General features: G+C 45.9%; 1 protein-coding gene, 2 pseudogenes and 5 gene segments (V, D, J or C); all 8 read right to left on the bottom strand.

Annotated features, from left to right (window-relative positions):
• The window catches only part of LOC129399846 (immunoglobulin heavy variable 4-59-like), a 484-nt gene extending 392 nt beyond the window's left edge, over positions 1-92 (bottom strand). Inside the window, 1 exon segment of the V gene segment in view lies at positions 21-92. Within this exon segment, the coding sequence occupies positions 21-66 (46 nt within the window).
• Positions 93-26,843: 26,751 nt separating this feature from the next.
• On the bottom strand, positions 26,844-27,293 carry LOC129400115 (immunoglobulin heavy variable 3-23-like). The segment is given in 2 exon segments: positions 26,844-27,148; positions 27,248-27,293. Coding segments are annotated over 2 exon segments (351 nt in total).
• Positions 27,294-29,967: 2,674 nt separating this feature from the next.
• On the bottom strand, positions 29,968-31,771 carry LOC129399847 (immunoglobulin heavy variable 4-61-like). The segment is given in 3 exon segments: positions 29,968-29,996; positions 31,265-31,594; positions 31,675-31,771. Coding segments are annotated over 3 exon segments (405 nt in total).
• An 8,502-nt stretch (positions 31,772-40,273) lies between these two features.
• LOC129399848 (immunoglobulin heavy variable 3-23-like) lies at positions 40,274-40,899 on the bottom strand. The segment is given in 2 exon segments: positions 40,274-40,752; positions 40,854-40,899. Coding segments are annotated over 2 exon segments (525 nt in total).
• Positions 40,900-42,105: 1,206 nt separating this feature from the next.
• LOC101553484 (immunoglobulin heavy variable 4-59-like) lies at positions 42,106-44,378 on the bottom strand. The segment is given in 3 exon segments: positions 42,106-42,131; positions 43,877-44,200; positions 44,281-44,378. Coding segments are annotated over 3 exon segments (396 nt in total).
• Positions 44,379-53,513: 9,135 nt separating this feature from the next.
• Positions 53,514-74,320, bottom strand: LOC101540969 (immunoglobulin alpha-2 heavy chain-like). Its single transcript, XM_055121182.1, has 4 exons — positions 74,275-74,320; positions 73,865-74,173; positions 73,364-73,456; positions 53,514-53,836 (listed from the first exon to the last, which is right to left on the bottom strand). The coding sequence occupies exons 1-4, from the start codon at positions 74,318-74,320 to the stop codon at positions 53,514-53,516; spliced, it is 771 nt and encodes a 256-aa protein (XP_054977157.1).
• Positions 74,321-86,572: 12,252 nt separating this feature from the next.
• LOC101552784 (immunoglobulin heavy variable 1-69-like) lies at positions 86,573-87,026 on the bottom strand (annotated as a pseudogene).
• A 25,923-nt stretch (positions 87,027-112,949) lies between these two features.
• Positions 112,950-113,390, bottom strand: LOC101551637 (immunoglobulin heavy variable 1-2-like; annotated as a pseudogene).
• Between the last annotated feature and the right edge of the window lie 30,789 nt (positions 113,391-144,179).

Raw genomic sequence — 144,179 nt, forward strand, 5'->3', positions numbered from 1 at the left:
GTCACATCTGGGACACTCACCCAGGGGCCCTGTCACCAGGCAGAGGAGAAGACCCCACAGAATCATCTTCTTCTCGAGCACAGCTCTGCCTTCCCGAGTGAGGAGACAGCTGTGAGCTCCACAGCCCAGAGAACATTTGACCCCGGAGCCTGAGAGGGATTTGCATGAGGTGACCCAGTCTGTTATAAGGGGAAACTTTCTTGCCTTGGATCTTCTTGTCACATTGGGGTGCTGAACTCACACACCCTGTATGGTGGATTGAGCACTTGCTGATGAAGCACATGGAAACAGGTGATAGGAGGGTCCTCACTTATTTTAATAATCTCTCTTAGACAAGTTAAAATTATCATAGTTATTTCAATTTCCCAGTCAGGTTTAATCCCAGCACCAGGCCTCAACATCTTAACCCCTCTGCTATCCCTCCTGCCTGAAAAAAATATTCGAAGGTCTAAATAATATACTTGGTGCTGCCTAAATAAGATAGTGTCCTTTTTTTTTTAAATATAGTGCCTTTCAAACAATCAGAAATCCCTAGTTTATTTCACTTCACTATTTATTTTATTTATTTGTATTTGTTTTATTTCAGACTAGAGCGATAGCACAGTGGGTAGGGTGTTTGCCTTGCATGTGGCCTACCCGGTTTGATTACTCCATACTTCTCAGAGAGCCCAGCAAGCTACTGAGAGTATCCCGCCCGCACGGCAGAGCCTGGCAAGCTACCCGTGGCATATTTGATATGCCAAAAACAGTAACAAGTCTCACAATGGAGATGTTACCCATGCCCGCTTGAGCAAATCGATGAAAAACGGGATGACAGTGCTACAGAAAGTGCTACTTAAATTTCAGTTGCTAATGAAAATAGTTTGCATTATGTTTCAAAAATCATTTTTAATATAACCACCATTTAGAATACTTAATTATAATTGTACTTAACTTTGTTTCATGTCTGTGTCTCTATAAAATAATATCCAAATGAAAACTGCCCTTCCCAGTACTCATTTCTTTCCATAAAGAAATTATAATATAGTTGCATCTGATAACTGTTTATAAAGTACATATTTAATTGATAATTCTTATTTAAGTTTTATTTTTGTATTTTTGTTTTCAGGCCACAGTAAGTGATGCTTGGTGGTAACTCCTAGCTTTGCACTCAAGAATTACTCCGGGCAATGGCTGTTTCACTTGGGGCAACCTGGCATGGGGCGGGTGAGGTTCCAACGGAGCCAGTCCCAGCAGCCTAAATGCTCTAGACTCCAACCGCCCCCGTGCTCAAGGCTGCTCTCCACATGCTTGGATGGGACTCACCCAGGAGTGAATATATTCCTGGATATCGCAAAATTTACACCACCAATCTACCAAGAGTATATTTACACTACACCTGATAAAGTAGAAGCCTTTAAAGAAGAAGGCAACCATCTCAGTGGGAAATATATTTATACAAATGTATATAGAAGAATACAAGGCTCAACCGTTAGCAACATAATACTAATGTATTATAGAAGAGCTTAATGACTCCTGGGTGAAATACAATGATCTTCAAACACTTTCCTCTAATAAAGTTTTTGTCTCATTTTGAGTGTATTATTCAAAATAAGCAATACAAAATAAATTTTTCTGGTTAAGCTTAGGGGGCAGGGTTTGGGATTTGGGATGGAAATACGGTAGTAGAAATGTGTAATGGTGGTGAGGTTGATGTTTGAATATTAAATGTAATCAAATATTGTGAAAAACCTTGTAGCACTGTAGCACTGTCATCCCATTGTTCATCAATTTGCTCCAGCATGCACCAGTAACGTCTCCATTGTGAGACTTGTTGTTACTCTTTTTGGCATATTGAATATGCCATGGGTAGCTTGCCAGGCTCTGCTGTGCGGGTGGGATACTATCGGTAGTTTGCCAGGATCTCTGAGAGGGGCAGAGGAATCGAACCCTACCCGCTGTGCTATTGCTGCAGCCCCCTCCCCAAGAATAAACAACTACAAGTATAGATTAAAAAAAAAACAGGTAGAGGGAAGCAGAAAAATATCGAGGACAACCTGTCTGTCTTGCATGTAGCTAACCTTCCAAAATGGTTCCCCAGAAGCACATACAAATGTCCCTAAGCATAGAGCCAGGAATAAGCCCTGAGCACCATGGGACATAGACAAAACCAAAAAAGAAAAAAACAAGGGGCTGGAGACTTCAAAACTAAACAACATGCTCAGGCATTCAGCGGTGATGCAAATACGACTACCAATGAAATAAAACCATCCATAAATATATCTCCAAAGTCTCTATCATGGGGCTAGAGCAATAGCATAGCGGGTAGGGCATTTGCCTTGCATGCTGCTAACCCGGGTTTGATTCCCAGCATCCCATATGGTCCCCTGAGCACCGCCAGGAGTGATTCCTGAGTGCAAATCCAGGAGTAATCCCTGGGCATCACCCGGTGTGACCCAAAAAGAAAAAAAAAGAAAAGAAAAAAAACACAAGGGGTACAGGCAGAGGGGGTAGGATGTGCCTGTACTGTCCACTTAGAGAAAAGTGTAAGTACTGTCCACGGCCTTAGAGAAAACAATGAAGGGGAGGAAGAAGGCAGGCTGGGAGAGGAGAGAGCACATGATCTGCGCATCTTTCATCTCAGACAGAGCTTGGGTGTCCCTGCTCAGGGTCCTGTTGTTCCCACCTTGTCACCCTCCACCAGTGCCACAGTCATCGGTTCTGTTGCTCTGTCAGCCACTAATGAATTGACCTTACACTGTTTGTTACAACATCTGTGTCCTAATGATGTTGCTACAATCCCAGCCTGAGAATTTTCTGAACTATTAGATGGGCTTGGGCCTTCTGTGGTAGTGTTTCACTCATGAGCCCAGTGGGCTTCCACTCAATGTTCCCATCCAATTTCCGCATTTCTCCTGGGCTGGCAGCCCTGTGAAGTTTGGGGTGTTACACGGCTGCATAGTTAGCTGCAGGTTTCAGCCTTTGAGCTGGGACACTCAAGTGCAGATGTTTCTCTGGCCTCTCTGAGATCAATCCTGAAGACGAGCCATTTTCTGGTAATAATGAGAGCCAGATGTGGGTGGTTCGACTGCTGGGTCTTGGCCAGGTCAGAGACTTGGTCTGTCACCCTCCCACCCGAGGTCAAGAGGTCTTGTCCCAGTGGCAGTTGGGCATTCTGGGATAAGTCACTTGCCAATCTCTCCAAAACACTGTCACTCAAGCAGATGGGGGTGTGAGACCCTGGTGTTGGCACAGAGAAAATGGCTCAGGGGCATGATCTTGACAGGGCTGACCCTCCTCCTCTCCCCCTGTCCCTAGTGGTTCCCAGAGTTGGCGTGATATCCCTTGGGCATTGCAAGGTCAGACAGAAGGCAGAGAAACCCCACAGGGTGACACTGACCTTGTTCCTCTCCACTCTGACCCCAGAGCTGCAGAATCTGAGCCAGAGGCCAGTGCTCCTGGGAAGAGTGTTGGCACCAACCACATCAGAACCCCAAGATCCACTGCTGTCCTGGGCTGGGGGGAGTCTGGAGGGAGGGTAGTCAGAGATCAGTGGTGATGTTCATCAAAGGAGAAGCAGAACGAATGGGCGCCCTCGAGTGGGAAGCAGGTAACTAGTAGCACTTTCCCTACAGAACCGAAACTTCTGTCTACATGTAGGAAACGCATGTCAGGAGGAGCAGCATGCAGGCCAGGGGCAGAGAAATCAGTGAATCATGTGTCATGCTCCACTTGGTGTGTGTGTTGTTGGAAATCCACAATGCTTCTCCCGTGCTAACCACACACACAGAACCAAAGTCACCTTCCATGCTGGGTGCAAACATTCTAGATTGTCGGTAATTTCTCAGGTATGGAATTGTGGAGAATGAGAATCACTGTTCATTTGGACTTGAGACACTCCCCTCCCGTGTCTTCACAGTGTGTGTTGACCTCCCCTCAGCCTCTCTGTGCAAACAGCACAGTCTGGGGTGCTGTTCCAACTTCCAAAGCACATAAGCAAACTAGAATTGACATTGGACTCATAACCCCAGTAGTTTCTCAGGTAACTCACCATTTTGAGACCTTCAGATTTACCTTTCACACGAAGATGAGCCTTGTACAAAAAGCATTAATCTGAGAGATGCTTGTGCGGTTTTGCTCACTACAGCACAAGGCACAGCAACAAGATGCACACACAGTGCTCGAACCCCAGCCCTTGAATCCATTTTTTCATTCTTCCATTCCACTTGAAGTCCATAGTTAAGTGTATTTTAGTTTGGGTGAAGTTTTTCTTTTTTGTTTATTTTTGTTTTGGGGCCACACCCAGTTGAGTGTTTAATTCTGGCTCTGTACCCAGGGCCAGGCTTCTGACGGCACCATGCCAACTGTTTCATCCCTCTAGTCCTCAAATGATATTTTCATGAACTCCTTCATTCCTTCACTGAGAGTTTTGAGTCTTCCTGCCAGTGTTTTCCGAGGCTCAGTGACCACTGAGAGAAGTGTTACTCTCAGGTCTCCACAGAAAGCATCCAATTTTCTGATGTACCTGAGTGTTTACCTGATTTGGTTCCCACCCATTGAAATCATAGTATTTCTCTGTTTTTCATTATTCCTGGTGCTTCATGGGATCTAGGGTGTAGGTGCTGGGTGATCTGGACATGGATTTGTGCTCTACTCACAATATCTGACCAGTGCTGAGACTCTAGAACTTTGTGACTGTGATGTCATCCCAGTGTGACTGTCTGGGCCTGAGCTAGGTTGGAATGAGCAGGGTGGGTTCTGGTGCTGGTCAGGGCCTCACTGGTAAACTATGTGTTTGTTATCGGAATATACATAAGTGATCACCCATTGGAATGAAATCTGGAGCCCAGAGATAAATCATAAGAATTACCACAGTAATTGTTGGCAAGTGGTTGCTTGAATGGTCAAGCAGACCAAGGAAGAGAACAAATAAAGAATAAAAAGCAACTGAATCTATGATTCACATCATTCACAGAATTTTATTGAAGGTTCATGAATGGTCAGTAGATTGGGCCAAAGTCTTTTTGAACATTGAGGAAAATGTAGACAGAACTCTCCATACTGATGAGAGAGGGATAGTTAATAGTTTGACTCTGATTGGAAATCACATCTAAAAGTAAAATCAAACAAGCAACAAAAACCAAATCAGTTCTAAAGACTTTACATGGCAAAGCAAACTACACTAAAGTAAAACAATAACAGATGAAAAGGGAGGAAATGTTTACCCATCACACATCATAGTTATGACCCTAGTATCTAAGTGTAGGGAGCCATTTTACCTTACTGATCTTATCCTGTCACTATTTGTTTAATCACTAGCTAACCCCATGCCACACCTAGCAAAGGTTGCCACTCCTAATCTTACTGATCTTATCCTATCAGCATTTGTTTATTACTAGCTAAATCCCGTGCCACACCCTGCATTTCTGTTGGGGGTCCTGGCACCAACTCCTCCCAACAGGGAGGTATAAAATACTGTAACTGCCTTAGAATAAATGCCTTTTCTCCCTCCTCCGGGCTCTGGGTCTGTTCTTTCGGCTGCACCCTACCAAGGGTTCTCCCTGCTGAACAGAACGAGACCTCCACATCGACTTCCACACCTGGCGCCCAACGTGGCCGTCGAATTCACGGAAAAAGTGAGTATTTCTGAGGGTCGCCATTCTCTTGGCACACACCGTGGTGCGGGAATGGCCTACTTACCCTCTGATTCCTCCATCCCTACCTACTCCTGGGAATCCCCAGTTATTTGCATCCTTTGTCTCGTTAATTTTATTTGGATCTTAAATGAGATTTTTAAGGCGAGAAAAAGTCAGCCATTTTCAGAGATTCAGCACCGTGTTTCCGAAATTGAGATTTTTTTGAGGAAAAAGTATGAGAGTTCAGAGGCTTCCTCAGTCTTTGGGGATGAGGCACCCCCCATGCAGGGGACTGACTCCTCCCGCGCAGAGGCACCTCCGAGACTTTATCCTGTGACTTCTGATATCCCCGATCCCTCTCCTCCAGAACTTAAATCCTTGCCCCTGGAGGACAAGGCTACCCAGGTAGATGAGGAGGAGAGGTGTAAGCTGGAGGACAAGGCTACCCAGGTAGATGAGGAGGAGAGGTGTCAGCCGTCAGCTCCACCACTCCATTATCTGTCCCATGACACTGCCTTTTTTAATCACCCATACGCCAGTGAGGCACCCCGCCAGCTTGCCCAGGACACCGCCGCCTTAATAAGGCAGCTGGTTCAGGAACTAGTGAGTGCCCTGCAGCCTTCTACCCTCTCCCAAGAATCTAGTGCAAACTCGGTCTCTCTTCCGCCCTGCCACACTCTAGCTTCAAAATCTATGGCTGCCTTCCCAGTTACCAGGTCCCATTCTCGGGCCCCCAAATACCCCACCTCTGCCACAGCTCCACCTGATGATGATCCCTCAGACAGAGAAGTTGAGGAGGCCGATCAGCCTGAGGAAGGGGCACATTCCGAAGAGGAAAATTCCCCTCAGGACGTAGTTCCGCAGGCACCAACCCGCCAAAGCTACTGTAGATTAAAATTCGAAGACCTGAAAGATTTAAAGGCTGCTGTCTCTTCTGGCGGCCCCACTGCTCCTTTTACGCTTGGCCTTTTGGACTCCTTTTGTGAGGGATGGCTCACGCCGAACCACGGGTTCTCAGTCGCTAAGGCTGTCCTGAGTAGGGGAGACTATCTCTTGTGGAAAGCAGATTATTTAGAACGATGCCAAGAAATGGCGCGCCGCAACATTGAGGCAGGAGGCTTTTCCTCATCCTGGATCTTTGCTAAATTTCAGGGTCAGGCACCCTTTGATTCTAATGAGGTGCAGGCTCGATTTCCCCCAGGGCTACTTGCCCAAATACATGTGGCTGCCCTCCGGGCCTGGAAGGGACTTCCCTCTAAAGGGTCGGTGGTAACATCCTTAGCCAAGGTTCGTCAGGGAGCTAACGAGCCCTATAGTGATTTCATAGGGCGCCTCACGGAGGCGGCTGAAAAACTCATGGGAAACGAAGAGACGGATAATGAGCTGATCCGCCATTTGGCCTATGAGAATGCTAATCCCATCTGCCAGGCCACACTCCGCCCCTATAAGCGTGGGAAGACCCTCTCAGAATACATTCGGCTATGCTCCGAGGTTGATCCCACCACCCAAAAAATAGGGCATGCTATAGGGGCTGCCTTCAAACAGTTCTCTATTCAACCATCGAGCAGTCAGAACAAGCTGTGCTTTGGCTGTCGGCAGCCTGGACATTTCTTAAGAAACTGTCCCAATAAAAAATCGCGGCCCAGACCTAGAAGTCCTTGCCCTAAGTGCAAACAGGGTTTCCACAGTTCGTCAGAGTGCCGCCAGAAGGCCAGGCCGGGAAACTGGATACAGGGCCAGCCCCAGGGCCCCCAGTCCACTCCCTCTCCCGTGTCTGGGGCACCTCAGAATCATGGGCCGTTCAACCCATCGGCGTCCAGCCCCCAATTCGCTCCCTCTCCCATGACCGGGGCACCTCAAAATCATGGGCTGTTCAACCCATCGGCACCCAACCCCTCTGCAGAGCCATCCCATACTCAGCCGGATTGGATCTCTGTGCCACCTCCCGCACAATATTAGTTAAAGAACAGGGTCCCCAGATAGTGTATGTCAAGGCCTGTGGCCCTTTGCCATCTGGAACTTTTGGCCTAATTATTGGGCGAGGCAATATGCTCCCTCAGGGCGTGCAAGTACTCCCCGGGATTATAGATGCTGATTTTCAAGGGCAGATTGGAGTAGTAGTTGAATCACTCTCCCCATTTTCAGTCTTGGATGCTGGCGCGCGGCTAGCACAGCTAATACTCATTCCAATAACAACAGTACAAAAACCACCCCCAATGTCAGAGACTTTTGCATTTTTTGCCCAACGCATTCTTAATCACAAGGGCCTGATGACTTTAGAGATCAACGGGAAGGAGTTTTTAGGTCTGATTGACACTGGTGCGGATGTAACAGTCATTGCTGAAAAAGACTGGCCAAAAAGGTGGCCCCTCACCCCCTCATTGACTCACCTTCAGGGTATAGGTCAATCCCAAAACCCTATGTTAAGCTCATTTACGCTTGATTGGCGCACCAAGGAGGGAAAATCCGGGATGGTACGCCCCTATGTTCTGCCCGGGCTCCCACTCAATCTCTGGGGCAGGGATATACTTTCACAAATGGACCTTATACTAATTGATGCCAAGGGCCTAGACATGCTCCTTGCAGCAGGTTATTCTCCCGGAAAGGTTCTAGGAAAATACCTCCAGGGCACGCCTGCGCCGCTAGCCCTCGACCCAGTGAAAAATGACAGCACAGGCTTAGGTTTATTCTCAGTGACTGCCACTGCTCCTCCTGCACCCCATACGGATAAGATCATATGGAAGTCCAATGAGCCTGTATGGGTGGACCAGTGGCCGCTTCCCACTGAAAAATTACAGGCCGCCAGGTTGTTAGTGCAGGAACAACTCGCAGCGGGACACATAGATCCCACCTCTTCCCCCTGGAACACACCCATTTTTGTTATAAAAAAGAAAAACGGCAGTTGGCGACTGCTACAGGATCTACGAGCAGTAAATAAAACCATGGTCATTTTCGGGGCGCTTCAACCTGGACTGCCCTCCCCAGCAGCCATTCCTTCAGAAATGTATAAGATAGTACTCGATTTAAAAGACTGCTTCTTCTCAATTCCCTTGCATCCTGATGATCGCCCCCGTTTTGCCTTTAGTTTGCCAGCTATTAATTATAAAGAGCCCATGCAACGTTTTCAATGGAAGGTCTTACCCCAGGGAATGGCAAATAGCCCCACACTGTGTCAAAAATTTGTAGCTCAAATTCTTGCTCCCATTAGGGCACAATGGCCCGACATCTATATGATCCATTATATGGATGATATACTGCTTGCTGGATCTGACCCACAGGCCACTATGCTCTGTTGCAATCAGGTGATCCGTGCGTTTACTCAGTCTGGCTTTCAAATTGCCCCCGAAAAAATTCAGATCGCTGACCCTTATACCTTTCTTGGATTTCGTCTTCAGGGGTCCCGTGTACTTTTGCAAAAAACGCAGCTGAAGCTTACTTCATTAAAGACACTCACTACATGATTTTCAACAACTGCTTGGGCATATTACATGGCTCAGTCCCTATCTGAAACTTACCAAAGGAGACCTTATGCCCCTGTATGACCTTTTGCGCGGTGATGCTGACCCTTCTTCCCCTAGGAGTCTGACACCAGCAGCCCGAGAATCCCTAGTTCTCATAGAAAAAGCGATTGAAGGTCACTTTGTTTGCTCTCTAGATTATCAGCGCCCTTTTCACCTCCTTATCTTCACTACTCCTCATTCTCCCACAGCCTTAATTTGGCAGGAAAACCCTGTTTCTTGGATTCACCTTCCTGCCACACCAAGAAAGTTCTTGTACCCTACTATCTCTTAGTGGCATCCTTAATTATTGAAGGAAGGAGTTTCTCTCGCAGACATTTTGGTCTTGAACCGGCTTCTGTTATTCAACCCTATAATAAGGAACAGATAGATTGGCTTCTTCAAAATACTGATGATTGGCCCATCGCCTGCGCTTCCTTTTCAGGAATTTTAGATAATCATTATCCCCCCAATAAGTTGATACAATTTATGGCTTTACATCAATGGGTTTTTCCTGTTGTCACTAAGACCAGCCCTATCCCTGGGGCTAAAGTGATTTTCACTGATGGATCCTCTAATGGCCAGGCCTCCTATGCCTGTGAGGGTGAGACTGTTTCTTTTTCCACAAAGGAGTCCTCTGCTCAGCTGGTTGAACTCACAGCTGTTCTAATGGTTTTTAAATTTTTTTCCCTTCTTCCTTTCAATTTATACACGGATAGTGCCTATGTGGCCTTCTCTATACCATTGCTGGAGACTATTAGTTACATAAAACCCTCCTCCCCCGCAACGTCATTGTTTTTGCAAATCCAACAGTATATTCGCTCCCGGCGAGCTCCATTTTTCATAGGTCATCTTCGTGCCCACACTAACCTCCCTGGGCCACTGGCAGCAGGTAATCACTTGGCAGATTTGGCCACCCAATCTTTCACAGCACTAACTCTACAAGCAGATCCGCTGCAGGAGGCCACAACTGCACATGCCCTTCACCATCTGAATGCTCAAACTCTCCGCCTTATGTATAAAATCACGCGTGAGCAGGCACGGCAGATTGTGCGCCAGTGCCCTTCCTGTGTATCCCTTCTACCCGTGCCTCACTTAGGGGTCAATCCCCGAGGACTAGTCCCTAATGCCATCTGGCAAATGGATGTCACTCATATTCCTTCCTTTGGGCAGCTTAAATATGTGCATGTGACTATTGATACCTTTAGTGGGTTTATTTGCGCCTCAGCCCAGACTGGAGAGGCCTCAAAAAATGTCATTGCTCATGTCTTGCACTGCTTTTCTGTACTGGGCAAACCACAGCTAATAAAAACAGACAATGGTCCAGGATACACTGGAAAAAAGTTTGAGCATTTTTGTAAGAAGCTGCAGATTTCCCATCACACAGGGATCCCCTATAACCCTCAAGGGCAGGGGATAGTGGAGCGAGCCCATCTCACTCTTAAAACATATATTCAAAAGCTCCGGACAGAAAAGGAACTGTACCCAGCCTCATTTTCCCCTAAGACGTTACTATCTCACGCTTTGTTTGTCATGAACTTTCTTATACTGGACAAAGAAGGTCGCAGCGCAGCGGACCGTTTTTGGCATACTTCCACCAGCCACACTTATGCAAAAGTAAGGTGGAAAGACCCTCTGAGTGGTCTATGGAAGGGCCCTGATCCAGTCCTTATATGGGGCCGAGGATCAGCCTGCATATTTGATGCTGCTGATAGTGTAGCCCGCTGGCTCCCCGAACGACTGATAAGGCAGGTTGACACACCTGCTCTGGCTGAACCGACTTCCACCCAGAGAATAAATGAATCCTCTGAGGACAGTGTCCCTTCTGCCACTGCCCAGGAACCTGCTTCTGCTCAGTCTGCCGCGTCGGGAGTGACCAACTAGTGGTCTTGCTCACAGAACAGTTATTCAGACTTGGCCTGGCTGGAGCAGGAACCAGCGTTACTTCAAGACCGAAGATGATGCCCGTAGGGCAGGATCGGGAGTCTCAGTGTGAATGTGGTGAGTGGGGTGCGCACCCGCGTGAAAGAAGGACCGGTCCGAGCGTGTGCAGGAGTAAGATTTGTGCGTGTGCTCCTAGTGTGTGTGCAATTGTCTCATTATCTTTCTTAGTTCTGCTTAGTTTTCAACAACTTTGAGAAGGTTTTGCCAGCTTATATCAACAAAAGTGCTTTCTTGACCCGTTTTTTCAACAAGCAGGAAACTGGCTGCTCAGGCAGAGAAACGGGGAGCAATGTTCCCAATCGGCCGACAGGGCTCACTTTGCCCTGGGGACTGCTCTTTCCTTTCTCAGTCTATCAGTTTTTTCCTGCCATTCTTGAAGGGTCAGATTGATCGATCAAGTATATATTTGTGCACATGTGTGATGTTTATTGTCTGTCTGTCTCTCTGTCTGTGGAACACTCGAGTATTAGAGCTAGTTTAAAGTCAGTAATTCTTAGATTCGGGCAAATAAAATCAAGGAAGGTCAGAGTGATATGGAGCCCAGCAATTTAAAAGATCTAAGTATCTTTGGAGCTTGCTAGATCAGGTCTAAACAAAGATTTCTTTTTTTTTTAATTTATTTATTTTTAATTAGAGAATCACCGTGAGGGTACAGTTACAGATTTATACACTTTTGTGCTTATACTTCCCTCATACAAAGTTTGGGAACCCATCCCTTCACCAGTGCCCATTCTCCACCACCCGTAAACCCAGTGTCCCTCCCACCCTCCCCAATCCCATCTCCCCCCCACCCCACCCTGCCACTGTGGCAAGGCATTCCCTTCTGTTTTCTCTCTCTAATTAGCTGTTGTGGTTTGCAATAAAGGTGTTGAGTGGCCGCTGTGCTCAGTCTCTAGCCCTCATTCAGCCCGCAACTCCCTTCCCCCACATGGCCTTCGACTACAATGTAGTTGGTGATCGCTTCTCTGAGTTGACCTTTCCCCGGAACGTGAGGCCAGCCTCGAAGCCATGGAGTAAACCTCCTGGTACTTATTTCTACAGTTCTTGGGTGTTAGTCTCCCACTCTGTTATTCTATATACCATGGATGAGTGCAATCTTTCTATGTCTGTCTCTCTCTTTCTGACTCATTTCACTCAGCATGAAACTTTTCATGCCCATCCACTTAACTACAAAATTCTTGACCTCCTTTTTTCTAACAGCTGCATAGTATTCCATTGTATAGATGTACCAAATAAACAAAGATTTCTAATCAGAATGTGGCGCCTACAAAGAAATTGAAATTTTCAATCCAGATTTCATATTGGGAGAACATTAATAGTTATTAACAGTTGAAATCCTCTTGAATTCTAGTAAACTAAACATATCTATTGGACTTACATTCCTCACCCTCCACTTTTACAGGTTGTAGATTGGACCATGCAAGGACCCCGTATCTGGGCTAACAATTCCTTTCTTTTACCCCCTCCATGGGATTCACAGATGCCTCAGCTGCAGAATAAAGAAGAAACACCTTTTAATTTTTTCTCTAGGATACTCACTTGATCCTGTCTGCATTGGAGTGCCTCCCTGTCTCCCTCTTCACTTTCAGACTTGGATTCATACCAAGTCCCAAATTCATACTACCTCTGATCACTCACAAAAAGATTTTTCTTTTCTGGTGATTGTGCATTATTTACCTGTCTCAATTCTTCCCTCTCAATCCAAGATTCTCCCCACAGTATAATTTTATTAAGGGCCAGATCGCATATGGTTACCAATGAACCTGACCAGAGAATGGCAACGCTCCCCCGATAAAGGGCTCCTGACTGAAGACCTGACACAACTGCTCCGGCACTCCTGACAATTCCTTGGGCCCCTGATCGCAGCTATCCTGGACTCATTGCTGTAACCACCACTGATGCTGTTGCAGGAATAGTTCTTCAAGCCTCGGTCCAGACACACAACTTCGTTTAAACATGACAAAATGACTCTTACCACCTTGGGACAATGCAGGCTACTGTCAACCATGATGTTGAGCATGTTGAGCAACAATTGGACACTCTACAGCAAGTGCTACTTTGGGTCCAGGGCTGGGTTAATATCTTAGAGTAACAAATGAGATTTTCGAGTGTTTAAGGATCTTTGGCTTGATTTGTAGGACCTCATCTTCCCCCAGTTCTTTACCTTGAGGATGCCGGGCTCCCAAGGATTTATTCTTGTGGATCAGGTTGCCAGGCAAAGCACTGCAAGGGAGGGCTGATATCCTGGCCTGGCTCCCTGCGAGGTATTCCGGTATAGCTTAGAGGTTACTCCAAAACCAAGGATTGATGGGGCCTATGAGGAGCCCCCTGCATAGACCCGATCATCCTTTCCTTCCTCTCCCTGCAAAAATGGAGTCTTTATGTCACAAGGGATACCGGACAATGCCTCCCCTGACCACATTTAATTTAAAACAAAACAGGGGGAGATGTAGGGAGCCATTTTACCTTACTGATCTTATCCTGTCACTATTTGTTTAATCACTAGCTAACCCCATGCCACACCTAGCAAAGGTTGCCACTCCTAATCTTACTGATCTTATCCTATCAGCATTTGTTTATTACTAGCTAAATCCCGTGCCACACCCTGCATTTCTGTTGGGGGTCCTGGCACCACCTCCTCCCAACAGGGAGGTATAAAATACTGTAACTGCCATAGAATAAATGCCTTTTCTCTCTCCTCCGGGCTCTGCGTCTGTTCTTTCGGCTGCGCCCTACGAAGGGTTCTCCCTGCTGAACAGAACGAGACCTCCACATCGACTTCCACATCTAAGATACTAATGGCACTCACAAAGTTTACACCAGGAAATCCCTGACTGTAAATCCCCCATAAAAACATGCCATGTCATATACATATGCCAAAACCAGTAGCAATCTTTTGTCTCATTCCCCTGACACTGAAAGAGCCTCCAGTGTGGCATCACTGTAAAGGACGAGTAAAGAGAGGCTTCTAAAATCTCAAGGCTAGGATGAATGGAGACATTACTGAGACCACTCCAGAAATTCGACAATCAACGGGATGGTGATGATGATGATGATGATGATGATGATGATGATAATTTCAGTGTAACATTTGATATACTAGCCAGGACATAAAAGTAATCTGAACTTTTAATCACAGTTTCATGGATAAGAATTGTGGTGTATATTCACAGTGTGTACTATGCAGCTACAGGAGAACACAATATCACAGATTGCTGCAACATGGCTGGAATTGAAAAATACCAGATTAAATGAAGTAAGTCCAGGGAGAAGGATAACTTCAGACAATCTCATTCACCTGTGTACACAGAGAACATAGCATCAGGATGGACTGGGTCCAATGATAACGGCTCTTGCATCCTAACCACAATCTGGGGTTCCCGAGAGAAATCGGGTGGGGGCTCAGATCACTGGGAAGAAGAGGCCGAGCACAGGCATCAGTTCTCAGACTATTTCCTCAGTTAAAATAACAAAAATGAAAGATGGAAAACTCTCATTTGTTTAAAAATATTTTTTTAAGGAGGAAAATCAGGACACACATAGAAATTTCGAACCCGAGCAACTTGCAACAGAGATGGCCCGGGACTTTGCAATAGACCTTTTTATTGGACCGCTCCAGAAGGGGGCAGGTGCCGTCCCACCGCCTGCCCTCTAAGAGCCCCAGCGGTCGCAATTTTCTAGAAGCCAGAAAGAAGCACCAGCTCCCACATGGCCACGATCCAGAGACACACACAGGAATCTCGGACACGAGCAACCTGTGGCAGCAATTTCTTCAGACCCTAATTATTAAACTCTTAGACTTGCTAAAGAGAGAGCGGCCGCGTGACATTATTTTATATCCATAACAAGCAATACAAAACACATCGTCTAGCAATTGTATTTTCAGCAGATGTAAGGGGAGGTAGGACTGGTCTTGAAATATCGAAGGCAACTAAAGTATATAAAGGATATCTTGGAAATTGTCAGCCACACAAGCAGGAAAAATTACGGAAAGGAAGGGGGAATAATTGGGATTTTCGTGGTGGAAAATGTGCACTGGTGAAGGGATAGGTGTTGGATAACCGTATGATGGGAGGGCAAACATGAAATTTTTGTTACTGTATCTCACGGTGAATTAATAAAAAAATTGAAATTTAAAAGTAAAATAGAATAAAATAAACTGTTCTTTCAAAAAATGAAGGAAAATTAAACATATCTTACATAACAATACAGGAGTCTCCAGTAGACAATGAGTCAAACAATAAACAATTTTGACCTTGAAGAGAAAGTAATGACTAAAACTTATACATGTGGATATTGTAATATTCATTATATATTTAAACAAAAGTGGAGGAAGTGAGCCCTTACAGCACTTCTCCCCCTGCCCAGAGTGCCAGTAGCAGAGCACCCCCTGGTGGTCACACATACCCCTGAAGCTCCCCTGTATCCCTCAGAAGGTTTGTGTCTGGGCTCACAGGGACTTGCCCTCACTGTGTGTCTCTTGCACAATAATACACGGCTGTGTCCTCAGGCACTGAGTTGCTCAGTTTTACGTAGACTTGGTTCTTAGCGGTGTCCCTGGAGATGCTGAGTCTGGACTTAAGACTTGGGTTATAGTCTGTGCTTCCACCAGCCCACATAATTCCAATCCATTCCAGCCCCTTTCCAGGGGGCTGGAGGACCCAGGTTACACTATAGCTGGTTAGAGAGAATCCAGAGACCGAGCAGGTGAGGGTCAGCGTCTGCGAGGGCGGCACCAGGCTTGGTCCCGACTCCTGCAGCTGTACCTGGGACAGGACACCTGGGGACAGAGACCCACAGTGAGTCATGGGCTCAGAGGCCCCATGGCCACCTTGAAGCCTCTGTCCAGGGGATACTCACACCCAGGACCTGCCACCAGAAAGAGGAGGAACCAGCGCTGATGCACGTTCCTGCCCAGGAGGTCCATGATCTCAGACACCGTGTCAGGGGGAGAGGGAGCCCGAGTTGGAGTGAGTGTGAACGTGGTTTTAACCCTGGGTCCTGAGTGCAAATTTGCATGGGGGAGCCTCTGTAGAGAAAGGAGGGGACCCCAGGGAGGCTGGTGTGTGGGCTCCATGGGAAGAGGTGCTGACTGTGCTCAGAGCACTCAGGCCTGTCCCTGGAGCCCTGTCAGAGCTGGGCCTCTTCCTCCACCACAGGAAACATGCTGAGGAGCTCTCAGGAAACAGGAATTGCTGAGGGGGAAACGGCAGCTGGGGAGGAGAGTCCCCGTGTCTCAGGTCCCTGATGACCAACACCCCTCAGGGCCTCTACCCTGTAGACAGGCCCCTGCCCCTCCTCGTACCTGTGTGGTGTCTCCTGTTCTCCCACTGTGAATGCAAATTCTGGGCCTAACAGACAGTGCCATTTTCCCTGTGAATTGTGGCTTGGTTTGGTCCAGTCCAAGTAAATCAAATTTCACAGGTGTTGTTGTTGTTGTTGTTGCTGTTGTTGTTGTTGTTTTAATTCAGCTCTCTGTGCTCCATGGAATTTTGAGCTGAGTTTTTTCACACATTTATTTATTCATGTACATTGGATAAAAAACCCTTTTCTTGAGCAGCTTCACTCTGAAATATTCAAGGCAGTTATTTGGATGGATTCGTTCACTCTCACTGCTGCTGAGTCTACTTAGGGACAGGGAAGCTGCCTCGCCTAGTGACCTTCCTGGTGTGGTTGGCCTGGCCAGGAGCACCTCAACTGCTCTGTCCTGTATGTAATTCAGCACCCAGAGATGACCGTGAACCGCAGGACCCTGTTATTAGGGTCACCACAGAGCATCCCAGATCCATCAAGATCCTGAAAGGAGCTCATGGAGAGTCCTCAACCACAAACTATGGCTCCTGGAACCGGGTCTTAGTCCTCAGACTCACACATTTCACAAGGGCACAATTGTACTGGCCTGGAGGAGCAGGCTTCCCTCTACCCCGTCCCAATGCATGGAACCTAGACACAGGCTGTGTCACATACATGTACCCTGTAATTCCATGGAGCACCCGAGGGCTGACTTTAGTCTGAGGGGCCAGAAGATGTGCAATAAAAGGTGATGTTAAAAAAAGTCAGCGTTAAGGATCAAAACTAGTCTACACACCCAGCAGGGTCTACAAATTTCTACACACAAACACCAGCTCAGGCCACGTGAAGACTGAGGTGGATGATGTCACACCTCATATACTAGGTGGCTACAGGACTAATAAACACTCTTGTATACAAGCATGTTACTCACTGTGTCTGTCCCCAGGTGTCCTGTCCCAGAGCCCCTGAAGGGCCGGGGCAGTGAATCCCCACAGACCTGACCCAGCTGCACTGTCTCTGTACTCTCCACAGTCAGCAGTTTCCAGGGGAGCTATGCCCACACATCTGTAAGGATGATAGAGTGTCTGGGGAATGTTGGGAATATTTCCTAAAGCTGCTTCACCAAGACCAACAGGACACTTCCTAAAATTTTACTGTCACTGTCACTGTCATCACTGTCATCCCATTGCTCATCGATTTCTGGAAGGGGCACCAGTAACGTCTCCATTGTGAGACTTGTTGTTACTGTTTTTGGCATATCGAATACACCACTGGGAGCTTGCCAGGCTCTGCCATGTGGGATGGATACTCTTGGTGCTTTCTGGGCTCTCCAAGAGAGAAGAGGATTCGAACCTGCGTCGGCCGTGTCCAAGGCAAACGTCCTATCCACTGTACTATACATTGTAAGTATAGCCAGCATATTTTAAAGCTATCTTCAGAATATTTATGTTCAGCTGAGCATATATAAGTGTTTTATGTACTAAATAAATTATCAAATGTAAGGTGAAAAATCTCAATGGGTTTATTTTTCCTTGGGATCCAGGGGGAGCCTCCCAAGTAGTGCTCAGGGGGCCCGGGGCCCTGACCTGACAATACCAAGTCCAGTGGCACAACCCTGAGAGTTCAGCACCCACTGCTGCTTGGGCCTGAGGCGCTGGAGAGAGACAGGGTAATCCCCAGTGGTACTGGCAAGGGGAAGAAAGCGTGGGCACGCAGTGCTGGGCACTCGACTCAGGGCACAGCACACCCTGCAGCCCTCTGTGTACCTGCCACGTCCCACAGAAACATTTTTGTACTGTTTTAGGAAACAACAATGCTCAGGGTCACTCACGTGGTACTTACTGAGGGCCACGTCTTACGTCTACAGCACATATGGCAAGTGCCGTAGCTATACCATCTCGCCAACACCTTCACGAGCTATATTTCCTAGAGGGGAACAAAATTCTAATTTGGCATTGACTCAGAAATTTAATTTCTACACTTGCGTTGAGTAGCAACGTGCTTAAAAATGGCGCATTTTCAGATATATTATTAAGAGAAACATTTTCTCACCCTGGATGTACTAAAGGAAAATCTAAACACATAACAAAATTCTAATTGTCACAAAAGGACTTACCAACAACTTTATCTATAGTTAGTTTCACAAAATTAGCTTGCTTTCAAAAGGATAAGTTTTTTTTCCAATATAAACACTTTTTTTAAAATTTTATTTTATTTTATTTTTTTATTTTATTAGTTCACCATGTGGAAAGTTACAAAGCTTTCAGGTTTAAGTCTCAGTTATACAATGCTCAAACACCTGTCCCTTCACCAGTGCACATATTCCACCACCAAGAATCATAATATACCTCCCCCCTTCCCCCCACCTCCCCAGCCCCCCACCCCGCATGTGTAACTGGTAAATTTCACTTTACTTTCACTTTACTTTGATTACATTCAATATTTCAATAAAAAAATTTCACTATTATTGATTTGGAGTTTCTCCCCCCTAAAGTCGATCTGCTGAAAAGAAAGCATTTGGTAATTTGTTTTGCATTGCTGAGAATGAAGAGATATGAGGTCCGGAGGCCGCACTAGCAGCAGCATAGTTTTGGATTTCTGTATTTTAGTAACTAAGTCTAGTGAAATGTCTGCCAGGAATCACAACATTGTAAGCTTGTACCTTTCAGCTACTTTATATTCCACATATGAGTGCGATCTTTCTATGTCTGTCTCTTTCTCTCTGACTCATTTCACTCAGCATGATACTTTCCATGTTGATCCACTTATATGCAAATTTCATGACTTCATGTTTTCTGACAGCTACATAGTATTCCATTGTGTAAATATACCAGAGTTTCTTTCGCCAATCATCTGTTTTCGGGCACTCTGGTTTTTTCCATATTGTGGCTATTGTGAACAGAGCGGCAATGAACATGGAAATGTAGATGTCATCTCTACTATACCTTTTTGCCTCTCCGGGATATATTCCCAGGAGTGGTATTGCTGGGTCAAATGGGAGCTCAATTTCTAACTTTTTGAGAATCGTCCATATTGTTTTCCAAAAGGGCTGAACCAGTCGGCATTCCTACCAGCAGTGAAGGAGAGTCCCTTTCTCCCCACATCCACGCCAACACCGGTTGCTTTTGTTTTTGGGGATGTGGGCCAGTCTCTGTGGTGTGAGATGATATCTCATTGTTGTTTTGATCTGCATCTCCCTGATGATTAGTGATGTTGAACACTTTCTCATGTGCCTCTTAGCCATTCGGATTTCTTCTTTGGAAAAGTTTCTGTTCAATTCATCAGCCCATTTTTTGATCGGGTTGGCAGTTTTCTTGTGGAGTTCAACCAGTGCATTGTATATCCTTGTTATCAACCCTTTATCGGATGGGTACTGCATAAATATCCTTTCCCATTCTGTAGATTGTCTTTGTATTTTGGTCACTGTTTCTTTTGAGTTGCAGAAGCTTCTTAGTTTGAGATAGTCCCATTTATTTATCTTTGTTTTCACTAGCTTGGCCAGTGGCGTGTCAGCTTTGAAGATACCTTTGGCTTCAATGTCGTGGAGGGTTTTGCCGACCTTATCTTCAATGTACCTTAGGGATTCTGGTCTGATGTTGAGGTCTTTAATCCATTTTGATCTGATTTTTGTACATGGTGATAGATGGAGGTCTAAGCCCATTTTTTTGCATGTAGCCGTCCAGTTTTGCCAGCACAATTTTTTAAACATGCTTTCCTTGCTCCACTTCACATTTCTTGCTCCCTTATCAAAGATTAGATGGTCATATATTTGGGGGTGTATGTCAGAGTATTCAACCCTGTTCCATTGGTCTGCCGCTCTGCCTTTGTTCCAGTACCATGCTGTTTTAATGACTACCGCTTTGTAGTAGAGTTGGAAGTTGGGGAGGTTGATTCCTCCCATTTTATTTTTCCCAAGGATTGCTTTAGCTATTCGTGGGGGCTTATTGTTCCATATGAATTTCAGTAGCGCTTGCTCCAATTATTTGAAGAATGTCAAGGGTATCCCTATAGGGATCGCATTGAATTTGTACAATGCTTTGGGGAAAATTGCCATTTTGACAATATTAATTCTTCCAATCCATGAGCAGGGGATGTCTTTCCATTTCCTCGTGTCCTCTTTTATTTCCTGAAGTAGTGTTTTATAGTTTTCATTATACAAGTCCTTTACCTCCTTTGTTAAGCTGATTCCGAGGTATTTGATTTTTTGAGGCGCAATTGTGAACGGGATTGCTTTTCTCAGGTCACTTTCTTCTCTCTCATTATTTGCATATAGGAAAGCCATGGACTTTTGGGTATTGATTCTATAGCCTGCAACTTTACTATACGAGTCTATTGTTTCTAGAAGTTTCTTGGTAGAGGTTTTAGGGTTCTCTAAGTATAGTATCATATCATCTGCGAATAGTGAGAGCTTGATTTCTTCCTTTCCTACCTGAATGCCCTTAATGTCTTTTTCTTGCCTAATCGCTATTGCAAGTACTTCCAGTACTATATTGAACAGAAGTGGAGAGAGTGGGCATCCTTGTTTCGTCCCTGTTCTCAGAGGGAAGGCTCTTAGTTTTTCCCCATTGAGGACAATGCTTGCCATAGGCTTGTGATAAATGGCTTTGACAATATTGAGGAAGGTCCCTTCTATACCCATTTTGGCATCATAAACGGATGCTGGATCTTGTCAAATGCTTTCTCTGCATCTATTGATATGGTTATATGATTTTTATCTTTTCTTTTGTTGATATGATGGATTATGTTGATTGATTTCCGGATGTTAAACCATCCTTGCATCCCCGGGATGAATCCCACTTGGTCGTGGTGTATGATCTTTTTGATGAGTTGTTGAATTCTATTTGCTAATATTTTGTTGAGAATCTTCGCATCTGTGTTCATCAGGGATATTGGCCTGTAGTTTTCTTTTTTGTGGTGTCTTTGTTTGCTTTTGGTATTAGGGAGATATGAGCCTCATAGAAAGTGTTAGGGAGGGTTTCTGCAACTTCAATTTCCTGGAAGAGCTTGAGAAGGACTGGCAAAAGGTCCTCTTTAAATGTTTGGAAGAACTCACTAGTGAATCCGTCTGGACCTGGGCTTTTGTTTTTGGGAAGACTTTTGATTACCATTTCAATTTCCTTGATGTTAATTGGACTATTCAGGTACTCCAGGTCTTCTTGGTTCAGCCTTGGGAGATTATAGGAGTCGAGGAATTTATCCATTTCTTCTAGGTTCTCTTGTTTTGTGGCATAGAGATTTTCTTTTTTTTTTTGATAATTTCTTTTTTTTAATTTAATAGTTTATTTTTCATTAGTGAGTCAACGTGAGGGTACAGTTACAGATTTATACATTTTTGTGCTCATGTTTCTCCCTTACAAAGTTTGATAACCCATCCCTTCACCAGTGCCCATTCTCTACCAAAAGTAAACCCAACATCCCTCTCCCCCCTCCCCAGTCCCGTCTCCCCCCACCCCACACTGCCACTATGGCAGGGTATTCCCTTTTGTTCTCTCTTTCTGATTAGGTGTTGTGGTTTGCAATAAAGGTGTTGAGTGGCCATTGTGTTCAGGCTCTAGTGTGGCATAGAGATTTTCAAAGTAGTCTCTGATGATCTTTTGAATTTCATTGGTTTCTGTTGTGATGTCCCCCTTTTCATTTCTGATTCGACTTATAAGGGTTCTCTCTCTTTTCTTCTTTGTGAGTCTTGCTAGTGGTTTATCAATCTTGTTTATTTTCTCGAAGAACCAGCTCTTGGTTTCATTGATCTTCCAGATCGTCTTTTGGGTTTCCATGTCATTAATTTCTGCTCTAAGTTTGATTATCTCTTTCCTTCTGCCTGGTTTTGGCTCCTTTTGTTGGTCCTTTTCTAAGGTCTTGAGCTGTGAAGTCAAGTTATTTATGTGGGCCCTTTCTTCCTTCCTGAGATATGCTTGCAGAGCTATAAATTTTCCCCTTAAAACGGCTTTAGCTGCGTCCCACAGGTTCTGGTAGCTCGTGTCTTCATTCTCATTTGTTTCTAGGTACCTTTTGATTTCTTCCTTGATTTCCTTTCTGACCCACTCATTGTTCAATATCGAGCTATTTAATTTCCAGGTGTTTGATTTGGTTTTCTGCATCTGTCCACGATTAAGTTTTATCTTCAGTGCATCATGGTCTGAAAAGATAGCTGGTACAATGTCTATCTTGTTGATTCTGTTGAGGTATGCTGTGTGGCCTAGCGCATGGTCTATTCTGGAAAATGTTACATGTGCACTGGAAAAGAATGTGTATTCCTTTTTTGGGGGATATAAAGCCCTGTATATATCTATTAGCCCTCTCTCTTCTATTTCTTCCTTCAAAGCCAGTATTTCATTGGTGAGTTTTAATCTTCTAGATCTTTCCAGAGGAGACAGTGCGGTGTTGAAGTCTCCACCTACTATTGTGTTGCTCGAGATATCCTTCTCAAGGTCTCTTAGCAGCTGTTGTAGGTATTTAGCTGGTCCCTCATTGGGTGCGTAGACATTTAGGAGTGTGATTTCTTCCTGATGTGCACAACCCTTGATTAATAAAAAGTGGCCTTCACTATCCCTTCTAATCTTTTTCAACCTGAAGTCTATGTTGTCCGATACTAGTAAAGCCACCCCGGCTTTCTTGAGGGAGTTGTTTGCTTGCAGGATTGTTTTCCATCCTTTGACTTTGAGTCTGTGTTTGTTCTGGCTATTCAGATGTGTTTCTTGCAGGCAACAGAAAGTTGGGTTGAGTTTCTGAATCCATTTTGCCAGTCTGTGTCTCTTAATTGGTGAATTCAGACCATTGACATTAAGGGAGATTATTGTTATGGGATTTTGTGCCATCTTTGTGCAAGGGTTTGTTGTGCTTGTAGGGGTTATTCTTGTCTTACAATAGCCCCTTTAGTGCTTCTTTTAGGTTTGGTTTTGAGTCTATGAAGTTCCTGAGCTGTTGTTTATCCCCAAAGTAGTGTATGATTCCTTCTAGTTTGAATGAGAGTTTCGCCGGATAAAGTATTCTTGGTGAAGCGTTGATTTCATTGAGTTCTTTCACTATTGCCTTCGAGCTTGGAGGGTTTCCTCTGATAGATCTGCTGTGAGCCTAAGGGGTGCTCCTTTGTATGCGATTTCCTTCTTGGACCTTGCTGCTTGGAGTATTGTGTCTCTCTGGAAGATGTCCATCATTGTAACTATGATATGTCTTGGGGTTTTTCTGTTAGGATCTCTTTTAGCTGGCACTCTTCTGGCGCCTTGAATCTGGATGCCCGCATTGTCCAGCTGTGGGAAGTTTTCCGCAATGATTTGTTTGACTGTGTCTTTTTCGTTGGGGTTGGTTCCCTGTGGTTCTGGTAGTCCAATGATTCTAATGTTGTTCCTCTTGAATTCATCCCTTAGGACTCTAATTCTGGCTAGAGCTATTTTGAGGTCTCTTGCCATGGTTTGTTGTTGCCTGTAGGCCTCTTGCAGCTCATCTTCAAGCATACTGATTCTGTCTTCGGCTGCAGTCATCCTATTGTTGAGGGCAGCCAGAGAGTTTTTGATTTCATGTATGGAATCCTTCATTTCTTTTTGAAGGTTTTTTATTTCTGCTCTCATTTCTTCCCGTATTTTGTCGGCTGTCTGTTGTATTGTTTCCGCCAGGTCTTCCTTGAAGTTGTCCATCTTTGCATTGAGTTCATTGAACATGTTGAGGATTTCAACTCTGAATTCTTTCTCAGAGAGGTCAAGTTTGTAGGAAGCACCCATTGAGGTTTCCGGACTCCTTTGATCGTCCTCTGGTTGCAATGGGGATTTTCGCTGTTTCTTCATGTTGTTTGTGGTGGTATGAAAGAGGGCCCTTGAAGATGAGTATCCCTGTCTCCTTTTGTTGTGAAAAAGGATTGTGGATAGGCTCAGTTAATAGTGGTTACCTTTTAACTTGCCGTTTGTAGAACCTGATCTCCTACTGAGATGTTTCCTTCAATCCTCATGTGAAGTGTTTCGCATTATTGTCCTACTGCTTGCGAATAGCTAGGATGTTAGTCTTGGATAGGATGTCGAGGAAACTACCTGCCGCCCGTGTGAGCTTTGGCTGGCCCGCCATGAGGCCACGCCCACTTTTCTTAGGCCACGCCCCTGGCGGTTAGGCCACGCCCCTTTCCCACAACCCGACAGCGGTCAACGGGCTGGGGGTGGCGTGCTGGCCACTCGGCCGGCAGTCCGCACGGGAGGGAAGCCCGGGGTGCTCCACAAAAGGATAAGTTTTGAGAAACAGGCTTCCTTAAATTTATGAAAGCTTATTTTCACACACCAATATTAACTATAGATTAACAATTTTTGTCTTATTTTCATATCACTAAATTAGACATATGTCTTTTCCCTTTCTTGTCTCATGTTGCAGCTGTTTCACTCTTTCAGATGTAGGATAAATAAAATATTCTGGTTTATAATTAGAAATGTATTAGAAATACTGCAAGAACCAACTCAGAAAGGAAAGAAACCTAGAACATTCATTTTATACTTTATCATTGTTAGACAATCCTGGCATAACAGAAACATTAAAGTTTTATTTTTCACAGCAACTCAGGCAGGATCAACGAAATTGGAGCATCTTTGCACAAGTTCATTTTCCAGCACCACTGCCTTGATACCTGAGTACTACAGGGGAGACCAAGACACAGACAGGAAGTAAACACAGAGTTCTCCCAGGGGTGGCCCCAAAACTAAAAACACACAGATTGTCCCTATTTGAATAGTACAGTTTTTCATAATGATTTTGTATCCATTAGTTTAATTCAAAATTAGCCATTTTCAGTCATGACTGATAATATACTTTCTAATTAAAAATATACCTTCAACATTACTCTTAATTATTGATATTGAATCTTTAAAACTCTGTGTTCCCTAAGTGAAGAACCAATGATGCATTTGTGATTTTATTTCATTTTTTTAATAAGAATTTTATTTTATTGAATCACCATGTGGAAAATTACAATGCTTTCAGGCTTAAGTCTTAGTCATACAATGCTGAAACAACCATCCCTTCACTAGTGCCCATATCCCACCACCAAAAAAAAAACCACAGCACACCTCCCATCCCGTCCACCCCCGCACCCCCCCCCCGCCTTGTAACTGATAAATTTCAATTTACTTTCTCTTTACTTTGGTTACATTCAATATTTCAACACAAACCTCACCATTATTGTTAGGAGTACCCCACTAGAGTCAGACCTGTTGTGAAGAGAAATAAGGTCGCGTGGTTTTGAATTTCTGTACTTTAACAACTAAGTCCAGGGAGATTTCTTTGAGATATTGGCAAGCTTGTAAACCCCATCTGTGGTCGTCATAATATGGCGGTCCCCACGCCCTTCATCCCTGGGAAGGGACAGGCGAGAGAGAGAAATACCTTTCCCCTCCTGGGTGGGCATGGGGTCGCGACTTAGTTCTCAGGCTGGAGACATTCTGCAAGGAGCTGCCCATGTTGAAAGTGGTTTAGCTGGGTCTGGATTCACGCTCGTGCAGCTGCGGAGGGGCCGCACATGCGTGCGGCCCCCCGGGATCACATCTCAGCAGTGGCCGCATTTGTGATTTTAAAGAGGTGACTTTGGAAGGTCCCCAGGACTGGACAGCTGCTTTAGGGGGGTCAACATGTGAGGGAGGAAGGACTGTAGATGCTAATCTCCAGGTTTCTCTGTCTTGGGAGGGCAGACCAGAAATTGAGGTTGATCTACAATGAGAAATTCATTGAGTCACATCTGTAATGGTCTCCGTATGGGGCCTCAGTGTAAGGAGGGTCCCTGGGTTCTGGGTGTGGCATATCTGGCGGTGCCAGGAGAGTGGGGGTCAGGGAGAGCATCGATGCTCTGGGTCCTGCCTCTTCTCTCACTGCAAAGGGGTAAGCGCTGCCTGTGTCACAGGACCTGGTCTCTCCTCTACCAGGGCTGAGGGGTGAGAGGGAATGAGGAAAAGTGAATGTCCATTTAGTGAGTGAATGAGGGACGGGAGGTCAGCCCATCCCAGAGAGCAGGACTCCCAGGCGTGGGTGACCAGGGAGAGGCTACCTGGGTGCAGGTCAGAGAGCAGAGGTCAATGTGCACTGACTGTGTCTGAGAGCAGAAAGGACCCAGCACACAGCTGAGTGGACTTCAGGATTTCTTTCCCATGAAGTGTCTCCTATGAGGACACCATGATAATCCCTACAGAGTCATTTTAATTTCTACAATAGAATAATTTGCTGCTCAGGCCCCAGGGAAGACATAGTTCCATGAGTGGAAACTACCATCATGAGGGTGAGAGTGAGACAAAATCCTTCTCGCCCACAGTGGTGATGGAGGACTCAGAGCCACAACCCACAGAACAAGGTATCCATGGGGTCATCTGAGAGCTGAGGGCCAGGTGAATCCTGATTTCCACAGAAAGATGATTCATCTGGTCATGAGCAACATTTCCTCAAGGGTGAGCCCTCAGAGCCTCCTGGGGGCCTGCGCCCCTGAAGCTCACCCTGCTTCCTCCTGCAGGTGGTTTGTGTCTGGGCCCACAGGGCCTTCCCCTCATTGTGTCTCGAAGTACAGGGCCGTGTTCTCCTCCCTCAGGCTGCTCATTTGCAGAGAGAGTTTGTTCTTACTGTTTTCCCTAGAGATGGTGAATCGGCTCTTTACAGAGTTGGCATAGGATGTACCACCACCACCACTAATGGTTGAGACCCACTCTAGGCCCTTCCCTGGAGCCTGACGGAACCAGTTCATCCAGTAGTCACTTAAGGTGAATCCAGAGGCTGCACAGGAGAGTCTCAGGGATCCCCCGGGCTGCACCAAGTCTCCCCCAGACTCCACCAGCTGCACCTCACACTGGGTCCCTGCAAACACAAAGGCATCCTTGTCAGGAAACTCCTCACACAGAGGATCTGCCTCTCCCATCTCTCCCATGCTCCGTGTCTCTGTCGCCCTGGAGTTACCTCCTAACATAGCCACCAGGAGAAGCCAGCTCAGCCCACACGCCATGTTGGTTCTGTGTGAGTCAGGATGGAGCTCCTGGGAACCCCTTACCAGATTCCTCTCCCGGAGATGAGGCAGGGCTGGGCTGTTTTCATCGTCACAGGGAGAGGCAAATTTGCATATCCTCATTCTACGTAAAAGGTTTTATTTGAATCTGAAGAACAAGTTTAGGACTTGAGAGCAAGTGTCAGTTCTGGGGCTGCCTTGTGATCCGGAAAATATCCAGAAACTATGCTATTCTATCATGGAATTATTATACAACCAATTTAATTTGTGATATTTTGTTCTTATTTTTGAAGATCATCATGTAATATCTACAGTCATACTTCCGTTTCATGCATCTTTTGACACAGAAAAACTTAGATACTTAATGCTATATTCTCATAACGCATTGTCAGAGTTGGTCCCTTATTGAGACAAAAGTAATCCACTGACTCACGCCCAGTCATAAATAAGTTGTGAACCGAGAATTGAAATAGAATCAGGAGTAAGGCAGAATGGCTCGAATCAGGAGTAAGGCAGAATGGCGCGATAGCATAGTCCTGATATCTGTGAAACCTGAGGCAGGATCCTGTGTTGCTTTTTCTCTGCTGTTTCTCCAAGAGGAAACATCTTTTAGGTTAAAGATGTTTGTCCTGACATTTGTCCTGACATCAAAGGCCCTCAGATGTGTAAAGGATTAGCTCATATAGACTAAGTCAGGCAGCTGACCTAAGAATGTCGTTCTTCTGATGATTCCTAGTTTTAAGTGAAGACTCTCACTGTGATGGGCATTAGGAGCTCTCAGTCCATGAGAATGTTAGTGCCCTGGCCCCCACCCCCTTCTCTCTTCAGTCTGTCTTTAAAATACTCACAGCATCCCACAGTGTGTCCCTGTTCACCAGGACCATTCCCCAGTAACCAGAGATGTAGAGACAGCAGAGGGGTAAGCTTCTTCCCTTGCATGCAGCAGATCAAGGTTCATTCTTTGCACTTCATATGGTTTCTCATGCCCCCACCAGGAGTGATCCCTGACACAGAACCAGGAATATACCCAGAGTGGCACAACAACACATCCAAACCAACAGGGGCTGAAGGATTGCACTATGTCAGGCTCTTGCCTTGCACACGGCTGACCCAGGATTGATCTCCAGTATCCCATGTGCTTCCCCCAGCAATTTCAAGAGTAATTCCTGAGTGCAGAGTCAGGAGTAATCCCTGAGAAACGCCAGGTATAGCCCCCAAACCAGACAAAAATTCACAAATAACTAATAAGAAAACCAAACAAAATATGGGCTATCAACTGTCAAGAACTTCTTTCCTGTAATGAGAACAAGTTGTATGACTTCTGAATTTTGCGTTAACCTGGAAGATGTTGGAGACTAGCATGCATAGAGATGCATGGCGTGTGACTCTTCACATCAGCCCGACCCCATGTCTCCTTCTTACCACGTCAGTATTTTATTAGCAGTAAACACAACAGGAGGCCAGGCTCCACAGAATACTGACTTGTAGATACTAATGTTTCATGAGCGCGGACATATATGGACACATGTACAGTCATCATCACATCAATACAGTGGATGAAACTCTCACCCCAGTGTTTCCCCTTAGCCCATGTTATTCCTTCTCCCATGCCTCACCCCTCCCTCATGCTCTCTGCAGTGCTTCCTGTTTGTATAAGTGTGTGTTTAATGTGATGACACAGATTCACTCTCAATAGCTTTCCCCTCTCGGGGCTGGAGCAATAGCACAGCGGGTAGGGCGTTTGCCTTGCACGTGGCCGACCCGGGATCTAATCCCAGCATCCCATATGGTCCCAGAGCACGGCCAGGGGTAATTCCTGAGTGAAGAGCTAAGAGTAACCCCTGTGCATCGCCGGGTGTGACCGAAAAACCAAAAAAAAAAATAGCTTTCCCCTCTAGGTATCTATTGTGTGTTTTTACTCAGGCCTAAAGGCATCTTGGATTACTCTCAGTCCTAGACCTATAAAATAGGTCACAGAGTTTTCTAGAAGCAGGGAGAAAAATGAGGAAACGCTCTTCTGTATCTTACATGAATATAAAGAGAAAGCTATAAATATAATAATAAACAGGAAAGTACTGATTAATACTCAACTGCGAGGCGTTGGAGTCCTGGGGGCCTGGTGGGGTGAGTGTTGGGGACAGGGAGGACAGACCACAGGGAGGGGGTTGGGAGTGTGAGGGTGTCACTGAAAGTGGAGCTGCTCTGAGAGCAATGGGGAAGGGTCCTAGGAAAGACCCTGGAACTGGGCATGGGTGGGAGTGGGTGGGGTGATGGGGGATGAGTGTCTCTGTGTTGTGACAGAATATTGGCACGTGTGTGCTTCTAGAACACGGTAACCATCTTTGCCCCCTGGTGGGGCTGAGACCTTTTTTTGAGGTGGCTTCCGAGTGCCCTCTGGTGGTCGGCAGCGCCCCTGCAGCCCCGCCTGTGGTCTGGGGGGTTCCTTCAGAGTCCCCCAATTCCCTGTATTAATAGAGGGAGTGTGTCCTCAGCACCATCGGAGACAGGAAGTGTGAGCACCGGGAAGTGAGCCCAGCCTGATTCACACCAGTTTCCCCAGGGAGGTGTGTTCAGAGAAAGCTCCAAGGAGAAGGGAATCCTTCCTGCCTCTAAGTGGAGGTCACTCATGCCTGAGGCCCATCTCAGCTCACAGAGACCTTAGAGTAAGTCTGGTTTACAGAGAAAGGGCCGCATGGGGGAGTCCTGCAAAGGGAGAGCAAAGGGCCTCACTGCTAAGATAGAAATTCAAAGAAAGAAAAAATAACTTGTGAAAATCAATGTCACTGTCAGTAGAATACTGGGTGCTTGCTTCATAGGCCAGTAGAATTTCCAAGTCCCATTAAGGATCAATATCCTTGAATATTGGCTGGGTATCTGACGTCTTGTCAAAATTTGAATGACAAATGTCTGTGAACAGAAATACTCCTTTTTGTAGTGTCTTTCAATCCAGTGTCTTTGAATATTATCTGAACATCTTTTTTCTCAAGATAATAGATTTTCTCTATAAAGTGTGACTATCCAGGCCATTCAGGTTCCAAATAAACTAAAATCAGATGCAGGAGGAATCAAGCATTATGCCTGCCTCTTTCTGGGCCACTCAGCTCATCTGCCTCCTGTCTGGGGGACACACCTTGGGGGCCCTGGATCTCAGGGTGCAGAATGAGAAGGAATTGCAGCCCCTGATTTCCTGGTTATGGCATGTCAAGAGCACAGCATGTGAATCATCATTGATGTATGTTTTTCAGATCATTTTCGTTGCAATCAATGAGCATTCTAGCTACCAGGATCAATGTTTTATTTTTATTGAGTTCAGTTGTGACACCCACAGCTTCTTCCTGACCAATACACACTAGTGAGTAACAGGGACCCTTCCTGATGGCCCTGCAGGGCCAGTGTCCAGGAGTGAGCTGAGGGGTGAGGGCTGGAGCTTCCCCCAAGTCCTCATGCAGCTCCTCCCTTAGCCCTGCACAGAGGGACACAGCAGAGTGAGAAAGAAGTGGAGTCTCAGCGGTCACAGGTGGTTCGTCAGGTGAATAGGCACTCCCTGACAGAAGACTCGGCTGAACCCATCTCTGGTCCTTGAGCAAGGGCGTGAGAGTGTCCAGGGAGCAGACAGGAGGGGAGTGTGCGGGGTCACTGCGGGGAGGGTCAGAGACCTTCACCTCCATGTGTCTGGGAGGAAACAGGGGCTACAGGAAGTGTGAGATCCTGGAGGAAGTCGGTACAGAGATCCTTGCGGGAGATTTGAGAATGGACCTGTCCTGACAGTGAGTGATGGCAGGACAGGGACCCCTGTGTGACCCCGTGGTCACTCTGAGTACAGTGTGGGTTATTTACTGTGCTGTTAGGATTCCCTTTGTGGACCTGATCCCCTCCTGGTCCCTGTGCCCCTTTCAGTCTTGAGCGCCCTCTGGTGGCCCTGGAGGCCTCTGCAGCCCAGCCTGTGTCAGCAAGTTTGTGTCTGGGCTTACCCTGACTTCCCCTCACTGTGTCTCTCGCACAGTAATACACAGCTGTGTCCTCGGGGGTCACTGAGCTCAGCTGCAGGGAGAACTGGTTCTTGTTCGTGTCTCTGGTGATGGAGATGCGGCTCTTGAAGGTCGGGCTGTAGTTGGTGTCTGCATTATAACATATGAGCCCCAAATAGAGCAGGCCCTTCCCTGGGGGCTGGCGGATCCATGCCCAGCAGTAAGGACTGGTTGTGATGGAGAATCCAGAGACAGAGCAGGTGAGGGAGAGGGTCTGGGAGGGGGCCACCAGTCCTGGGCCCGACTCCTGCAGCTGAATCTCAGACAGAACACCTGGGGACAAGGAGAATCAGTCACTGTCAGTCCCTGCAGTCACCCCCTCCCCTAGACCCTGTCACATCTGGGACACTCACCAAGGGGGGCTGTCACCAGGCAGAGGAGGAGACCCCACAGAATCATCTTCTTCTTGAGCACAGCTCTGCCTTCCCCAGAGACTCAGCCCTGAGTGAGGAGACAGCTGTGAGCTCCACAGCCCAGAGAGCATTTGACCCCAGAGCCTGAGAGGGATTTGCATGAAGTGACCTGGTCTGTTAAAAGGGAAACTTTCTGACCTTGCATCTCCTTGTCTCACTGGGGCGCTGAACTCACCCTCTCTGATGGATTGAGCACTTGCTGATGAAGTACATAGAAACTGGCCATAGGTGGCTACTCACTTATTTTCATAATCTGTCTTTTTTTAAAAGTTATTTATTTTATTGAATTACCATGTGAAAAGTTATGATCTGTCTTAATCAAGTTAAAATTATCAAAATCATTTCAATTTCAAGTTGCTAAAGAAAATAGTTTGCATTGTTTATGTTTCAAAAAACTTTTAAATATAGCCCCATTTATAATGTTCATAATCATAATCTTAAACGCGTTTCTTATAATGTTCTATAAAATAATATCCAAATGAAAACTTCAACTTCCCTTCCCAGTACTCATTTCTTTCCATAAGGAAATTATGACATTGTTATGTCTGATAACTGTTTACAAAGTACATAGTTAATTGAAAATTCACGTTTGAGTTTTATTTATTTATTTTTTTGTTTTCGGGCCATACTCAGTGATTCTCGGTCATGATTCCTAGCTTTGCAGTCAAGAGTTACTCCTGGCTGTGGCTGTTTCATTCCGGGCATCCTGGAGGGGGCGGGTGAGTCCCCTACCCACCCCAATGGAGCCAGTCTGGCAGCCAAAATCGCCCAGAACTCAACTGCCCCCATGCTCAAGGCCGCTCTCCACATGCTTGAATGAGCCTCACCCAGAGTGAGTCTCTTCCTGGACATAGCACACTTTACACCACCAATATACCAAGAGCAGCACCCCACATTTGGTGGGGTTTAAAGTAGAAGGAAAACTACTTTTCAGTGGAAAATATATTTATAGACACACACACACATATAAACACAGAAGTTTCAACCTTTAGTAGAATTTCTTATTGAAGAACTTATGGCTCCTGGGTGAAGTACAACAATCTTCACACACTTTTCTCTAAGAAAACCTTTTAGTCTCATTTTTAGAGGATTATTCATAACAAGCAATACAAAATAAATTATTTTGGTTCAGTCAGGGTCTGGGATTCGGGATTGAGATATGGTGGTGGGAAAGTGTAAAGGTTGTGGGATTGGTGTTCAAATGTTAAATGCAATCAAATATTGTGAACAACTTAATAAAAATTAAATTTAAAAAAATTACTCCTAGGAGGACTAGAGCGATAGCACAGAGGGTAAGGTGTTCGCCTTGCACGTGGCCAACCCAGTTCTGATTACATTGTCTCTCTAGGAGAGCCTGACAAGCGACCGAGAGTAACCTGCTCGCACGGCAGAGCTTGACGAACAACCCATGGTGTATTCTATATTCCAAAAACAGTAACAAGTTCCACAATGGAGATGGTACTAGTGCCCACTCAAGAAAATCAATAAACAATGGGATGACAGAGGTAAGTGCTACTGTAGTGCTCATGGGACCATATGGAATGCTGGGGAAGACCCCCATTGGTGAGGGCAAGGCCAGTACCCACAAACTATACTATCACTCTGGCTCTGTGATTTTTGCATTTTTGAGTTGAAGTCTGTGGTGCATTTTCACAAGGAAGACATTTGTTATAGGCTATATTGAAACTCACAGGAGAGCCTAGCAAGCTCCCCGTAGCGTATTCGATATGCCAAATAGAGTAAAAATAATAGATCTCATAACCTGGACCCTGAAAGAGCCTCCAATACTGCACCATTTGGAAGAACGAGTAAGGAGAGGCTGCTAAAATCTCAGGGCTGGGAATGAATGGAGATGTTACTGGCACCCGATTGAGCAAATCGATGAGCAATGGGATGACAGTCATTCAGTGATACAGTGATATTGAAATTATTCCATATGCTTCTTTTAAATTTTCATGGAACCTGTAGTTTTTCTAACTTTCAAAATTAAATACACAACTGCCACGTCTCAATGTTTCCACTGAGGTCACTCTGCTTCTGTCCATATCTGTGCATCTTTCATCTCTATCAGAGCTTGGGTGTCCCTGCTCAGGGGTCCTGCTGTTCCCACCATTGTCACTCTCCACCAGTGAAACAGTCGGTTTTGTTGCTCCGTCATGGTCATGGTCATGTGCCTCCTCCAGTGGGAAACATTTAATGACACTTAGATGAAACAAGTGTCCCTGGAGGAGTGGATTTCTGGAGATGACTGAAGGGTGTCTGACAGACCCTTTGCCCAAACCCCCTTGTCACTGCAGCCCCCGGCAGGAGCTCAGTCTGAACTGACCTGTTCATACTCGGTCACTGATGGAAACTCTGTCATCTCTCTCTTTCTCTCTCTGTTTGACTCTATCTCTGTCTCTGTCTCTGTCTCGCTCTCTCTGTCTCCTCCCTTCTTACTTTAAACACTGTGATTTAGAATGTTCTTCACCATACAGTTGTTCCAGGTACTCAGCATGCCAACACCATCCTACCACCAATCTGCTCTTCCCTCCTTCAACATCCCCAGTTCCTCAACCCTCCAGCCGGCTCCCTGAGCATCACTAATTAGTTGACCTTACACTGTTTGTTACAGCATCTGTCTCCCAATGGTGTTGCTACAATCCCAGCCTGAGGATTTCCTGAGCTGTTGGTGCACTTGGGCCTTCTGTGGTAGTGTTTCACTCACGAGCCCAGTGGGCTTCCACTCAGTGTTCCCATCTAATTTCTGTGTTTCTCCTGGGCTGACAGCTCTGTGAAGTTTGGGGCCTTTGCAGCGCTGCATAGGTAGTGGCAGGCATCAGGCTTTGAGCTGGGTGCTCAAGTGCAGCAGATTCTCTGGCATCTCTGAGATCAATCCCGAAGACGAGCCATCTTCTGGCAGTGGTGAGAGCCAGAGCCAGATGCGGGTGGGTCCAGTACTGGGCCTTGGGCAGGCAGGGACTTGGTCTGACACCCTCCGGCCCAGGGTCAAGAGATCTTGGCTCGGGGGCAGTTGGGCCTTCCTGGGATGAGTCACTTGCCAATATCTCTCTGAAACGCTGTCACCTCAAGCAGATGGGGATGTGAGATCCTGGTGTTGGCACTGGGAAACTGGCTCGGGGCATCTGTTTGACAGGACTGACCATCCTCCTGTCCCTCTGTCCCCAGCAGTCCCCAGAGTGGACGTGCTATTCCCTGGGCACTGTAAGGTGAGAGGAAGCAGAGAAACCCCTCAGGGTGACGCTGACCTTGTTCCTCTCCACTCTGACCCCAGAGCTGCAGAGCCTGAGCGCAGGAGCCGGTGCTCCTGGGAAGAGTGTTGGCACCAACCACGTCAGGAAGCCAAGAGGAGCCACTGCTGTCCTGGGCTGAAGGGTCTGGGAGGTCGAAAGGGAGGGGAGTCAGAGATCAGTGGTGACAAAGAGAAATTGAATGGACAGGCGCCCTCGAGTGGGAAGCAGGTAACTAGTAGCACTTTCTGTACAGAGCCGAAGCTTCTGGCCACATGTGGGAAACACATGTCAGGAGGAGCAGCATGCAGCCCCAGCGGAGAGAGAAATCGGTGAATCATGTGTCTTGCTGCACTTGGAGTGTGTGTTGTTGGACATCCACCATGCTTGTCCCGTGCTGACCACACACACAAAATATAGTCACCTTCTATGCTGGGTGCACACACAATCTAGATTGTCGGTGAATTCTCAGATGTGGAATTGTGAAGAACGCAAATCACGGTGTGTTTGGAGTCGGGACACTCCCCTCCTGTGTCTTCACAGTGTGTGTTGCTCTCCCCTCAGCCTCTCTGTGCAAAAAGCTCAGTCTGGGGTGCGGTTCCAACTTCCGACTCCTGCAGCTGTACCTGGGACAGGACACCTGGGGACAGAGACCCACAGTGAGTCATGGGCTCAGAGGCCCCATGCCCACCTTGGAGCCTCTGTCCAGGGGATACTCACATCCGGGACCTGCCACCAGAAAGAGGAGGAACCAGCGCTGATGCACGTTCCTGCCCAGGAGGTCCATGATCTCAGACACCGTGTCAGGGGGAGAGGGAGCCCGAGTTGGGGTGAGTGTGAACGTGGTTCTATCCCTGGGTCCCGAGTGCAGATTTGCATGGGGGAGCCTCTGTGGAGAAAGGAGGGGACCAGGGGGAGGCTGGTGTGTGGGCTCCCTTGGCGGAGGTGCTCACTTTGCTCAGAGCACTCAGGCCTGTCCCTGGGACCCTGTCAGAGCCGGGCCTCTTCCTCCAGCACAGGAAACGTGCCGAGGAGCTCTCAGGAAACAGGAATTGCTGGGGGGTGGAGGGGAACGGCAGCTGGGGAAGAAAGTCTTCGTGTCAGGAAACCGGGACCCCGCCTGACAAACCCTCCCGGCCCTGTGCTCCTGCTCCTGGGCTGCAGCTTTGCTGGGTGGGTGTGAGCGCCCCCTGCAGGGAAGCTGTGGGTCTAACACAGTCCCAGTCTGTCACAGCTTCCCCAATTTTATCCTCATTTAGTTATTTGTTTCCTGGGTGAGAAAGTTATTCACAGTAAGAAATGCGGTTTCATTGACATTGACATTAAAGAATCATATTCTTCAAATTTATTCAGATAGACTCGGCGGTGCATTTTGAATGTCTAACAGGCACTTTGGAAGGTCCCCAGAATAGTAGACCTGCCCGTTGGGGTCACCAGCATGAACCGCAGGAGACCCTGCACTGGGGTCATCACTGAGGAATTCTGACCCTGTCAGGAGCATAGAAAGAGCTCATGGAGGGCGCTTAGCACACAATCTATTGGGCAGGAGCCTGGTCTTAGTGCTCAGACTCACACATTCGGCAAGGGTACAAGTACACAAGCCCTGAGCCCAACCCTGGCCCAACCCCAGCCCCCAGATGAATCGAGCCGAAACACAGGCTGCATCACTTAATTTACCTCCTATTTCTATGAAACATCAGAGCATAAAGATAAATCCAAGGAACAAGAAATATGGTCTAAAATTTAATTTAAAATAATTCAGCATTACTGGTCAAAAATAATCAATGTATCCAACAAATTCAACAAAATGGGACTAAACTAAACATGGATGCACAAACAAGGCAGTGTGGGGAATGGTATTGGATGAGTTGCCCCCTCACATCCACCGTAGCTCTAATGTGACACCCGAGTTTTCTTGAGCTCAGTGAGAGCCCTCACAGTCAAATAGGAGAGATGGACAAGAAGGGTTACTTGTCTTCCCATCCCTGCACTGTGGGGCAGGGCCTCTAACCTCCACCAAGGACTCCAAGACTCCTGTCAGATTTATACCTCAAAACTACATTCTGGTGTGTAACTAGGAGCAGACAAGATGAACTCTTGAATGTAGGGAACAAAACATTGCCTCCCATCCTGACAAGAGGTGAGGGAACAAGGTGTGTTTGCAGTCATGTGAGCAAATGGAAGGAACCAATTTCCTTTACTCGGCTAAGGGTCAGGGCTTGTATTCCTGTGTCTTGTAGGGAGCCAGTCCAGGTGGTGCTGGAGAAGTGCAGGGGCCACCCAGGAGTTAGAGACAGAACATATATAAAGAGTGGGCACACAGGGGTGCCTGAGGATCTTGCTGACAAACTTGAAACGCTTGTGTGGACCAACAGGGCACAGTATGTGGCTGAAGTTCTCTTTGCCAATTCAATATCATTGCAGTCTACTCTAAGCGGGGTGTAACACTAAGATGATTGATTGACTCTAGTACACAAATTACAGGACTCGCTGTAGCTCTGTCCCCAGTGTCCTGTCCCAGCACAGCTGCAGGCCTAGAACTGGAGAATCCTCACTACCTTGCCTTCAACTGTGCTGTCTACCCATGCTGCACCAATACCAGCAGTTTCCAGGAGGCTGGACACCAGATCTCAGGAAGGACCCGGAGTGAACGGGAGATGATTTTGGAACCAGTTCCTAAAGCTGCTTCGCCTAAACCCACTGGAAACATTCTTAAATTGATGAAAACTTGTTTTTAATCACCAAATTTAGCTATATATTTTTACTACCTTTTCTGCTCTATTTTCAGGTTATTAATCACTGTATCACTGCCATCCCATTGCTCATCGATTTGCTTGAGCGGGCACCAGTAACGTCTCCATTGTGAGACTTGATGTTACTGTTTTTGACATATCCAATACGCCCAGGGTAGCTTGCCAGGCTCTGCCATGCATGTGAGATACTCTCGGTAGCTTGCCGGGCTCTCCGAGAGGGGTGGAGGAATTGAACCTGGATCGGCCTCATACACGGCGAATGCCCTACCCGCTGTGCTATCGCTCCAGCCCAGGTTATTAAATAAGATGCATTTCTTTTTTCAGTCCTTCTTGAATCATTTATGTCTGTTTTATTCTTTACGAATGTAGACTGAAAATAAAAAAAACATCCTGGATCATAATTAGTAATTTAGTAAAAACAATGAAAGAATTGAATTAAAAATGAATGAAACCCTAGATTTCGCATTATAGATACTCCTAGCTTGACAAAAATAATTTTATAATTTTGTTTTTGAGAGCAATTTGGGTAGTCACAATGGATGGGTTCATGCTTTGCACATGAGTGTCCCAAGTTCATTTTCCAATTCTACTAACCTGATATACTGAGCACTACAGGGAGGGGGCAGGAGTCGTACAGGAAGTAAACGTGGAGTACTCCCAGGCCTGACCCCCAAACCAAAGAAAATATCTATAGTCTGTATTTGGAAAATAACATGTTTTCATGATGATTAGAGAGTCATCAATTTTATTTCAATTTAGCCATGTGGTCTTTTGGATGATATGGTGATTTCCACTAAAAAAAATACTTTCAATCCTTGCCTTTATTACTGACATTGAACCTCTAAAACTGTTTCAGTTCTCTAAGTGAGGACTGAGTAATGCATTTGTGGTGTTGAACGGTGTCTTTGGAAAGTCACCAAAACAGGAGTGCAGCTACAGTGGGATCACCACGTGATGGGACCAGGAAGTTTAGATTCTGATCCCCAACTTTCAGTGTCTCGGGAGGGGTGACCCGTATTGAGGTTGATCCATGGACAACCTTAATGAGAAATTCATTATGAGTCATATATGCAATGGTCTCTGTATGGAGCCTCAGTGAGGGAGATACTGGGGGTGTGATACTGTCTCCAGGGCAAGGTTCTGAACTGAGGGGACCGTAGGGAATCAGGCCTGTGTCTGATGATTGTGTGGGAGTGTGGGGAAAAACTCAGTGCTGGAATTGGTGCCTATAATGATTGTAACTTTGTACATGATTTACATGAAGAAATGTTGGCACAGAGTTGCAGGTGTGATAGGGAAGAAATATCAAGTCAGAGGCTGGAGTGATAAAACAGAGGGAACACTGCTTGCCTTAATCACAGCCTCCTTGGTTTGATCCCCAGCATCCCCTATAGTACCCATGCCCCACTAGGAGTAATTGCTAAGAGCAGAGCCTTGACTGACCTGTCTATGCACAGAAGCCCTCGTTGGCGACCAAAGTACTCCTCAGGAGTCAGAATCCCTTTCTCATGGCGGTCCTGTTGATAAGGGTCGTGTATGAGGGAGAGGACAGCAATGGCCACAAACAATTCCATGTCCCTCCACCCTGCATGGCTCCACTCCTAGTTCCACCTATCAGGTGTGGGGCTGAAAGGAGAAGACTCAGCTCAGAGAAGGACTTTTAAGCCTCTGTCACCTGAGCGGGTACTACAGGGCCCAGAACAAGGACAGGGGAACAAAGACCCCAGGTGGGATATGAGATTCCCACATGTCTGTGACTCCCTGTGATCCAGAGAGGCACCAAGAAGCCCGCTCTTAGCACAGTGTGCAGATCACTGAGCAGTCTGACATCTGAGCTCATGGCTATACATGACTGTTGGAGACACACTGTGAGGAACCCAGTCCTGAGAGTGTCAGAGTACTTGAGGAGAAGCAGCTGATCCCATGGCTCAGGGCGTCTCCTTGTGGGTGCTGGAAGCTGGTGTCAGGACTCATCCAGGGCTGCTGTGGGGGCCCCAAGACTCCCTGAGGGGAGGGATGGGGGTTCCTATGGGATCTGCCTCTTGTCTCACTGAGGAGCTGCATGTGTCACAGGATCTGGTTTCTCCACTACAATGGTTTAAGGATGCAGAGGGGATGGAAAACTTTTAATGTCCATCTGGAGAGTGTAGGAGGGGACAAAGGTGAATCCATCCCAGATTACAGGTCTCACAGGTGCAGGATGACCAGGTATAAGCCGAGTGCAGGCCAGAGGTTAGAGGTTATTGGGTACAGAGTGTGTGTTTGTGAGAGAGAGAGAGCAAAAGGAAGGAGCCAGGACACAGCTGAGTGGACTCCTGGATTTCTCTTTCTGAACAAGTGATGCTTACAAGGAGACCATGATAATCTCTACAGGGTCATTTTAATTTCTACAAGAGACTAATGTGCCCCTCAGGTCCCAGGGAAGTCATGGTCCCATTATTGGAAACTTCCATCAGGAGGCAGAGAGTGAGACAAACTCCATTCTGACCACAGTGGGGATGGAGGACTCAGAGTCACAATTCACAGGACAAGATACCCAAGGGGTCATCTGAGAGCTTAGGGGCAGTTCAGTCCTGATCTCCACAGAAACATGATTTGTCTAGTCATGAGCAACGTTTCCTCAGGTGGAGTCCTCAGAGCCTCCTGGGGGCCTGTGCCCCTGAAGCTCACCCTGCTTCCTCCTGTAGGTGGTTTTTGTCTGGGCCCACAGGGCCTTCCCCTCACTGTGTTTCTCACACAGTAGTACAGGGCCGTGTCCTCCTCCCTCAGGCTGCTCATTTGCAGATGGAGTGTGTTCTTGCTGTTGTCTGTGGAGGTGACGAATCGGCCCTTCACAGAGTCGACATAGCTTATAGCATCACCACTACCACTGATATATGAAATCCACTCTAGGCCCTTCCCTGGAGCCTGGCGGACCCAGCTCATATAATAGTTGCCAAAATTAAATCCAGAGGCTGTACAAGAGAGTCTCAGGGACCTCCCAGGCTGCACCAAGTCTCCCCCAGACTCCACCAGCTGCACCTCACACTGGACCCCTGCAAACACAAAGACATCCTGGTCAGGAAACTCTCCTCACACAGAGGATCTGCCTCTCCCATCTATCCCATGTTGTGTGTCTCTGTCGCCCACTAGTTACCTCCTAACACAGCCACCAGGAGAAGCCAGCTCAGCCCAGAGGCCATGTTGGTTCTGTGTGAGTCAGGATGGAGCCCCTGGGAACCCCTGAACTAACTCCTCTCCTGGAGCTGGGGCTGGGCTGGGCTGTTTTCATCACTGTGGAGAGAGTCTATTTGCATAACCTCCTTCTCTATAAAAAGTTCTCTTTGAACTTGCAGAGAGAGAAGGGAGGACTCAGAGCAGGTTGGGGGTTCTGAGGCTGCCTGTGACCAGGAAAAGATTCAGAAACTCTGCTATTCCAGTATGTAATTATTATGGGATAACCAATTTAATTGATGTTTTTAATATTTATTTTATATAAATCCTGTAATGTGTACATTATTACTTCTATTTCATGATATAATATGACACATTCAAGGTTAAATGGTTTTTACAATATACTTAAAATATATTTTAAGAATTAGTCCCACTACCTACAGAAAAGGAATCCACTGAGTCACTCACTATTGCCAATTAAAAATAAAATCAGGATAAGTAAGAATGACCAGATAACAGGACCCTCGTGTCTGGAAATCCACTGAAGCAAGCCCTTGTGTCAGCTGTCTTTGTTCTTTCTCCCAGAGGAAATACCTCTGGGGTTAAAGGTATTTGTCCAGGTTACCTACAGTCCTCGGATGCGTAAGAGCATAGCTCAGAGAGACTAAGTTAGAAAATGGACGTAAAAATGTTCTCCTGACGATTCCTGGTTCTAAGCAGTAACTCTCAATGTGTTGGGATTTTGAAGCTCTCAGTCGACTAGGGTGTTAGTCCCTTGAAGAATACCCTTTCTCTTTTCAGTCTGTCTGCCTGTTAATACATCATACCATGGTTGGTCCTTGTTCACCAGGATTGGTCCTCAGTAGCTAGAGATGCAGAGACAGTAGAAGGGACGGTTCCTTCCCTGCATGTGGTTAATTAGGTTGATCCCCAGCCCTTCACATGGTTTCCCAGGACCCCACAAGAGGTGGCCCATAGCAAGAGTCAGGAGTATACCAAGAGTGGCACAAATAACACAATCAAATCCATGCCTGAGAGATAGTACAGTGGTAGGTCACTTGCCTTGCACACGTCCTACCCAGGTTCGATCCACTATATTTGATGTGGTCCCACAAGCAACTTCAAGAGTAATTCCTGAGTACAGATCCAGGAAGAATCCTTGAACATCTCTTGGTTTGGCCCAAAAACCAAAATCAAATGAACAAGAAAACAAAACCAACAACATAAAATATGGGCTAGACAACTGTCGAGAACTTTTCCCCTGTAATGAAAACAAGTTGTGTTTATTCTAAACTTGTGTTCACCTGGAGTATGTTGGAGATGAGGGTGCATGGAGATACATGGAGTGTGACTCTTCCCATTAAATTTGGCTCTCTCTTTCCTTCTTACCAAGTAGGCATTTAATTAGTAATAAAACTCACAACAGGTCATGACCTAAACGGAATACTGATTACAGATCTTAATAATTCATGAGCACTGGCATATATGGACACCTGTGCAGTGATCATCACACCTGAAACACTGGATGAACCCCTCACCCCAGTGTTTCCCCTTGGCCCATGTTATTCCTCACCCCACGCCTCACCCCCCGCCCATGCTCTCTGCAGTGCTTCCTGTTTGTGTAAGAATGTGTAGGGTGTGATGACGGAGATTCACTCTCAATAGCTTCCACTCTAGGGATATATTTTGGGTTTTTACTCAGGCCTAAAGGTGTCTTGGATTACTCTCAGTCCTGGACCTATAAAATGGGTCACACGAGCTTTCTCGAAGGAGAAAGAAAAATGAGGAAAAGCTGTTCTGTATCTTACATGAATATACTGAGAAAGCTACAAAAATAGTAACAAATAGGAAAGTACCGATTAATACTCCCCCTACCAGACGTTGAAGTCCTAGGGGCCTGGTGGGGTGAGTGTTGGGGACAGGGAGGACGGACCACAGGGAGGGGTTGGGAGCGTGAGGGTGTCACTGAAAGTGGAGCTGCTCTGAGAGCGATGGGGAAGGGTCCTAGGAAAGATGCTGGAACTGGGCATGGATGGCAGTGGGTGGGGTAATGGGGGCTGAGTGTCTCTGTGTTGTGACAGAATATTGGCACGTGTAGGCTTCTAGCACATGGTGACTCTCTTTGACCCTCTTTGCTGAGGCCTTTTCTGAGGTGGTTCCCGAGTGCCCTCTGGTGGTCCGAAGCTCCACTGTAGCCCCTCCTGTGTTCTGTGTGGGTCCTTCAGTGCCCCCAATTCCCAATGTGAATAGAAGAAGTGCGTACTTAGCACCAGCGCAGACAATAAGTATGAGCACTGGGAAATGAGCCCAGCCTGATTCACAACAGTTTCCCCAGGGGGGTGTGATTCAGAGACAGCCCCATGGAGAAGGGAATCTTTCCTGCCTCCACGTGGAGGTCACTCATTGCTCAAAGCCCAGCAGGTCGAGTGCCCAGGAGTGAGCTGAGGGGTGTGGGCTGGAGCCTCCCCCGAGGCCTCATGCAGCTCCTCCCTTAGGCCTGCACAGAGAGACACAGCAGAGTGAGGAAGAAGAGGAGACTCAGGGGTCACAGGTGGTTCTTCAGGTGACCAAGCACTGCCTGAAAGGAGATCGGTTGAGTCCATCTCTGGGCATCCCTGAGCACGGGAGTGAGAGTCTCCAGGGAGCAGACAGGAGGGGAGTGTGCAGAGTCACTGTGGGGAGGGTCAGAGACCTTCCCCTCTATGTGGCTGTGAGGAAACAGGGGCTGCAGGAAGTGTGAGATCCTGGAGGAAGTCGGTACAGAGATCCTTGCGGGAGATTTGAGAATGGACCTGTCCTGACAGTGAGTGATGGCAGGACAGGGCCCCTGTGTGACCCCGTGGTCACTCTGAGTACAGTGTGGGTCAGTTACTGTGCTGTTAGAATTCCCTTTGTGGGCCTGACCCTCTCCTGGTCCCTGGGCCTCTCTCAGTCCTGCGCGCCCCCTGGTGGCCCTGGAGACCCCTGCAGCCCAGCCTGTGTCAGCAGGTTTGTGTCTGGGCTCACCCTGACTTCCCCTCACTGTGTGTCTAGAACAGTAATACACAGCTGTGTCCTCGGGGGTCACTGAGCTCAGCTGCAGGGAGAACTGGTTCTTGTTCGTGTCTCTGGTGATGGAGATGCGGCTCTTGAAGGTCGGGCTGTAGTTGGTGTCTCCATTATAACATATACGCCCCAACCAGAGCAGGCCCTTCCCTGGGGGCTGGCGGATCCAGTTCCAGCAACCAGAGGAGACGGAGTAACCAGAGACAGAGCAGGTGAGGGAGAGGGTCTGGGAGGGGGCCACCAGTCCTGGGCCAGACTCCTGCAGCTGCACCTGGGACAAGACACCTGGGGACAAGGAGAACCAGTCACTGTCAGTCCCTGCAGTCACTCCATTCCCTAGACCCTGTCACATCTGGGACACTCACCCAGGGGGGCCATCACCAGGCAGAGGAGAAGACCCCACAGAATCATCTTCTTCTCGAGCACAGCTCTGCCTTCCCCAGAGACTCAGCCCTGAGTGAGGAGACAGCTGTGAGCTCCACAGCCCAGAGAGCATTTGACCCCAGAGCCTGAGAGGGATTTGCATGAGGTGACCCAGTCTGTTATAAGGGGAAACTTTCTCACCTTGGGTCTCGTTGTCCCACTGGGGCGCTGAACTCACATACCCTGGTTGGTGAGCACTTGCCGATTAAACACATGGAAATAGGTCACAGGAGGGTCCTTACTTATTTTAATAATCTGTCTTAGTCAAGTTAAAATAACACAATTATTTCATTTTCAAGCTACTAGTGAAAATAGTTTACATTGTTCCAGTTTCCAAAAACTTTTTAGTTAAACCACCATTTAGAATGCCTATAATCATAATTTTTCTTAATTTTTTATTTCTGTGTCTCTATAAAATAATATTTAAATGATGACAACCCTTCCCGGTACTCAGTTCTTCCCATATGGAATTATTATATAGAAGTATCTGATAACTGTTTTCAAAGTACATAGTTAATCAAAAATTGTTATTTAAATTTTATTTTATTTTTTTGTTTTGGGCCCACACTCAGTGAGGCTCGGTCATAACTCTGAGCTTTGCATTCAAGAATTAGTCATGGCAATAAAATAAAAAATTAATTAGTCATGGCAATGATTGTTTTATTTGTGGGAATCCGTAGAAGGGCGGGCGTGGTCCCAACGGAGCTGACTGACAGCCAAAAACCTCCAGAATTCAACTGCCGCCACGCTCAAGGGCACTCTCCACACACTTTGATGGATCTCACCCAGGAGTGAATCTATTTCCTGACATTGCATACTTTACACCACCAATATATCAAGACTAGCACACCACATTTGATTGGTTTAAGGGCAAGCAATATTAGTTTGGAATATATTTATACATGCACATATATATTTATGTATATGTATATAAACACACAAGGGTCAACCTATAACAACATGTTACTAAACTCTAATAGAAGGGCTTAATTGCTCTTTTGTGAAATACAACAATCTACACACACTTTTCTCTAAAGAACCTTTTTTCTCTAATTTTTAGTGGATTATTCATAATGAGCAATACAAAATAAACTATTTTAGTTCTGCTTTGGTTTCATGGTTTGGAACTTGGGGTGGAAATATGGTAGTGGGAAGGTGTAGCGGTGATGGGATTGGTATTCAAATATAAAAATAATCAAATATTGTCAACAAGGTTATAAAAATAAACTTAAATTAAAGAAAAAGAATTGCTCCTGGCATAGTTGGGGGGACCATACGGGATGCTGGGGATGACCCACATTGGCGAGGGGAAGAAAAGCAAACTACGAATTGTACTATCACTCTGGCTCTTTGATTTTTGCATTTCGGAGTTGGGGTCCAGTTTCTTTCCTCCTCCCCACCCTCCGCCAGCAGAGCCCTGACAGCCAAAGACCTCCGGAACCCAGCCACAGCCATGCTCAAGGCCCCTCTCCACACGTTCAGAGGAGCCTCACGCATGAAGGAACCAGCAGAGGAACCCAGGTGTGCGGGACCTGAGGCTGAGATCTCCAAGCCTGCTCGGATTGGCACTGGGCCCTCTCCAGACAGATCCCCCATTTTCCAGTAGCTTGGCAGCCACACAAACTGCCCCAGGCGCCCTGTAATCCCATCAGTGGCCAAAATCCAGACACTATAGAACAAAGATCCTGGAAGCACGACTACTTATAGCCTAGTTCTCCCTCTCAGAGAACCTGGCAAAGTACCAAGAGCATCCTTGCCTGTAAAAAACTAAAGAACGCCGAGGGGGCGAGTGCACTCGCGGGCTCTCCGGGCGGCTCTGTCTCACCGCCCACGTTCGGTGCCCAGGAACCGTTGTGTGTGCCGTCGGTCGAGGGCAGGCGACGGAAGGAAGAAGGAAGAAGGCCAAACTGGTTGCTCGATCCGTTTATTTCATTCTCTCCCTCCGCTTCTCTCCCGCTCTCCTGGGTCTCTCCCCGTGGATCTGCCCCGTGGATCTGGCTCCTGGATCTGGCCCCCCCAACCCACTCTCACAGCCTAGTTAAATCTCCACAGCATCAGGGGGTTGGGGCCTACACGTAGGTGTGGTCACCATCAATACGGTAAGGTTCCTTTCCCTTAGGGGATGCTTCTCCTAGGACTTAATTCTCTTTCAGCAGGAGGATCCACCCAAGGGCAGAGTCCCATGAGTGTGTTTCTCTTCTCCTCAGCCAGCAAACATATTAGAATTCATAATATTAATTATTTTGTATGGACACAATAAGACATGCATTAAAGCTTATAGAATTGCTCTCTTGGGGCCATCTCAATCTCAGACTACAGTGCTCAGGCCAGATCAGTCTTTCCTATCCCTGGCAGGGTCCCAGTCTCATAATTACTATTGGATCATGACAGCATTTGTCTATGATCAAGCTCTTAACTTATAGTTAAGAATTAGGCACTTTGGCCAGGCCCATCTCGATGCCAGGGTAGCACATAACTCACCGCTTGCCCTGGATCCTTCCTGTCCCACGTCGGGGACCCTACTTTGGGGTGCTAGGAACTGAGGGCAACTGAGGCTTAAGTGGAGAAAGCAGATGCCCGGGAGGGAATATTCGAGGCCAATTAATTCCCAAGTTATAAAAACATAATATTGTCTTCTTGTGTCTATATAAAACAGTCATAGCTTTAAAGTAAATAATTCAAAAGGCACAAGAAGAGGAGAAAGGCAATATTAACTTATATAATATAAATTCAGTATTCTAGGAAGGTCTGACCTTGCAAATTAGCAGAGTCGGATTAAGGGAAAGCCGAGGATTAACTCTTTTGGGGAAGAGAGCATGGAGAAGTGATTATAGCTAAACAAAGGGATGGGAGAGATTCGGGAACACCTTGATGGGTGTGACTGGGGTAAGCCTAAACTCTGGGTAAAACTGGGACAAGCTACTTGTGGCAAGGAGGGAAAGGGCAAAGTAATGTCATCCTACACTTGCCCGCACAGCAGAGCCTGGAAAGCTCTTCATGGCATATTCGATATGCCAAATACAGTAACAATGATGGGTCTCATTCCCCTTGCCCTGAAAGAGCTTCCAATGCCACATCAATGGGAAGTTCGAGTAAAGAGAGGCTGTTAAAATCTCAGGGCTAGGATGAATGGAGACGTTAGTGACGCCCACTCAAGCAAATCAATGATCAATGGCATGACAGTGATACAGTGATATAGTGGAGGTGGGGGTCTATGGTGCGTTCTCACAGGGCAGACATTTATTATAGGCTACATATAAACTATTCCATATGCTTCCTTTAAATTTTTCATGGAATCTGTAGTTTTTGTAACTTTCAAAAAAAATCTACAACTGCCACGTCTCATTGTTTCCACTGAGGTCACTCTGCTTCTGTCCATATCTGCGCATCTTTCATCTCCATCAGAGCTTGGGTGTCCCTGCTCAGGGTCCTGCTGTTCCCACCCTTGTCACCCTCCACCAGTGCCATAGTCAGTTCTATTGCTCTGTCAGGTGCCTCTACCAGTGGGTAACATTCAATGACACTGAAGTGCAACAAGAGTCCCAGGAGGAGTGGATTTCTGGAGATGACTGAAGGGCGTCTGACAGACCCGTTTTCCAAATCCCTTGCCACCGCAGACCCCTGCACGAGCTCAGTCTGTACTGACCCGTTCACACTCGTTCACTGATGGAAACTCTGTCTCTCTCTCTTTCTCTCTCTTTCTCCTTTCTTACTTTAAACACTGTGATTTAGAAAGTTCTTCACAATACAGTTGTTCCAGGTATTCAACATGCCAACACCATCCCACCACCAATCTGCTCTTCCCTCCACCAACGTCCCCAGTTTCCCACCCCTCCAGCCGGCTCCCTGAGCAGGCACATATTAACTGACTTTACACTGCTTGTTACAGCATCTCTCTCCTAATGGTGCTGCTACAATCCCAGCCTGAGGATTTCTGAGATGTTGGTGTGCTTGGGCTTTCTGCGGTAGTGTTTCATGAGCCCAGTGGGCTTCCACTCAATATTCCCACCTCATTTCCACATTTCTCCTGGGCTGGCAGCCCTGTGAAGTTTGGGGCTATTGCACAGTTGCATAGGGGGCGGCAGGCCTCAGATTTTGACCTGGGACGCTCAAGTGCAGGTGATTCTCAGGCCTCTCTGAGATCAATTCTTAAGATGAGCCATTTTCTGGCAATGGTGCGAGCAAAATGTGGGTGAGTTGAGTGTTGGGCCTTGGGCAGGATTGGAAGTCACTCTGTCCCCATCTGGCTTAGGGTCAAAATATCTTGGCCTGGGGACAGTTGGGCCTTCCTGGGATAACTCAGTTGCCAATGTCTCACCAAACCACTGTCGCCTCAAGCAGATGGAGATTGAGATCCTGGTGTTGGCACTGGGAAACTGGCTCAGGGACATGTGTTTGTCAGGGCTGACCCTCTTTCTGTCTCCCTCTCCCCAGAGGTCCCCTAAGTTGGTGTGATACCCTCTGGGCATTGCAAGGTGAGATGGAAGGCAGAGAAGCCCCCCGGGGTGACCCTGACCTTGTTCCTCTCCACTCTGACCCCAGAGCTGCAGAGCCTGAACTCAGGAGCCATCGCTCCTGGGTAGAGTGTTGGCACCAATCACGTCAGAACTCCAAGAGGAGATTCTCTGTCCTGGACTGAAGGGGGCCTGGGGGGTCGGGAGGGAGGGGAGTCAGAGACCAGTGGTGACATTCATCAAAGAAGAAAGGAAACAGACGGGCACCCTCGAGTGGGAAGCAGGTAACTAGTAGCACTTTCTGTAAAGAGCTGAAGCTTCTGTCTACATTGTAAAAAGAACTTCGCATGCTGAAGTGTGTGTGTTTCAGGCTCTCAGGGTGGCTCTGTCTCACCGCCCACATTCAGTCCTCTGGAGTCACTGCATATGGGCTGGATCATGATGGCTGTTGGACAAGGAGAGGCAAAGGAAGAAAGAGGACCAAGCTGGTTGCTGATTAGTCACCATTTATTCAATCTTCAGTCTCTGTCACCTCAAGCACTCTTCCTTCTTAGCTCCTCCATCCCAACTCACTGGATTCTTTGCCCTCTTCACTAGGCTCTCCCTCTACTTGTCTCTCTCCACCTTGCCCTCTAGGCTACACATAGTCTCGTAGCAAAATCAACATAAGGAAGCCCTTCCTGACTGTCTGGAGGCAAAATACTCCTTAAAGTGTTTTTTTCTCTTTTTCTCAGTCAAAAAACTCCATCAACATCTTAACATTAGTTATTTTTATATGGGCACAGTAAGAGATACATTGAAGCTTGTAGGGCAGCTCTCCTGGCAACATCTTGCCAAAGACTCAGAAGATAGTGGTCAGACCAGATTAATCATTCCTAACCCTATAGGGTCCAAATCTAATTATTAGTTTTTGGATCATGACAGCATTTGTCCATGACCAAGCTCTTAACTTATAGTTAAGATTTAGGCACTTTGGCCTGGCCCATCTCGATGCCAGGGTAGCACATAGCTCACTGCTTGCCCTGGGTCTATCCCGTCCCTCCTTGGGATTCTGCCTTTGGGGGTGCTAGGAAGTAAGGGCAGCTGAGGCTTAGGTCAAGAGAACAGATGTAGAATAATGTTAGATTTTCTTAAAACAGCATCGAGGTGTTGCTGGAAAGATTTGTAAAATGTGTTGTTTGTTATTGGTCACTTTAAGTAAAAACGGGGGAAATGTCGGTGTACAACATCTCACTATCTCAGGCATAGCTAGGCTTGGATGTAAAAATTGTTTTTCTGTTCCTGTTACTGTAACTGACTATACTTCCAGTTATGTAACTGACTTTGATACTATTTCTGTTGACTCAGTTAATTTGCATATTCTGCCTATGTGGCTGAATATCATTGCTTAGAACATATGCTAGTTAATAAAAGGGGTTCAACAGGGAAAGTTCTAGCTAATTGGGATCCTGCATTTGGGGAGGCTTAAGTCCCTAGCTTAAGAAATTAGACTTCTTCTTTCTTATGCCCAAAAATTCCTACAGAATTTTTTTAAGCAAAAAATTTGCAGCAAGTTTTGAGAAACTGTAAACATCCTTTATACCTTGTTCATATGCAAGCTCATACGGGTCTTCCTGGTCCGTTAGTTCAAGGCAATGTCCTACTTGTCAGGCAATCAATATGCCTCATACGCCTTTGGGAGCTAATCCTCGAGGTATAAAGACAAATGAAATTTGGCAAATGGATATAACTAGTGATGCAGATTTTGGTAAACAAAAATATATTCATCAATCAATTGATACCTATTCACATTTTTGATGGGCTTCTGCATTACCTTCGGAAAATGCAGGAGCTGTGATTACTCACTTGTTAGAAGCATTTGCTGTTATGAGTGTTCATCAGACAATGAAAACTGATAATGTGCTTGCTTATACAACTGCAAAAATGCGTAATTTTTTCTCTGCTTATGGTATCAATCATATTATGGGAATCCCTTATAACAGTACAGGACAAGCCATTATTGAACGAACAAATCATTCGCTTAAAGATATGTTACTTAGACAAAAAGGGGGGATATATACGGATTCTCCCAGACAGCAAATATCCAGAGCACTGTGCATCCTGAATATTTTAAATGGCTCTGACGAAATGATATCTGCGAAAAACATTGGGAAATTCAGGATATCTCAGAAGAAATAAGTTCTAATAGAATTAAAAATGATTTAGAAGGGCTGGAGCGATAGCATAATGGGTAGGGTATTTGCATAACCAAGAACATATTTTTTTAATATTTTTAAAATTACTTTTTTATTTTTTATAGTTATTCACAGTAATTTATTACATTTAATACTCCAACACCAATTCCACTGCTATTACACCTTCCCACCACCATATTTTGAATGTTTTCACCCTGACCCAAACCCTGTCCCCAAAGCAGGACCTAAATAATTAATTTTGCATTTCTTGTTATGAATAATCCACCAAAATGATCCAAAAATTTCCTAGGAGAAAGTGTGTGAAATTGTTGTATTTTCCTCTGTGCCATTAAGCCCTTATATAAGACATTACTACATTTTGTTAAAGGTTGAGACTTGTGTGCTTAAATATAGATGTACTTTTCACTCCACAAGAAAGGTTACCTTCTACTTGGCACCCCATCCAATATGGTGTGCTATTCTAGGTACATCAGTGCTGTAGAGTATGAGGTGTTGCTCGGCCACTAATGTGGCCAGTATATCCATATACAACCTGTATGTCTGTGTGTCCCCCACCAGCACAACAGGAAAATCATTATTTCACTAATAATCATCCTTTCCCTGTGTAACTTAGATCATTGCCCTGCTAACCAATATTAATCAATATTGCTACACTGACAATAGCTCTTAGTTTATAGAATTTCCAAAATTTTATTATATCTGTAGAAGTTATTTTAATATCTATATATGGGTGGTTGTTGACTGATCTTGTTTTAAGTAGAGAAATTTGAGATGAACATGAATGGACTGAGAGGCATGATTGACGGCAATTCTGAAGAATGCCAAAGACATGCTGGTGACATTAATGACAGATGGGTTTGGAGGACGCAGAGCAGAGACCCTGAAGGAATTGAAGAAGAGATGGAGGGAGAGAGGCAGAGTCACACTGAAGGGATTGGCTGATTATAGGTGAGGGCTGAGATGGGAGAGAGATGGGGTGACCTCAGCTGTGTGTCGATAGGTAATCCATAAAGACAGAGAGTGCGTGCGTTGGAACTGGGACTGTGGAATACCAGGGAAGTAGTAGGTCTCAGAATGAGCTGGGGAGTCATAGGAATGGAGGAAAATAGTTGAGAAATTGTGGATCATAGGAATACTGCTGCTCTATTCACTGTTCACAATGGGAATAATTCACTATTACTATGTTAGCTATTAATTCAGATCAAATAACAGATATTTTAGCTTACTGCCTAGTACTGCTATTTTCTGTTTAATGTTAGATTTTTTTCAGACCAGCTAAGCTAATAAAGGCATGTACTTTTATGGTGACCTTTCACTTACCTGCATGCACACATGTTCACACACAAACATGTAGGAATTGAGATACTGCTATTTCCAGCAGGTATCTGGGGTCCGTGAAAACCACAGTAGGAAGCTGAGACACTCCATCGACATTGGTTTGGGCAATGCCTGTTCTCCACCCAGGAACAGTGAGTCTAGGTCCTCCTCCCCAGGGAGTCAGGGGACCCTTGTCTGATGTGAAGCCTCAGGCCCAGGACTGAGGAGGGAGCTGAGGAGCTCCAGGGGCCCCTTATCAAGGATAAACCGTGTTCATCTGATGTTCAGGCAAGGACTCTTAACCGTGACCAGTTGTGGTGACCTAACTGGGTTTGATACTCTTCCCCAGGTCATTCTGGGAGCGACTGCTCCCTGTGCCATGATGCTCCCTGGAGGTCGCATGTGTGCAGAAGAGAGTGTCAAGGGGAAATCCTGTCAGCATTGAAGATTGATCACTGGCTCCAAAGTCTAAGAAATCGTCTCTCTCTGACACACTGTGCATGAACAGGATGCTATTGTCACGAGTGTTCCATGAACTGGGCAGCACCCAACTGGCCCATCTGTGGGATGGACCATGGGGTCATCGTCTGCTGTGATGAGGACTCTAACCACAGAAGTGTCTTCCTTTGTGATTTCTGAGGGAAAATATTGCAGACAAAAGGAGGCGGCAGAGAAACCCTGTGGTGGATATAGTGGTGAAGTGATGAAGAGAAGATAGATGAAGATGACCCGATGCTCTGACCATCAGAAACCTCATTTCTCAGCATGAAGAACAGGTGTCCTCAGCACCCTGAGACATCATGTCTTAATCCATCTGTAGTCCTTTGGATCCCAGGAGACTGACATTTGGCTCATTGGAGAGATAAAAGTTTAAGCTCAAGAGATATAGAAAGAACCCGTCCAATAATACAAATGGGGGGAAACCAATAATTGACAGACATGTTTATCTTGTCACTTGATCCCTAAGTGACAGTCTTTCTTTGCTATAGTCCTTTCAAGTAAACGTGCCTTATCAAATTCGGAGACATCAGTGGAAAGTGCAGTCAGAAACCTAGAAACTTTCCCTGGAGAGACCTGCGATTAGAGGAAGGAAACCCATGAGTTTCTGCTCCTCTGAGGTGTTTCCTCTAGGTTGGAGCCGTAGCGCCCCCTGCTGGCTGTGGTCTCCTGCAGTCCACACTCTCCCAGCAGGGAGGTTTGTGTCTGGGCTCACCCTGACTTCCCCTCATTGTGCCCTGCACAGTAATACACGGCTGTGTCCTTGGGGGTAACAGAGCTCAGCTGCAGGGAGTACTGGTTCTTGGAGGGGTCAGCAGTGTTGGAGATGCGCCCCTGGAATGCTGGGTTGTAGCTGGTACCACCTGACCAGAGCCCCATCCATTCCAACCCTTTCTCAGGGCGCTGGCGGATCCGATTCCAATAGTTACTGCTGGTGACAGAGCCCCCAGAGACAGAGCAGGTGAGGGACAGGGTCTGGGAGGGCTTCACCAGGTCTGGGCCCGACTCCTGCAGGGTCAGAGCAGACACAGCACCTGGGGACAAAGACAATCAGTCACAGTCAGTCCCTGCAGTCACTCCCTCCCCTCGACTCTCTCATGTCTGGGACACTCACCCAGGGGGGCTGTCACCAGGCAAAGGAGAAGACCCCACAGAATCATCTTCTCAACCACAGCTCTGCCTTCCCCAGAGACTCAGCCCTGAGTGAGGAGACAGCTGTGAGCTCCACAGCCCAGAGAGCATTTGACCCCAGAGTCTGAGAGGGATTTGCATGGGGTGACTCAATCTCTTATAAGGGGAAACTTTCTGACCTTGGATCTATTGTCACATTGGGGCGCTGAACTCAAACACCCTGTGTGGTGGATTGAGCACTTGCCAATGGAGCACATGGAAACAGGTCATAGGAGGCTCCTCACTTATTTTAATAATCTGTCTTAGTCACGTTAAAATAATCACTATCATTTCAATTTCAAGTTGCTCATGAAAATAGTTTGCATTGTTTATGTACCATAAAATTTTTTAAATATAACCACCATTTAGAATGCTTATAGTCATAATCATACTTAAATTTATTTCATACCTGTGTCTCTATAAAATGATATCCAAATGAAAACTGCTCTTCCCAGTACTCATTTCTTTCCATAACAAAATTATGACATAGTTGTATCTGATAACTGTTTACAAAATACATCACTTGTACCACGTGTTATCCCGTTGCTCATCGATTTGCTCAAGCCGGTTGCAGGGTTGCAGTTAATGTCTCCATTTGTCCCTGTCACGTGCTAGTGTATCCCAATGGCATCTACTTGCTCCAGGAACAGGAAGAGCCCCAAGCCGTTCATTCAGGGTCATGATGAAGATGTCTGACCATCTCGTAGGTGGGCAGCCACACGTTCTTTTGACATCCCATGGAATCCAGTCGGTAACAACTCTAGTCCAGTGGCCGTCTCCAAATTTGGAGACAAAGTGCATAGTTGATAAAAAATTCCTGTTTGAATTTTATTTTATTTGAGTTTTATTTTATTTTTTTGTTTTAGGACCACGATCAGTAATTCTTGGTTGTAACACCTAGCTTTGCATTCAAGAATTACTCCTGGCAATTACTGTTTCATTCAGGGTAATGGGGAGTGGGGTGGGTGAGGCCCTCCCCGCCCCTGCGGAGCCAACCCTGGCTGCTGAAAACCTCCAGAACTCAACCGTCGCCATGCTCAAGGCCATTCTCCACATGCTTAGACCGGTCTCACCAAGGAGCCAATCTATTCCTGGACATCTCACACTTTACACCACCAATAAACCAAGAGTAGCACTCCACATTTGATGGGGTTTAGAGTAGTAAATATCTACTTTCAATGATATTAGTGAGAAATATATTTATACATATATATTTATATGTGTGTATATGTATATAAGCACACAAGACTCAACCTTTAACAACGTGTTACTAATCTCTATAGAAGGGCTTATTGGCTCCTTTGTGAAATACAACAATCTTCACAAACTTTCCTCTAAGAAACCTTTTTTTTTTGTCTAATTTGTAGTGGATTGTTCATAACAAGCAATACTGTAGCACTGTAGCACTGTAGTCCCATTGCTCATTGATTTACACAATCAGGCACCGGTAATGTCTCCAGTGTGAGATTTGTTCTTACCGTTTTTGGCAGATCGAATACGCCACAGGTAGCTTGCCAGGCTCTGCCATGTGGATGGATTACTTTCGGTAGCTTGCCGAGCTCTCTGAGAAGGACGGAAGAATCCAAGGAAAACACCCTACCCACTGTGTTATGGCTCCAGTCCCAAAAAGCATTACAAAATAAATTATGTTAATTCTGCTTTGGATGCAGATTTTGGGATTCAGGATCAAAACATGGTAGTAGAAATGTGTAATGGTGGTGGGATTTTTGTTCGAATATTAAATGTAATCAAATATTATGAACAAGTTTATAAAAATAAAATTAAATAAAAAAAAAGAATTACTTCTGGCAGTGCTAAGGGGGACTATATGGGATAACGGGGATGACTCCCCTTGGTGAGTGCAAGGCCAGCACCCTTCAAATTGTACTGTCACTCTGGCTCTCTGATTTTTGCATTTTGATTTGGGGTTTATCGTGCATTCTCACAGGTTAGACATTTGTTATAGGCTACATTTGAACTATTCCATATACTCCTTTTAAAATTTTCATCAAACCTCGACTTTTTATAACTTTCAGTAATAAAACTTCAACTGCCACGTCTCAATGTTTCCACTGAGGTCACTCTGCTCTGTCCATATCTGGGCATCTTTAATCTCCATCAGAGCTTGGGTGTCCCTTACAGGGTCCTGCTGTTCCCACCCTTGTCACCTTCCACCAGTGCCACATTTGGTTCTTTTGCTCAGTCAGGTGCCTGTCCCTGGGGTCCTGTCAGAGCCGGGCCTCTTCCTCCAGCACAGGAAACATGTTGAGGAGCTCTCAGGAAACAGGAATTGCTGAGGGGGAAACGGCAGCTGGGGAGGAGAGTCCCTGTGTGTCAGGTCCCTGATGACCAAATCCAGCGCCCTCCCAGGGTCTCTACTTTGTAGACAGGCCCCTGTCCCTCTGTGTCCCTGTATGGTGGCTCCTGTTCTCCCACTGTGAATGCAAATCCTTGGGCAAAACAGACAATGTTATTGTCCCTATGAATTCTGAGTTGGCTGAATCCAATCCATGTCAATCAGATTTCACAGTGATTTTTCAGTCATTTACCTTGAATGAAAACCCCTTTTCCTCGTGCAGCTTCGCTCTGAGAGATTCAAGGCAGTTCTTTGCGTGGATTTGTTCTTTCTCACTGGTGCTGAATCTATTTAGGGACAAGGAAGATGCGTAGCCTAGTGAACTTCCTGGTGTGGTTGGCCTGGCCAGGAGCAACTCAATTCGCTCCATCCTATATGTAACTCAGCACCCAGAAGATGACTGTGAACTTCATGATCCTGTTTATTTGGGTCGTCATTGAGGAATCCAGACCTATCAGGTGCCCTATAAGTGACCTTGAAGAGTCCTCAACCCACAAACTTTTTCTCCTGGAACCTGGTCTTAGTGCTCAGACTCACACATTTTACAAGGGCACAAGTGTGTTGGCCCTGAACAGCGTCAGGCACGGCTCTCCACCCCCTCCCAAATGCATGGAACCTAGACACAGGCTGTGTCACATATGTGTAGCCTCTAATTCCATAGAGCACCTGAGGGTTGAGTTAAATCTAAGGGACCAGAAAATATGCTCTAAAATTTGATGTTTAAAAAGTCAATATTGGGATGGAGCTATATCACAACAGGTAGGGCGTTTGCCTTGCACACGGCCGACCCGGTTCTAATCCCAGCATCCCATATGGTCCCCTGAGCACCGCCAGGGGTAATTCCTGAGTGAAGAGCCAGGAGTAACCCCTGTGCTTCGCCGGGTGTGACCCAAAAACCAAAAAATAAAAAATAAAAAAAATTAAAAGCCAACATTAAGGGTCACAAATAGTCTACACACTCAGCATGGTCTACAAAATTCTGCTAGGTTAGACACAGAGACACACAAACACCAACTCAAGCAACACAAGGATTGAGATGGATGACATGACACCTCATGTACCAGGTGGCTATAGGATTCATAAAAACTCTCGTGTATAAGTACGTTACTCACTGTGTCTGTCCCCAGTTGTCCTGTCCCAGAGCTCCTGCAGGCCGGAACAGTGAATCCTCACTGACCAGACCCACCTGCGCTGCCTCTGTACTCTCCACAGTCAGCAGTTTCCAGGGGAGCTGGGCCCTCAGACCTCAGGAAGGATGATGGAGTAAATGGGAATGTTGGGAATATTTCCTAAAGCTGCTTCACCAAGACCAACAGGACACTTAATTAAATTTATCAAATATGTTCACACACCAATATTATGAATATATTACACACTCAAATTATGAAAGTTTTACACACCAATATTAACTCTAGATTAACAACTTTTCTTTATTTTCACCTAATTAAATTAAACATGTTTCTTTTCCCTAATGTTCTTGAATCCTGTTGTGGCTTTTTCACTCCTTCAGATGTAGAACAATTAAAGTATTATGATTTTCAGGCCTGGAGTGATAGCACAGTGGTTTCGGTGTTTGCCTTGTACGCGACCAACCCTGGTTCGATTCCAAGCATCCCATATGATCCCCTGAGCACTGCCAGGAGTAATTCCTGAGTGCAGAGTCAGGAGTAACCCCTGAGCACCACTGGGTGTGCCCCAAGAAAGAGCAAACAAAATTATTGTTTATAATCAACTTATAATTATGATTTATAAGGAACTTTAAGTTCCCTAGGTAAAGAATTAATGGTGCACTTGTGATTTTAAAGAGGTGACTTTGGAATGTTGCCAGATAGGAAAGCTGCTTCAGGGGGTTAGCATGGGAGTGAGGAGAGGAATATAGATTCTAATTCCCAAGTTTCTGTCTTGGGAGGGAAGACCAGAAATTGAGTGGAACCACAATGAGAAAATCATTAAGAGTCACATCTGCAATGGTCTCCATACGGAGCCTTAGTGTAAGGACGGTCCCTGGGCTCTGAGGTGTGGCATATTTGGGGGTGCCGGGAGAGTGGGGGCTCAGTGAGAACATCAATGCTCTGGGTTCTGCCTCTGGTCTCACCGTGGACAAGTCAGTGCTCCCTGTGTCACAGTACCTGGTCTCTCCTCTACAAGGGCTGAGGGGTGGACAGGGGATGGGAAAACCTGAATATCTAGTTAGTGAATGGATGGGGTGAGAGTTCAGCTCGTCCCAGAGCAGGACTCCCAGGTGTAGGGTGACCAGGTAGAGACTACCCGGGTGCATGTCAGAGGGTAAAGGTCAGGGGCACAGAGTGTGTGTCTATAATAAAGTGGTTACTGCTCATAGTGGAGATGGAGGACTCAACCACAACCAACAAGGAGGGTTGGTGTCATCTGAGAGCTGAGGGGCAGGCCAGTCCTGATTTCCACAGAAACACAATTTATCTGGTCATGAGCAAACTTTCCTCAGGGGTGAGTCCTCAGAGCCTCCTGGGGGCCTGCGCCCCTGAATCTCACCCTGCTTCCTCCTGCAGGTGGTTTGTGTCTGGGCCCACAGGGCCTTCCCCTCACTGTGTCTCTCGCACAGTAGTACAGGGCCGAGTCCTCCTCCCTCAGGCTGCTCATTTGCAGAGAGAGTGTGTTCTTGCTGTTGTCTCTGGAGATGGTGAATCGGCCCTTCACAGAGTCGGCATAGTATGTATTATCACCAGGACTAGTGTTTAAAATCCACTCCAGACCCTTCCCTGGAGCCTGGCGAACCCAGTTCATGTAATAGTTGCCAAAATTGAATCCAGAGGCTGCATAGGAGAGTCTCAGGGACCCCCCGGGCTGCACCAAGTCTCCCCCAGACTCCACCAGCTGCACCTCACACTGGACCCCTGCAAACACAAAGACATCCTGGTCAGGAAACTCTCCTCACACAGAGAATATGCCTCTCCCATCTCTCCCATGCTCCTTGTCTCTATCGCCCATGAGTTATCTCCTAACACAGCCACCAGGAGAAGCCAGCTCAGCCCACACACCATGTTGGTTCTGTGTGAGTCAGGATGGAGCCCTGGGAACCCCTGAACTGACTCCTCTCCCAGAGCTGAGGGTGGTCTGGACTGTTTTCATCACCGTGGAGAGAGTCTTATTTGCATGTCCTCCTTCTCTATAAAATGTTCTCTTTGAACTTGTAGAGAGAAGGAAGAACTCCAGAGCAGGGAGGAGGTACTGAGGGTGCCTGTGACAAGGAAACAATTCAGAAACTCTGCTATTCCAGTACGCAATTTTTATGTGATAACCAATTTATTTGATGTTTTAATATTTATTTTTATATAAATCCTATAATGTGTGTATCATTACTTCTATTTCATGATGTAATATGACACATTCAAGGTTAAAGGGTTTTTACAATATACTTAAAATACTTTTTAAGAATTAGTCCCACTATCTACAGAAAAAGAATCCACTGAGTCACTCACTATTGAAAATGTTTGGAAAGCAAGGGTTAAAATAAAATCAGGAGAAAGTAAGAATGAAGAGATAACAGGGCCCTCATGTCTGGAAATCCACTGAAGCTAACCCTTGTGTCAGCTGTCTTTGTTCTTTCTCCCAGAGGAAACATCTCTGGCGTTAAAGTTATTTGTCCAGATTACCTAAGGCCCTTGGATGTGTAAGAGCTAAGCTCAGACAGAGTAAGTTAGAAAAATGGACCTAAGAATGTTGTTCTCCTGAAGATTACTGGTTCTAAGCAATAACTCTCAATGTGTTGGGCTTTTGGAGCTCTCAGTCCACTAGGCTGTTAGTCCCTTGAGCAACACCCTTTCTCTTTTCAGTCTGTCTGTCTGTTAATACAGCATCCCATGTTTGGTCCTTGTTCACCGGGATTGGTCCCTAGTAGCTAGAGATGTAGAGGCAGTAGAAGGGAAGGTTCCTTCTTTGCATGTGGTCAATCAGATTGGCCCCCTTCCCTTCACATGGTTTATCATGCCCCCACAAGAGGTGACCCCTGAGCACAGAGTCAGGAGTATACCAAGAGTGACACAAATAACACAACCAAATCAATCACTGAGAGATAATACAATGTAGGTCTCTTGCCTTGCACACGTCCAACCCAGGTTCGATCCACAATATTACACGTGGCCCCACAAGCACCTTTAAGAGTAATTCCTGACTACAGATCCACAAAGAATCCCTGAGCATCCCTTGGTTTGGCCCAAACACCAAAATAAAATGAACAAGAAAATGAAACAAACAACTTAAAAATGGGCTAGACAACTGTCAAGAACTTTTCCCCTGTAATGAGAACAAATTGTGTTTATTCTAAACTTGTATCAACCTGGAGTATGTTGGAGATGAGGGTGCATGGAGGTGCATGGAGTGTGACTCTTCACAGCAATTTTGGCTCCATCTCTCCTTCTTACCATGTAGGCATTTGATTAGTAATAAAACTCACAACAGGCCAGGACCTAAACGGAATACTGATTTTAGATCAGTAATGTTTCATGAGCACTGACATATATGGACACCTGTGCAGTGATCATCACACCTGAAACACTGGATGAACCCCTCACCCCAGTGTTTCCCCTTGGCCCATGTTATTCCTCCCCCCCATGCCTCACCCCTTCCTCATGCTCTCTGCAGTGCTTCCTGTTTGTGTAAGTGTGTGTAGGGTGTGATGATGGATATTCTGTCTCAATAGCCTTCCACTCCAGGGATATATTATGGGTTTTGACTGAGGCCTGAAAGCATCTGGGATTACTCTCAGTTTGGACCTTTAAAATGGGTCACACGAGCTTTCTAAAAGGAGGAAGAAAAATGAGGAAAAGCCGTTCTATATCTTACATGAGTATCAAAGAGAAAGCTATAAAAAACAATAACAAACAGGAAAGTACTGATTAATACTCACCTGCCAGGCGTTGAAGTCCTGGGGGCCTGGTGGGGTGAGTGTTGGGGACAGGGAGGACAGACCACAGGGAGGGGTATGAGGGTGTCACTGAAAGTGGAACTGCTCTGGGAGTGATGGGGAAGGGTCATGGAAAAGACGCTGGAACTGGGCATGGGTGGGAGTGGGTGGGGTGATGGGGGCTGAGTGTCCTGTGTTGTGACAGAATATTGGCGCGTGTGGGCTTCTAGCACATGATGACCCTCTTTGCCCCTGGTGGGGCTGAGTCATTTCTGAGGTGGCTCCCGAGTGCCCTCTGGTGGTCGGCAGCGCCCCTGCAGCCCCCTCCTGTGGTCTGAGGGGTCCTTCAGAGTCCCCTAATTCCCAGTATGAATAGAGAAGTGTGTCCTCAGCATCATCGGGGAAAAAAGGTGTGAGCACTGAGAAATGAGCCCAGCCTGATTCACACCAGTTTCCCCAGGGATGTGTGTTCAGAGACAGCCCATGGAGAAGGGAATCCTTCTTGCCTCCACGTGGAGGTCAGTCATGCCTGAGTCCCATCACAGCTCACAGAGACCTTAGAGTAAGTCTGGTTTACAGAGAAAGGGCAGCATGGGGAAGTCCTGCAAGGGAGAGCAAAGGGCCACAGTACAAGATAGAAATGCTGAAAAAGAAAAGATTAACTTGTGAAAAGAAATGTCCTTCTCAGTAGATCACTATCGGTGTTTGATTTGTAGGCCAGTAGAATTTCCAAGTGCCATTAAGGATCAATATCCTCTAATATCGGCTGGATATTTGACGTCTTGTGAAAATTTGAATGACAAATATCTGTGAACAGAAATACTCTTTATTGCAGTGTGTTTGAATTCACTGTCTTGGAATATTATGTGAACATTTTTTTCTCAAGAAAATAGATTTTCTCTATAAAGTGTGACCATCCAGGCCATTGAGGTTCCAAATGGACTAAAATCAGATGCAGGAGGAATGAACCGTTATTCCTGCCTCCTTCTCGGTATCTCAACTCATCTGCCCCCTGTCTGAGGGACACACCATGGGCGCCCTGGGTCTCAGGGTGCAGAATAAGAAGTAATAAATCACCTGATTTCCCGGTTCCCGCCATGCACAAGGCATAGCAAGTAAATAATCAATCATCATTGATGTATGTTTTTCAAATGATATTTTTGTTGGCAATCAATGAGCATTCTAGCTACCCAGATCAGTGTTTTGCTTTTATTCAGTGCAGTTGTGACACCCCCAGCATCCACCAGACCAATAGACACTAGAGAGTAACAGGGACCTTTCCTGAAGGCCCTGCAGGGTGAGTGTCCAGGAGTGAGCTAAGGGGTGTGGGCTGGAGCCTCCCCCGAGTCCTTCTGCAGCTCCTCCCTTAGCACTGCACAGAGGGACACAGCAGAGTGAGGAAGAAGAGGAGACTCAGGGGTCACAGGTGGGTCTTCAGGTGACCAGACACCCTTTGACAGGAGACTTGCTGAGCCCATCTCTGGCATCCCTGAGCAGGGGAGTCAGAGTCTCCGGGGAGCAGACAGGAGGGGAGTGTGTGGGGTCACTGCAGGGAGGGTCAAGAGACCTTCATCTCCATGTGTCTGGGCAGAAACAGGGGCTGCAGCAATTGTGAGATCCTGGAGGAGGTTGGTACAGAGATCCTTGTAGGAAATTTGAGAATGAACCCGTTCTAAGAGTGTGTGATGGCAGGACAGGGCCCCCTGTTTGACCTCGCCTTGCGGTCACTCTGAGTACAGTGTGGGTTAGTTACTGTGCTGTTAGGATTCCCTTTGTGGGCCTGACCCCCTCTTGGTCCCTGTGCCACTTTCAGTCCTGAGCGCACTCTGGTGGCCCTGGAGACCCCTGCAGCCCAGCCTGTCTCAGCAGGTTTGTGTCTAGGCTCATGCTGACTTCCCCTCACTGTGTGTCTCGAACAGTGATACACAGCTGTGTCCTCCGGGGTCACTGAGCTCAGATGCAGGGACAACTGGTTCTTGTTTATGTCTCTGGTGGTGGAGACGCGGCTCTTGAGGGATGGGCTGTAGTAAGTGTTTCCATCCCAACATATACTCCCCAACCAGTCCAGGCTCTTCCCTGGGGGCTGGCGGATCCATGCCCAGCAGGAACCACTTGTTGTGATGGAGAATCCGGAGACAGAGCAGGAGCAGGTGAGGGAGAGGGTCTGGGAGGGGGCCACCAGCCCTGGGCCTGACTCCTGCAGCTGCATCTCAGACAGGACACCTGGGGACAAGGAGAATCAGTCACTGTCAGTCCCTGCATCACTCCTCCCCACTAGTTCCTGTCACATCCGGGACAATCACCCAGGGGGGCTGTCAGCAGGCAGAGGAGAAGACCCCACAGAATCATCTTCTTCTTGAGCACAGCTCTGCCTTCCCCAGAGACTCAGCCCTGAGTGAGGAGACAGCTGTGAGCTCCACAGCCCAGAGAGCATTTGACCCCAGAGCCTGAGAGGGATTTGCATGACGTGACCTTGTCTGTTATTAGTGGAGATCTCTGGTCTCAGGTCCCTTTTGTTACACTGGGACGCTGAAGTCCACACACCCTGTCTGGAGGATTGAGCACTAGTCAAGTGGGCGCATTGAAACAGGTCATAGGAGGGTCCTGACTTAGTCTTCTTCATAATCAGAGAAGATGAAAGGATCAAAATTCCCTCAATATGAAAGGTCTTTCATATATACATAAAATAGTTTACGTTTTCCTATCTCTGTTCCTCAACAACTCTAAAATTAACCCTTTTTTAATTTAAACACCGTGGTTTTTCAAAGTTGTTCCTAACGCAGATGTAATGGGTTTTTGCTATTCCCACACCAATCCTGCCTCCTAGTGACCTTTCTTCCTCGTTGTCCCCATTTCCCCAACCAGCCTCGCACGCCTGCCCTTTTAGCAGTCACAGGATGATTTGTTCTGTGTTACTTGTTACAATCAAATGCCTAAAGGAATTATCAAAATGATTTCAGTAAAAGAACATCTGTGAAAATCGCTCCATCTCACCATTGGGTTTTGGAGTCTTTGAGCACTTATAAGCTGTTCATCGCTGGTTGAGCCGTTTGTGTCATTGTTTTTGTTGTTTGGTTGGCTTCTACCTTACTTTCTCAATTAGTGTCTCCAACTGGAATTTCAGTTCTGAGGAATGAGAAGGTGTCGTTGAGTCCAGAAAGTTTAGGATCTGTTGGACTGGGATGAGTCTGAGGAGACTCTCAGTGCAGCCCTGGAGTTAGGCCTTGGGCAGTAGGTGTGGTGGGTCAGTGGGGGGTGGGTGCCTCTACTGGGCCTTCAGCAGAGCAGAGACAGGACCCGGGTCCCTCAAGAGTGACCCCTAGCACTCAGCCAGGGTCAGTGTGTCCGTGAATTCCAGCTCCTGGGCTGCCCCTCCTGGGAGATTTAGGTGGAATCTGAGGGGCAGGGCCGGTGGGTGAGTGGGCAGGAGGCGGCTGTGGGGGTGGGCACGGCTGCCCTAATATTCATATCTAAGATTTGATTAAAACTCTCCTCCTGTCTAAGATGCCAGGACAGACCCAAAGGACAGACGTGTTCCTCTCAGCCCCCACTACTTTCTAGGACAGAACTACGGCGGCTTCTGATGAGCCTTGAGACAAAGTGTATGGAGCGTTCAAACCCTGACTCTACAGTTGATTTAGAGTTTGGGCCTGTGAGCCTTTGTCCTGGAGCAGACAACCGTTATAGATTATATTTCAACTACTTCCAGCATATGTTTAATTATATATATTTTTTATTGACAGTTTAAATGTTTAAACAGAAATGCCAAACCACTTTAGCTTCAACCTTCCTTACAATCTAGCTCACAGTAACCTACTTCTTTGAAACAGTGTCAGAGCAGAGGAATAACTCAGGTTATATTTAACTCAAAAAAGCATCACTACTGGAAAACTCAAAACACTTAGCATAACGGGAAAAAAAAGGACAAAATATTAGAGAATGAGTGATGACAGAAAACCTCTCAAAGGCGTTTCTGCTGCCTCATGCTTTATCCACTGCCACCTTTGAACTGGCTTCTGTTTGCATTGCTATTTGTATACCATACAGCTGTGTCAGGCACTACCAGAGAAAGTGCGAATTGTCTCTACAGGCACAGAGTTTATATCCTCAGCCAGACTAACAGTAACCTTAGACCTCCCAGGGAACAGGCTAGCGTGAACGACCACTGTGCTCTGCTGCTGGAGAATGACCCCGATCCCAGGCAGCGTGCTCCCCCTTCAAGCTCTCCCGGCGACACACCGTGTTCCACAGGTGCAGGGAAGAGTCAGTGTGTGCGAGCCAGACCACAGGGCCGAGCCTCTCAGGCCTGCTGACCTGGTGAGCATGAGGGCTACAGAACAGGAAAGGCCCTCAATGATTAAGTCCTTAGAAGAGTCAAAGTCACATTCACATGATGAACCGAAACCCACTGTCAGGGTGTATAGCAAACCCCCAAGTCCCCAGAACTTGTGACCTTTATGCAGGGTTGGGCCCTTCCCTCAGTTTAAGGAAAGGCTTCAGTGATTGCATTAGTACCACTGTACTAGGCTTCCCAGAATGGAGAAAACAATGGGAACATCAAACAAAAAGATCCCATTGAACAGAGTTGCCCAGCCCAGCATGGCTTTCCCCCAAGCACCAGCCTTTATTCCACCAGTTTCAGAAAAAAATGACTGAAGTTTCGTAGCACAGATTCTTGGAAAAATGGTGAACATTTTTCCAAATTTTCTTTATTATTTTCTTTTTTCTTATGGGAAAATGAAAGAAAAATTCATTTAAGAAGAGAGGGCGTGAGATACACCAAAGCATGTCTTATGGAAAGTGTTAGGGCAGGACTGCCCTGGGCGGGGCCAAAGACAATAAAAACCATGTATTTTCCACTCAGGCCTCTGCTATCTGCTTGCTCCAAGAGGAATGTGCGGACTCCTGAGCTATGACCATATAAGGGTATAATCCAGACAGATAGCCTCCCAGGCCCGGGCTCAGCCCTCGGACCCGTGCAGGCGCTTATGCAATTGTGACCTGTAAATCTATAAGCTGGACAAGCAGATCGGCCTAATGGGATTGGAGGGAGAGGCATGTCGAATTATGAACTTATTGGCTAGGGAATGTGCGGGCTCTGCTGTAACGGTCGGGAAGGCCTATATAAGATCTCCTTTAAGAAGCTCGGGGTCTTTTGCCCAACCTGCTGGACCTGCTGGACCTGCATGTCCGCGTAGGTGGCTGGACCCTGGCTAGCCAGTCTTACAATAAACCCTGCTTGCTGTTTGCAGTATCTGGAGTCTTTTTGTCGTAATAGGGAGATCTCGATCCGTGCCCTAACAAAAGGAACATTTCATCGGGCTAGGTGAAACACAGATCGCGTCCTTAACACTGGCCTGGACTGGGAGAAATTCTATTCTTCTAGGACACTATTGTCCCTATGGAAAGCCGACTCGCTCCTGCCTACAGTATACAGGGCACAGACACAGAGGGGAGCTCTTGGCGACTTTCTTTCCTTTCACTTGGCGGGTTCTACCTGTGCACTGAGGCTTCCGGGACTGCCAGGGTTTGGTGCTGGCTTGAGGCTACTCATGGAGAAAGATGAGGCAGACTCACTGATACACAACACTTATTATCAATTTTTTTTTGCTTTTTTGGGTCACACCTGGCGATGCACAGGGGTTACTCCTGGCTCTGCGGTCAGGAATCACCCCTGGCGGTGCTCAGGGGACCATATAGGATGCTGGGAATCGAATCCAGGTCAGCCAAGGCAAACATTTGCAAGGCAAACACCCTATCTGCTGTGCTATTGCTCCAGCCCCACACAACACTTATTTTAAAATTGCTTTATAGTTTCTAGTTTTATTTAATTTTCTCTGAGCCTAGGGAGCAGGAAGAAACCTCGAGCACTGTTGTCTGTGGCCCTGAAACCAAAACACATAAATATAAAATTAAATAATGAGAGAAACAAATGAAGAGAATAAAAACTATCAATTGATTATGTATCTTCATAAGGAGATACTGGCCTGAGAGTGCAGGTTTGGGGTGAGGGTAGCAAAGAGGCTGACTGGAAGTGACCCAGGGCTGAGGACAGAGGATCTGGAGCACAGGGGTGGTGCTAAGGGAGGAGAGAGTGTGCATGTAAACTGTAGATGCCAATCAGCGAAGAATGAGGGGATGGAGGGGGGAAGAAAGTGCAGGTCGCAGATGAAATAGGATAGGGTTTGCAGGGTACAGGCACTTGGTAACAGTGGTGTGCAGTACCTGTACACTGGAACCTTAAACTGACACTTTTTAAAATTCTATCACCTATGTTATAACTAGCTTAAAAAATTTTGTCAGAAGTGCCATAAAGCCTGAACATAAATCTTGTTTACAGCACTGGCACTGTGCAACCATTGCCACAGAGCAGTGTACTGATCACTCACCCCAGATGCTTTCTGTTGTTCCAGTAATTCTTCTTTCCCACTACCCAGCCTCCCACACTCTGCCAGATCATGCATGCAGGTTAGATGGGCCAGATAGACACTAATTCATTGCTGAGGAGTGATCCACTGTATCAACATATTGAGCCTGTTTCTCCACATAAGGATGTGTGTATTTGTAATTTGCTCATTGCCTGGCTGTTATAAAGATACCCAGTCTCACTCTGTAGATTTGGAGAGGAGAAGACAAGTTGATAGCATTAAGGGGGAAAAATATAACAAGAAACTTTTGAAGCAGCTAAAGAACAATTATCGCTCACTCCTCAGAGAACTGATTTCATGGTTCCAAACTCAAAGTTGATATATGAAAATTCAGATGCTGTTTTAGTTTGTCACTATAAAGCCAAAGACTCTGAGGCCTTTGTCCTCTGACCCTCGGGGTCAGTCTCAAAAGGTGAGAAGTAATCTGTAGCATGTCCTGTTTGCAAGTTAGCCTCAAAAGTCTTGACCAGGAAAATATCCTGGAACATTTTACAATGGATTTTTTAAAATATGGGGGAGCGGGTGGGCCACACCTGGTGGTTCTCAGGGTTTATTCCTCACTCTGTCCTCAGAGAATGACTGTTGTGAGTCTGTGTGTGTGTCTGTGTCTGTGTCTGTGTGTGTATGGGAGGGCTTGGGAGGTGACGGAAATCATCTCTTGGTTGATCGAACAAATGCAAGGCAAGGCCCTGCTCCACTACCCCAGCACCTGGATCCATACACGTGAGCCATAGTTTCCTTTAACATGTGTAAGAGTTAGATAACTTAAGAGCTGGACTGGGCTAACACACAGCTTTGTCCATACGGTGATCAAATAACCAGCAATCACATTAAAGCATGACACAGTTCTGGTAATATCCTACTCTATTCTTGCCTGTAGCACAGCCCTGAGAATTTTCTAATCTAGCCTGCTTTAAAATCCCTTTAGATAGTCCCAGGATACTCATGGAACCACCCAAGCATTGGCTCATTATTAAGGAGACAATGTCCCACTGAATGGGAAGTGTTGGGAGTTGTAGAGGTGTTGGAGTTCTCCCTGACACTAGAGGACATTGGACCTGTAGAGAGTTCCCCAGGCTCCAACTTCTCTGACATTTCTAAGAATAATGTAGATTAATTGGCCTTGATTTGCTGGTGCCCAATGGCTCAAGACTTGGGAAAGAGACATCTTTGGTGTCAGCAATACTTCACCTTGCCTCTGCCTTAGAGTGTCAAGGCCAGTGCTCCACAGCTTCTTCCGGTCATAACAATGCCCTGCATCCTCTGCCACCTGCTCCTTAGTGCACACAGGCATTCCCCCTCAGCCTCTATGGACCCATTGCTCTCCTAATAACTCTGTCATATGATGAAGGGTTTATGGCTTTGAGGGCTGCTGTAGGACAATATTGGGTATGTCTACATACCCAATGTTATCCTACAGACTGCTATGTCTCGGTACGCTCCACTCATAAATCCTTGAGGGTCTACTGCCAAGACAGACGGACCATCTCCTTGTTCCCAGAGTCCTCTTGGTTACAAGATAACTAAGTGCAGGGACATGGGGGTCAAAACATTTGACCAATGGCCACTGCAAGGAGGACGTTTCCCCAGTCCCATGGAGATGCTCCTCACTTCATGCTGAAACCTCATCAGGGAAGACAGTGCATGGATCAAATTCTCTGGGATTTTTTAAACTCAACACTTTTGAGAGAAAAAGATCTTTCTGAGAATTTAGAAAGGGCAGAAGAACATGCCCCCAGTGTCAGTCAAAACATTTCCTTTATTCCTGTTATTTCAAATGTGACCTAAGTGTCCCTTGTTGAAATGCTGAACACAGGAGCCTGTGTTCCTTGGGCCTCCCCAGAACAGGAAACTGAAAGTCTCCTCCAGGCACTGAGTGAGGGGAACTGAGGTTCTTTTCTGTCGAGAACACATGTGGATGGTTAGACCTGGGTCAGGCTAGGAGACTCCCCCACACTTCTGCTCACGAGGGAGTAATTCCTGTCCCAGTGCCCTGTCTGTGTGCAGCTGGGACAACCATTGTGTGCCCTTGGAATTTGGTGCAGGGTCTAGGAAATTGAAAAGGTTCTAGTCTTGGAGTTCAGGTGTGAGGATCTGGCCCAGGAAAGACCACAGGAATCTATTTAGCTTTCATAAGACTCTTTTTACAGGAGCCCGCATTCTAGAATAACTTGTCTATCTGTCCCGGAGCAAGGAATTTGGATACAGGCACCCTGGGTCACAAGAAGGGTGGTGGTCAGACCAGATAACCAGACCCATATCACATGACCCATATCACAAGACCCATGACTGCCCCCAGAACCGGGACATTCCTGAATATTGGCTCGAATACTGATCTCTAAAACCATAGGCTAAGGAGTGATGTTCTTTAAATGGATTGGTTAAGAAAGTTTGTAATATTACAAATCTATTGGCTATGAAATGCACGGGCTCTGCTGTAACGGCCGGGGAAGGCCTATATAAGATCTCCTTTGGAGAAGCTCGGGGTCTTTTGCCCAACCTGCTGGACCTGCGTGTCCGCGTAGGCGGCTGGACCCTGGCTAGCCAGTCTTACAATAAACCCTGCTTGCTGTTTGCAGTCTCTGGAGTCTCTTTGTCGTTATAGGGAGATCTCGATCCGCGCCCTAACAATTATAGTCGTGTTCATGGCAGCACTAAGTGCAGTAGCCAAGATGCACATATAACACACTATTGCAGCATTCAGTTCTGTCTGTTTCTTCATTCAGTCATGGAGTCCGTTCTTTCTCTCCTTCGGTTCTGTTTGAAGGACAGTGATCATTGTTCCCTTCCTTCTCTCACTGAGATTCCTGAGTCTCCCTGTCAGTGTTTTTCTTCAGGTCAGAGAGCACTGAGAGGATTGTTGCTCTCTGCACACGCACAGAGCATCGGATGTTCTGATGTTTTGACCTGGATTCATATTCATTGAAACAAGAGAATCATTTTTTTTTCATTGTTCCTGGTGTTCTTTTTGTGCTAACAGTGTGAGTACCCTGTGGTCTGTGTATGGATTTGGTGAAGTTTCTCACTCTATTCAGCTAGTTCTGTGGCTCTAGTCACTTCTGGCAGCCACAAAGCCTGTGCTGTTTTCTCAGTGGGACTGGGAGGGCCAGAGGTCGGTTGGTAGGAATAACTGTGGGTTCTGGTGTTGACAGGGCCTCACTGAGACCTGGGATGTCCCCTGGGGAACAGACTTTAAATAATATCATGAAGCTATAGAAATTAACCCTGAGTTTCAGGAATATAAACTCTCAGTCCAAATGCATAGAAATGGAAGCCCGAAATAAATCCTTAGATTTTTTACGGTGAAGCTTTGGGAAAGAATTCCATCCTATGGAGTGAAGCAAGGAAAATCTCTTCAACAAACCGTGTTGGGAAAGCAACACCACATACAAAAACAACAATAGAATATAGAATCAAATCCATATCTCACACCAGATACAGAATATAATTAAAAGTGGACTTATGGTCCAGCGTTGACATCAGAATCCTTAAAATCCACAGAGGAAAACCTCGGCCTGTCTCTCCATGACACTGATCTTAGAGGGCTCATCTATAGTTTCACTCCACTGTCAGAGATAAGATAAACTAAACTAAATAAATGGGACTAAATAAGTTAAAAGATTTTAATGGTGATGTAAACAACAACAAAACTAAGATGCCCTAATTAATGGGAGAAAATGTGTACCCACTGAAGCTCAGATCTAAGCTGAGCTTAGATCCAACACATCGAACCTAATGTCTAAGATAATCATAGAACTCACAAAACTCAACATCAGAACAAATCACTCATCATCATATGGTGTGGGAAATAAACAGATTCTTTCCTAATGCAACATTCCAATGGGCTGTGGGCATATGAAAAGGTGTTTATCAACACTTACTAGGAGGGAAATGTTAATATAAAGGACAATGAAACCATCTCTCCCCAGTGAGAATGGCGTATATGAAAACTATTGGAAACAAACAGTGTTGGAACATTGTCAAAGTAAAAACTCTTTCTATGTTTATGGTGACTTATCTATGGAAAACACTATGATATTTCTCTGAAAAGTGAAAATTGAGTCTCCAAGTTAAAATTTATTATATTTTTGGTGTCTTCAACCTAGCGTGAAAACAGTCATATTTGTAAGCATATGTTCATTGCAGCAGTTAGAATAGTTGCCAGGACATAGAAACAATCTTAATACTTAATGACAATTTTGTGGATAAGGAATCGTGGTGTTTATACACAGTGGGATACTGTGCAGTTATAAGAAAAGACGTAAGATCAATGTTTTCTGCACCATGAATGGAACTAGAGAATATTAGTGAAGTCTGTCAGAGAGAGAGGGCCGATTCACAGGATGTCATTCATCCATTGTGTTGGAATATTTCCCCTTTTCCAGCTGCCTTCTGGAGTTTTGTCACAGAAACCTTTTGTCACAGAAACCTAGCTGATCTTTGACCCGCAGATCTAAGGTGCTAGCCAGGCTTGACTTGACATTGTAGATTCCAGGCTCTGGCCCAGCCTAGTCTTTGGGATGTAAATTTCAGGTGCCACCTAGTTTGTAATTGACATGTAGATTTCTTGCTGCAGCCCAGCCTGGTCTTTGGGATGTAAATCCGAGTGCTTTCAGCCCAAAGAAGGCTTCGGTTTTGGTTTTGTATCTTCTTTCTGGGGGCCTAGATTAAGGGCCTGAGGATACAAGAGAATTATGTTGCCTCAATGTTCTTCCTGTAAGATCTTTTGGTGCTTTTGGTGACGTCAATGTATTGCGCCCTTTGGAAGGGCCATGATCAATAAAAGGGGTTCAGAGAGAAGGTGGGGGGGGAAGTGTATGGGGGCGAAAAGTGTATAGAGGGCGGAAAGGTGTACAGAGGACGGAGAGTGTATAGAGGGAAGACTGGAATAAACTGAAAGTGAGACCAACCATCATGGCTCCGTTCCTTCCTTCGCCTGCCGCATTATCGCCATCAACCTCCCCGGGGTGGGGGAAGCGGCTGGAGGCTACCGAACTCGGGTGGCGGGAGAGACAGCTGCTGCCCTAGGCCCTGTGCCTGGCTCGGTGTGGTGAGGCGTCCCTTCCCTCGCCCGCGCCTTTTCTTTTTATTTTTATACACATTGTACACAGAGAACAGTGTCAGGATGGACAGGATCCAATGATAACGGCCCTTGCAACTTAACCACACTATGAGGTTCCCAAGAGGAGTCGGATGGGGGCTCAGATCACTGGGAAGGAGAGGCCTAGCACAGGGGCCAGAGCAGAGTGTGGGGGTCTGTGGGGATTTGGTGCTAGGAGAAGCGCATGGATTTTGTGACCCACAAGCATCAACACTCAGACCATTGTCATCGTGTTCCCTCAGTGACAATAAGAAGGGATTGTCACTTCTTATTGACAATCAATAAGATTTTAATATTGATTAAAATTAAAATTAATTTTTAATTTTATTTATTATATTAGTAATTTAAAAAAGAGATAAATTTCCCCTTTTTGTTTAAAGGGATGATCTTTATGGAAAAAAAAAATCAACCACACATTACCTAGCAGCACATAACAGTCCCTAGTAGACTCAGAAAGGAAGAGACATAAGCAAATTTCTAATAGGAAAAAAAGTAATTATTAAAATGTATATAAGTAACAAATTAAAGTTTGTTCATATATTTCACCTACAGAGTAAAGAAAGCTCCCCCTTCAGTGCTTCTCTCCCCTGCCCCTGGAGCAGAGCACTGGAATCCCTGCATCACAGCGCCCCCTGGTGGTCACACGCACCCCTGCAGCTCCCCTGTGTCCCACAGCAGGTTTGTGTCTGGGCTCACAGGGACCTGCCCTCACTGTCTCTTGCACCATAATACACGGCTGTGTCCTCAGTTACTGAGTTGCTCAGTTTTAGGCAACTCCAACAGGGTCATTTTAATTCTACAGGAGAATAATGTGCCCCTCAGGTCCCAGGGAAGTAACATGGTCCTAAACTGGAAACTTTTCATCAGAAGAGAGAGTGTGATAAAGTCGTTACTGCCCACAGTGAGGATGGAGGACTCAGCCACAACCCACAAGGAGGGTTGGTGTCATCTGAGAGCTGAGGGGCAGGCCAGCCCTGATATCAAGAGAAACAAGATTCATCTGGTCATGAGCAACGTTTCCTCAGGGGCAAGTCCTCAGAGCCTCCTGGGGGCCTGCGCCCTAAAGCTCACCCTGCTTCCTCCTCCAGGTGGTTTGTGTCTGGGCCCACAGGGCCTTCCCCTCACTGTGTCTCACACAGTAGTACAGGGCCGTGTCCTCCTCCCTCAGGTTGTTCATTTGCAGAGAGAGTGTGTTCTTGCTGTTGTCTCTGGAGATGGTGAATCGGCCCTTCACAGAGTTGGCATAGTATATATTAATACCACGCTCACTAATGGAAGAAATCCACTCTAGGCCCTTCCCCGGAGCCTGGCGGACCCAACACATTACGTAGCCGCTAAAGGTGAATCCAGAGGCTGCACAGGAGAGTCTCAGTGATCCGCCGGGATGCACCAAATCTCCCCCAGACTCCACCAGCTGCACCTCACACTGGACCCCTGCAAACACAAAGACATCCTTGTCAGGAAACTCTCCTCACACAGAGGATCTGCCTCTTCCATCTCTCCCATGCTCTGTGTCTCTGTCGCCTTTGAGTTACCTCCTAACACAGCCACCAGGAGAAGCCAGCTCAGCCCACACGCCATGTTGTTTCCGTCTGACAGAATCCCTGAGTTCCTCTCCCAGTGCCGAGGTTGGGGTCTTTATATCATCACAGGGAGCGGCTCATTTGCATGTCTTCTTTCTGCACATAAAGTTTTGGCTGAGCTGGGAGAGAGTTTGTAGGACTCAGGGCAGGTGTGGTGATATGGGGATGCTGTGACTTGAAAAGATTAGGAACTGAGGTGTCACAGCATTCAGTCATTACATACAAAAATTATGCAACATTGTTGCATTTTTGAATATCATTATTTTTTTTGCATAGTGTAACTTTTATTTTTTCATATAAACTGACACAATAAAGCTGAAAATGTTTGTATAATGTGCTCCTATCTGGTACAAGTTGGTCCCAGCATTAGACAAAGGTAATCCACTGAGTCACTCCCAGTTTTTTTTTTCTTTTATTAGTTCACCATGTGGAAAGTTACAAAGCTTTCAGGTTTAAGTCTCAGTTATACAATACTCAAACACCCGTCCCTTCACCAGTGCACATATTCCACCACCAAGAATCATAATATACCTTCCCCCTTCCCCCCCTCCCCAGCCCCCCACCCCGCATGTGTGACTTGTAAATTTCACTTTAATTTCACTTTACTTTGATTACATTCAATATTTCAATAAAAAAAATTCACTATTATTGATTTGGAGTTTCTCCCCCCTAAAGTCGATCTGCTGAAAAGAAAGTATTTGTTAATTTGTTTTCCATTGCTGAGAATGAAGAGATATGAGGTCCGGAGGCCGCACTAGCAGCAGCATAGTTTTGGATTTCTGTATTTTAGTAACTAAGTCTAGTGAAATGTCTGCCAGGAATCACAACATTGTAAGCTTGTACCTTTCAGCTACTTTATATTCCACATATGTGAGTCACTCCCAGTTTAACTCTGTTGGGCATCCAATGTTTTTTTAAGAAGGTTTATTGTTTCATCGTGAAATATGGTTACAAACTTGCATGGTTATGTTCCAGTCACAAAATACTTGAGCACCCGTCCCTCCACCAATGCATATTTCCACCACCATTGTTCCCAGTGACCCACCCACCACCACCACCCCACCCCACTCCCTGCCTCTATGGCAGATGCAATCCTTATTTTCTCTCTAATTTTGGGCATTACAATTTGCAATACAGATACTAAGAGGTCATCGTGTTTGGTCCTTGGTCTATTTTCAACACACATCTCCCCATCTCCCGCGCGATCCCTTCAACCATCATTTACTTAGTGGTTCCTTCTCCATCCCAAATGCCTTCCCCCTCCCCGCCCCCCCCCCCCCGCCAGCATATGGGGCCACCTTCCAAACCATGACGTTATCCTCCTGGCCCTTCTCTCTACTGTCATTGGTGTTAGTCTCATATTATGCTACTTTATATTCCACAAATGAGTGCAGTCTTTCTATGTCTGTCCCTCTTTTTCTGACTAATTTCACTTACATGATTCTTTCCTTGTCTGTCCACTTGTAAGCGAATTTTATTATTTTATCTCTTCAAACATTTGCGTAGTATTCCACTTGTATAGATGTACTAGAGTTTCTGTAACCACTCATCTATTTTCAGGCACTTTGGGTTTTTTCAGATTCTGGCTGTTGTAAACTGTGTTGCAATAAACATACTAGTCCAAATGTAATTTCACTGTATTTTATTGCATCTCTCAGATATATTCAAAGAGTGGTATTGCTGGGTCATAAGGAAGCTCAATTTCTAGTTTTGGGGGGAATTTCCATACTGTTTTCCAAAAAGCCTGGACCAGTAAGTATTCCCACCAACAATGAATAAGAGTCCCGTTCTCCCCAGGAATCAAATGTTTAGGTAGAAAAATGAGAAAGGCCAGGTTTCAGGACCCTGAGATGTGAAGAACAACTGAGGCCGACTCCTGTGTCTGCTCTGTCTCTGCTCTTTCTCTCAGAGGAAACATGCCCAGTGTTAAAGATGTTTGTCCCCTTGTACTAAGGCCCTAAGATGTGTAAAAGATTAGCCCAGACAGACGGCATTAGCAAGTGACCTAACTTGCGAGTTGTTCTTCTCATGATTCCCTATTCTAATTGATGATTATGAAAGCGTTGGCATTCAAGCTCTCCGTGCATGAAGATGGCAGGCCCCTGTCTCGAAGCCTTTCCTTTCTTATCTCTGTTGTCATTGAAACCCCCAGCATCCCTTGGCGTATTCCCATTCCCCAGGACTGGTCCCAGCAAAAAACAGAGGAAGCACCAGTCCAGGTGTAAGGTGCTCTCCTGCATGCAGCTGATCAGGCTTTATCCTCAACATGATTTATGGTTACCCAAGGCCCCAGCGTGAGGGATCCCTGAGCACAGAGTCAGGAGTACGGCCTGGAGACACCTGATGTGGCACAAACAACCAAATAAAACACACAAAATAGGAACCAATGAGATATCGTGAATATCTCCCCTGAGATGAGAACAAGTGTGTTTATCCTGAACGTTTTATGGCCCTGGAGCATGTTGGAGCCCAGGGTGCAGGAGGGGCGTGGAGTGTGACTCTTCACATCAGCCCTGGCTCCTTCCCGCCTTCTAACCCTGGAAGGGTTTGACCAGTTAGAAAGCTCACATCAGGCCACGCCCTGCCCAGAATACTGACTCAGAACATTGTGCAGAACATTGTGTTTCATGACCACTGACATACATGGACACCTGTGTAGTGATCATCACCCCCAAATGGTGGGAAAACCCTTCGCCTCAGGATTTCCTCTTGGCCCATGTTATTTCTCCTTCCACACCTCACCCCGCACACAGGCTCCCAGAATGCATCCTGTGTGTTTGGTTCAGAGGAGGGTGACCCTCAGTGGGCTTCCCTCTATGGAGGGATTGTTCTGTTTGCTTATTCATGCCTGGCGGGGGAGTCCTGGATTAACCTCAGCCCTTAACTTTAACAAAGAAGGTCACACTAGCATTGTAGAAGGGGAGAACCGAATAAAACTTGCTCTAGAATTTTACAGAAATTTGAATGAGAAGAAAGCTAGAAACTGAAAGGTTTCGATGAACCTTCAACCCATCAGGAAGTTGGAGTCCTGGGCTTCCCTCAACGCTGAAACATGGCAAGTCAGGGCCTGGGTGAGTTTCCAAATTCCTGACTTTGTTGTCAGGAAAAGGCTGCAGCGGAGTCCACACTCTCCGTCCTCCCTGTCCTCCTGCAGCTGTTCCAGGGCGTCACACCCCAGTGTTCAACAGCCCAGAGGACAGTGACAGGGGTCGTATGGAGGGACTGAGCTGGCAGCTGAGGGAGCCTGAGCCTGAGTGTCTGAAGGTTTCAGGTGACTTTTCCTCAGGGAATCCATCCTCCCCGCTGGGTGAGGGGAGATTACTTCCAACTGCACACTTCAGAGCAGGATGTGGTGTTTAAAGACTCTGTTCTTTGTGAGTTTACATGAAGGAATGAGGATCGACTGTTCCATGTACAACCAACTAAATATCGGACACATAAAGAATGACAGGCCAGCTCAGATGTAATGTTGTTACATACCCCTGAGCCATCAGAGACACACACCGGGCAATGAGGCAATTATAGCTAATGGGATAATAGCTCGGGGATTGAGCACCATCCAGCAGAGTCTCATCTGGGACGTGAGGGAAGGGCCTGTACTACTGCTCAGGGCACAGGCTTGAAGCTCCCATGAGAGACCCTGAGCCCCTCAGATTGTGGCCCTGTCGGGAAGCATTTCCTATGTGTCGAGAGTAGCAGGGAAGGGGCTGGTTCCTGGAGGGGCTGCAGAGACTTTCCCTCAGCACCACTTGTGCCCCAGGCCACATAGTCTGTCATCCCTGACACAGAAGGATGGATGGGTTCGGTGAGTGAGGAAGGCCTGTCCAGGTCCACCCAGGCTAGGACATTTCTCAGGAAAGAGCATCCAGTTTTTCTATGAGTCTATAATGTACGTTTTGTTGAGAGCAAATGTCCCATGACAATAACTTGACTAGGGCCCCACAATCTGCCTGAGAAGAGAAGACTCTCTGTCGAGTTCTTAGAGTTCCCTTCCCTCAGAACTGGATGGATTTTGGGTGGGCAGGAGCTCTGGTGTGCGCTCAGCAAAGCTTTGTAATTTCAAGATCAGAGTATCAAGACCAGGGGAATGTGACCCTGCGTCATATTCAGGGATCTTCAAAAGTGAAAATAGATCAGGAACCTGAGTTTGAAAGTTGTAGTCAATACTGATTGGCTGAGGCCAGAGGATAGTAAAGTGGGTAGAGAGTTTGTCAACTGACCTGGGTTCGATCCCTTGTATGCCATATACAGTCCACCAAGAACTGCCAGGAGTAATTCCTGAGTGCAGAGACAGGAGTAGCCCCTGATCATTGCCAGATTTTACCCAAAAACCAAAAGCAAATCATTGTATTATTGTCATCGGGCTGCTCATCGATTTGTTTGAGCAGGCACCAATAACGTCTCCATTCGTCCCTGTCACGTGCTAGTGTAGCCCAATAGCGTCTGCTCGCTTCAAAAAGAGGCTCCCCCCAAAAAAATAAATAAATGAATAAAAATAAAATATATAATTCAATAATCTTCTAATAAAAAGATACTTATGTGCCTATTAAGCGGAACACCATAATACTAATAAGACAAACTAAGAACCATCCTCTATGACAGGAAATGCAACGTCATGTGAGAACCTAGGCCGCCCCTCCTGGACCCAAGAGAACGGACAGGCCATGGGACAGCCCCACCAGGAGGAGTGCGAGAGGGGAAGAACCCTGAGGCATTTGTATCTGGATAGTTTTCCTGACATCACACTCTCCTGCAGAGCCGTGGAAGGATCTCACTTTACACACAGGAACGTTACCTGACTGGGCCTCACTCAGACCTGAGCTGAAGGAACTCAGGTGAAAGCGGAGATTCCTGAACCATAACGAAGACCATGGATGGCGCTGTGCGAGAGATGTGATGGAAAGAACAGAAAGGGGCAAGTATGGAGATAAAAACAGAGAGAGACAGAAACATCTCAAGAAGTACTGGGCTGAGTTTGTGTGGTGGACGGACAGATGAGCTGGAGCATGTGGGTCAGTAACGGACAGAGGCAGACACATGAACCAGCTCTGGAAGGGTCTAATGGGGGGTGAGTGTTGGGGGAAGAAAGTCGGGGACTGAGATGTGAGGGTGTCACTGAACATGGAGCCGCTCTGAGGGAGCGATGGGGAAGGGTCCTGGTACAGACACTGGATCCAGCCTGACTCATTAAGGCTGGGTGGTAACAGGTTGTAGGAAGTGTGAGAAGCTTGATCAAAGTTGGCACAATGATCCTTGCAGGGGGGTTGCGAATGGACCTGCCCAAAGACTGAGTGATGGCAGGGAAGGGACCAGAGATCACTCTGAATATAGCATGGATTAGTTATTATGGTGTTCTGATTCTCCTGGTGGACCTTACCCCCTCCTAGTCCCTGTGCCCCTTTCAGTCCTGAGCGCCCTCTGGTGGCCCTGGAGACCCTGGCAGGTCAGTCTGTCTCAGCAGGTTTGTGTCTGGGCTCACCCGGCCTTCCCCTCGCTGTGTCTCTCCACCACCAGTGATCCCAGTATCACTCCCATCACCCCCACCCCATCCCTCCCACCCCACCCCGCCTCTGTGGCAGGGCATTCCCTTTTACTCTCTCTCTCCTTTGGGTGTTGTGGTTTGCAATAGACGAATTGAGTGGCCATCGTGTTCCATCTGTAGTCTACATTCAGCACTCATCTCCCATCCAGAGTGGATCCTCCAAACCCCCTTTGCTTGGTGTTCCCTTCTCTATCTGGGCTGCCTTTTCCCCCAGCATGTGAGGCCGGCTTCAAAGCCATGGAGCAAACTCCTGGTATTTATCTCAACTATTCTTGGGTGTTAGTCTCCCATTCTGTTAATTTATATTCCACAGATGAGTGCAGTCATTCTATGCCTGTCTCTCTCTTTCTGACTCATTTCACTTAGAATGATACTTTCCATGTTAATGCACTTGTATGAAAATTTTATGACCATATCTTTTCTAACTGCTGCATAGTATTCCGTTGTGTAGATGTACCAAAGTTACTTTAACCAGTCATCTGTTCTTGGGTACTCATTTTTTTTTCAGATTCTGGCTATTGTAAACAGTGCTGTGATGAACATACAAGTGTAGATGTCATTTCAACTATACGTTTTTGCCTCTCTGGATATATTGAAAGAGGTGGTATTGCTGGGTCAAATGGAAATTCAATCTCTAATTTTTTGAGAAGCATCCATACTGTTTCCCAAAAGGGCTATAAGCAATCAGCATTCATACCAGCAGTGAAGGAAAGTCTCTTTCTCCCACATCCATGCCAACAGTGGTTGCTTTTGTTCTTTTGGATGTGGAGCAGTCTCTGTAATGTGAGGTGATATATTTTAATTGTTTTGATCCATATTTCCCTGATGGTTTGTGATGCAGAGCATTTTTTCATGTGCCTTTTGGCCATTCAGGTATCTTCCTTGACTGATGTTTGTGTTCATTTCATTGCCACATTTTCTGATGGGGTTGGATGGTTCCTTCTTGTAGAGCTCAGCCAGTGCCTTATATGGCCTTGATATCAACCCCTTATCAGATGGATATTGGGTGAATATCCTTTCCCATTCTGTAGATTGTTTTTGTATTTTGGTCACTGTATCGTTTGAGGTGCAGAAGCTTCTTAGTTTAATATAGTCCCACTTGTTTATCTCTGTTCGCTCTTGGGTGGTCAGTGGCGTGTCATTTTTGAAGATATCTTTAGATTCAGTATTGTGGAGTTTTGCCGACACCTTTTCTTCAATGTATCTAATGGATTCTGGTCTGATGTTGAGTTTTTTAATCCATTTTGATCTGACTCTTGTGCATGGTGCTTGTGCCTTTGGAGGTCTCTACCAGAGTCACCTCCCCACCTCCCCATTCCCCCCCCACCATGGAGAGTTGGGGGCACAGCTAGATAGTGAAAATGGCTATTTAATGAATAGTTGTTAGCATATTTATAGAACATCTGTCTGAAGGGGGGTTAAGGTAAGGGCATAGGTGTGATGGATCATTTGATCATTACATAGATAAACATTTGACAGAGGAAATTATCTTGGGGAGATGAACTCAAGAAGACATGATCTCTCAGGGACATCTACATTGCTTTTATCTTTCCCTCTAGCTGCATCTGTTATAAATACCTTCAATTGTTTGGATAAGCACAGTAAGAGACAAAGATCCTAACAAGTAGTTCTCTGGGCTCTGAGAGCAAGCAAGCCTTTTACCATAAATCCCAGACTAAGTCCTCAGGCCAGTTCAGCTTGTCCTTCCCCATGGGAGTCCCGTCTCTTAGGTTGTATAAGCTTGCATCAAGACCATGCATTTGTGCTTCCTAGAATGTCCTGTTTTGATTCCAGGGTAGCTTTTTCACTCGCCCCGGGTCCATCCCAGTCCCAAGATAGGACCTCCCTTTTGGGGTGTTAGGAAATACATCAAGTAAAGCCTGACTCGAGTAATTATCACCATTTTTCCTAGGAGTAGATATATTTCATATTCAATCAACTCCCAAATATTAGGAGCATAGCATTAATCGTCTCTCCACACTTTAACCAAAGAACATTACACTATAGTAAAAATATAAAAAGGCTTTAGGGGAAATAGGAAAGCAGGTACAAACACACAGCACTTCAAATACAAAGCAGTACAAATACAAAGTTCAGAATTACCAGAAAGTTTTGCCTTATAAATAATCAAGAGTAACTTGTGGAACTGAGACAATGAGAGGTAAATTAAAAGGAAAGGTTAAAGATAAACTTTAACCAAATTAGGGATCCTAGTAAGCTTCTCAAGGAGGAGGAAAGAGACAATTCACCAGCGAAGCCTAAAACACAACAAACACTAAGAAGAGTTCCATAGCTTAAGAGCAAGACTGGGATATTCACAGAGCTGTAGCCATAGGGTGATCACACAACCAGCAATCACATTTATTTTTTTGATTTGTTTTGTTTACAATAACCATATCTGGAAAAAAACAGGAGTGCCAAAAAAACAGATGACTGGTTAAAGAAACATTGGTACATCTACACAATGAAATACTATGCAGTTGTTAGAAATGCTGAATTCATGAAATTTGCATATAAGTGGATCAACATGGAAAGTATCAAGTTAAGTGAAATGAGTTAGAAAGAAAGAGACAGATATAGAAAGAACATACTCATCTGTGGAATATAAAGTAACAGAATGGGAGACTAACACCCAAGAGTAGTAGACATAAGGACCAGAATGTCTGCCCCACAGCTTGGAAACTGGCCTCCCATGCTAGGGGAAAAGGCAGCTCAGATAGAGAAGGAAACACCAAGTAGAGTATGTGAGAGGACACATTCGGGTTGAAAGATGCGTGCCAAAAGTAGACTATAGACCAAACATAATGGCCACTCAATACTCATATTGCAAACTACAGCACCCAGAAAGAGAGAGAACAAAAGGGAATGCCCTACCGCAAAGGCAGAGTGGGGTGGTGGGGTGTGGGGCGGGGGCGGTGGGAGGGATACTGGGAACATTGGTGGAGGAGAATGGGCACTGGTGGAGGGACAGGTAAATGGTCACTGTATGACTAAAATACAAACATGAAAGTTCATAAACTTGTAACTGTACCTCACAGTGATTCACTTATAAAATATTTAAAAAATCTTTAAAAAATCAATCACATTTAAAGCATGACTCAGTGATGGTAATTTCCTAGTCTATTCTTGCCTGGAGCACAGCCCTGAGAGTTTTCTAGTCTTGCCTGCTTTAGAATCCCTTTAGATAGTCTCAGAACACTCAGTGGACCACCCAACTTTGAGCTCATTATTAAGGGGACAGTGTCCCACTGGATACCTTGAGGTGTTGCAATTCTCCCTGACACATCCCCTTGGCCACTAGAGGTCATTGGACCTGTACAGAATTCCCCAGGCCCCAAATTGTGACATTTCTAAGAATAATGTATATTATGGTGTGACCTCTGGGTCGCCGGAGATTGGTGGAAGCAGGCAGAGGATCTCTGTTTCTGGATCCCGTTGGGCCTAGAGTCCACAGAGTCCAAGGTCACAAAGTGCCGTATTACCTGGTTCTGTGGAACTTCACTAGTGTGTGAAGCTTGGCACAAGCATCCGGAAAAGTGGCCTGGAGTGTGGCGGCAGTTGTGTAAAAGACCACATGGCCGCCCACCTATGAGATGGTCAGACTTCATCAAAACCCTGAACAAATGGTTTGAGGCTCTTCATGTTCCTGGAGCGATAGATGCCACTGGGCAAAACTAGCATGAGACAGGGACAAATGGAGATGATACTGGTGCCTGCTCGAGCAAATCAAAGATCAACAGGATAAGTGATACAGTGATACAAATGAATGTATATTAATTTGCCTTGATTGGCTGGTGCCCAGTGGCTCAAGACTTGGGAAATAGACAACTTTGACGTCATCATAACTTCAACCTCGCCTTTGCCTTACAGCGTCAAGGCCAGTGTTCCTGCAGCTTCTTCCAGTCATAAGAGTACCCTGCTTCTCTCTGCCACCTGCTCCTTAGTGCACAGAGACACTCTCCCTCAGCCTCTATGGACCCATTATTCTCCTAATAAACTCTGTCTCTGACTAAGGGTCTATGGCCTATGAGGGCGGCTATGTCCCAGCCATTCTGCACTCATAAATCTTTGAGCATCTACTGCCCAAGACAGACGAACCATCTCCTTTATCCCAGAGTCCCTGTAGTTACGAGATTACTACATGCAAGGAGATGGGGATCCAAGCATTTGATCAATGGCCTCTGCAAGGGGGACATTTCCCCAGTCCCACGGAGATGCTCCTCACTTCATGCTGAAACCTCATTAAGGAAGACAGGGCATGGATCGAACTATCTGGGAGTTTTGAACTCAACACCTTGAGAGGAGAGAATTTTCCCGAGAATCTAGAAGGTGCACAAAACATGCCCCCAGTGTCAGCCAAACACTTCTTCCTGTCATTTCCAATGTAAACTGAGGGCCCCCTGTAGAGATGTTGAATGCAGGAGCCTGTGTGCCTTGGGTCTTCCCAGAACAGGAAACTGAAAGTCTACTTGGAGACTGAGTGAGGGGAACTGAGGTTCCAGTCTGTCCCAGAACACAAGTGGATTGTTATACCAGTGTCAAGGCTAGGAGACTCCCCCAAACTTCTGCTCACAAGGGAGCAATTCTGTCACAGTGCCCAGTCTGTGTGCAGCTGGGACAACATTCTGTGCCCCTGGCACTTGGTGCAGGGCCAGGGAGATTGAAACAGGTTCAAGTCTTCGAGTTCAGGTAAAAGGATGCTGTGAGGATTCAGAGATTGAAGTCAGGGTCAAAACGTTCCCCCAGAACACTCAACTGTTTGGATTAGTTCTCCTATTGCGCTGTTCTTAGCCCTTGTTGCTACCTTGCTGTGTATCCTTTAAGCCCCATATTTTGAGACAGATCATCTGTGTCTCTCCCTTTCCTGCTCACTAATTCACTCAGCATGATATCCTCTAGTTTTTGCTGTATTGCAGGAAGTTGAGAGATTTTTCAACTCAGCACGCTAAGGCCCACACAGAGTAGACAGGATTAGGACTCTTTCCAGGTGCTCCTCATACATGTGAAATTTATGAGTAAAATGTCTTCAGCGCAATGCCCCAGACTTTCTGGATTCAGTTGGAAGTGTGTAGCACTAGGAGAGTGCTTGGTGATTTGAGAACGTGGCATTCCCAGTGTCACTTGGAGTTGTCACTACACAGAGGACAGAGGGGAGACTGAGAACAGTCTGACACTTCAGAACTACAGGTTCAGTCACCAAGGAGCCCCATCTAGGCGACTGCTCTGTGCAGAGGCAGGAAGGGCGCAGTGAGAACAATTATTGAGGTCTGATTTCTAGACTGCCGTGTCCGAGGAATTTTTCTGCGCCTTTCTGCTCTACTCACACTGATAATCCAGGCTGCCCTTCGGGTAAGGCCCCTGCTTCTGTGCTCTGCATTAACCTGGGCTGGACCCTTTGCCCATAAGAGCTTATTGTGCCTTCAGGAATTGAAGGGTCGTCCTGATTCCTGTATGTTCAATGTTCTCCTAGGGGAGGGAATGAAAATACTCTCATATCTGATATGTGCATTTTACCTGTCATTGGAAAGGGTTTTGCTCACTTTTTGTAAACTACCATTTTGACAAAATGGCAACATAATTCAAAGTACAGGTATGAATTGGATTCTGCATAAGATGTAAAAGTTCAACTATGGGAGCATGAATATTCCCAGTAATACTGTGTTCTGCATGACTAATAGCTCATCATATAGTTATGCTCTCTAAGGCTTACCAGTGGACATTAATAGGATACATATACAAATCTCTCCATATTCTACTCCTCTAGTCTATAATTTGTCCATGGATATACACACTTGATATCAATTGAGACAAAGTAATCAGTTTTGATTATGTATTTCTAAGGTGCAAGGCATGCAAAAATTAATGTCTCACTCAATACCATATTTTTTCCAGGTTTCCAGACATATTGATCAATGGGTGAGATCAGACCCCAGGTAAACTCAGCTTGGATGGATGACACTGGGGTAGAGGGAGCAGCACCTGAGGCCTTGTTCTAGATCCTGTCTGCTGGCCCATGCTACTGCCAGCCCTCCTGGGAACATCCCAGACCATGTGTCTGTGCTTGGGTAACTACCTTCCCCTGAGCTGGGCTGAGATGCCCCAACATCAGGACTTCACAGACCCTGACCCTGACCATTTCCTTACCACCACGAGATTGGAGAAATGTGACCATGGTCCCTTTCATAGATGTTCATCTCCTCTACTGCCCCTCGTGCAGTGGAAGGATTCCAGCTCAGCAATATAGAGATACAAACGTGTACAAAGTTTCAGGGCTCCACAGAAACTCCAGAAGGGGCTCTGGCCAACACCAGGATTTCATCTCAGAGAAAATGACTTTTGCAGAGCCAGAATTTAAAAAAACCATGTAACAATGGGAGTCTGCCATGGGTCAACCTACTGTTCAGGAACCTCCAATGATACCAGCCAAAACTTACATGTGTTGCTTCTACTACAATCTGGGACACGCCACTAAACAATACTAGAAGAAAATATGAATAACACCAGGTGTTCTCGAGAGAAGCCGTCTGCCTCTTGGCTGTTGCTGAAAGACAGGGAGAGATTCTGAGCTTTCCCCTCAAATGACGCCTTGCCCTGTGAGCCCCATTCTGTGTCTTAGACCCTGACTCTCTGAGGAGGAAGTCAGGAGGATCAGCGTCCCTGTCATCTCCTCACCTGCCACAGCTGCCTCCCCTCAGTTTTCTGACACACTCAGGATGTGCTTGTCACACTGTGTCTCGCACAGTAATACACGGCCGTGTCCTCAGTGCTCAGACTGCTCAGTTCCATGTAGGCTGTGTCCTTGGACTTGTCTGCAGTGAGTGTGAGTCTGCCCTGGAACTTCGGTGCGTAGTATGTACTACCACTATCAGGGTCTATCCTTCCCATCCACTCGAGCCCTTGTCCTGGGGCCTGCTGCACCCAGTTGATCCAGTAGCTGGTGAAGGTGTATTCGGACGCCTTGCAGGAGATCTTCACTGATGTCCCAGGTTTTCCCACCTCAGCTCCTGAACTGCACCAGCTGTACCTGGGAGTTCACACCTGTGGACAGCAGACAGGAGGGTGTGGACTCCACTTGACTGGCCCCGTTCCCTCAGCCCAAGGAATGGGGACGCTTACCTGCAGCCACTGCCGCCAGGAAGAGAATTCTCCAGGTCCAGTCCATGGTGGGGACTGTGCACTCAGGGGCTTCTGAAGGTGTGGGTGTGCCTGCTGTGTGAGGTTGTCAGGACACAGACACATCTGTATTTAACTCAGTGTCCCTCGTGTAATTTGCATATTCATGAGGAGGTAGAATTCATAGCTGAAGGCCTAGTCCAACCTGAGAAAGGGCTGTTGGAAGCCACCGGGTCCATCCTCAAGGGGAGTGAAGTGGTCCAAGTTCAGATCCTTGTTTGAGGAGATGAGACCTGCCCTGTCCCAGGACTCTGTGCACACAGAGCTTCCCCTCCGGAGGGCCAAGCCCTTTCAGGACCTTCTCCAAGCCCCCACATCTGTATGGCCTGGAGACCTCTGGACACACCTGGGCTCTGAGGTTATTTCTGGGATCCTGTAACTCCCCAAGGAATACTATAATGAGACTACAAAACCATCCTATTGCCCCAGTGGTTTTCATTGTGGATATTAAGAATTGCAGAAACACCACCTGCATACAGGTTTTATTGCCTTATTAATATGATAAATGTTCCTCCACAAATTGATAAGTATGCAAAATTTATCCTTCCGTGTCCTATACTTATCTTAAGTTTGGTTTTTATTTTTTTTTTTGGAAAAAGCAAAACTTATTTATATTGAAGAAAGAAATTGCGTTTCTGAGATTTCTGCATCTCTGCACCCATTCCTCCCATTTCTGCACCCCTTCTAGCCTGCGACTCTGTGCTCTTGGGACTTGGCGTCTCCTGCAGCCGGGTCCCCACCCTGCAGGGAGAGCCTCTGGGTTTTCAGGGGCTTTAACCTCTTGGCATCTCTAACTCATTATTGAATCCTGGAACTTCACTTCAGAAGCCTTGTTCCATGAGTTATATTCTTTAATGGTTATTTTTGTTTTGGTTTTGAGCCACACCTGGCAGTTGTGAGGACTTACTCCTGGCTCTGTGCTCAGGAATGACTCAGGTAAATGCATCGTAGGAAAATATTGGCAAATCAAGCATATATACATATATATATACATGTATATATATAATTAAAAGATGACACTGAGTGTTCTTTGCTGAGATTATGCAAAAATTATACAATAAATATTAATTCACTCAAATAAAAATAGTAAAAACCGATTTAATTCTTTAAGTTACACCTCTTGGAGAGCCCAGCAAGCTACCAAGAATGTCTCGCCTGCATGGGCAGAGCCTGGAAAGCCACCTGTGGCATATTAGATATGCCAAAAACAGTAACGATAGGTCTCTTTCCCCTAACCCTGAGAGATCCTCTAATCGTTGGGAAAGACGAGTAAAGAAAGGCTGATGAAATCTCAGGACTGGATGGAATAGAGATGTCACTGGTTCCCGCTAGAGTAAATCGACGAACAATGGGATGACAGTGATACAAATGTCTTTAAGTAAGGACTTTAATATAAACAAAAATATATTGTACCACTGTAGCACTGTTGTCCTGTTGTTTGTCGATTTGCTTGAGCGGGCACCAGTAACATTTCTATTGTGAGACTTGTTACTGGTTTTGCCACATTGAATACGTCAGGGCTAGCTTCCAAGCTCTAGTGTGGGCGGGATACTCTCGGTAGCTTGCCGGGGTCTCTGAGAGGGATGGAGGAATCAAGTCCTGGTCGGCCACGTGCAAGGCAAACACACTGCCCGCTGTGCTATTGCTCTGTTCCCCAAAATATATTAGATTTGTTAAATTAATAGAATTAGAAAAGCTCTAATTCTATTAGAATTGACATCTAGTTCACATGCCATACAGTTGACCCGTTGAAAATGCCAAGTTTAGTGGTATTTAGTGTAGTCACAAAATTGTGAAGTCATCAACACAATCAGGTTTATAACATTTTCTTCACTTCATAAACCGTGTATTAGCATTGACACATTCCAGCATCTTACGTTTGTAACAGTTACTCTGTTTTATACTTAATTAGATTTTGCCTGCCTCTTGAGTCTGCTTTCCCCCCCTTTGGTTTTTTTTTGTTTGTTTGTTTTTAGTTTGTTTTTGTGTCACACCTTGCGATGCTCAGGAATTATTCCTGGAGGTGCTAAGGGGGAAATATGGGATGCCCGGGATGAACCTTGTTTTACTGCTTGCAAAGCAAATGTCCTGTCGATCTGGCCCCTATTTACCTTCACTTGTAAAGATAGTCTTTTCCCAGAGACTTGAGAAGACTAAACGTATGAGTTAGGCCTGTAGCTTCTTGCTTTCTGGTACCTAGCATTAAACATACTTAAGCTCCAAAGGAAAAAAGACCCCAAATAATTTGTTTTTTCTTATAGACCAGGGTTACTTATATACCCCACATGGACCCCCAGGCTACTTCAAGGTAGTCACAGGTGAAAATGGAGGGTTGTAGTGTAGAACCAGGGGCCTCAGGAAGGAGACAAGGTCAGAAGGGGTCTATGGTCAGAAAAACACAGAAATGGTCGGAAACAGACTAAAATCCTGTCACACAGCAGCTATTTAAAGCATTTTCCCAGGACTGGAACACAACCAGGATGATCCCTGGCACCCCAGATAGTCTCCTTCCAGCCTGCCAGGAGCGATTCCTGAGTGCAGAGCCAGGAGTAACCCCTGAGCACCTGTGGGTGTGGCAGGAAAAAAATCCATTATTTTCCAGATTACCATTTGCTAAATGATGGGTGATCAGCAGAGGTGGTTCTGGACAGTGGTAAAGTGTTAAGAATGATGCCCCATCAGTAACAGTATTATAAAACAATGCCTAAAATTGGGGGGGAAATGTGACCCCTACAGAGGCAGGCTGGTGGGTGGAAGGCAAACTGGGGACATTGGTGGAGGGAAGTAGATACTGGTGAGGTGATATTGGACCATCATAATGCCTGAAGCTCAGGCATGACTAACTTTGTCCATCATGGTTTCTCAATAAAAGACTAAGAAGTTTAGACCTGGGAGATGACTTTAAGGGCTGGAGCCTGTACTTTGCATGGGGAGTCCTCTTTTCAACCCCTGGCACCACATGGACACCCACTATTAACAGGACTGACCCCAAAACAAGAAGTTTAGAGACTCAAGAATGTGTATGTTTTCTCTACATTTTCCTGCTTTGATTTTGGGTCACACCTGTCTGTGCCCGGGGCTTTCTCTTGGCTTTGTCCTTATGGTTCACTCCTGGGGACTTACGGGACCCTATGGGGTGCTGGGGTTTAATTTGCATTGACTGAGTAAAAGGCAAGGGCATTGCCTGCTGTGCTGTCTCAAAAGCTCCCTCATTTGGATATTTATAATATTTGCAGGCCACACAGTATAGGCAATGAAAAGCCTTACTGTGAGCCAGGTCCAGACAGCAGGAATCACGGGATGCCAGGAATTGAACCTCAGTCAGCCATGTGCAAGGCAGATGCCCCACCTGCTGTAATAATAGTTCCAGATGTGTGATTTGGATTTTGGGTGTGCTCAGGTATTATTCCTGGTAGTACCAGGGAAAATTATGGAAGAGCCTGGCATTCTCCCCATGGCGTATTTGATATGCCAAATACAGTAACAATAACAGGTCTCATTGTCCTGACCCTGAAAAGAGCCTCCAATCATTGGGAAAGACGAGTAAGGAGAGGCTGCTATAATCTCAGGGCTGGGACTAATGGAAATGCTACTGGTGCCCGCTCGAGTAAATCAATAAACAACGGGATGACAGTGATACAGTGACAGTGATAAACTAATAAAGACTTTCAAAAACCAAGTATGAGTCTAATACAGCTGCCAACAAGTTTATCATATAACAGTGTTAGTAGGACAAATATATGTAATTTAGAAATGAATAGGATACAATTAATAATGTTTTATGGCACATATGCCTTGAACTCTGACTTTTTCAGTGATACACAATAGTATTATTTAAAGAAATTTACTTAGAGAAATGCAAGGGGAGAGAAAGAGAGAGCCGTGTTCAGGAGACCACATGGACTTCACCAACTGAGAAAAATCCTTGAGTTCTGATTTCTGCTCAGACATGTTAGAAGTCTGAGAGACATCTTTCCACGCAGAACAAGTGAAATACTAAAGAAGTAAAACTCAGAGATCCACTTTTTGTCTCTCTGTGAATATTAGGAAAAGGGAGATGGAGATAGAAGTAAAATAGTATTGTCTAAAGAAATTTACTTAGAGAATTTCAAGGAGAGAGATAGAGATAGAGAAATAGAGAGAGAGATAGCAAAGGATTGTGACAGGAAGAAAATCCAAACACATATTTCTGATCATCATCACGTGAGTTATCCTTCTCCTTCATTGATCTCTGGGATCCTGTATGTGTTCTCTCTCTCCTCTCTCTCTTTCTCTCTCTATCTCCCCCTCTCTCACTCTCTGGGGTCTATGGATTGCAATATAGATACTTAAAGTTTATCATATATGTCCCTTTTCTTACTTTTGACTCTCACCCCTTGTCCAGAGTGATCATATCTATTGCTGCCATACTGGTCCTTTTCTGTCCTTTGTCTCTCAAACTCACTTGTAGGAAGCTTCCAAGCATTGACCATTTCTTCTGGTCCCTTTGTTTGCTGGCACAGATTATTAATCTCATACAAAAGTTTAAATCCCATAGAAGAGAGCAATTATTCTATATTTGTCCCGTTTTTTATTGATTGAATCACGGTGAGATACAGTTACAAAGCTTCCATGTTTGAGTTTCATTCACAAAATGATCAACACCCATCCCTCCACCAGTGCATAATCGCCAAAACTAATGTTCTCAGTATACCCTCTTTCCAATCTTTCCCTTGCCTCCACGACAGAAAATTTCCCCCATACTCTCTCTCTAGTTTTGTGTCTGTTTCCTTCTGACTTATTTCACTCAGTCTGATGCTCTAAAAGTTCATCCATTTACAAGCAAATTTCATGAATTTTGAATAACTATAACACATATATACATACCTCTCAGAGAGCCTGGCAAGCTACTGAGAGTATCCTGCCTGCATGGGCAGAGCCTGGCAAGCTACCCGTGGAGTGTTCGATATGCCAAAAGCAGTAACGATAGGTCTCATTCCCTTGACCCTGAAAGAGCCTCCAATCATTGGAAAAGATGAGCAAGGAGAGGCTGCTAAAATCTCAGGGCTGAGAGGAAAGAGACGTTACTGGTGCCTGCTAGAGTAAATCTACAAACAATGGGATGACAGTGATACAGTGACAGTGATGTTATTTCAACGGGCTGGAGTGATAGCATGCAGGTAGGGCGTTTGCCTTGCATACACCAACCCAGGTTCAATTCCTTCGTCCTTCTCAGAGAGCCTGGCAAGCTACCCAAGGCATATTCAATATGCCAAAAAGAGTAACAAGTCTCACAATGGAGACATCACTGGTGCCCACTCAAGAAAATCGATGAACAACAGGATGTCAGTAACAGTGCTATTTTTCAACGAAAGAGGGAAGAAAGCGCCCTCCTTACAGGCCCCTCTCCTGCTGCTAATGGAACCCAGTTTTGGAGTCCCTGGAGCAGAGCAACCCCTGGTGGTCACACTTAGCTCCCATGTCTCCCTCAGAAGGTTTGTGTCTGGGGCCAGAGGGACTTGCCCTCACTGTGTCTCTTGCACAATAATACACAGCTGTGTCCTCAGTTACGGAGTTGCTCAGTTTTAGGTAAACTTGGTTCTTGGAGGTGTCCCTGGAGATGCTGACTCGGGGCTGAAGACTTGGGATATAGAACGTGCTCCCTGCACTATTTCTGCTACCAATCCAGTACAGCAGCTTTTCAGGAAGCTGGTGGAACCAGTCTATACCAGAGCTGCTGCTAGTTACAGGGAATCCAGAGGCCAAGCAAGTGAGGGACAGGGTCTGCGAGGACGTCACCAGGCTTGGTCTCGACTTCTGCAGCTGTACCTGGGACAGGACACCTGGGGACAGAGACCCACAGTGAGTCACGGGCTCAGAGACACCATGCGCCACCTTGGAGCCTCTGTCCAGGGGATACTCACATCCGGGAGCTGACACCAGAAAGAGGAGGAACCAGCGCTGATGCACGTTCCTTCCCACGAGGTCATGATGTCAGACACTGTGTCAGGGAGAGAGGGAGCCTGAGTTGGGGTGAGTGTGAAAGCGGTTTTAACCCTGGGTCCCGAAAGCAGATTTGCATGGGGGAGCCTCTGTAGAGAAAGGAGGGGACCCAGGGGAGGCTGGTGTGTGGCTCCCTGGGAGGAGGTGCTGACTGTGGCTCAGAGCACTCAGGCCTGTCCCTGAGGCCCTGTCAGAGCCGGGCCTCTTCCTCCAGCACAGGAAACGTGCTGAGGAGCTCTCAGTAAACAGGAATTGCTGAGGGGGAAATGGCAGTTGGGGAGGAGCTAAATAGCCCAACCAGGGCCTCTACCCTATAGAGAGGCCCCTGTCCCTCCGTGTCCCTGTGGGGTGGCTCCTGTTCATTCACTGTGAATGCAAATCTGGCGGACCAACAGACACTGTGATTATCCCTGTGAATTCTGAATTGGCTGAAACCAATCCATGTCAATCAGATTTCACAGTGTTTTTTCAGTCAATTACCTTGAATGAAAATCCCTTTTCCTCGTGCAACTTCACTCTGAGAGATTCAAGGCAGTTCTTTGCGTGGATTTGTTCTTTCTCACTGGTGCTGAATCTATTTAGCGACAAGGAAGATGCCTCACCTAGTGACCTTCCTGGTGTGGTTGGCCTGGCCAGGAGCACCTCAATTCGCTCCATCGTATATGTAACTGAGCACCGAGAAGATGACCGTGAACCTCATGATCCTGGTATTGGGGTCATCATTCAGGAATCCAAGACCCATCAGGTGCCCGATAAGAGATCTTGGAAAGTCCTAAATGCACAAACTCTAGCGCCGGGAACCTGGTCTTAGTGCTCAGACTCACACATTTCACAAGGGCACATATATATTAGCTCTGAACAGTGTCAGGCACTGCTCTCCACAACCCTTCCAAATGCATGGAACATAGACACAGGCTGGTCACATGCATGTACCCCCTAATTCCATGGAGCACCTGCATGTTGAGTTAAATCTAAGGGGTCAGAATATATGCTCTAAAATTTGATGTTTAAAAAGTCAACATTAAGGATCACAAGTCATCTACACACTCAGCAGCCTCTACAAAATTCTGCTAGGTTAGACCCAGAGACAAACAAACAATTCAGACAATGTGAGTATTGAGATGGATGACATCACACCTCAGGTACCAGGTGGCTCTAGGATTCATAAACACTCTCGTGTATAAGCACGTGACTCACTGTGTCTGTTCTCAGGTGTCCTGTCCCAGAGCACATGCTGGGTCGGGACAGTGAATCCTCACAGACCGGACCCACCGGCGCATCTCTGTACTCTCCACAGTCAGCAGTTTCCAGGGCAGCTGGACCCCCAGACCTCAGGAAGGATGATGGAGTGCCTGGGAATGTTGGGAATATTTCCTAAGGCTGTTTCACCAAGACCAACAAGACACTTCCTTAAATTTATCAAAAAATTGGGGCCGGAGTGATAGCACAGCGGGTAGGGCATTCGCCTTGCACGCGGCCAACCCGGGTTCGATCCCCGGCATCCCATATGGTTCCCCAAGCACCGCCAGGAGTAATTCCTGAGTGCAAAGCCAGGAGTAACCCCTGAGCATTGCTGGGTGTGACCCAAAAAGCAAAAAAAAAAAAAAATTTATCAAAAAATTTCACACACCATTATTATGAATATATCACACACCAAAATTATGAAAGTTTTACACACCAATATTAACTCTAGATTAACAATTTTTGTTTTATTTTCACCTAATTAAATTAGACATGTTTTTTCCCTAACGTTCTTTTTTTTTCTTTTTGGGTCATATCCAGCTATGTTTAGGGGTGACTCCTGGCTCTGCACTCAGGAATCACTCCTGGCAGTGACTCGGGGGATCATATGGAATGCTAGAAATCAAACCCGAGTCTGCGACATGCAAGGCAAACGCCCTACCTTCTGTACTATCGCTCCAGCCCTCCCTAATGTTCTTGACTCACGTTGTTGCTGCTTCACTCCTTCAGATGTAGAACAATTAAAATATTATGATTTTCAGGGCTGGAGCGATAGCACAGTGGGTAGGGTATTTGCCTTGTACGCAACCAACCCAGATTCGATTCCCAGCATCTCATATGGTCCCTTGAGCACTGCCAGGAGTAATTCCTCAGTGCAGAACCAGGAGTAAACCCTGTGCATCTCTTGGTGTAACAAAAAAATAGCAAAAATAAATTATGGTTTATAATTAACTTATAATTATGATTTATAAGGAACTTCGAGTTTCCTAAGTAAAGAATTAATGGTGTACTCGTGATTTTATTATTTTTTATTTTTTTAAAATTTATTTTATTGAATCACCATGTGGAAAGTTACAAAGTTCTCAGGATTATGTCTCAGTTATACAATGCTCAAACACCTGTCCTTTCACCAGTGCCCATATTCCACCACCAAAAATCCCCAGTATACCTCCCACCCCACCCCCATTTGCATAACTGATAAATTTCACTTCATTTTCTCTTTACCTTGATTACATTCCATATTTCAACACAAAACTCACTATTGTTGTTGGAATTTACCTTCCAAAAATACGGGCCTACTGACAAGGAAGCATTTGATAATTAGTTTTCCATTGATGAGAATGAAGAGATATGACATCATGCGGCCGTTACCGCGGTTTAGGATTTCTGTATTGTAGTAATTAAGTCCAGGGAGATTTATGTTGGAAATTGCATCATTTCCCTTTCTGGGTCAGCACAGGGCAAAGGCTTAGTTCACAGTCTAGAGACATGGCTGCAAGCACTTTCTGGGACCAGAAGTAGTGTAGCTGGCTTCTGTATCTTGGTCGTTCAGCACCAAAGCAGCCATGCAAAAGCATGACCACCCGGGTTGAATCTCGGCGGAGCGTGAGCTCGTCTTGGCCCCGGCCCGAGACTGCCCAAGCGTCCCGCTGTTTCAAGTTCAAAACACATTTTTTCCCTCTTTCCCGTGCCACCAAGTCCATACCTGTTTAAAGTCCCATACTAAGGCGGACAACACGCCACTTCTTCCCACAAAGGGAAGAAAAACTGAGGAAAAAGGATGTTTCCCCTCCTCGGTCGGCGTGGGGCGAAGGCTTAGTTCACAGTCTGGCTTCTGGATCTTGGTCGTTTAGCAGCAAAGCAGCCATACAAAAGCATGGCCACCTGGGTCGAATCTAGGCAAAGCGCGAGCCCGTATCGGCCCCGGCCTGAGACTTGCACTTGTGATTTTAAAGAGGTGACTTTGGAAGGTCGCCAGACCAGGAGAGCTGCTTCAGGGGGGTCAGCATGTGAGGGGAAAGAGAAACATGGATTATAAGCCCCAAGTTTCTGTCTTAGGAGGGCAGATTGGAAGGTGAGTGTAACCACAATGAGAATATCATTAAGAGTCACATATGCAATGGTCTTCGTATGGAGCCTCAGTGTAAGGAGGGTCTCTAGGCTCTGAGGTGTGGGATATATGGAGGTGCCAGGAGAGTGGGGACTCAGTAAGAGCACAAATACTCTGGGTCCTGCGTCTTGACTCACTGTGGAGGAGTCAGTGCAGCCCGTGTCACAGGACCTGTTCTCTCCTCTACAAGGGCTGAGGGGTGGACAGGGCATGGGAAAACCTGAATGTCCACTTAGTGAGTGGTTGGGGATTAGAGGTCAACCCATTTCAGAGAAGGACTCCCAGGTGTAGAGTGACCAAGTAGAGGCTACCTGGGTGCAGGTCAGAGGGTAGAGGTCAGTGGGCACAGAGTGTGTCTGAGAGCAGAAGGAAGGGTCCAGCACACAGCTGAGTGGATGCCAGGATTCCTCTTTCTGACCAAGTGACTCCTACCAGGAGACCCTGATAATCCCTACAGGGTCATACTAATTTCTATAAGGAACAATGTGCCCCTCAGCCCCCAGGGAAGTCAAGGATCATGGAAACTTTCCATCAGGAAAGAGAGAGTGTGATAAAGTTATTACTGACCACAGTGGGAATGGAAGACTCAACCACAACCCACAAAAAGGGTTAGTGTCATCTGAAAGCGGAGGGGCAGGTCAGTCCTGATCTCTACAGAAAGATGTTTCATCTGGTCATGAGCAACCTTTCCTCAGGGGTCCTTAGAGTTCTAAGAGCCCCCTGGAGGCCTCCGCCCTGTAGCTCACCCTGCTTCCTCCTGCAGGTGGTTTGTGTCTGGGTCTACAGTGCATTCCCATCACTGTGTGTTTCACACAGTAGTACAGGGCCGTGTCCTCCTCCCTCAGTCTGCTCATTTGCAGAGAAAGTGTGTTCATGCTGTTGTCTCTGGAGATGGTGAAACGGCCCTTCACAGAGTCGGCATAGTATGTACTACCACCACCACCACTACTGATGGTTGAGACCCACTCTAGTCCCTTCCCTGGAGCCTGGCGGACCCAGCCCATTGCATTGCTGCCAAAATTGAATCCAGAGGCTACACAGGAGAGTCTCAGGTTCCCCTCTGGCTTCACCAAGCCTCCCCCAGACTCCACCAGCTGCACCTCACACTGGACCCCTGCAAACACAAAGACATCCTGGTCAGGAAACTCTCCTCACACAGAGGATCTGCTTCTCCCATCTCTCCCATGCTCCGTGTCTCTGTCGCCCATGAGTTACCTCCTAACACAGCCACCAGGAGAAGCCAGCTCAGCCCACACACCATGTTGGTTCTATCTGAGTCAGGATGGAGCCCGTGGAAATCCCTGAACTGACTCCTCTCCCGGAGATGAGGCTGGGCTGGGCTGTTTTCATCACTGTGGAGAGAGTCTTATTTGCATGTCCTTCTACTCTATAAAAAGTTATCTTTGAACTAGTAGAGAGTAGGTGGGGGGTTCTGAGGGTGCCTGTGCCAGGAAAAGATTCAGAAACTCTGCTATTCCAGTATGGAATTTTTATGTGATAACCAATTTAATTGATGTTATTAATATTCATTTTTATATAAACCTATAATGTGTACATTATTTCTATTTCATGATATAGTATGACACATTAAAGGTTAAATGGTTTTTACAATATACTTAAACTACATTTTAAGAACTTGTCCCACTATCTACAGGAAAGGAATCCACTGAGCCACTCACTATTGCCAATGTTTTGGAAAGCAAGGTTTAAAATAGAATCAGGAGAAAGTCAGAATGACATGATAATAGAAGTCTTACATCTGAAAATCCACTGAAGCAAGCCCTTTTGTCAGCTGTCTTTGTTCTTTCTCCCAGAGGAAACATCTCTGGGGTCAAAGGTATTTATCCCGATTACTTAAGGCCCTTGGATTTGTAAGAACTAAGCTCAGAGAGACTAAGCAAAAAAGTTGACCTAAGAATGTTGTTCTCCTGACGATTCCTCTTTCTAAACAATAACTCTCGATGTGTTGGGCTTTTGGAGTTCTTAGTCCACTAGGGTGTTAGTCCCTTGAGCAACACCCTTTCTCTCTTCAGTCTGTCTGTCTGTTAATACAGCATCCCACGTTTGGTCCTTGTTCACCGGGATTGGCCCCTAGTAACTAGAGATGCAGAGACAGTAGAAGGTATTGTTGCTTCCCTTCATGTGGACAATAAGATTGACCCCTGCCTTTCACATGGTTTCCAATGCCCCCACAAGAGGTGATCCTTGAGCACAGAGTCAGGAGTTTACCAAGAATGGCACAAATAACACAACCAAATTAATGAATGTGAGATAGTACAGTGGTAGGGCACTTGCCTTGCACATGACCAACCCAGGTTCGATCCCCTATATTCCATGTGTTTCCACAAGCACATTCTAGAGTAACTCCTGAGTACAGATCCAGGAAGAACCCTTGAACATCTCTTCGTTTGGCCCAAAAACCAAAATCAAATGAACAAGAAAACAATACCAACAACATAAAATATGGGCTAGACACCTGTCAAGAACTTTTCCCCTGTAATGTGAACAAGTTTTGTTTATTCTAAACTTGTGTCAACCTGGAGTATGTTGGAGATGAGGGTGCAAGGAGGTGCTGGAGTGTGACTCTTCACAGTAATTTTGGCTCTGTCTCTCCTTCTTATCATGTAGGCATTTGATTAGTAATAAAACTCACAACAGTCCAGGACCTAAACAGAATACTGATTATAGATCAGTAATGTTTCATGAACACTGACATATAAGGACACGTGTGCAGTGATCATCATACCAGAAACAGTGGATGAACCCCTCACCCCAGTGTTTCCCCTTGGACCATGTTATTCCTCCCCTGATGCCTCACCCTCCTTCAAGCTCTCTGCAGTGCTTGCTGTTTGTGTAAAATGTGTGTAGGGTGTGATGACAGAAATTCACTCTCAATAGCCTTCCACTCTAGGGATATATTTTGGGTTTTTACTCAGGCCTAAAGGCATCTTGAATTATTCTCAGTCTTGAACCTATAAAATAGGTCACAGGAGATTTTGAGGATGGAGAAAAATGAGGAAATATATTACATGAATATAAAGAGAAAGCTATAAAAATAATAACAATCAGTAAAGTACCGATTAAGACTCCCCCTACCAGGTGTTGAAATCCTGGGGGCCTGGTGGGGTGACTCTTGGGGACAGGAAGGACAGGCCACAGGGAGGGGTTAGGAGTGTGAGGGTGTCACTGAAACTCTGGGAGCGATGGGGAAGGGTCCTAGGAAAGACGCTGGAACTGGGCATGGATGGGAGTGGGTGGGGTGATGGGGGCTGAGTGTCTCTGTGTTGTGACAGAATATTGGCATGTGTGGGCATCTAGCACATGGTGACCCTCTTTGACCCCTGGTGGGGCTGAGGCATTTGCGAGGTGGAACCCCAGTGCCCTCTGGTGGTCGGCAGCGCCCCTGCAGTCCCCTCCTGTGGTCTGGGGGGGTCCTTCATAGCCCCCAAATTCCCAGTGTGAATAGAAGTGCATTCTCAGCACCAGCAGGGACAAGAAGTGTAAGCACTGGGAAATGAGCCCAGCTGATTTACAGCAGTTTCCCTAGGGAGGAGTGTTTCAGAGACAGCCCCATGGAAAAGGGAATCCTTCCTGCCTCCAAGTAGAGATCACACATGACTGAAGGCCCTGCAGGGCAAGTGCACAGGAGTGAGCTGAGGAGTGTGGGCTGGAGCTTCACCCGACTACTCCTGCAGCTCCTCCCTTAGCCCTGCACAGAGGGACACAGCAGAGTAAGGAAGAAGAGGAGACTCAGGGGGTCACACCTGGTTCTTCAGGTGACCAGGCACCCCCTGACAGTAGACTAGGTTGAGCCCATCTCTGGGCATCCCTGAGCAGGGGAGGGAGAGTCTCCTGGGAGCAGACAGGAGGGGAGTGTGTGGGGTCACTGCTGGGAGGGTCAGAGACCTTCACCTCCATGTGGCTGGGCAGAAACAGGGGCTACAGGAAGTGTGAGATCCTGGAGGAAGTCAGTACAGAGATCCTTGCGGGAGATTTGAGAATGGACCTGTCCTGAGAGTGAGTGATGGCAGGACAGGGACGCCTGTGTGACCCCATGGTCACTCTGAGTACAGTGTGGGTTAGTTACTGTGCTGTTAGGATTCCCTTTGTGGGCCTAACCCCCTCCTGGTCCCTGTGCCCCTTTCAGTCCTGAGCGCCCTCTGGTGGCCGTGGAGGCCCCTGCAGCGCAGCCTATCTCAGCAGGTTTGTGTCTGGGCTCACCCTGACTTCCCCTCACTGTGTGTCTCACACAGTAATACACAGATGTGTCCTCGGGGGTCACTGAGCTCAGATGCAAGGAGAATTGGTTCTTGTTCGTGTCTCTGGTGATGGAGACGCGGCTCTTGAGGGATGGGCTGTAATAAATGTTTCCAGCGCAACATATACGCACCAACCAGCGCAGGCCCTTCCCTGGGGGCTGGCGGATCCAGTGCCAGCAGCAACCACTGGTTGTGATGGAGAATCCGGAGACAGAGCAGGTGAGGGAGAGGGTCTGGGAGGGGGCCACCAATCTTGGGCCCGATTCCTGCAGCTGCACCTGGGACAGGACACCTGGGGACATGGAGAATCAGTCACTGCCAGTCCTTGCAGTCACTCCCTCCACTACCCTGTCACATCTGGGACACTGACCCAGGGGGGTTGTCAGCAGGCAGAGGAGAAGACCCCACAGAATCATCTTCTTCTCAAGCACAGCTCTGCCTTCCCCAGAGACTCAGCCCTGAATGAGGAGACAGCTGTGAGCTCCACAGCCCAGAGAGCATTTGACCCCAGAGCCTGAGAGGGATTTGCATGAGGTGTCCCAGTCTGTTATAAGGGGAAACTTTCTCACCTTTGGATCTCCTTTTCCCACTGGGGCATTGAACTCACACGCTCTGTCTGGTGGATTGAGCACTAGTCAATGGGGTACATTGAAACAGGTCGTAGGATGGTCCTGACTTACTAATCTTCATAATCATAGAAGGTGAAAGGATCAAAATTCTCTCAATATGACAGGTCTTTCATATATACATAAAATAGTCCACATTTTCCCTTTTTCTCTCAGCAACTCTAAAATTAACCCTTGTTCCTTTTATTTAAGCATCGTGGTTTGCAAAGTTGTTCCTAACGCAGATTTATTGGGATTTTGCTATTCCCACACCAATCCCAATTCCTAGTGACCTTCCTTCCTCATTGTCCCCATTTCCCCAACCATCCCCGCAAGCCTGCCCTTTTAGCAGTTACACAGTGATTTGTTCTACGTTACTTGTTACAATCCAGTGGCTAAAGGAATTATCAAAATTAATTCAGTAAAAGAACATCTGTGAATATCGCTCCATCTCACCAAGGAGCTGTGGAGGCTTTGAGGATCTATAAGCTGTTCATCGCTGGTAGAACCTTCTATGTCATTGTTTATGTTGTTGAGTTTAGTTGGCGTCTACATTACTTTCTCATCTAGTTTAGTGGCTCCAACTGGAATTTCAGTTCTGTGGAATGTGGAGCTGTCATTCAGGCCAGAAAGTTTAGGATCTTTAGGACTGGACTGGAGACATAGCATAGCATAGAGGGGCATTTGCCTTGCACGTGGCTGACCCTGGTTCGATTCCTCTGTCCCTCTCGGAGAGCCTGGCTATTATCAAGAGTATCCCGACCACATGGCAAAGCCTGGGAAGCTACCCGTGGCATATTCAATATGGTAAAAACAGTAGCAACAACTCTCACAATGGAGACGTTACTTGTGCCCTCTCAAGCAAATCGGTTGAACAATGGGACGTCAGTGCTACAGTGCTACAAGACTGGGATGAGTCTGAGGAGACACTCAGTGCAGCCCTGGAGTTAGGTCATGGGCAGTAGGTGTGGTGGGTCAGTGGGGTGTGGGTATGGCTACTGGACCTTCAGCAGAGTAGGGACAGGGCCCGTGCCCTTCTAGAGCGCCCTCTAGTGCTCAACTTGGGTCGGAGTGTCTATGAATTCCAGCTCCTGGGCTGCCCCCCCTGGGAGATTTAGGTGGAATCTGAGGGGCAGGGCCGGTGGGTGAGTGGGCAGGAGGCGGCTGTGGGGGTGGGCGCGGCTGCCCTAATATTCATATCTAAGATTTGATTAAAACTCTCATCCTGCCTAAGATGCCAGGACAAACCCAAAGGACAGACGTGTTCCTCTCAGCCCCCGCTGCTTTATAGGACAGAACTACAGCAGCTTCTGAAGAACCATGAGACAAAATGTATGGAGGGTTCAAACCCTGACTCTGGAATTGATGATTTAGAGTTGCTGCCTGTCAGGCTTTGTACTGGAGCAGACAGCCATCATAGATTATATTTCAACTACTTCCAACACGTATCTTCAAGTTGTTCTTCAGCTTCTATTTTTCTTTAATCTTCTTAATCACACAAAAATTGTCAAACATCACAAGTTTGACTGGAAATCTGTTTGTTTCTGTTCATTCTGTCATATTACTCCGAATTATCTGAGACTAAGTGTCCAGCTGTGCTCACCCTTGTCACCCTCCATAATGCCACAGCCTGTGGCTGTTCCTGCATCAAGCGCCTCTGACATAGTGTCAACGTCTTTGTGGTATCTGAAGGGTATTGAAGAAATATCAAGCAAGAATTCTCTAGTTTGTAAATGGCCCCTGAGCCCACCCACTCCCAGAGTCAGAGCAACCCCTCTATGAGCGTGTCCATTTTCCTCAGGAATGTACTGCATTCCTCGTTCCTCTGAATTCTGATCCTCAGGCAGGACACAGGAACAGTGAGCTAGGAAACAGGGTGTGAGACTCAGCATGCCCACCTCCTCCTGTGGGGAACCCAGTGAGAAGGGTACAGTTCCCACAGCCTCGAGTTTTTCTCTGAGAGTGAAAGCTGTTGGTCACCCTCAGGAAACCCCAACCTTTGGCTTTGGACCAGGTCATGAGTCCTTAAAGATTCTGCCTTTGTCACCCAAACAGGAAACACGCCCATATTCCAGGGGGCCAGGGAGCTTGGTCAGAGAATCATAAATCTAGATGGTCCCTGACATGCTCTAGACAAGGATACCGTTAACCTCCTTCTGTACCTGCTGATGTGCTGACCCAGAATGCAGGGTGGGGTTCAGACCAGGGAACCTGCAGATCAGCCCCCTGTCCCCCTGCAGGAAGGTGTGTGTCTGGTATCCCACCCACTCCCTTCCCTGGGTCCCACACACACAGCCCTATGTCCTTCTGACCACAGGGCTCAGGGCACAGAGGACGGTGCTCTTGGCTGCATCTTTGGGATGGGTCACTGTGGAGGTTGTGTGTAGTCTGAGCTTGAGCAGGACCAAAGGGACCGTCCACTCCAGCCCTTCCCTGGAGGTGGTTAATCTGGCAATGCCACAAGCAGAGGGTTTCCTGGTAACCCAGAGGAAGGACAGGTGAGGGTGAGGGTCTGCGTGGGCTTCTCTCCTCCTGGTCCATCTCTTCCACAGTCCTGGGTCAGATTCTGAAGATATGCCTCATCAGAAGACGCCCACCCAGACACTCCCCCCATGTTCAAGCTTCCTGAAGCCCACAGACTTTCACAGCTGCCGCTGTCATCAAGAGGAGCTACAGGAGAAATTCAGCTTCTGTTGGGCTGACTTTGACTCTTCAGAGGCTGTTCCTGAGGGGTCCCTGCCCTGAGAGCAGAGGGGCTGCATTTCCCAGGGGCCCAGGAGTGAGGAGCAGTGGACACACTGTGTGCAGGGAGGGGCAGGAGTCCATGGCTGGTCCCTCCCCTCTGGGCTCTGCTGGGAAGAGGCACTGGGTGGGTCCTGGTGGACGTGGATTCTGGGTTTCCTCCCCACGGGTCTCTCCTCTAGAGCAGGAGAGGCAATAAAAGGGCATCCAAGGACAGGGGGCTGTGTCCATCAGCACAACAGGGCTCATGCTCTCCAGGGTGCTCTGTGAGCACTCTGCAGACACGGGTGTGAGTTCACCCTGCAGCGGGGCAGCCTCTCCCTCTCCCTTTTCGGGCCCGAGTCCCAGCACCTCCTGTGCTCCTGCTCAGCTTCTCTCTCTCCCTGTCAGCTCTGGACACTCTGGGCTGAGCCCAGATCTGCTGCTTCTCTTAGTCCCAGGATCAGAGTCCACCTCACTTAGCAGGACTAACCAGAGGGCAGGAGCCCAGTTCACCAGCAGGAGCTCTCCCACCCCTGAGTCAGGACTATGCTCATTATTCGAACTTTCATTGCCTGCTAGCTGTAGATGGTTTCACTGTTCATGTATCAGCTGTAAAATTCCAACAGAATTGGCCATGAATATGTCCCTCAGTGTGCTGGAGCGATGGTACAGTGGGCAGGGTTTTTGCCTTGCATGTGGCCGACCTGTGTTCAATTCCTCCATCCCTCTTGGAGAGCCTGGCAAGCTACCGAGAGTATCCCGCCTGCTCAGCAGAACCTGGCAAGTTCCCCGTGGTGTATCCGATATGCCAAAAACAGTAACAACAAGTCTCACAATGGAAACGTCACTGGAGCCCGCTCAATCAAATGGGTGAGCAAGGGCATGACAGTGACAGTGAGTGTTCCTCAGACGCTCAGTTCTTCCCAACAAACTTCCTCCTGTCCTGTAATGGTATGAATGTGTGGATGAGGTTTCTCTTCCAATTATGCTGCCTTCATCAATTGTAATGAACTGCATATTAGCCTAGGTCTCAAGTACCATGCTACCAGCATACTAGCAAGCAAACTGTATTTTCTGTATTTTCTTTTGATAGCGCAGCAGGTAGGGCGTTTGTCTTACAATAGGCCTACCCAGGTTTGATTCCTCCGTCCTCAGAGAGCCTGGCAAGCTACAGTATCCTGCCCACACGGCCGAACTTGGCAAGCTACCTGTGGTACATTCAATATGACAAAACAGTAACAAGTCCCACAATGGAGATGTTACTGGTGTCTGCTCGAGCAAATCGATGAACAAAAGGACTACAGTGCTACTCAATAACCAATAGGAAACTACTATTTACATTATAAACAACAGTTCCAATAAAATATATATATACTTTTATATATATTATGTATAAATATATATTTATATACATATATTTACATATGTATATAAATATATATGTTGCTTTTTGGGTCACACCCGGCTGTGCACAGTGGTTACACCTGGCTCATGCACTCAGGAATCACTCCTGGTGGCGCTCAGGGGACCTATGGGATGCTGGGAATCGAACCGGGGTCAGCCGCATGCAAAGCAAATGCCCTACCCGCTGCACTATCGCTCCAGCCCCTAAAAAGTATATATTTTCATTGAAAACTACACTTTTTGTTTACCAGGAGAAAGAACAGGCCGACTACACATGACACAGCAAATATGGATTGTCCTTGGCAATGAGTTTCTAGAAGACAGCACCGAAACTCTGTAAGTCACAGATGGACAGAAGACAAATCTAACCATACATATGTCAATTACAAAAACTGAGAATGCAAAACAAAACTTATTCCTATGAAAATATTATCTGTTCAGGAACAGAGCATACAACATACTTTGTAAAAGGTGAATTAAAAGAGTATTTGGTAGTTTTACAAAAAGTGAGATTAAAAATTTATACTACATGAGAAAAGAACATATTGATGTATACCTACTTAGGTTTATTAAATTTGCTCCACAAATTTTCATTTAAAAATTTTAAAAAACAAGACGTTTACAACTTTCCCTGAGTCCGGATCTGTAGTCCCTGGGGCAGAGCTCACCCTGGTGGTCACACGCACCCCTGCAGCTCCCCTGTCTCCCTCAGCAGGTTTGTGTCTGGGCTCACAGGGACTTTCCCTCACTCTGTCTCTTGCACAATAATACACGGCTGTGTCCTCAGTCACTGAGTTGCTCAGTTTTAAGTAAATTTGGTTCTTGGAGGTGTCCCTGGAGATGCTGACTTGGGACTTAAGTCTCGGGTTATAGTATGTGCTTCCAACGCTATTTATACCACCAATCCAATCCAGATGGTTTCCCTGGGTCTGGCGTACCCAGTAGACAGCATGACTAGATAGAATCCAGAGACCGAGCAGGTGAGGGACAGCATCTGCGAGGGTGTCACCAGGCTTGGTCCGGACTCCTGCAGCTGTACCTGGGACAGGACACCTGGGGACAGAGACCCACAGTGAGTCACGGGCTCAGAGGCCCCATGCCCACCTTGGAGCCTCTGTCCGGGGGATACTCACATCCGGGAGCTGCCACCAGAAAGAGGAGGAACCAGCGCTGATGCACGTTCCTGCCCACGAGGTCCATGATCTCAGACACCATGTCAGGGGGAGAGGGAGCCCGAGTTGGGGTGAGTGTGAACGTGGTTTTAACCCTGGGTCCTGAGTCCATATTTGCATGGGGGAGTCTCTGTAGAGAAAGGAGAGGACTCGGGGGAGGCTGGTGTGTGGGCTCCCTGGGAGGGGTTGGTGATTTTGGCTTAAAGCACTCAGGCCTGTCCCTGGGGTCCTGTCAGAGCCGGGCCTCTTCCTCCAGCCCAGGAAATGTGCTGATGAGTCTCAGAAAACAGGAATTGCTGAGGTGGAAACAGCAGCTGGGGAGGAGAGTCCCCATGTCTCAGGTTCCTAATGACCAAACCCAGCCCCCACCCCCCAGGGCCTCTACCCTGTAGACAGGCCCCACCCCTCTGTGTCCCAGTGTGGTGGCTCCTGTTCTCCCACTGTGAATGTAAATCCTGGGCTCTAACACACAGTGTCATTGTCCCAGTGCAATTCACACAGGGCTGGGCCAATCCAAGATCAATCAAATTTCTCAGTATTTGTTCAGTTACTTACCTCGTGAGTAAAACTCTGAAATTTAGAGATACTCACACGGGAACATCAGTTCATTATCACTGATGGTGTTGAATCAGGAATGCAGGTAAATATTGAAAATAACCCCCTGGCAACTAGTTTTTGGGACATAATCCAAAGCGCTGAGGCCTAATAAGACGTTGAGCAGCGCCAGCACAAACCCTCCTGAGAGAGCCCCAGCGTGAACACAAGCCTGGCAGAGTATCAAAGGAGGACCTTGAAAGTCTCAGACTCACCTTCTTGATAATGACAAGCAATGGTCTCTCCTGGGTGAATGGCTCACATGGCGCAGGTTGGGAGATATGGTTATAGGCTACATTGGACAAGGAAGAGAGTGGCCTTGGAGTCAGCCCATGCTGCCCGAATACAAGCTGGCAGGTTCTTCCCTCCTGAGACGTGACCCTCAGCCTCTCTGCCTCTCCAGAAGCCTGATTCTCTCATGCGTGTGACACTCTCTCTCTTTATGTCTCTCTGACACTTTTTGTCTCTCTCTCTTTTATCTCTGTCTCTGTCTTTATCTCTCTCCGTGTCTCTATCTCTGTCTCTTTCCTGTCTCTCCCACCCCTTCCTCAGATCTGATAAATAAAAACCAGTTTGCTTCACAGCTTTTCTCCTACTGAAATTCTTCATTGTGAGAAAGACACGTACCCATGAAGCTCAAGGAAGGTCTAGGACTGGTTTTCCTTCCTGCAAAGAGCAATTCTCTCCCAGATCACAGAGGTGGACAGAGACAGTGGTGGATCTTCCTCCTGTCTGAGATGCTGCTGTCTCGCTCCTTCTCTGATTCATAGTTGTGACCTGGGGACCCCCTTCAGCAACTCATTATTATTGATACAAGAAAGATGCTTCTGCCTCTGTGCCGTGGTTCCTGCTGTGGCTGGCCTGATCAAAGACACATAATTCTGCTCAATTCCACTGAAAACTTGAGGTCCAGCAAGTCACTTTGAACCTCAGGACCCTCTTCATGGGGTGATCGCTGAAGGATCCTGACCCAGCAGGAATTCAGGGCAGAGCTACTGGAGGGTCCTCAGCTTGAAATCTATTCACTCGGGATCTGGACTCAACGCACAGACTCACACTTTGCAAGGGTCCTTTACCTGTATTCTGGGTCACCGACACTGAATTGTCATTCAGTGAACACAGTTTCCACACACAAAGAGATAAGCACAGTTCTTATCAGCCCCTCAGAGAAACCGGATGCAGTTAGGGGGAGTCAGCAGGAAGAGAGGTTGTATGTGAGTGACCAGTTCTGCCATCCCTGAGAATTTCTCTCATGGACACTATGGGATGACCCCCATGATTCTCTTTGTACCAAGAGGTGTGGTTGTTGAAGGCTACTGGGCTCATCAGCTGTAGGTAGTCTCCCTGACCTCGAGTCCCTGTGTCTAGGACATATGGGTGAGCGGGTTGAGGCCTCGCCAGCATACGTGAGAGTCACATGTCTGCAAGTCCATGGGGAACACAAGAGATGGACGTTAGAGATGAATTGAGACTCAGCAGGGAGAGTGAGCAGGAGTCCAGCCCCTGGGCCTCAGGGTCAGCACAGAGTTTGGGAGAATTTAAAGGAGGGAAGAGATCGTGTGGGGTGGGTTCCACCTCACCTGAGAGACAGGTCACAGGAGGGGACAGTGTGGTGGGAGACAGCCCTGGGCAGGAGTTGGGGGACTGACTCTCCCTCTGTGTCCTCGTGTCCTGTCTGCAGGGCCGGCATGTGGACAGAAGGGGCCAATTTGGGTCCACTCACACGCACATGCAGCTGTCCACTGTCCAACGGGTGAGGGTCCTGACACCCCAAAACTGTCATTAATAGTGTCTTGGCTGCCCTGAGTAGGTCAGTTCTCACAGTGACTCGGGCATTAGACAGAAACCCGCACTAGGACACACAATCCTGCTGACCTGACATCAGAACGTTTCTGCTGCTTATGTTCTAACAGGAAACTGGGACCCTGGGTGAGAAACCCTCCCCGCCCTGTGTTCCTGCTCCTGGGCTGCAGCTCTGCTGAGTGGGTGTGAGCGCCCCCTGTAGGGCAGCCCTGCAGCCGCCACAGTCACAGTCTGTCAGAGTTTCCCCATTTTTATCCTCATGTAATAACTTTGTCCTTGGATGAGAGTGAGATTCACAGTAAGAAACACAGTTTCAGTCTTTGTCATTGACATTGAAGCATTATATCTCTTTAAGAAAGACTTACTGGTGCATTTTGAATGTCTAACAGGCATTTTGGAAGGTCACCAGAACAGGAGAGCTGCTCAGTGGGGCCACCATGGGAGGGGAGGTAGGAATTTAGATTCTAATCCTCAAATTTCATGTTCTTGATAAAGTTGAGTGGAGGGAGTGGTTAGTCGACAATGACAAATGCATTAAGAATTTTATCTGCAAAGGTCTACATTAAATTAGTATAAGGAGTTTAAGCAGATCATGGGTTGGTGAAGTTCAGGAGAGCGGGGTGCCAGAGAGAGACTGACTCTGTGGCCTTCCTCTCACCTGCCCTGCACAACTCTTCCTTCTGCTCACCTTCAGTTCAACATTAGGGAAATAAATTAGCATTTCTCAAACAAAAATCATTTTCTAAATTCTGTGACCAAGTTGATCTCAGTAATCTGACTAAAGATGAAGTCGTTAGACCCCCTCCAGTAGGTGTTGGTCAGAAGCCCAGGAGAAGCCTGTGGGATCTTCCCACACTGAGAAGGAACCTGTTAGTGCAATGCTGTGTCCAGGGAATGTCTCAGAATCAAGGAGAATTTGTACAGCACCAGGTTAGTCTGAGGATTGCTTCATGCCTTGTGGAAAATTTGGCAGAGGAATAGGTGCCCATGATGGTTATAAGCTGGTACATGGTTTTCAGAGTTTAAAGTCTGATGGGGAAGAACTAGGAAGTTAGAGGGTCTGAGCGGCATGATCCCTTACGTGTATCTTTGCTCTCAAGGTCTGTTAAATCTTCAATTATGAAAGTCCGTACCTCAGGACTATTGAAATTAATTGTGTTAAAGCTCTGATCTCGTGACTCTACCCTCTCCTACAAAAGTGCTGGGAGCACAGTCCCAGTATTTTATAGATGAGGTCCACGTGGGAGGGTGAGGTCAGGCCAAGACCAGGGACAATCCCCACCCAATCCTGTCCTTGGATGAGAGCACAAGGCCGGGACCCTTTTCTAGAGCTACACCAACAGTCCAGTGAGACGATTCTCAACTCTGTGAAAACGTGGTTCAAAGCACCAATTTAACTTAAAATTTTATTAACCTCTTTGCTTTATTTACATGTATTACATTACATAGATATTTTTCTTATTCTTGATTCATTTCATCGGTGTTCCATGCCTTCAGATGTAAACTAAATAAAATATATTGTTTATAATATTTTTATTGTAAGTAAAGTATTCTAGATTTTAATTAGTAGTATCTTACAGATACTGAAAGAAACATTAGAAATGAAAGTCCAGATCATACCTTTTGTTTTTTCTCATTATTATAAACTGTCACAAAACAGAAAGACTTTAAAATTATTTTAGAGAATAAAGAAATTATGCAGTTTGCTGAAACATAGGTGGATCCATAAGATATGATGTTAAATGAAATAAGCCAGGAGAACGATGGACACATGGGGACATTTTTATATGTGGAGTTTCTGTCAACTGGATGAGGAAATGCAATGATTTAAAGGATGGATTTAAAGGACTGGTCCCAGAGTTTGAAGAGGAGGGGAGAGGAGATAGATGAGGAGCAATGGGGACAGGGTGCTAGGGGACTCAGAGACATGGGTGGTGTCAAGGAACGATGAGCTGATATCCCAGACACAGAGTCTCAACACGGACCCCAGACTTGGGCATGTCGTTCCTCTCCTGCTCTGCCCCTGAGCAAAGAATCTTGTTCCTGTCTTTCAGGGCACACGGAACCACGTGGAGGGACAGTGGGGTCAGGTCCCAGGACTGGACAGGGTCCCGTGGGAGGTCTGGAGCAGGACAAACAACTGCAGTGAGGAACTGAGCTGCATCTCAGTGGCAGGCAGAGAATGGGACGTGGTCAGCAGGCCCCGCAGAGGGTCAGCACACACCTGCCGGGGACCAGCCCCAGGGGAACAGAGCTGAATCAGGGTCACCGACATGACTAAGAAAACTAGACAGACACGGAGAGAAAAACTGGGCCAGGGGCTCACAGGCTCGTGTACTGAGAGTCCTGACTCGCCCCTTCTCACTGCTCTCAACGGTCATCAGAAGCGCAGGGTCGGCTACTACAGACTAACCTGCTAACCTGCCCAGGGAAGCTGGTTCCTGTCAAAGGGTCTCTGCACTGCAGGACTGAAAGGCAACATCACTAAAGTTGGTTTATCTCAGGGGTATTTCTTCTGGGTGAAGGAGCATAATGTGTTTATAGGACCCTGCCCACAGACCTCACCCCTCCCCAGCAACATTCTATATTTACCATCTTACCTCCTAGAAACTGCCCATAGGTCTTAAATCTTTCTTTTCCAGTATTGTCAGAAATCTCCCTGGGGTGACTAACAACACTGGGAAACCGTGTCTCCAAGACTGTGACAGGTGGGTACAAGCTGTGCTGGGCCATGTGGCTCCATGAGTTCGGGATCTGCACCTCTGGAGTGGTGAGGGGCTTGTGTATAGCCCTGTATAGGGGCTCTGAGCCCCAGGTCTGATAGAAGCTGGTACCAGATGCCTCTTTTCAAGGTAGCCTCTGGATGGACACGGCTTCTCTCAAGCCCTAGATTGAGGAAGTTTGGGGTGGCAAGGAGGGAAGTGTTGGGGTGCCATGTGCTGAGGTGGTTCCTCTGGTTTTCCCATGTGATGGGACAGTGATCGGCAGGGGAGCAAGGGCTGGAAAAGGCTCCAATAGGGGTCTGAGGTCAATTTTACCCTGGTACTGTGGGTGGGCAGGGAGTGTGGGGACAGATGTTGCTGGTGGACTGTGTGAGACTTATGCATTTGTGTGTGGACATATGTCCTCAATAGCAATTGAGAGCAAGTGATAAATTGTGATTATTTATTCCCATATTACAAGGCGTGGGCAAAGTTAATGTCTCACTCAATACATACATTTCCCAGGAACATTGGACAGTTGGTGAGATCAGACCCAGGTAAACTCAGCTGGGATGCATGACCCTGGGGTGGAGGGAGCAGCACCTGACACCTCGCTCAAGATCCCGTCTGCTGGTTCATGCTACTGCTTGGGTAATGACCTATCTTCCCCTGAGATGAGCTGAGATGCCCCCAACATCAGGAGTTCACTGACCCTGATGCTGACCATTTCCTTACCACCACATGATATCAGAAATGTGACTGTGGTCCCTTTCATAGAGGGTCCTCTCCTCCACTGTCCCTTGAACAATGGCAGGATTTCAGCTCAGGACTATGGAGATACAAACATGCACAGAGGGGCAGGGCTCCACAGAAACTCCAGAAAGGGGTCTGGCCAACACCAGGATTTCATCTCAGAGAAAAGATTTTCTTGCGGAGACACACAATTTCAATCAAAATGTGGAACACTGGGAATCTGCCATGGGTAGACCTTCAGTTCAGCAATCTGCAATGACACGAGCCCAAATGTCCATGTGGTTCTTCCTGTACAATCTGGAGCGCTCCGAGCAAAATCCTAGAAGAAAAGATGAGTGACACCAGGTGTTCTAGAGAGAGGTCATCTTCATCTTGGCTGTTGCTGAAAGAAAGAGAGACCCTGAGCCTTTCCCTCAAATGAAGCTTTGCCCTGGGAGCCCCATTCTAAGTCTCAGACCCTGACTCTCTGAGGAGGAAGTCAGGAGGATCAGCGTCCCTGTCATCTCCTCTCCTGGCACAGCTGCCTCTCCCTCAGTTTTCTGACACACTCAGGATGTGGTTGTCACACTGTGTCTCTCGCACAGTAATACACGGCCATGTTCTCAGTGCTCAGCCTGCTCAGTTCCATGTAGGCTGTGTCCTTGGACTTGTCTGCAGTGAGTGTGAGTCTGCCCTGGAACTTCGGTGCGTAGTATGTACTACCACTATCAGGGTCTATACTTCCCATCCACTCGAGCCCTTGTCCCGGGGCCTGCCGCACCCAGCTCATATAGTAGCTGGTGAAGGTGTATCCGGACGCCTTGCAGGAGATCTTCACTGATGTCCCAGGTTTTCCCACCTCAGCCCCTGACTGCACCAGCTGTACCTGGGAGTTCACACCTGTAGACAGCAAACAGGAGGGTGTGGACTCCACTTGACTGGCCCCGTTCCCTCAGCCCAAGGAATGGGGACGCTTACCTGCAGCCACTGCCGCCAGGAAGAGAATTCTCTAGGTCCAGTCCATGGTGGGGACCGTGCAGTAGGGGGCTTCTGAAGGTGTGGGTATGCCTACTGTGTGAGGTTGTCAGGACACAGACACATCTGTACTTAACTCAGTGTCCCTCATGTAATTTGCATATTCATGAGGAGGTAGAATTCATAGTTGAATGCCTGGTCCAACCTGAGTAGGGGCTGTTGGATGCCACCAGGTCCATCCTCAAGGGGAGTGAAGAGGTCCACATTCAGATTCTTGTGTGAGGAGATGAGATCCTGCCCTGTCCCAGGACTCTGTTAACACGGTGCTTCCCCTCCAGAGGGCCTAGCACTTTCAGGACCTTCCCCTCAGGACCCCCACATCTGTATGGCCTGGACATACCTGGACACACCTGGGTTCTGAGGTTATATCTGGGGATCTATAACTCTCCGAGGGATACTACAATTAGATTACAAAATCATCCTAATGCCTCAGTATTTCCATTGGCGGTATTAAGAAGTACAGAAACACCACCAGCATACAGGTTTTACTGCTTATCAATTAATAAGTATTCCTCTCTAAATGATAAATGTGCCCAATTTAACCTTCTGTGTCCTATACTTATTTTAATGTTGGTTCTCTTGAGAAAGCAAAATTTAGTTTGATTGAAGTAGGAAATTCATTCTGAGGAGATTTCTGCCTCTGCACCTTTTTTTTTTTTTTTTTTATAATTTATTTATTTTTAATTAGAGAATCACCGTGAGGGTACAGTTACAGATTTATACACTTCTGTGCTCACACTTCCCTCATACAAAGTTTGGGAACCCATCCCTTCACCAGTGCCCATTCTCTACCACCCGCAAACCCAGTGTCCCTCCCACCCTCCCCAATCCCATCTCCCCCCCACCCCACCCTGCCACTGTGGCAAGGCATTCCCTTCTGCTTTCTCTCTCTAATTAGCTGTTGTGGTTTGCAACAAAGGTGTTGAGTGGCCGCTGTGCTCAGTCTCTAGCCCTCATTCAGCCCGCAACTCCCTTCCCCCACATGGCCTTCGACTGCAATGTAGTTGGTGATCGCTTCTCTGAGTTGACCTTTCCCCGGAACGTGAGGCCAGCCTCGAAGCCCATGCACAAAAGTCAGATCAAAATGGATTAAAGACCTCAACATTAGACCACAAACCATAAGGTACATTGAAGACAAGGTCGGCGAAACCCTCTGCACCTTTTTCTCCCATCTCTGCACCCCTTCTAGCTGGCATCTTGATGCTCTTGGGATTTGGTGCCCTCTGCAGCCCAGTCCCCACCCTGCAGGGAGAGCCTCTGGGTTCTCAGGGGCTTTAACCTTTTAGCATCTCTAAGACAGGATTGAATCCTGGGACTTCACTTCACTTCACTTGTTCAGGAGTCATATTATTTTATGGGATTTTTGATTTGGTTTTGAGCCACACCCAGCAGTTCTGAGGGCTTATTCCTGACTCTGTGTTCAGGAAACGCTCAGGTAGATGCATCCTAGGAAAACATTGGCAAATCAAATAGTTATATATATAAAAATTAAAAGGTGACACTGAGTGTTCTTTCTGAGATCATGTAAAAGTAATATAATAAATAATTAGTTCTCTTAATAATAGTAAAACATCAAATTAAAAAAGCATTTAAATCTTTAAAACTATAATATAAAAATATATTAAATTTGATAAATGAATATAGTGATTTCTTTAAAAATTAATTTTAAAAAATATATAAAATTGTTCACAATAAAAATATATCAGTGCTTATTATTAGTGGAATTAAACCCCATTGGTGAAAACCACGGATTAATTCACTCACTGTGTAATTGAACTTACGTATTGTGTGTTAGGAAAGTTCTACATATAGGAAATAAAGGATAAATAAAATAATTTCTATTTCCCAAAAATTACAATCTGCTAATTTAAGCATTTGTGCATTTATCTAGCCATATAAACTGCCCATGAATAATAATTGAGGGTAATAGATAGAAGACAAAATGGTGTGGATTGATTTATTAAAAGTCAATTCAAAAACCTAGAGTGGCTATCTCATAAAATTTTGAGGCAACAACTTTGTTGTAGAGAGTAATTTGGAAGGTGCATCTGAAAGAAGAGTGAAGGTGTGATGGAAGTGAGCTGGAGAGTAAGACATGCAACAACAACAATGTCAAAGAGGCCATCAGTGTAGCAAACAGGATCTCTGAAATTTGCATGTAATGGTTCCAGAGATACTTATTTAAAAGAAATGGAGGCTGGGATATCTTTTTTCCTAAGTCCAGTTTGCTTTTGATTGAAAGGTGCCTCTGAGCTTTATTCTGGACCCCCTTCTTCCTCAAACCAATAAGATTTATTCAGCTGTCCTTGCACTGAAATAGACCTGGGCAGACACAGTAGAGGAGCTAAGGCACTTGCCTTGCATCACGCAAACCATAGCTTGAATCCCCGGTACCACAAATGGTGTCAGGAACATTACAAAGGTTCACTCCTGCATAGGGCTAGGAATAGACCCTGCATACCAACAAGTGTGGCCAAATGAAAACAAAATGAAATGAATTGGAGAATTCCTCACTGCTGTTGCCCATATTCCAGCTGGAAAGAATTTAATTTTTCTCTTTAATATTTCCTCAAACAAAACTGTTTACCTAAAAAAATAATAAAAGCCTATAGGGGCTGTAGTGATAACACAGTGGGAAGGGCATTTGCCTTGCACGCGGCCGACCCGGGTTCGATTCCCAGCATCCCATATGGTCCCCTGAGCACCGACAGGAGTAGTTCCTGAGTGCAAAGCCAGGAGTAACCCCTGTGCATCGCTGGGTGTGATGCACAAAATAAGCAAATAAAAATTAAAAAAAAGACTTTAGATATTTGTTTTTATTTTTAGTGCCACACCACACAGTGCTCATTCAATATTCTAACACCAATCCCACCACCATCACCTTCCCACCAGAATTATTTCAAATTTTCCTACCCCATCCAATCCTGCCCTGAAGGCAGATCCTGATTTATTTATTTATTTATTTATTTATTTATTTATTTATTTTACCCAGTTCTCCCGCTCAGCCAGGAGCAGCGGAGCGAGGGGCAGCGGATTGTGGGAAGCGTTAGCAGGGTGAGTCTGTGGGCGAGCTGAGAGCAGCCTGACTCGACGACCCCCATGTGCATTTCTGGGAACAGATCCAGACCCCAACTTCGGTCAACCAGCCTGGAAGCACAGCTGATTCTTTTTATTTGTTTGTTTTTGGCTTGTGGTCCACAACTGGCAGTGCTCATGGCTCTTTCCTATCTCTGTGCTCAGGGGCCACTTCAGGTGGACCCTGGATTGATCAAACCTAGTTCAGCTGTGTGCAAGGCGAGTGTCTGAATGCCTGAGCTACATGCTGGACCCGTAATGAATGCAAAGGGGGTTTTGGTCACACTCATTCTCCTTGGTGCACTGCTCTGGCCTATTACGGGACACTCTGGGTGTCACTCTGAAGCCACGCATGTAGCGAAGGGCAGATAAGGGGAAGTATTAAATGCAGAACCAGCCCTTTCTCTCTGAAATATTTACTCTCAAGGAACAACTGATTAGGACTAGGCTTCTTCCACCCAGGTGCCCCGTTTTCCAGTAGCTAGGCAGTCACAATCAGAAACTGTCCCCCTCCTCCATGCCACCGTGTTATCCCATCAACAGCCAACAACCAGAAACTATAAAACCAAGCATTCATGGCCACTTGACATCTTATAGCCTAGTTCTCCCTCTCGCAGAATCTGGCAAGCTACTGAGAGTTTACTGCCTGCACGGGAGAGTCTGGAAAGCTCCCCATGGCATACTCATATGCCAAAACCAGTAACAATGATGAGTCTCATTCCCTTGACCCTGAAGAGCCTCTAATGCAGCACAGTTGGGAAGGATGAGTAAAGAGAGGCTGCTGAAATCTCAGGGCTAGGATAAATGGAGATGTTACTGGGCCCGCTCAAGCAAATTGAAGATTAACAGGATGACAATGACAGTGAAATTAATAAAGAGTTTTTTAAAAACTAGGCATGACTCTAACACAGCTGCCAACAAGTTTATTATATAACTGCAGTAGTAGGGTAAATATAAGTAAATCGGAAATGTCACTTGTCACTTGTTGGTCATCCCTTTGATCATTTATTTCCTCGAGTGGGTGCTAGTAATTCACCATTCATCCCTGTCACATGATAGTGTAACCCAATGATATCTGCTAGCTCCAGGAACACGAATAGCCTCAAACCGTTCATTCAGGGTTTTGAGGAAGAAGTCTGACCATCTCATTGGTTGGTGGCCACGCGGTCTTTTGATGTTCCGTGGAATCCAGTTTGTAACAGGTCTAGGCCAGCGGTCATCTCTGAATCGCATTACGTGTCTGGCCTATATGATTATCGATGCCTTGGCAAACGAGACAATGTTGACTTTTTCAGTGATACTCAATAGTACTATTTAAAGAAATTTAGTTAGAGAAATGCAAGGGGAGAGAAAGAGAGAGCCGCATTGATGAGACTTATTGGGTTCTCCAAATGGGAAAATCCTTCAGTTCTGATTTCTGGTCACACATGTTAGAAGTCTAGAAAACATCTGCCCACCCAGGACAATCGAAAACCTGAACAAGTGAAAGTCAGAGATTAATTTTCTGTCTCTCTGTGGATAATACGAAAAGGGAGGTGCAGAGAGAAGTAAAATAGTATTATCTAAAGAAATTTACTTACAGAAATGCAAGGAGAGAGAGAGTGAGAGAAAGAGAGACAGAGAGAGAGAGGCACAGAATTGACAAAGATAACCCACACAGAGAATCTTGTCATCATCATTGTTTGGGTCCAGTATCAATAATTTCCCCCTCTCCGAATCCGCAAAAGGAGTTCAGCCAGTAATGTAACACAAAAGTGGAGTTTTTTAACCCAGCTAGCTGAGGTCAAGCTTTCAGGCATGCAGTCCAAAATGATTAGTTTATTAGTTTATTAGTTTATAGTTTATGAATTAAACAGGAATGCAGAGAACTATGGTTGAACTGAGTAACTGCTTGTTGGCAAAACAAAATGTTTGTCATGGGCTGACCACAATCACAAACACAAAGTCACCTTCAATGTGGGGTGCACAAACAGTCGAGAGTCGCTGAGTCCTCAGGTGGAATTGTGATCAATGTGGATTGATCATTGCAAGTTCAGAGTCGGGACACACCTCACATGTCTTCACAGTGCAGGGCCTCACTCAGCCTCTGTCCATACTGCAAGGTCCTAGGATGTGGTTCCTCCTTCCACAGCACAAGACGAAACAAACTCGACACTGGACTCCACTGCCTTCTCAGAGAGTCACCAGGGCTCAGCACTTCCCCTTCAGACTAAGCTGAGCCTCGGGTACTTTCTGTGTCTCCTGGAAACCCAAAAGCAGTAACTAGTGGAGATGATCATAGTCGTGCAAGTACAGTAGCCAAGATACACACACAACACACAACAGCGGGGTTCAGTTCTGTATGTGTTTCCTCACTCAGCCATGGAGTCTGTTCTTTCTCTCCTTCAGTTCTGTTTGAAGGACAGTGATCATTGTTTCCTTCCTTCTCTCACTGAGACTCCTGAGTCTCCCTGTCAGTGTTTTCTTCAGGTCAGAGAGCACTGAGAGGATTGTTACTCTCTGCACACCCACAGAGCATCGAATGTTCTGATGTTCTTACCTGGATTCAGTCCACATTCATTAAACAATAGAATTATTTTTTCATTGTTCCCGGTGCTCTGTGGGAGCTGAGAGTGTAAGTGCCCAGTGGTCTGGACATGGATTTTGAGAATTTCCTCACTCTATTCAGCTTAGGGCTGTGATTCTAGTAACTTCTGGCAGCCACCAAACCTGTGGTGTATTTTCAGGGGACCTGGGAGGGCCAGAGGGCAGTTGTCAAGAATAACTGTGGGTTACGGTGCTCACTGGGCCTCACTGAGACCTGTGACATTCCCTTTGGAACAGGCTTTAAATAATATCACGAAGCTATATAAATTAACCCTTGAGTTTCAGGAATATAAACTCTCAGTCTAATAGTATTGCATTGAGAACCTAGAATAAATGCTTAGATCTTTTATGGTGAATCTTTAGTGAAAGATTCCATCCTATGGAATGTTGCAAGGAAAAGCTCTTCAACAAATGGTGTTTAATAGCAACAATAAAAATAGAATTGAATCCATATCTCACACCACATACCGAATTTAATTCAAAGTGGACTTTTGGTACGGCTTTGACAGCAGAATCCTTAAAATATGCAGAATATAACCTCAGCCAGTCTCTCTACGACACTGATCTTAGAGAGCTCATCTAGAGTTTCACTCTATTGGAAAAGACAAAGGAAACGAAAATAAATAAATGGGACTAAATCAATTTAAAGGTTTTAATTTAATGGCAATGTAAACGACATTAAAATCAAAGTACCCTACTGACTGGGAGAAAACGTGTACCCACTTAAAATCAGATCCAAGCTAATATCTAAGATACTCATAGCACTCACCAAGATCAACATCAGAACAAATCACAAATTGTAAAGTTGTGTGAAAAATAGATATTTTTCTAAAGCATCATTTCTTAGGCTGTAGGCATATGAAAAGGTGTTGCTCAACAGTTAGTATGAGTTAAATGTTAATATAAAGAACAATGAAGGCCATCTCTCTGCAGTGAGAACTGCTTACATCCAAAATACTGGAAACTACTAGTGTTGGGTTGTTGTCAAAGGAAACACTATTTCTATGTTTGTGGGAATGTATCTATGGAAAACACTCTGAGATTTCTCTAAAAAGTGAAAATAGAATCTCCAAGTTACGAGTGATTCTACTTTGGGGACCTTCAGATAAGCATGAAAACAGTCATTTGAGAAAATACATGTAAACATATGTCTGTTGTACCTTTTAGAATAGTAGCCAGGGTATGGGAACAATCCTAATGCTTAATGAGAGTTTCATGGATAAGAAATTGACGCTCCGGCTGAGCCTCAAACATGGATGAAGTCCCACGAAACCAAGACAATGTGGAACTTTGTGACCTTGGACCCTGGACTCAATGGGATCCGGAAGCAGAGATCCTCTGCCTGCTATCCCCCAATCTCCGGTGACCCAGTGATCACAGTCATAAGGCACAACCTGCTGGCAGCAGATAATCTCCTCATTGGCCACCCTCCAGAGCTCAACGGCTGCTCCTCTCAGAAGGGAGTATAAAATGAGGCTCCCATAGCCATGCCAACAGACTCTGCTCCAGGCTGTTTTCACTTGGGGTGCCCCAGAAGGGGACGGGTGAGAACGCTCCCTGCCCCTAGGGACCCAGACCCGGCAGCCGACCTCCACTACCAAACCACCGCCACACTCCAGACCGGCTTCCGGATGCTCTGGCGGAGCCTCACGCATGAATGAAGTCCCAGGGATCCCAGACACATTATCAGACACTTCCTACCATTTTCCATAATTACCACAACATATTCGATGGAGTTCAGAGAGTAGGCAACAAATCATAGAGAGTAATATATATATATGCATATATATGTATACACACACACACACACCTCTCAGAAGACAGGAAAACATCTTATAGCCTAGTTCTCCCTCTCAGAGAACCTGGTAAGCTATCGAGAGTTTTCTGCCCACATTGGAGAGCCTGGCAAGCTCTCTGTGGCGTATTGATATGCCAAAATAGTAACAATGATAAGTCTCATTCCCCTGACCTGAAAGAGTCTCCAATGTTGCACCGTTGGGAAGGACGAGAAAAGAGAGGCTTCTAAAATCTCAGGGATAGGATGAATGGAGACGTTACTGAGACCGCTTGAGAAAATTGACGATCAATGGGATGATGATGATGATGATGATGATGTTGATGATGATGATACCTCTGAGAGAGCACTGAAATGTACTGGGAGTATCCTGCTCGCACGGGCAGAGACTGGCAAGCTACCTGTGGCATATTCGATATGCCAAAAACAGTAACGATAGGTCTCATTCCCCTGACCCTGAAAGACCCTTCAATCGTTGGGAAAGACGAGTAAGGAGAAGCTGCTAAAATCTCAGGGCTGGGAGAAATAGAAACGTTATGGTGCCCGCTCAATCAAAGCAATGAACAATGGGATGACCGAGATACAGTGATACACAACGGGATACTGTGCAATTATAAGACAAGACAAAAATCAATATTTTCTACACCATGAATGGAGCAAGGGATATCAGATTAAGTGAAATTTGTCAGAGGGAGAAAGAAAAATTCAGACAATCTTATTCATCTGCAGTACATATAGAACAGAGCGTCAGGATGGACAGGATCCAAAGATAACAGCCCCTGGATCCTAACCATACTCTGGGGTTCCAGAAAGGAGTCAGGTGGGGGCTCATATCACTGGCAAGAAGAGGCTGAGCACAGGGGCCACAGCAGAGTGTGGGGGTCTGTGGGGATTTGGTGCTGGGAAAAGCGCAGGGAGTTTGTCATCCACCAGCATCAATTCTCATATTATTTCCTCAGTTAAAATAACAAAGATAAAAGGGGTAACCCTCATTTGTTTCAAGGTATATTTTGAGAAGGAAAATCAAACATACCTTACAGAAAAACACGAGTCTCCCGTAGACTCTGAGACATTGAATAAACAACTTAGTACTAGAAGAGAAAGCAATGACTAATACTTATATACGTGCATAATGAAATTTTCTTTGTATATTTCAACAAAAGAGGAAACAATGACCCAATCCAGCCCCTCTCCACCTGCCCTGGAGTGCCTGGAGCAGAGCGCCCCCTGGTGGTCACATGCAACCCTGCAGCTCTCCTGTCTCCCTCAGCAGGTTTGTGTCTGGGCTCACAGAGACTTTCCCTCACTGTGTGTCTCTTGCACAATAATACACGGCTGTATCCTCAGTTATCGAGTTGCTCAGTTTTAGGTAAACTTGGTTATTGGCGGTGTCCCTAGAGATGCTGACTCGGGGCTTAAGACTTGGGTTATAGTTTGTGTTTCCACTATATGCTATACAACCAATCCAATCCAGCCCCTTTCCAGGGGCCTGGCAGACCCAGTGCACAGCATAGCTGCTGCTGGTTAGGGAATCCAGAAACCGAGCAGGTGAGGGACAGCATCTGTCACCAGGCTTGGCCCAGACTCCTGCAGCTGTACCTGGGACAGGACACCTGGGGACAGAGACCCACAGTGAGTCACGGGCTCAGAGACCCCATGCCCACCTTCGAGCTTCTGTCCAGGGGATACTCACACCTGGGAGCTGCCACCAGAAAGAGGAGGAACCAGCACTGATGCACGTTCCTGCCCACGAGGTCCATGATCTCAGACACCGTGTCAGGGAGGGAGGGAGCCCGAGTTGGGGTGAGTGTGAACGTGGTTTTAATCCTGGGTCCCGAGTGCAGATTTGTATGGAGGAACCTCTGTAGAGAAAGGTGGGGACCTGGGGGAGGCTGGTGTGTGGGCTCCCTGGGAGGAGGTGTTGATTGTGGCTCACAGCACTCAGGTCTTTCACTGGGCCCCTGTGAGAGCCGGCCTCTTCCTCCAGCCCAGGAAACTTCTGAGGAGCTCTCAGTGAATAGGGATTGCTGAGGGAGAAATGGCAACTGGGGAGGAGAGTCCCAGTGTCTCAGGTCTCTGATGACCACACCCACCCCCCAGGGCCTCTACCCTGTAGACAGGCCTTTATTACTCAGTGTCCCTGTGTGATGGCTCCTGTTCTCCCACTGTCTGTCAAGTATTTGTGTTAGAAATATGGTGGCATTCAGGTTTATTCTTTAAGTTAATTCTGACAGAGCTTTGTTCAACCCAAAGTCAGTCAAATATTACAGTCATTTCTTCTCACACTTATGTTGGATGAAAATTCTTCTCCTGGAACAGATTTACCCTTCACTATTTATTCAGGGTAGTTGTTAGAATGTTGATGGAATCATTAACTGATGATGGGTTAATAGCTGGACAAGAACTGTCCTGTCTATAACTAAGTGTCTATAGACCATAATGAAGCTCAGGACCCTGTACTGGTTTCATCACTGAAGAATCCTGACCCTGACAGAAAGAGCTCATGTAGCGCACAATCTATTGGGCAGGGATATTGCTCCTAGTGCTCAGACTCACACAACAACAAGAGTACAAGTACACAAGCCCGCGTGTGGCCCAGTCTGACCCCCTGAAATGAGTAGAACCTAGACACGGGCTATGTTACTTAATTGTCCCTCCTATTTCCAGGAAGCACCAGAGGGTTGAGATAAATGGAATGGACCAGAAAATATGCTCAAAAATCTGATTTTAAAAATGCAGCTTTAAGGGCCAAAAGTGATCAATGTACCCAACAAAATAAACAAATTTTGACTTAAATAAACACAAACACAGCTGCACAAAAAGGTCAGGTTGTGTAAGGAGTGGAGGTGGGTGAGTCTTCCCTTCATGTCTACGGTAGCGCTTATGTGGCACCGAGTTCTCCTGAGCTCGGTGAGAGCCCTTAGAGCCAAATGGGAGAGATGGATAAGAAGCATTTCTTGTCTTCCCATCACTGCACTGTGGGGCAGGGCCTCTAACCTCCACCAAGGACCCCAAGACTCCTGTCAGATTTATAACTCAAAACTACATTTCATTGTGTAATAGGAGCAGACAAGATGAACTCCTGCCTGTACTGAAACAAAACATTGCCTCCCATCCGTACAAGACATGAGGGAACAAGGTGTGTTTGCATTCAGAAGAGCAAATTGTAGGAAACAATTTCCTCTATGCAGCTCAGGGTCAGGGCTTGCTTTCCTGTATCTTAGGGGATCAGTCTAGATGATGCTGGAGAAGTGCAGGGGCTAGCCAGGAGATAGAGACAGCATGGAGATAAAGAGTGGGCACACACGAGTGCCTGGGGGTCTCGGGAACAAACTTGTATCCCTTGTTTCGCCCAACAGTGGAAAGTACATGGCGGAAGTTCTCTTTGCCAATTCAATACTATTGCAGTCTCTCCAAAACAGGGTGTAACACTAAGACCATTGATAGACTGTCTAGTATACAAAGCACACAACTCGCTGTAGCTCTGTCCCGGGTGTCCTGTCCCAGCACAGCTGCAGGCCCAGGACCCGAGAATCCTCACAACCCTGCTCTCACCTGTGCTGTCTCCCCATGCTCCGCCCAAACCAGCAGTTTCCAGGGAGCCTGGACCCCAGAGCTCAGGAAGGGCCTGGAGTCAACGGGACATGCAGAATGATGAGAACATTTTCTAAACCCACTTCACCTAAGCCCTCTGGAACCGTTCTTAAATTGATGAAAACTTGTTTTCAATCACCAACTTTAACTATGGATTTTACTAACATTTATGCTCTATCTCAGCTGCCCTTCCATGTCCCTGTGTGTTCGCTTCTGTTCTCCCACTGTGAATGCAAATCCTGGGCCTAACAGCCAGTGTCATTGTCCCAGTGAATACTGATTTGGCTGAATTCAATCCATGTCAATCAAATTTCACAGTGTTTTTTCACTCCTATATCTTGAATAAAACTCCTGTTTCCTTGAGCAACTTCACTCTGAAAGATTCAAGGTGTGTATTTAAAATGAATACAAAATCGCTTTGCTCTCTCTCCCTCTGTGTTTGGTGGTTTTGTGCCTTTTGCCCCACGTGGTACATTCGATGGCAAAGGGTGGACGAAGGAGGAAGTGAGGGCCAGGCTGCTTGGTGATCAGTTGTAGTTTATTCCCATCAAGACTTGATTCTCCTCCCGATTCTCCTTGGTCCTTCTCTTTCCGATTCTCCTTAATTCTTCTCCCCGATCCGCTTCGATTCCCCTCTGGATTCTCCCCGTGCCCACTCTTACAGCCTTAGTTATATCCCAGAATCATGAGGGCTTTGGGGTAGCAATTACACCTAGGTGTGGTCATACAATCAACAGATGTAAAATCCTTCCCTCAGGGGAAGTTTCACCTAGGACAAACTCTCATCCAGCAAGATGACCCACCTAAGGGCAAAATAGCATCTAAGGGTATTTATGCACAATGTAGGGGTGAGTTTCTCTTTTCCTTAGCCCAACAACCATTTAAACATCCATCTTAATTCTACTTCTTAATAATATTAATGATTTTGTGTGGACACAGAAATAGATACATTAAGCTTAAAGGGTGGCTCTCCTGGGGACACTGCGTTATAGATCTCAGACTACAGTGCTCAGGGCAGATTAGTCTTTCCTAACCTTAGCAGGATCCTAATCTAGTTGTTACTCTTTGGGTCATGGCAGAATTTGTCCATGACCGTGCTCTTAACTTAGAATTAAGTATTATGGTGCTTGGCCTGGCCCCTTTCAATGCCAGTGTAGCTCATAGCTTGCTCTGGGTCCATCCAGTCTCTCATTGGGACCCTGCTTTTGGGTGGTAGGAACTAAGGGCAACTAAAGGTTAAGTCGAGAAAACAGACACCCAGGAGTGAATATTATTTGGAGTCAGTTAAGTCCCGAGTTAAAAAACCATAGCATAAACTGTCTTACTGTGTCTATACAAAAAGGACATTGCTCTAAACTAACTATGCAAAGACTATAAGGAGAAGAGAAAAGCAATATTTCACTTACAAATATAAATCCAGTATTATAGAAGGATCTAAGCTTACAGGTCAACAGAGTCTGATTTGGGGATACAGGTGATTGACCAGTTGGGGAAGCAGGCATAGAGAAGAGGTTACAGGTAAACACAGAGGAATGGGAGTGCCTCCAGAGTACTGTGATGGGTATAACCCAATAAAGCTGAGCTTCCCGAGGCAAGGGAGAAAGGACATACCAATGTTAAACCTAAAATGTTTAGAGCTATATTCCAATAAACACAGAGGAATGTCAGTGTCTCGGGAGCACTGCAATGGGTGTAATCCAATAAACCTAAACTCCCTGTGGCAAGGGAGGAAGGATAAACCAATGATATCCCACTCAAGGTAGTTATTGGTGTGGATTTGTTCACTCTCACTGGTGCTGAGTCTATTTAGGGACAAAGAAGATGCTGAAACTAGTGACTTTCCTGGTGTGGTTGGCCTGGCCGGGAGCACCTCAACCCCCTCTGTCCTCTATATAAACCAGCAAACAGAAGATGACCATGATCCTCAGAACCCTGTTATTGGGGGCCATCACTGAGGAATCTCAGACCCATCAGTTGTCTGAAAATAGCTCATGTATAGTCTTCAACCCACAAAATATTGGCCCTGAAACCTGGTCTTAATGCTCATACTCATACATTTTACAAGGGTAAAAGTATGCTGGCCCCAAGTAGCACCAGGCATGACCCTCCACCCCCTCCAAAATGCATGGAATCTAGACAAAATCTGTGTCACACACGTGTAATCCCTAATTCCATGGAACACCAGAGGGTTGAGTTCAATCTGAGGGAACAGAAAATATGCTCTAAAATTTAATGTTTAAAAAAGTCAGCATTAAGGATCACAAGTCATCTACACACATAGCAGGGTCTACAAAATTCTGCTATGATAGACACAAAGACACATAAACACCAAATCAGGCAACATGAGGATTGAGATGGATGAAGTCCCACCTCAGGTACCAGATGGCTATAGGATTCATAAACACTCTTGTATACAAGCACGTCAATCTCTGTGTCTGTTCCCAGGTGTCCTGTCCCAGAGCTCCTGCAGGGCCGGGACAGTGAATCCTCACACACCTGACCCAACTGCGCTGGCTGTATTCTCCACAGTCAGCAGTTTCCAGGGGAACTGGAACCCCATGCCTCAGGAAGGATGCTAGAGTGCCTGGGGAATGTTGGGAATATTTCCTAAAGTGCTTCCCCAAGACCAACAGGATATTTTCTTAAATTTATGAAATCTTGTTTACACCTGCCAATGTTAACTGCTGTTATTAATAATTGATTTATATCCAATATATCTTATTAAATGAGATACATTTTTCCCTTACCTTCTTGACTCACTTTGTGGCTGTTTCTCTCTTTCATACGTAGATTAAATAAAATGTTCTGGCTCATCATTACTTATATAAGAAGCAGAAAGAGAAACAAATTGTTAATGAAAGAAAATTTACAACATTCATTTCATATTTGTCATTGCTAGACACTCCTGGAATGACAGAAATACTCTTAAAATTTTGTTTGTTATAGCAACGTGGGAAGATTGAATGGAATGGGAGAATCTTTGCACAATTTTATTTCTCAGCACCACTAGCCTGATACCTGAGCACTACAGGAGAGACAAGGACACAGACAGGATCAAAACGCAGAGTGCTCCCAGGGGTGGCCCCCAAACTAAAGGAAACACAGATTACTCATATTTGAATAGTATGGTTTTTCATAATGATTATGTATCATTAGCTTTATTCAAAATTAGCCATTTGCTATCATGACTGATAGTGTAATTTCTAATAAGAAATATACCTTCAACATTAGCCTTCATTATTGATATTGAATCCTTAAAACTCTTCGAGTTCCCTAAATGAAGAACTAATGGTGATTGTAATTCTAAAGAGGTGACATTGGAAGGTCACCAGAACAGGAGAGCTGCCCAGTGGTGTCACCATGTGAGGGGGGAGAGGAATGTAGACTCTAATCCCTAAGTTTCTTTGTATTGGGGGGGCAGGCAGGATATTGAGTTAAATGGCAGTGAGAAGTTCATTAAGAGTCAGATCTGCAATGGTTGCTGTATGGAGCCTCAGTGTAAGGAGTGTCCCTGGGCTCTGGGGTGTGGTGTATCTGGGGGTGCTGGGAGAATGGGGGCTCAGGAAGACCATCGATGCTCTGGGTCCTTCCTCACTCTTTGTCCTGTGCATCTCTCTTCCATCTGGCTCCTCTATAGTTCTACTTTTCGAAAATACATTAGGAATTGTCAAAGGAAAACATTTTCTAAGATGTGAGAGCAAGTTTTTCACAGTACTGTGACCGAGGATGAAGCCGTGAGCCTGTGCCCAGTGGGTGTTGTTCAGAAGCACAGGGGAAGCCTTTGGGACTTTCCCGCGCTAAGATCAAATCTGAGGGTGTGATGCTGTGTCCAGGGCACCACAGGGTCATAATCAGGTAGACTGTGGGGCACCAGGCCTGTGTCTGAGGATAGCAAGGGGGTGTGGGGAAATTCAGAGCTGGAGTTGGTGCCTATAATGATATAATTCTGTAGATGGTTTACATAGAAGAACTGTTGGCACAGAGTTCCAGGTGTGATGGGGACGAATCATCAAGTCAGAGGGGCAGGAGTAACAAAACAGCAGAAACAGAGCTTGTTTTGTACACTGCAACCTGGGATTGACCCCCAGCATCCCCTATAGTCCCCCATGCCCCACTAGCAGTAATAGCTAAGAGCAGAGCCTTGACTGACCTGTCTGCGCACAGAAGCCCTCGTTGGTGACCCAAGTACTCCTCAGGATTCAGAATCCCTTTCTCATGGCGGTCGTGTAGACGGGGGCCATATGTGAAGGGGAGGACAGCGATGGCCACAAACAATTCCATGTCCCTCCACCAGGCACGACTCCACTCCTACTTCCACCTATTAGGTCTGGGCCTACGGGGAGAAGAGTCAGCCTCAGAGAAGTATTTTTAGGCTCTGACATCTGATCAGGTGCTACAGGGCCCAGAACAAGAACAAGGGAACAAAAGACCCCAGGTGGGATATGAGATTCCCACAGTGTCTGTGACTCCCAGTGACCCTGTGAGGCACCATGAAGCCCCCTCTGAGCACAGTCTACACAGCACTGAGCAGTGTGAGGTCTGAGCTCACAGCCATGTGTGAGTGTGGGAGACAGTGTGAGGAACTCAGGGAAAGTCAGACTCCCTGAGGAGAGGCAGCTGGTCCCATGGCACACGGCGTCTCCCTGTGGGAGTTGGAATTCCGTGTCAGGACTCACCCAGAGCTCCTGTGGTGGCCCCAAGACTCCCTGAGGGTGGGTTGGGGGTTCCCATTGGATCTGCCTCTTCTCTCACTGAGGAGGGGTCAGAAATGCACATGTGTCAGTTACTGGTTTCTCCACTACAATGACTGAGGGGTGTAGAGGGAATGGGAAACCTTGAATGTTCCATCTGATGAGTTGACCTTTGTCCCCTCATCCCAAAGAGCAGGACTCCCAGGTGTAGAGAGACCAGGTATGGTTTACATAGGTGAGGGTCAGAGGGTAGAGGTCAGTGGGTAAGAGTTTGTCTGAGAGCAGAAGGAAGGAGCCCAGCACACAACTGAGTGGCTGCCTTTGATTAATTTTGGTAAAGTGACTTCACAGGAGGATGAAAAGTTGCTAAAAACTTGCAAGGTGAATTTAATTTCTATAAGAGGATCATGTGCCGCCCAGGCCCCAGGGAAGTCATGGTCCCATCACTGGAAATTTCCTTCAGGAAGAAAAGAGTGAAGAAAACTCCTTCCTGTCCACTGTGGAGATGGAGGACTCAGAGCCACAACCCACAGGACATGGTGCAGGTGGAGTCATCGGAGACCTGAGCAGCAGGTCAGTCCTGATCTCCACAGAAAGATGATTCCACTAGTCATGAGTAATGTTTCCTCAGGGGAGAGTCCTCAGAGCCTCGTGGGGACCTCTGCCCCTGAATCTCACCCTGCTTCCTCCTGCAGGTGGTTTGTGTCTGGGACCATAGGGACTTCCCCTCACTATGTCTCGCACAGTAGTACAGGGCCGTGTCCTCCTCCCTCAGGCTTCTCATTTGCAGAGGGAGCGTGTTCTTGCTGTTGTCTCTGGAGATGGTGAATCGGCCCTTCACAGAGTCGGCATAGTATGTACTAGCACCATTATAACTTATGTGTGAGACCCACTCTAGGCCCTTCCCTGGAGCCTGGCGGACCCAGTATATTGAGTGGTCACTGAAGGTGAAGGCCCCGGGCTGCACCAAGTCTCCCCCAGACTCCACCAGCTGCACCTCACACTGGACCCCTGAAAATACAAAGACATCCTGGTCAGGAAACTCTCCTCACACAGAGGATCTGCCTCTTCCATCTCTCCCATGCTCTGCATCTCTGTCGCTTTCCCCCATGAGTTACCTCCTAACACAGCCACCAGGAGAAGCCAGCTCAGCCCAGACACCATGTTGGTTCTGTGTGAGTCAGGATGGATCCCCTGGGACCCCTGAACTGACTCCTCTCCCAGAGCTGAGGCTGGGCTGTTTTCATCACTGTGGAGAGAGTCTTATTTGCATGTCCTCTTTCTGTATAAATAGTTCTCTTTAACTTGTATAGAGAAGGACTCCAGAGCAGGTGAAGGCTTCTGGGGGTGCCTGTGACCAGGAAAAGTTTCAGGAACTCTGCTATTCCAGTATGCAATTATTACATTTAACTAATTTAATTGTTTTTTAATATTTATTTTTATATAAATCCTGTAATGTGTACAGCATTGCTTCTATTTTATAATATAATATGACACATTAGGGTTAAATGGTCTTTACAATATACTTTAAATAAATTTTAATAATTGGTTCGACTACCTAGAGAAAAGGAATCCACTGAGTCACTCACTATTTTCGATGTGTTGGGAACCAAGGGTTAAAATCGAATCAGGAGGAAGTTAGAATAACCAGTAACAGGGCACTCATATCTGGAAATCCAGTGAAGCAAGCTCCTATGTCAATTGTCTTTGTTCTTTTTTCCCAGAGGAAACATCTCTGTGGTAAGTTATTTGTCCTGATTATCTAAAAACCTCAAATGTGTAAGAGCTAATCTCAGACAGATTAAGTTAGAAAATTGATCCAAGAATGTTATTCTCCTGAGATTCCTGGATCTAAGCAGTAACTCTCAATGTGTTGGGCATTTGGAGCTCTCATTCCACTAGATTGTTAGTACCCTGATCAACACCCTTTCTCTCCTCAGTCTGTACCCTGATCAACACCCTTTCTCTCCTCAGTCTGTCCATCTGTTCATAGTCACAGCATCCCATGGCTGGTCCCTGTTCACCTGGATCAATCCCCATAACTAGAGATGCAGAGGCAATTGAGAGTGAAGGATCCTCCCCTGCATGTGGTTCATCAGTTTGGTTCCATCAGCTGTTTCTCTCAGTCCCAGGATCAGAGTCCACCTCCCACAACAGGACTGACCAGAGGGCAGGGAGCCCACTTCACCAGCAGGAGCTCTCCCATCCCTCAGTCAGGACTATGCTCAGCATTTGAGCTTTCATGCATGGAGTATTGCCTTCTAGCTGTAGGTGGCTTTACAGTTTATGTATCAGTTGAAAAATTTCAACAGAATTTGCCATGAATGTGTCCCTCAGCGTCTCAGTTCTTCCCAATGACCTTCCTCCTGTGCTGTAATGGTAGGAATGTGTGGATGAGGTTTCTCTTCCAATTATGCTGTCTTCAACAATTGTAATGAGCTTCATGTTAGTCTAGGTCTCAAGTACCATGCTGCCAACAAGCAAATTGTATGTTTCGGTATTTCTTTCGATTTCACATTCAATAATCAACAGGAAATTTGTATTCAGATTATAAGCCACAGCTCCATTAAAAAATATTTATCTTTTGAAAACTACACTTGTGTTTATCAGGAGGAAGAAGAGGCCAACTACAAATGTCACACCAGGTGACAATAAGTTGCTGGAAGACAGCTCAGTAACTCTGTAAGGCACAGGTTGACAGGAAGACAAACGCAAGCATATGGACGTCAATTACAAAAGACTGATAATGGAGAATATGAAAAAAATATGTGTTCAGGAACACAGCATACAACATACATAAAATGTGAATTAACAAAGTATTTGGTAATGTTCCAAAAAGTGGGAATAAAAAATTATAGTAGATGTGGAAATAATACTGATGCATACCACTTAATTTTATTAAATTTCCTTCATATATTTTAATTTTTTTTTCTTTTTTTCACATTTCGGCGGTGGGAGGGGCCGGTGCCTCCCACCTTCCCAAGAGCACCCTCTTGTCCTTTTGCTGCAGATTTTGTCGTAAATCCCATCTGTGGTCGTCTTAATATGGCGGACACCGCGCCCTTCATCCCCAGAGAGAAAGAGGCGAGAGAGAGAAATACCTTTCCTCTCCTGGGCGGGCACGGGGCCGAGGCTTAGTTCTCAGGCTGGAGACATTCTGCGAGGAGTTGCCCATGCCGAAAGAGGTTTTGCAGGGTCTGGATTCACGCTTGAGCAGCTGCGGAGAGGCCGCACATGCGTGGGGCCCCTGGGATCACATCTCGGAGGTCATATATATTTTACTTTTTTTTTTTTTTTTTTTTTTTTGGGTCACACCTGGCGATGCACAAGGGTTACTCCTGGCTCTGCACTCAGGAATTACCCCTGGCCGTGCTCAGGGGACCATATGGGATGCTGGGATTTGAACCCGGGTCGGCCGCGTGCAAGGCAAACGCCCTACCCGCTGTGCTATCTCTCCAGCCCCGGTCATATATATTTTAATTTTAAAATAAAAAAGAAACAAGCCCTTTACAACCTCCCCCAGCCTAGCCCTGGAGTCCTTTGAGAAGAGCGCCCCCTGGAGCACCCCTGCAGCTCCACTGTGTCCCTCACCTGGTTTGTGTCTGGGTTCACAGGGACTTGCCCTCACTGTGTCTCTCGCACAATAATACACGACTGTGTCCTCAGTTACTGAGTTGCTCAGTTGTAGGTAAAATTGGGTCTTGGAGGTTCCCTAAAGATAGTGAGTCGGGACTCAAGACTTGGGTTACAGGATGTGTTTCCATCATACTGTATATGACCAATCCAATCCAGCCTCTTTCCAGGGGCCTGGCGAACCCAGTTTACACTATGTTCAGTTAGAGAGAATCCAGAGATGGAGCAGGTGAGGGACAGCGTCTATGAGGGCGGCACCAGGCTTGGTCCTGACTCCTGCAGCTGTACCTGGGACAGGACACCTGGGGACAGAGACCCACAGTGAGTCCCGGGCTCAGAGGCCCCATGCCCACCTTGGAGCCTCTGTCCAGGGGATACTCACATCTGGGAGCTGCCACCAGAAAGAGGAGGAACCAGCGCTGATGCACATTCCTGCCCACAAGGTCCATGATCTCAGATACCATGTCAGGGAGGGAGGGAGCCCGAGTTGGGGTGAGTGTGAATGTGGTTTTAATCATGGGTCTCAAGTGCAGATTTGCATGGGGGAGCCTCTGTAGAGAAAGGAGGGACCCGGGGGAGGCTGGTGTGTGGACTCCCTGGGAGGAGGCGCTGACTGTTGCTCAGAGCACTCAGGCCTGTCCCTGAGGCCCTGTCAGAGCCGGCCTCTTCCTCCAGCACAGGAAACGTGCTGAGCAGCTCTCAAGAAACAAGGATTGCTCAGGGGGAAATGGCAGCTGGGGAGGAGAGTCCTCGTGTTTCAGGTCCCTGATGACCAAACCCAGCCTCCCGGGGGCTTTACCCTCTAGACAGGCCCCTGCACCTCCATGCACCTGTGACTTCCCATCTATTCTCCCTGCTTGCTCAACATTTGGGGCAAACAGTCATTGCAATTTTTTTCAAGCAATTCAGACAGAAGTAGGTACAATCCCTGGTCGATAAAATTCACAGTAGTTTATTCACAACTCACTTTTGATGAAAATTCTTTCACTTGTAGCTGCTTCACTCTGAAACATACAAGGCACTTATGGGGAGGATTTGTGCATTCTCCCTGGTGATGAGTCTGTGTTGGGACAAGGAAGCGCTTCTTCCTAGATGACCTTCTTCTGGTGTGCTTGGCCTGTCCAGGAGCACCTAAACTTGCTCTTTCCTGTGTATAACTCAGCATCCAGAAGATCATCATGAAACTTAGGACCCTGTCTGGGGGTCATCTAAGGAATCTTAACCCTGTCTAGTGCTTGAAAGGGCTCTTGGTGCAGAGGATGGGGGTGGGGATCCTCAGCACACAAACTATTGGACGAGTATCCTGTTCTTGGTTCTCAGACACACACTCTTGACAAGGGTCCCAATGTCCTGAGCAGACAGTGTGTAACCCTACCTTCTCTGCACAAATGAATGGAATCAAATAAGTGTACCGGGTCCAAAAACTTTATGCCTGATACAATGGAGCACCAGAGGACTGATATAATTATTGGGTGTCAGAAAATAGTCCGTAAAATTTGATTTTTTTGTCTTATTTTTAGTTTTTTTGGTGAATTACTGTGGATTGTAATGTTGTTCATGATTAAATTTCATGCATATATGTCCCAAGAACAATCTCTTCACTACGATACACTTCCACGTACCAAAGTCTTCAGACACCCTTAACCCGGTCTCTATGGCAGGAAGATATTTTCTTTTTAGGCATTTTTGTTCTGATACTGATTTGGCATCATCCACACACATGACTCTCCTTTCTTGTAATTGATCACAGTGAGAAATCCAGTTAAAAAGTTGTTCATGATTGGACTTAATTCATATTGTTCCAACCATCGCACCTTTACCAATGTACTTTTCCCACTACCAATGTTCCAGTATACCCACTTTCCCTCCTCCCTCCACTCCCTGTCTGCCTCTATGACAGTTACTTTCTCTCTCTGTCTCTCTCTCTGTTGTTTACTTTGGGCATTATGGTTTGCAATACAGATACTAAAAGTTTATTATGTATGTCGTTTTACTAATGTTCAACACTCACCAGTTTTCCAGTGATCATTTCTAACTCTCATTTTCATACTGGGCCCTTCTCTATGCTAATTGTCCTTTGCCTCTACACACTTGTGCAAGCTTCCAACCACTGAGCAATCCTTCTGGCCTCTATGTTTTCTGGCTAATACTATGTCTTATATCCCACAAATGAATGCAGTCATTCTATGTATGTCTCTCTATAGCTGACACATTTCTTTCAGTATGATATGTTCGATATCATCCATTTATAAGTAAATTTAATGACTTCACTTTCCTAAAAGCTGCACAGTTTTTCATTGTGTAGATGTACCATAACTTCTTTATCTAGTCATCTGTTCTCAGGAACTTGGGTTGTTTTCATATTCTGGTCACTGTTAATAGTGGGGCAATGAACATAGGAGTGCAGATTGTATTTCTACTGTGTGATGGGCCCACAGAGTATACTCCCAGAAGTGGTATTGCTGGGTCAAATGGGAATTCAATTTCTTATCTTTAGAGGTATGTTCACATTTTTTTTCAAATAGGCTGGACCATTAGACAATTCCATGAACAATGAAATCCTTCCCCTCACCCCCCACCCCCAGGCCAACACCACCGCATCCAAGCAAGCATTGGTTCTTTCTGCTCTGTGGATATGAGCCATCTCTGTCGTGTGAGATGATATCTCCTGGTTGTTTTCATTTGCATCTCCCTGATGATTACTGGGCTTGAGAATTTTTTCATGTGCCTTTTGGCCATTTGAATATCTTCTTTGAAGAAATCTTTGCATATTTTTTCTTCACATTTTTGATGGAGTTGGAATTGTTTTCTTGTAATGTTCTGCCAGTGTTTTATGTATCTTTGTTCTTAATCCCTTATCAGATAGGTATGGGGTAAATATTTTTTCCCATTCTGTGGTATGTCTTTATATCCTGGCCACCATTTTCTTTTGAGCTGCAGAAACTTATTAGTTACATGTTGTTCCATCTCTTTATCTTTGCTTCCACATGCTTGGTCAGTGGTTTTCACCTTTGAAGTCACTTTATCTTCAGTGTTATGGAACGATTTGCCTATGTTTTTCCTCCATGAATCTTATCGATTCAGGTTAGATGTTGAGATTTTTAATCCATTTTGATGTGACATTTATGCATGTGTTAGAGTTTTGAGCTCATTATTTTACACGTAGCTTACCTGTTTTTCCAGTATCAAGTGTTGAAGAGATTGTGCTTGCTCAACTTTTCATTTGTCTCCGTTTATCAAAGAAGGAATGATTGTATATTTGAGGGTATGTGTCAAGATACTTAACTCTATTCAGTTTATCTGCCAGTTGGTTACCATGCAGCTTTAATTACTATGCATTTTAGTACACTTTCAATTTGAGGAAGATGTTATCTTGCATCTCTTTTATTCCAGAAAATCTTTAGCTATTTGTGGGGATTTATTGTTTCATAAAAATTTGAGGAGTATTTGCTCAATTTTTTTACAAAATGTCATGGGTATTCCTATAGTGACTGCATTGAGTCTAAATAATGCTTTAGGGAGTACTGTCATTTAAATATGTTAATCCTCCCAATTCTTTGTATAGCTTGCTAACCACAGTAGTTAAGTTGATTTTGAGATATTTGATTTTGCCAGTCACTACTGTGAACAGTATTTAATTTTTTTTATCTTTCATTATTTATACATAGGAAAGCCATGAGCTTTTGTGTATTGATTTTGTAGCCTGCAACTTTACTGTACAAATAGTTTTCTTTTTTATTATTTAAAATTTTTATTTTAGTGAATCACCATGAAAAGAGTTACAAAGCTTTCAGGTTTAAGTCTCAGTCATATAATGATCAAACCCCATCCCTTCACCAGTGCACATGTTCCACCACCAAGAACCCCGATATACAACACCTCCAACATCCACCCTGTACAAATAGTTTTCGAGGAGCAGTGTTGTAGTCTTAAGTATATCCTAAGTACAATATAGGGCCATCTGTAGAAAATGAAATCTTGACTTCTTCCTTTCCTCTCTGGATTCTCTTGTTATTTTTTTCTTCTCTGACAGCTATGGCAAGTACTTCTAGAACTATAGTAAATAGAAGCGGTGAGAGAGGGGACACTTGTCTTGTTTCTGATTTTAGAGGGAAGGCTTTTTTTCTTTCAAATTGAGAATAATGCTTGCTGTGTACTCTTGGTAGATTACTTTGACTGTATTGAGGAAGGTAGCTTCATGTCCAATTTTTATGAGAGATTTTTTAATTATGAATGGGTACTTATCAAAATCTTTCTCTGCATCTATTAATGTGGTTGTAGAGTTTCTCTTTTTATTTTATTGATATAGTGTATTATGTTGATTGACTTGTGAATATTAAACCACCTTAGCATTCTGGAATGAATCTTATTTGGTTGTGGCATATGATTTTTTTTGGTGAGTTGTTGGAGTCTGTTTAATAGAATATTGTTGAGAATGTTTGCTTCAGTGTTCATCAGGGATAGCAGCCTGTAATTCTTTTTTATTATTTTTGGTCTCTGTCTGCTTTTGATGTTGGGGTGATATTTGCCATATCGAATCTATATGGAAGTTTTTCTGTTTATTCCATTTCTTAGAAAAACTTGAAAAGCATTTGAAAGTGTAGGGAGCCATCTTACAGAGCTTGGCTCTTATCGTCTAGTCAAGCGGAGGCTGCTTGGGATTCCTGTGATCTTATCATTTCACCACTTGTCTCACTAGCCAATGGCCATGCCTGATCAACATTTTACTATTGTTCCTGTGGGGGTCCAAGCATGCATACCACCCCCTACCACCAAGAGGTATAAGTATTGTAACTGCAGTAGAATAAACTCTCTCTCTTTCTCTCCTTCTCCTTCTGGCTCTGTGTCTCTTCGTTCGGTTGCGTCCCCTCCATGGCCCCTCGAAGGGTCCTCCCTGCGGGACAGGATGACGCCTGCAGGGAGGACCCCACATGAAAGATTTCACTAGTGAATGCATCTGGACCTGGGTTTTTGTTTTAGAAAAAATATATAATTACCATTTCAATTTCCTCAATAGTGATAAAGCTGTTCATGTATTCCAAATATTCTTGGTTCATCCTTGGTAGGATATCCAAGAATGTAGCCATTTATTCTAGGCTCACTTGTTTCATGGCATGAAGATTCTCAAAGTAATGTCTGATGATCCTTTGAATTTCTGTGGTTTCTGTTGTGATGTCCCCTCTTTCATTTCTGATTCATTTTATTAGGGTTCTCTCTCTTTGTGAGGCTGGCCAGTGATTGATTGATCTTGTTTATTTTTTCAAAGAACCAGTTCTTGATCTCATTGCTCTTTTGGGCTCCTTTTGGAATTCCCACTCATTGATTTCTGCTCTAAGCTTTATTGTTTTCATCCTCCTGCCTGGTTTGAGCTTCTGAGATCTTAAGTCATAGGATTAGGTTATTTATGTGGGTCTTTTCTTCCTTCCTGTTGTATGCTTGTAGAGCTACAAACTTTCATCTTAACACTGCTTTTGCTGTATTCCACAAGTATCTTGTATTCTCGTTTTCATTTGTTTCCAGGAATCGTTAGACTTCCACTTTGATTCCTTTCTATCCCAATGATTGTTTAATGTGACATGTTGAATTTCCAAGTGGTTGATTTGATTCTCCGTTTCTGTGTGTGATTTCCTTATATTTTCAGTGCATCATGGTCTGAAAAAAGTCATTGACACAATTTATATCCTCTTAATTTTATGGAGATATATTTATGTCCCAAAGTGTGGTCTATCTAGAAAATGTCCCATGTGCACTGGAAAAGAATTTGCATTTAGCTTTGGGGAGGGGGGGTTATGAAAAGCCCTGTATATATCTACTAACCCCTTATTTTCCCTTTGTTCCTTTAAAGCCAGTGTTTCCTTGCTGAGTTTAGTCTAGTGATATATCAAGGAGTAACAAAGCATCATTGAAGGCTCCAACTACTATTGTGTTGCTACCAATGTCCTCCTTTAAGTTCATCAGTAGTTGTTTTATGTATTTTTCTAATTGCCATTGGGTCATATATGTTTAGGAGTGTAATTTCTTTTTTTCTTTTTTTTTCTTTTTAGGTCACACCCAGTGATGCACAGGGGTTACTTCTGGCTCATGAAATCAGGAATTACTCCCGGCAGTGCTCCGGAAACCATATAGGATGCTGGGAATCAAACCCAGGTCGGCTGCGTGCAAGGCAAACACCCAACCTGCTGTATTATCACTCCAGCCCCTAAGAGTGTAATTTCTTCCTGATGTACGTAAACCTTGATTATTATTTTTTTTTTTTAGGAAAGTGGCAGAGTGCCTTCCATGTGTGTGTGTGTGCTTTTTTTTTTAATTTTATTGATTCACCATGTGGAGGGTTACATAGTGCTCAGGATTATGTCAGTTATACAATACTCAAACACCCTTCCCTTCACCAGTGCCCATCTTCCATCACCAACCCCCCCAGTATACCTGCCGCCCCCTCCCACCTCCCCAGTCCCCACCCTTGTAAGTGATAAGTTTCACTTCGTTTACGCCTTATCTCGATTACATTCCATGTTTCAACACACAACTCACTACCGTTGTTGGGGTTTCCCCCCAAAAAGAAAAAGACAGTCCTATTGCCAAGGAGGCATTTGATAGTTCTCCACTGCTAAGAATATAGAGATATTAAGTCCCGCTGTTTGTTACATAACTTTTCTTTTTCCCCCTTGCCCCGCGCCACCGAGTTCACGCCTGTTTAGTAATCGCCATGCTGCCTGACAAGGGAAAAAAAACCGAAAACCGAAAAGGATGGTTATTTCCCGTCGTCAGCAGGTGTGGGGCTCTGGCTTAGTTGATAGACTAGTAGAGTGTCTGCAAGCAGTTTCTGGAACCGAAGGTCTTGCGCTGGTATCGGCTCCGGCTCGAGATTCCACCAGCGTCCCACTGCTCCATGTACATAATTTTTCCCTTTATATCCCATTCCCACGCCACCAGGTCTGTTTGGTTAATGGACATCACACTATAGTTGACGCCACGCCGCGTTTCTTCCCGAGAAAGAAGAAAATTTCTTCTCAGCCGGCGTGGGGATATAGCTTAGTTCAGTCTAGAGAGATGGCTACCACTTTGATTGCCTTCAATATTTCAGCAACAGACTTACTATTCTTGTTAGGATCTCCCACAAAAGTCCGACCCATTAAAATGGAACCATTACATATTGCTGATGCTAAGATGACATTAGGTCATCTTAGCCGCAATAGCGGCCGCGCGGTTTTGGGTTTCTGTATAAAGTCCAGGGAAAGTACAACCAGAAATAACATCACTACAAACTTTTACCCTTTTATGGTGCTCATAAGATGGAGAAACCTAGAGAGAGGCTCGGCGTCTCCATTTTGTGCTCAGAAAGCCGCGGCCCCTGCACTGTGCTCGGGAGGAAGGAGTTGAGAGAGAGAGGTTAAAGGAATTGGGGGATGCCCGGTTCCCACTGTTTCAGCCCGCCGCGGGGTCTCCGATCGCGTGCCGGAATTAGTTCAGTGGGCTGCTTGGAGTCCAAGGGCGCTTCCTTGGGCTCTTCCATCATGCTTGCTCCGAGGCAGGGTCCAAAGGGCGTAAACCTTGATTATTAAGACATGATCTTCACTGTCTCTTATTGTGTAATCACAAAAAAAATGATGAAGAAAATGATCCTCGGGTGGCTGCTGCTGCTGCTGGACACCTGTTTGCGTTTGGTAGCCTTGAGCCACCTCCCCGCCTCCCCACCTCCCCAGCGTCCCCCAACAGAGACACAGAGAGATGGGGAGATGGGGAGACTGGGTACCACAGTCAGATGGGGAAAATGGCCCGTTTAATTCAGGGTTGCTAGCATACTTATAGAACATCTGAAGTGGGGGTTGAGGTAAGCACAGGTATGATAGTCATTTACATAGATAAACATTTGGCAGAGGAAATTCTTTTAGGGAGATCAACTCAAGGAGACACACTGTCTCCCAGGGGCAACTGTATTGCTTTTATGTTTTCTTCTAATTTTATAAGTTATAAATACTACCAGTTGTATGGATAAACACAGCAAGAGACAAAGATCCCAACACTTAGTTCTCTGGGCTGAGAGCAAACAAGGCTTTAAACACTTGGTTGTCTGGGCTCTGAGTGCAAGCAAGGCTTTTACTGTAAATCCCAGACTAAGTCCTCAGGCCACTTCAGCTAGTCCTTCCCCAGGGGGGTCCTGTCTCTAAAGTTATAACAGTTTATATGAAAACCATGCATTTATGCTTTCTAGAATGTCCCATTTCGCTGCCGGGTAGTTTTGCCACTCACCCCGGGTGCATCCAAGTCCCACGGTGGGACCTCCCCTTTGGGGTGTCAGGAACTACAGAAACTGAAGCCTGAGTCAAGTAGTTATGATCAAGTAATTATGCCCAGGTGCAGATATATTTCAGAGTCAATCAACTCCCAAATATTAGGAGCATAGCAGTAATGGTCTTTATGTGTTTAACCAAAGAACATTATTCTATGGTAACATATAAAAAGGCTATAGGGGAAACAGAAAAGCAAGTAAAAATATACAGCACTTCAAATACAAAGCAGTATCAATACAAGTTCAGAATTATCAGAAAGTTTTGTTTTACAAGCAATCGAGATTAACATGGGGAACTGTGACAATGTGAGGTAAAATACAAGGGAAAGATTACAAATAAACTTTAACTAAATTAGGGATGCTAGCAAGGATAATATAAATTCCTCTAGGAGTAGGAAAGGAGACAATACACTGATAAAGCCTGAAATCTTTGCCATTGAATACTAGAATGGCCACATTGGGCTCTTTACATGTGTTCTTTGCTTAAAAACTTATTTTCCATGGAGTAGCATTTTATAGTTCTCTTTGTAGAGGTCCTTTACTTCTTTAGTTAAGCTGATTCCAAGGTATTTGATTTTCTGGGGCACGATTGTGAACGGGATTGCTTTTTTCATGTCCCTTTCCTCTGTCTCATTGTTTGCATATAGGAAGGCCATGGATTTTTGGGTATTGATTTTATAGCCGGTGACTTTACTGTACAGGCCAATTATTTCTAAGAGTTTCTTACTAGAGCTTTTAGGCTTCTCTAGGTATAGTATCATATCGTCTGCAAATAGTGAGAGCTTGATTTCTTCCTTTCCGATCTGAATCCCCTTAATATCTTTTTCTTGCCTGATGGCTATTGCTAATACTTCCAGTATTATATTAAAGAGAAGTGGTGAGAGTGGGCATCCTTGCCTAGTCCCCGATCTTAGAGGAAAGGCCCTTAGTTTTTCTCCATTGATGATAATGCTTGCCATAGGTTCGTGGTAGATGGCTTTGACTATCTTGAGGAAAGTTCCGCCAAAACCCATTTTGGTGAGAGTTTTTATCATGAATGGGTGTTGGTTCTTGTCAAATGCTTTCTCTGCATCTATTGATATGATCATATGGTTTTTATCTTTACTTTTGTTGATATGATGGATTATGTTGATTGATTTCCGAATGTTAAACCATCCTTGCATCCCCAGGATGAATTCCACTTGGTCATGGTGTATGATCTTTTTGATGAGTTGTTGTATTCTATTTGCTAGTATTTTGTTGAGGATCTTCGCATCGGTGTTCATCAAGGATATTGGTCTATAGTTTTCTTTGTTAGTGGTGTCTTTCTTTGCTTTTGGTATTAGGGAGATATGTGCCTTGTAGAAACTGTTCGGAAGGGTCCCTGTCTTTTCAATTTCCTGGAAAAGCTTGAGGAGAACTGGCAACAAGTCTTCTTAAAATGTTTGGAAGAATTCGCCAGTGAATCCGTCTGGACCTGGGCTTTTTTTGGGGGGGACTTTTGATTATGGTTTCGATTTCCTTGATATTTATGGGCCTATTCAGTATTTCAAATCTTCTTGGTTCAGTCTTGGGAGGTTGTAGAAATCAAGGATTTCGTCCATTCCTTTTAGGTTCTCTTGTTTCGTGGCATACAGACTTTCAAAGTAGTCTCTGAGATCTTTTGAATCTCCTTGGTTTCTGTTGTGATGTCCCCCTTTTCATTTCTGATTCGGTTTATTAGGGTTTTCTCTCTTTCTTTCTTTGTGAGTCTTGCTAGTGGTTTATCAATCTTATTTATTTTCTCGAAGAACCAGCTCTTTGTCTCATTGATCTTTCGGATTGTTTTTCGGGTTTCCATATCGTTAATTTCTGCTCTAAGTTTTATTATTTCTTTCCTTCGATCTGGTTTGGGTTCCTTTTGCTGGTCCTCTTCTAAGATCTTGAGCTGCGAAGTCGAGCTATCTATACAGGCCATTTCTTCCTTTCTGAGGAAAGCTTGCAGAGCTATAAAATTTCCCCTTAATACAGCTTTAGCTGCATCCCATAGGTTCTGGTAGCTTGTGTCTTCATTTTCATTTGTTTCAAGGTATTTTTTGATTTCTTCCTTGATTTCCTTCATGACCCACTCATTGTTCAATAGTGAGTTGTTTAATTTCCAAGTGTTTGATTTGGTTCTCCGTGTCTGTGCGTGATTAATTTCCATCTTCAGTGCATCATGGTCTGAGAAGATAGTTGACACAATTTCTATCTTCCCGATTCTATTAAGGTATAATTTGTGACCTAGAACGTGGTCTATTTTGGAAAATGATCCATGTGCGCTGGAAAAGAATGTGTATTCTTTCTTTTTGGGGTATATAGCCTTGTATAGGTCTATTAGCCCTGAATCTTCCTTTTCTTCCTTCAGAGCCATTGTTTCCTTGCTGAGTGTTGTTCTTGTCGATCCATCCAGAGGTGATAAAGCAGTGTTGAAGTCTCCTACTACTATCGTGTTGCTAGTTATGTCCTTAAATTCTGTTAGGAATTCTTTTAAGTATTTAGCTGGTCGTTCATTAGGTGTGTATACGTTTAATAGTGTGATTTCTTCCTGTTGTACATATCCTTTGATGAATAGGAAATGACCTTCGCTATCCCTTCTAATGTTTTTCAGCTTGAAATCTATGTTGTCGGATACTAATATGGCCAACCCCGCTTTTTTGAGGGAGCTGTTTGCTTGCAGGATTGTTTTCCATCCTTTGATTTTGAGTCTGTGTTTGTTCTGACTATTCAGATGTGTTTCTTGTAGGCAGCAGAAAGTTGGATTTAGTTCCGAATCCATTTTGCCACTCTGTGCCTCTTGATTGGTGCATTTAGACAGTTAACATTAAGAGAAATTATTGTCATTGGATTTTGTGCCATTTTTCTGTAGGGTTTGTTGTTCTTATAGGTCTTTTTCCTTGTCTTATAGTAGCCTTTTGAGTCCTTCTTTTAAATTTGGTCTTGAGTCTATGAAGTTCCTGAGCTGTGGTTTCTCCGTGAAATAGTGTATGGTTCCTTCAAGTTTAATTGAGAGTTTAGCCGGGTAAAGTATTCTTGGTGAGGCATTCATTTCATTGAGTTTTTTCACTATATCCCACCATTGTCTTCGGGCTTGGAAGGTTTCTTCTGATAGGTCTG

This window comes from Sorex araneus, chromosome X (genome assembly GCF_027595985.1).
Source record: "Sorex araneus isolate mSorAra2 chromosome X, mSorAra2.pri, whole genome shotgun sequence".
In the NCBI taxonomy this organism is placed as follows: Eukaryota; Metazoa; Chordata; class Mammalia; order Eulipotyphla; family Soricidae; genus Sorex; species Sorex araneus.

Bases quoted from the DNA above. Each gene is read 5' to 3' on its own strand.
- LOC101540969 (XM_055121182.1), bottom strand. From the start codon at position 74,320: ATGGCGTGTGGGCTGAGCTGGCTTCTCCTGGTGGCTGTGTTAGGAG. The intron at 74,174-74,274 runs GTAACTCAAAGG...TTGTGTTTGCAG, and splicing joins CCTGGTGGCTGTGTTAGGAG to GGGTCCAGTGTGAGGTGCAG. The intron at 73,457-73,864 runs GTGAGGGGAAGG...TTATGGTGCAAG, and splicing joins GTACTACTGTGTGAGACACA to AGACAGTGAGGGCAGGTCCC.